Here is a 144,179-nt window from a genome sequence, read left to right on the forward strand (position 1 = left end):
GCCTGTTGCAAAAATAAAATATAAAATAAAAAGCATTAGTTTTCATGAAATAGTGCTTCAAAGTAAGGCAAAATTCGTGCTAAATATGTGACGTCACATTGCATACTCTGTCATAAGAAGGCGCTGTGTTGAATCGCGCGTTCAGTTGGAGGTTACCTGTCGTTGTGAATACATCATGGTCAATTGTATACTGTAGAATAACAAATTTAATAATGGAAAATTTTAATGGACGTTCTCGATTTATATTAGTCTCCGTGCATATTCATCCTTCCATTAATTCTGCGATATGGGCTTTTGGACTTTTTCAGTGTCAGAAAACAAGGTAGAATTCTTTAGAATAGCGATAATAAGGGGAGCACTAAAAATAAAACACCGAAACGTAAATACAGCGTGTCCATGGCCTAGACCGAGTGGGGGACATGGCATGGCGGAAGGTCAATGGACTGACTAGCCAGCTGGACTCACGCCAACGACAGAGAACCAGTGTTACAACAACTTGCATTCTAAGCTAGACTGAACAGAAGTGAGGGATTCATTAAAGATATGTTCCAAATTCCAAGTCTTTCTACGGATATAAACAGAAATATACATAAATGTTTATAAATTTTAATTTTCTTTTTGAGCGTAATTTGATAGAATCTGATCATGTTCTTTCAAGAACGAAACATTCATTCTATTTCAATTAAATCGTTTAATTTTCAGGTAGTTTATACATTTATTTATTCAGAATTAATTTCGGTTTTTCTGTGTTTTAATTGTACAACATTAATTTAATTAATTTATCATTCTAATATTATTAGTTAATGAGATAAATCTATCCCCTTATAACTCCTGAGTATTAATCACTTTTCACTTCAAATATCATGTTTTTTCTTTTAATTTTTTCTATTATATCAACTGTTAAAATTAGTTTCAAAATAGAGTAACCATTAGACAAAGGATGTTTTCGCGGAAAGTGTTCAAGCACCTTATCTCCTCTTACCTACTACGACTGGCAGGTTGAGTAGTTCAGACAGTAGAGTGCTGACTTTCCGAGCGTAAGCTGGCAAGTTCTATCAAGGCCCGTCTCGGTACATTTATTGGCACGTAAAAGAATTCCAGTCGGGTAAAATTCCGACACCGAGCGAGTTAAGGCCGCGCAGCTGTGAGCTCGCTTCCGGGAGATAGTGGGTTCGAATCCCACTGTCGGCAGCCCTGAAGATAGTTTTCCGTGGTTTACCATTTTCACACCAGGCAAATGCTGGGGCTGTACCTTAAGTAAGGCCACGGCCGCTTCCTTCCCATTCCTAGGCTGTTCCAGTCCCATCGTCGCCATAAGACCTATCTGTGTCGGTGCGACGTAAAGCAAAATAGCAAAAAAATTCCGACAGCTCGACGTCTCCGAAAACAAATAAAGTCATTAATGAGACTTAAAATGTATATTATTATTACTATTGTGCACAAGAATAGCCGGCCCTATGGTGTAGGGGTAGCGTGCTTGCCTCTTGCCCGGAGGCCCCGGGTTCGATTCCCTGTCAGGTCAGAGATTTTTACCTGGACCTGAGGGCTGGTTCGAGGTCCACTCAGCCGACGCGATTAGAATTGAGGAGCTATCTGACGGTGAGATAGCGGCCCCGGTCTAGAAAGCCAAGAATAACGGCCGAGAGGATTCGTCGTGCTGACCACACGACACCTCGTAATCTGCAGGCCTTCAGGCTGAGTAGCGGTCTCTTGGAAGGCCAAGGCCCTTCAAGGGCTGTAGTGCCATGGGGTTTAGGGGGATGCACAAGAATATTAAGCAATTCTTATTAAATTCGATTAACACATTCAAGGAATAAATATTTCGGGAAAATTCCGGTAAAACGTATGATGGTATTTAATGATACACTAAGTGCCAGGTTAAGTTCAAACCATACGTCGCATCGACACAGATAAGATTATAATGATTTATGTATGTACCGCGGGCTTGTGCAAGTAAGGACTAGTGAAGGAGCAGTCTACCAGAATATGACTATGCAGAATAGGTAAGATTATCATGATCTATGTAAGCCAAAAGAGGTACTAACATCCCGAGTTGAATATGTAACGCGGGCTTGTATACGTGAGGATTTGTGAAGGAGCAGAGTGTTACAGAATATGACTAGCAGAACGGGTACTAGGATGATTATGATCTATGCAAGTACAGCCGGCTTTTATAAGTAAGATATAGTGAAGGAGCAGAGTGTTACATAATATGACTAGAGAAAAGAGGTACTCGGATTATCAAGAGGAAAACTGCACATGCTACATAAGATGACAAGCCTAAAGAGGCTTTTCACGAGAGTGTAATCCTGATGTAAACAAATAGGCGGAGCACCTTGCCTTTACACGTGGACATAGACGTAGTTGACTGGAGAAGCAACCGTCGACTCACTTGACTGTATGAGAGCTCGAAGAAAAGTAGTACGTCGCATTAATTCTATTTTAGTTTATTACATTTAGAGAGTTTTGAAGAGTACGTAATCAAATTAAAATATGGTTGTCATATATACCGTGGTGTAATAAGGAAGTTTTCTCGTAGTGGGGGAAAGTCCCAAACTGTACAGCTTCTTGCAGTTATCAGTGAGTCCGTATTCGTAGTGAGAGAAATGGAGCAAGAGATAGGACCTTAATGTGTAGTAAAGCACAAAAGAGGAAAACCGCTCAGAAATGACCATAGGCAGTGTATTATGAATATGTTCAATAAACTAAGTGAACAGAATCCAGGTTTAGTCGTTTATTCACATGTTCAGACCTTCGCACTGTTGTCGTATGCGATGTGCAGCCCTGTACGTCCGAACACGAGACGTTGACGAGGTGGAGGTCGGTACTACACGCTCAGCAAATCAAAACTCTTCCTTTGGTGGAGGCGTGGACATACCATGTTTACATCAGGATTAAACTCTCGTGAAAAGACATAAAACGTCACGAGTTGAGTATGTAACGCGGGCTTGCATAAGCAAGGATATCTGAAGGAGTTTATGTACAGTGTTGCAGAATATGACTAGACAGAAGAGGTATCAATATCACGAGTTGAGCATGTAACGTGGGCATATATTAGCAAAGATTTGTGGAAAAGTTGAGAGTAGAGTGTTACAGAATATGACTAGACAGAAGAGGTATCAATATCACGAGCTGAGCAGGTAACGCGGGCATGTATAAGCAAGAATTTGTGAAAGAGTTGAGTGTTGAGTGTTGCAGAATATGACTAGACAGAAGAGGTATCAATATCACGAGCGGAGCATGTAACGCGGGCATCTTTAAGCAAGGATTTGTGAAAGAGTTGAGTGTTGAGTGTAGAGTGTTGCAGAATATGACTAGACAGAAGAGGTATCAATATCACGAGCTGAGCATGTAACGCGGGCATGTATAAGCAAGGATTTGTGAAAGAGTTGAGTGTTGAGTGTTACAGAATATAATAACTAGAGAGAAGAGATACTGTGATAATGAGCTGGACTTGCATTGCAGGTTGCTATAATTGTACATGAGGAGACTGCACCGTGTTGCAGAATATGACTAGACAGAAAAGGTACCGGGATCACAAGTTGGACATTTACTGTGAGTTATTTGTGGCAAGCAGGACGGATTTCGGGATAGTTCCTTCGTGCCGAAGCACTGCCCGTTTAACAAAACAAACCATTTGAATGTGTAAACTTAAAACTACAACATTATCACATGCACGTTTCTAGATCGACGTATCAATAATTATATAAGTATACCGACACGCTTATTTATAAATAATTGTTAAACGCAGTGAGTCGAATTTCCCTCGCCGTGCTTACAGAATCTCGTATGTTTCGTGTATGCACAATTACGATTTATACGTTTAGTAACGTACGCGTGGAGCAAGGAGACAACACTTAGTTGCGGCGATTGTTCTGAGGCATGGCAAATCCTCTGCACAAAATACATTTTTAAGTTAATTTTCAGTTATTATGAAGTTTCACATACAATTTCAAGCCTCGAAAGTGAAACAGAAACACCATAATAATTGTTCAGAATATAGATATTTCCACTTTCTTATCGTAGTGTTTTACGCTTCGGAATCGCAATCCAATCGTCTTACAGATATCAAATACAGAACAAGTTGGGTAGAACCAGTGATGCTGAAGAGTTTACCCCACGACCTCAAACCGAGGTCGAGTATATCGTCGAGAAGAATATTTTATTTATTATGTTTTCATGTTAAAACTGTCACATTTAATATATTTATTTCGTTCGCCCTTAAATCATGCCATCCACATTGTACAGCCATCCTTAATAATATTGAATGTTCGGTCAGTGGAGCAATACCGTTAATAGTATTCATTGAAAGTGAAGAGTAGTGTGATATTTTTCAAGAAACTGCAAAACGTTTTAAGACAGTCGGTCACTACGCCAGTAACGTCTTCGTATTATTATTATTATTATTATTATTATTATTATTATTATTATTATTATTATTACTTACTGTTTATTTTATTTGAGTCCGTTAACGAAATTTGGAATAGGTTCCGCGTTGTTTTACGGTCATATGAATGTATGCTAATACCATAGAGCTTCATGTAATTATATAGATTTTCTGAATGTTCTGAGATTATGGTACCACCTAGTCAAGCTGCCTTCGGCCACCACCGTAAGCAAGGATTTGCGAAGGTGTAGAGTACATTACTACAGAATATTATTGGACAGATGTTGTTCAAGGATTATCATAAGTTGAGTATTTACTGCGGGCTAGTATAAACAATTATTTGAGAATGAGCGGAGTGAACAGTGTTACAGAATATGACTGTACAGAAGAGGTACTAGGATTATCGTGAGTTAATTATGAACAGTGGACTGGTATGAGTAAGGATTGTTACAGAATACGACTGAATAGATTTTGAGGAGCTAGCACGTACTGGGGGGCAAGTATATGTAGAATGGACTCTTACGGAAGAAAGTACAGTACTTGAGCAGTAAACAGGGACGGATTAAGGGGAGGGGGGCTAAAGGGGCTGCAGCCGCTGGGCCTCGCCTGCCAAGGGGCCCCGGCCCTTGGCCGAACCTAAAATTGTATAAGAAGGCCTGCTGCTCCACCTCCGTGCATGTATATGAATATTTACGCTCGCAAAATATCGAACACGCACGCTTCCTTCCTTCTTATCAGCTGTCCACGTTAGTATTTCATCACTGCTAGAATCAATTACCGTCCGGAGACAAGAATCCTCGCTACTTACGCACTGTAATTATTGTAAAGGTTATTGCTGATGAAAATTTAAATCTGGCAGCTTGCGAGTACCGGCAGAGGGGGGGGGGGGGGAAGAGGTCTAGGAAGTGAGCGGGAAGGGACAGAGGAAGCACGGTGGAATATGGATGCTATATCTTTGCATCAGGAAGAGTACTTACAGTTCACCTCTGATTATTGAACCATTCGTAAGTTACATCTGTAATATTCTTGTAAAATGGATAGAAAATATCCTAGTGGTGCCAAAAAAACGTAAATTAAAAGAAGAACATTTGAAAGAAATTGAAAAATTGCCGAAAATATCAACATTTTTCAACAGGAAGTCTACAAGTGCATCGACGACTGTAGAGACTGTTACTGATGAATGGGAATCTTCTACACGTAAGCGAATAGAGTAGACCTAATATCTAAGTTCGTAGTAAGTTCTGTTTTATACGCCGATTTGATAGTTATGATGAGACAAATGTAAAATATGTTTTGGCATTATGAATTAATATTAACATGAAAAATAGAGAAAAATTGTAGTCTATTTCAACACTTCCCTATTCATCAATTTAAGGGGCCCTGCATTTTTAAATAGCCCAGGGCCCCCAAACACCTTAATCCGGCACTGCCAGTAAAGCATATACTGCGGGCTGCTGCGACCCAGGATGTGGAAACGGTGCAGAGAATGTAACACGATGGAGTACTGAGATTGCTACTACATAAGAATATTAGTTATTCAGATTCATAAACACTCTCACTATACAATTAAAACATGTCTGTTGAATGGAAGTTCTGTGGATCGGTAGTAGAGCATTGGCCTTCGGATTCCAAGATCCGTGGCTTATACCCCGCGAAGGTAGTCGGATTATTTAAGGGCAGAACAAAGTCCATTCGGCACTCCATGTCGTACAATGTCGGGATGTGAAAGATCTGTGGAGAAACATTCGGTGTTTACTAGACAAAATAAATCAAAACCTGGGTGGTAGATCGCATTAACAGAGTTCTGAATTCTCTGTCATTATCCAATAGTATATAATGGAACGTCGAAATTGATAAGCAGGCAGCCTAATGGTATCAAATATTCTGCAACAAGACATTATTATTATTATTATTATTATTATTATTATTATTATTATTATTATTATTATTATTATTATTATTCCCAGTCTTTTTCTCAATTTACAGCAGGACTGCGATAATCCTGCATGCTCGGGGATCTGCCAATGCCAGATTATTAAATATGCCGGAATATCAAGGTCGTTTTAAAAATCTCGTTTAAACAACGGGATATAAATAACGTACAAAAACGAACAATTGTTATTTATTGAATACAACAGAAGATATTATAGCATTAAAATTAAAAGGATGTAGTACCGAACCGTGTAAATAAAACAATTAAAAAGCAAACAATGTCCTGCACTGTTAAATCATTTTAACAGAGTTCAGTATAAATCGTGCTTGTAGGCCTATTATGAAACAAAGCCCGATGGCTTTGAAAAACCAAGAACAAAATTTTAATCAAATAAAAAGTGTAAAATACCAAGAATATGGTACAGTTCAACTTGAATAACTGTTTATAGGCCTAGCATAGGTGTCTAAAGATATCGACGGCGTAGAACATGTCAGACTAGTTCCTTGGATTGAGCTTTCATTTTCTTATTTTTTTACAAAAAAATATTTTGTATAATGAGGAGATTTGAAACTTCAGCAACGTCGTATTGTTGACTCGTCTCTGCGAATTTCTCAAAAGTGTTTGAGGTTTGCCAAGCGTCAGCTCATGAGATGAGTTGTACGGGAATGTTTCAGGGAAAAATCGATCTCTGAAGCGGGCCGACTATTAGTCTGCCGGATCATCGCGGTCCCACTGTATTGGGGTAGGCACTTGTTGATCTTGTGGGTCAATTTTGCGGCCGAATACCCTTCCTGACACCAATCATATATGGAGGACAGTCTTCAATATTGTGTGTTTCTGTCGTGGTTGGTACTGTTGTGTGTTTCAGGTAGGTGAAGAGAAATGTATTAAGAGAGAGAAATGTGACGTTTCCTGTTTTGAACCCTTAAACTCTACGCCACTGTAAACCATTCCGATAATACATAGCGTAGTGCACAACCCGGCTATTCCTGAAGTTAAATATAGAGTCTGGAAACAATCTGTTCAGCCGTTTTACTGTAACGCCCAAACAAACAAACAAACAAACAAACAAACAAACAAACAAACAAACAAACAAACAAAAAACAAAGAAACAAAACAAAACGAGAATTGAACTGTCCATTAGTTTGATAAGGCAGATCGACCTAGAATCCCTCTCTATGCTTAATTGTCACATATTTCACTCCTCGTATTATATAAAATTGCAGTGTTCATTAACACAGCTGCTCCGCGCATATTTTAATAGGTCAGACAAACACATATTTCACTGAACAAAAATAATATCCATAAAGCAATGGTGCAAATGAGTTGTGCAAATGAAAATTGTACACACGCAATACGCAAAATTGGACGGTTTAATTCCTGTTATTTTATCATGATGAAAAATAAGGTAGTCTATTCGAAGTTTTCAATGGGAATTTGTGGTTAAACCCTCTGTGACTAGTGTATTTTTAAGCCACGTAATGAGAAATGGCGTGGTTATAAAAATGTTCGCAGAGGTAACAGCTTGGTGGTGGATTATCACAGGCAGTACACTGACGGTATGGTGTCATGCAGTGACGTCACATTAATGCCGATATGCGGACAGGCTTCACAAAAAGGTTTGTTACGAGCTCACATCCAGAATTGTTATCCTACGTCGAAAAGGACTAAATTAAACTGAATGTTTCATATTTTGTAGTAAATTTTAAATGCATTTCAAGCCATAAATATTACTACCTTAGTACCACTAAAGTAACATCTTATTTATAGTATTCCGATTTCCCTTTATAGAGAATTATTCAATGAATCGCCATCTACAGTGCTGCAGAGAATCAATGCAATATGGTTCCATTCTGTAGTCTTGACACTGGTAACACAGACTTTGCGAGTTGGTATTACTTGTATTTCAAATAATCCTCTCCTGTCAGGCTCCATGGCTGAATGGTTAGCGTGCTGGCCTTTGGCCCAGGGGACCCCGGCTTCGATTCTCGGACGGGCCGCGGATTTTAACCTTCACTGGTTACTTCCAATGGCTCGGGGTCTGGGTATGTGTGCAATCTTCAGTATTACATTTGGTAGGTAAGGCACCATTCCCACAGACGCGAAGGTCGCCGATACGGCGTCAATTCGAACATACGGCATAATAATAATCTTCTCCTTCTTCCGCCTCCCCCCCCCCCATACCGTGATGAGTTCATACCAACTCGCAAGTCTGTCTTACCAGTGTTAAGACTGCAGAATTGAACCCTATTGTATTGATTCTCTCTAGCACTGTAGATGGCGATTCATTGAATAATTATCTATAAAGGAAAATCGGAACAACTACACATAAAATGTTATTTTAGTGGTACGAAGGTACTAGAAGTAGTAGAAGAAGAAGAAGCAGAAAGGTGGAAAAGGATTTACAATAATTGGGAATCTTACGTGATGATATCTTGCAACGTGACCCTTTAAAGAAAAAACTTGAAGGTCTACAGAGTTTTCGAACAAAACCGAAAATGAAGACAGGCAAGACCAGGTTCGAAGAACGAAAGGAAGCTCACCGAAGAAGGATGCGGAAGTACTGGGCGAGTGTTAAAGCTCAAAACAGAAAACGGTTGAAATAGCGTGGTCCATAGCTAGCCGAAATGAAAGAAGTAAGAACAAGAAGAAAAGTTTACTGAACCAAGTATACACTGGAGGTTCAAAGAACGATGCCAAGATAAACTGTCTAGCTTTTGCTGATGATTTAGCGATCCTTTCTAGAAACACAGGTGCAGCCGTAGGACAGATAAATCTTTTGAAACAACAAGCAGAAAAGGCTGGACTTAGGATCTCCTTTGAAAAAACAAAGTACTTGACTAACATCCCCACAGGATTGTGAAGAGTCGACAGCTTCAAATATCTCGGTGAGATTGTGCAGATGGGATCCAGTGCAAGAGAAGCTAACAACAGTAGGCGAGATAGGATGGCCACGGCGTTTCGCAGAACACGCGACCTGTACAAAAAAAAAAAAAAAAAAAAAAAAAGGTAAATTCAATGCACGTTAAACTCAGATATTACAACATGGCGATTAAAGCCGAATGTCTCTATGGGAGTGAATGCCTCTGTGTTACTGGAAAGGCTGGTCTGAGAGAAGGTGAGAAGTTTGAGAGGAAGATCCTTCGAAAGATAATGGGCCCAAAGATCGTGACTGGACAATACAGGATGCGAGGACGAGAGGAACTTCATCAGAAAATCGAACGACTGATGGAATCCATCAAGAAGCGACGACTCAAGTTTCATGGCCCCCTATTTAGAATGGATGATAAGCGGTTGACTAAGATTTTGTTGTTGTTACCATACACGATAGTAGACCTAACACACGCGGTAAGTGGTTCAGGGAGGACAGGAAGATCTGAAAAAATTGAATAAATCGTGAAAACATTGTTAACAGAACCAAGTGCTGATTTTCGGGTCTCTGCGCCACTTCAGTACCAACTTTCAAAGTGTAAAGTACGTAGCAGGGGGCGGGAAGCGCCTCTTTCTTCGGGCAGCAGTTCAACAACAAGGTAATGGCCGTTTAATAACTTCTTTTCGTGCTAGCTCAGCAGTTTAACTCTCGGGGCGGGTCCGAAGCTTTTCCACCATGTAACTTTTCCCTAAAATGTAAAGACTCTTAGCATCTATTCTCTTTTAAAGCTACATATTGGGATAGAGAGTGCTTAACCCTCTCGAGCTCCCACTCATATTGTTTTGAGGTGAACTTATTTTTCTCAACCAATTCTTCCTTAACGTAATGTAAATTGTTTCTTTCTAAAGTCACCTCTTTAGTATGGGATTAGCCCTTGCATTAGCGGCCTAGAGCCAGATTAGGTTTTAAACAAAATGTATTAGGAGTGCAGATCGCCTCCTCTCAAATTGGTATTTTAGAGGCCATGTAATTAACCTTTTCTCACTTAATAGGCCTCAGTAGGTTGGGTATTTTACCCCTGTGTTTATGTCCTTAGAGGACAACTTGAAGTTGGAGTTTGGTGTGGCCTTTGATAGGCTTAAAGTTTGAGAGCGAGTGGCTCTTTCTTGAAAATTGAGTGTTGTATGCCTCGAGGAGGCTTTTCTGTGTAATTTGGAGCAAGTGCTCCTGGGCATGAATGGGGTTTTCTGCCCCTCTGTTAAAACTTATTTTGGAGTAAAGTGGGGCTAATTGCCCAAGAATTGAGAGTTCGGGGCTCGAAGCCCAAATCCGGTAAATACTGTAATTGTACTTTTGTTGCCTTGCTACTCTGTACCTGCCATGCTTGTTATTTCCTGATTTTGAAAAGAAAATATAACCTTGTTAAATTTTAAATTAATTTTAATTTCGTAGCCTGAGACCTGTTCACCCCCGCACCTTCTTTCACCTCTGCTGTTCCACAGATACCTCGGAACAATAATAATAATAATAATAATAATAATAATAATAATAATAATAATAATAATAATAATAATAATAATGTCTTCATTATAGGCTGTTATGCCTTTCAGCGTTCATTCTTCACGACTCTGGATTAATTACGCACCTCCACAACCATTTATTTGCAACTTCTTATGTGGCCTCGTTCAGTTCTATACCTGTTACATTTAAATAAATTAGAAGGGATTTTAGCAGAAATGATTGAGATACATTTTCATTCGTTGGGAAGGGCGTGAAGGAGTGGAACAGTTTACCTGGGGAAGTGCTTGATCCTTTTCCAAAGTCTGGACAGATATTCAAGAAAAGAAGCAACGGCAACGGAGAAAATAAATGTTAGAGGACATTAGACCTGTGTAGGTTATTGTAATGAAGAATTTTTGTGAATAAATTAATTCCACCCCCTTGTCTATGGAGACTGGACAGCTGAAGTAAGGGACTGCCTGTAGGGGTGAAGTACAGTGGGGACTTCGTGGGCCCTGGTTAAGACGCAGCAGGTCGTTATGCACGTTAGGTACCAAAATGGGTTTTAAAAAAAGCAACGTACATTTAAATCTTATAGCAATACTGTATAGTATTTTTTGAAGTGATTCCACATACTGTATATGAGTTGATTATGTGTGTAAGTACAGAAGATATATTAAGTAGAATTTTGTAAATAATGTAAATTTATTAAGGATGAACTGTGTGTTTAATAGAAAAAATGTTATTGTAAATTGTATAACACTGTATTTTAGGAAATATGTCTTCTTTTCTTTTTAACTTAAAATGTAGTTGTTGAGAATAATGTATGTTTGTATCATTTGTCACCGAGGTAGAGACCTCATTTGGAAATAAAGTGCTTTGATTTGATTCGAAATCAATAAAAATTGAGTCTAACAACTGTCATCTTTGTTTCCATCTACTCCTGTATTATTTATTTATTTATTTATTTATTTATTTATTTATTTATTTATTTATTTATTTATTTATTTATTCATTTATTCATTTATTTATTTATAATATGATTAATACAATATGTACACCAGCTATCAGGAGTTTACAACTAAAGCTTAATATCAATGTTGGAGAGTCAGAGAAGAGAAGAGAAGAGAAGAGAAGAGAAGAGAAGAGAAGAGAAGAGAAGAGAAGAGCTTGAGTCTTCTATAGAGCCTGTAGAACCACGTAAAGGACTCTCAGATGTATTATGATGGATTGTCCATTCCTCTACTCTACAGTCACAGTGTGGTGAAGTCTTCTATCCCAATTTGAAGAGGGTAGCTCCATATCTTTGCCAGTCTTAACTTTGTATAGCATTCTCCACTGTTGTCTGGACGCTGATGTGATGATGAGGTAATGAGGATTTTTATTGCCATTCTTCTAATGATAATAAACGAAGGCGTTCAGTAGAGAAACAGATGCCTCGTTCTTACCATTTCGGAGGGATGTGAACAATTATATGTTTCATCAGTGTCAGGTGGACGTGAAGAGATCATAATGGGAGATGGTAAGGCGTCACATTATATCTTCGGCTCTGTCCGCAGTCCTTAGTGTCCAATTAAACGAATGTAATTAGTCTTCAAAGTAAAAGAAAACGGTACTTCACAAACAAATTAAGTGTAATACTTTACTAAGGAATATATCTTGATTAATACGATGATTTTTGCTGAAAATTGACCTCGGAAAAGAGTTCCATAATATAGCAAAGAGTAGGGTCGCAGTGTAAACAACGGCAAATTTCTCAATGTCAGTCAAAGTGCCACGATTTAACTTAGAAACCTACATACGAATTTCAAGTCATTTTTAATTCGCTAAATATTTAGAATATAATTAGGATTATACGAAGATTTTTGCTCAAAGTTGTCACCAGAAAAATCTCTGTCGTGATAGTGGTGATTGTTGTTTAAAGAAGAAGTAGGCCTACAACTGGACAGCCATCAGACTAATCACGAGGAAAACAAAAGAGGTCCGACCCTCCAAGAAACGAAGGTATCGTAAAAAGAAAGGGAAGGGCCATGGCGTAAAGAATATTTTAAAAAAACTTGCTATATGTCGCACCGACACGGATAATGATGATATAGGAAAAGGATAGGACGAGATGCCAACTTTCAAGAAAGGGAATTCGTAATGCAGCCGCTAAGGCACCGGGAGGGGGAGGGGGGGGGGGGGGGGGAAGGGGGCGGCGGCGGGCGTAGATTATTTTTCCGAGATCTTACTAACTTACATATCATTGAAAACTTGTAGTTCCTGTTCGGTAAATGTACACTGGTGACATGCTTTTCCTTTTGATATCATGTGCATCCTCTGCACTAACAGAGCACTTAACAGTTCGGAGTTCATAATAGCGCGGAATTCAGTCTTGCTCTTCCTCATCATGCGCATCTGAAAAATCGCGGCTACTCACACTACAAAACACGTGTGAATTAGATTTTGAGGAACGCAGTAAACAGGGCCATTCCTTCGATATTCCTTCCTAAATTTTTGAACTATTTTTGGTTTATTACTAGCGTCACTAGTAACGGTAACGTAATCACATGTATTTTCCTGCACAAGAAATAGCTTCATTATTTCAAATCTTTCGCATTTCGTAACACACGATTACCATACATCCTAGAAGAGCAATATATCTAAATTTGGCAACTAAAATCGCAATAAATACTTCTTCAACATTCACGCAAACAGTATTCACAATTAAACGGAGTTTGTCACCACTTTGCCGCCAAAACAAAGACAAAAGAACTCGCATACTGCAAGGAAGTCTGATCATGTGACGAACAAAGACAACAACTGCGCAAAATATACCAGTTCACAGGTGCCTATATTTCCGATACTGGAAGTACACACTGCGTTCGGCGCGTGAAGACTCGAAATATTCTTAATCGAGGGACAGGAAAAGGGCGTAAATGATTATTGATAAAATCCGGAAATAATATTCTGAGAATTCAAGCTGTAATGGCATTCCTTGTGTATCTTTTTGAACACTTCATAGACTTAGATTTAAAAATCAACAAACAGTCGTAATTTGCGGTGTGTGATTCGTAAAGGCGTAATTACAATGGGTGATTCGTAATTATTACGATTGAATCGTAATAGTTGGCATCTCTGATTTTGGAGTAGGAAGAAAACGGCCGTGGCCTTAAGCAAGCATCTGTCTCGAGTGGCAGTACATCAAGCAGGTTTGGCAGTGGGGAATTACAAAAATATTAGCGGGTTTCTGTCAGTTCCAAGATGTTGAAACTTCACTTACCACAGAAAGTTACAAACAAATGTCACATTAATTACGTAATTTCTCTATTGAGAATGCAGCTCGGGTTAATGCGGTTTATTGTTTGCTCAAGTTAATAATAATAATAATAATAATAATAATAATAATAATAATCGCATAGCCTCAGCTGCCATCTGCAGGCATTTTAATATGATGCCATCTAGGTTGCCTTCGCTTCAATTTCGAAGATCTGTTTCACTCTACTAGATGGCAGAGTAAACCGGACCTCTGCTGGCGATCAATGGCTGAGTTTTGATTAATTTTTTCGGGTAAACACCGAATGTGTCACCAGAGATATTTTTACATATCGACTTTGTATGACATGCGATGTCGAATGGACATGTTTCTGCCCTTTAAAAATTAAGACTTCCTCTCCCAGGTGTAAACCTATGATTTTGGGATCCAGAGGCCGACATTCTACCAGTGATACACATATGTAGCTAAAATTTTCCATATATGGTGGTAAATTCTCGCGAATTAGGTCGCATGAGGGTTGGAGTAGGAGTGCTGGGAAAATTACGGCGAGAACTGATCGCCTAGGTTTAGCACTAGGCAAATGTATCTTAATTAAACCCACGGTCACTCCTTCCCAGTTATAGTCCTTTCCTATAATCACCATTAAGACATATCTGCGTCGGTGCGACGTAAAACAAATTGTAAAAAAGAAAAAAAAGAAATCCGCCAGCCAAGGTGCCACAACTCGATTGAGAAACCTACAAATGAAAACGAAAATCCACAGCCTATTTCCAGTAATTTTACCGGGTCAGGAGTACAATAAATGAAGCCCCAACTAGCGGCGAGGATAGGAATTGTGCCGGCTGCCGAAACTTGTCGCGCTCCTCTGGGGCAATGGTTAATGATTGACAGATGAAATAGAATGATATAGGAGAGCGTTACTGGAATGAAAGATAACAAGGAGAACCGGAGTAGCCGGAGGAAAACCTGCCCCGCCTCGGCTTTGCACAGCACAAATTTCACATGGCGTCACCGGGATTTGAACAACGGAACTCAGTGGCGAGAGGCCAGTGCGTTGCCGCCTGAGCCACGGAGGTTTCTAAACTTACGAATAAATTACCAATTAATGTAATTCTTTAAATGATTAGAATATAATTCCGGTTCATACGGCGATTTTTGCTCAGCATTGGCGCTAGAAAACACCCCCTTACGTGGTAGTATTGCTTTTGTGAATCCGGTTGTATAAGAGTTGGAGTAGGTGAGGGGGTGGGGGGATTGTTTACAAAAATAATGGCGAGTACCGATCTGTCACTCAAAATGCAACAACTTCATTTAGGAACCTACAAATAAATTTCAAAATGGTGTAATTCTCGAAATAAAGAGAATACAGCTAATACGGTGATTTTCGGGCAAAACTGTTCTCGGAAAAGAGGTCCACAAGTGGAGACAACTCGCAGTAATTCAGGCTGTATAAGGCTGCATAAGGGTCGCTGCAAAAATAATACAGCATCAAGTATCGAACTGCCACAACTTCATTTAGAAAGCAACAAAGGTGGGGCTGTTAAAAGCTTAACTCCCCTCCCTCTTGATGCAGTAGGGAGTGATCTCCCCCTGCAGCAACACGCCGGCTCTAAGTGCTTAGTCCAGGTTCGTGTACCACCTGCGGCATACATGTTTGCCTAGGCGAATGGAGAGCCACTGATTGAATTTCTACAGAGCAGGAGACAGTTGCTAATTTGTAAACGTTTGTCTGCATGTAAGCTTCTCGGACCCAAGTAAAACAATACAAACACAGACTACCCACCGCGGGCAAACCAACTGTGCTGCAAAACAATCAAATTTTTGAAGAGGCAATGTTTGAGCTTAAAACATTCAGATTTTATTGTATTTCTTTTAATATTATATTTCGTGTCTAGATAATACCGTGTCAACTAATTTTGGCACTTAATACGCAGTCATTCTAGACGAAAATTCACAGGCTCCCAAATGTAGTCTACCGTAGTCACTTCTCTCTGGGTGACGCCACTAGCTTATCACTAAGGTGTCCGCGGTTCGAATCTCAGCCTAAGTACGTGGGATCTTTGAAATGAAAGGTTGCATTCCTGTGATTAGGCGCACGCAAAAAACGGGAAGTCTCGTCGCTATGAGGCATTTGTGACCTAATCCTTCAAAAAATGTCATAAAATTGCAACAACAAAAAAACCTGATCGACTTCCTTAGTAGGAAAAGAAGTTTTGAACTTTTTGTAATTTAGACTAGTAATTTTAACAATACGTCTGCCTCTGTGCTGTAATGCTGAGTGTGATTAGCTGCCACCGCAGGAGGCTCGGGTTCGATTCCCGTCTCTCCCAGAAAATTTGAAAAGTGGTACGAGGGTTGGAACGGGGTCCACTCAGCCTCGGGAAGTCAACTGAGTAGAGGGCGGGTTTTATTCCCTCCTTAGGCATTCTCGAAGTGGTTTTCTGTGGTTTCCCACTTCTCCTCCAGGCAAATGTCGGGATGGTAGCGAAATTACGGCCACGGCCGCTTCCTTCCCTCTTCCTTGTTTATCTCGTCCAAACTTCCCATCCACCCACACGGTCCGTGTTCAGCATATCAGGCGAGGCCGTCTGGGCGAGGTACTGGTCCTCCTTCCACCCCGACCCAAAGTCTGACGCTCCAGGACACTGCCCTCGAGGCGGTAGTGGTGTTATCTCACGCCGAGTCCAACCCTGGTCGGTAAACTGGTTAAGAACGGAGAAAGAGAGGACGTTAATTTTATTGATTTTACGTCCCATTAACTATTTTTTTCGGTTTTTCAGAAAGAAGGTACCGGAATTATGTCCTGCAAGAGTTCTCTTTTTTGCTATTTTGCTTTACGTCGCACCGACACAGATATGTCTTATGGCGACGATGGGATAGGAAAGGCCTAGGAATTGGAAGAAAGCGGCCGTAGCATTAATTAAGGTACAGCCCCAGCATTTGCCATCTTCAGGGCTGCCGACAGTGGGATTCGAACCCTCTATCTCCCGGATGCAAGCTCACAGCCGCGCGTCTCAACCGCACGGCCAACTCGCCCGCCAATTTTTATTTTAATTCATATCCTATTTACATGTGTGGGACCATATATTATTATTATTATTATTATTATTATTATTATTATTATTATTATTATTATTATTATTATTATTGAAGCCTCCGTGGCTCAGGCGCCAGCGTGTCGGCCTCTCACCGTTGGGTTCCGTGGTTCAAATCCCGGTCACTCCATGTGAGATTTGTGCTGGACAAAGCGGAGGCGGGACAGGTTTTTCTCTGGGTACTCCGGTTTTCCCTTGTCATCTTTCATTCCAGCAACGCTCTCCAATTAGATTTCATTTCATCTGTCAGTCATTAATCACTGCCCCAGAGGAGTGCGACAGGCCTCGGCAGCCGGCACAATTCTTATCCTCGCCTTCATTCATTCCATCCCTGACCCGGTCAATGACTGGTCAACAGGCTGTAGGTTTTCATTATTATTATTCACTGATCGGCCAACTAGGGCCCACGTTAAATTTCATTATACATTCTGGCGTTTACTCAGTTTTCCATTGATTCGGTAGGTTTTCATTAGCTTGCTGTGTCGAGCGCGGCGTTCACCCGACTATTTTGCATCGGCTGTCATCATCACATCCCGTACAGTCCCAAAAGTCACTATGTATGTTCTGAAAAGGTCTCTTGTGCGCGTCATCTGGTCGTAGACTCATTTCTTCGAGGTCTTTCTTGACGTTAACATACCCGGGAATTGTTGTTTCTGGTTTTGAGTCAAAATGGTTAAAAATGCGTTTTGTCCATCCAGAATCGTGACCGCAAAAGCAAGCCCTGCGTTTGCACACTGTGTCCGTGATCTTCTGGTAGAGTAGATTTCTTGTCTTCATTTTCTTATGCAGATCCCGTTTTTGTAATCTGGGCCAAGAATATTACGCTCTAACTTAGTGAGTGCACATTTCTGAGAGAGAATAAAGCATTCTAACACACAGAATGTTGTAGTGATGAATTTTGGTATTTATAGAAAAGCACATTTTGTTATATATTGTACCCGTAAAAATGTGTTCATATCTTTAAGGCGCTTGATATTAAATGAACGAGCATGATTCTTAACCTAGGGAGTGGCTTTATCATTGGAGCTGGTACAGAGAGAGGTATAGTTATCAATTTGAGAGATTCTTTTGATAAATTGAGTTTATTGAGCATCAAAAGCAAGTTCATATCACCTTCGTACAACAGCGTGGAAGTGTCGTGGCTGGTTGGTACCTCCAAGTCCTGGGATGGTGCTGGACATCGACTGGGCAGGGACCACACCTGCTCGGATGAGGAGTTCTGGAATGTCTGGAGGTTCTGGAAGTGTCTCGACGTTCTGGAAGTCTCGACGTTCTGGAATGTTCCGAAGATTGGCACACGTTCCTGGGTTCGATTCGAGACGTAATTCACACTTGAATTTCCTGCACGGCACTCCACACATTCAGGGCACTGTCTGAACAGATATGACCTTTTAATTATGGTTACTGCACTCTAGATATTAAATCAAAACGTTCTGGAATAATCACTCGAAGAACAAGTACTGGTAGAAATGCAAGTTCATAATGCAAGCTCACTGTAAGTCAGAATGTTCTAGAGGATTACTGTCACTGCCGTCCTAAACGCATAGTTCTGAAGATTTAAAACATGTTGGCAATGAACTGAATAAGTAGCACTCGGAAACTGTCCTGTTCTGTCAATAGGCGAAGTGAATAGCCATTAAAGAAAATAATATTTGAAAGAAAAAGTCTGACTTCATAAATTATGGATCACTCAAAATACTGGAAAGTTCTAGGCTTTCTGGGAACGCGATATGCGTATTCTGAATTGTCACAGTCTTTAAGAATCAAAACATAATTCCATGTACAGCACTTGGAAAGTATTGCATATTTCACAATTAAACGTAATGTTGAATGTCCCCTAAGTTTCATAGTATTTACAAGGCGTAAATTCAATGAGGCACTTGAGAAAACAAGTCATATCGTTCACACGAAAGTTTATGTTGGTAGGGCACAAGTTCATCCTACACGCTCGGAAAATTTCAATGTTCCAGAAATTGATTCAAAAAATACAAGTTCGAATAAGTTCGAAACGTAAGTTCAATGCGGTACACAACACTCGTGAAAATTCAAAGTCCTTTCAATCGTCGTCGAATAAGTAAGTCCCTATGTAGCACTTCAAAAAAACAAAGTTCCAATGTGTAGAAATAAAAAAGTTCCAATGTGTAGAAATAAAAAAGTTCCAATGTGTCAAATATTAAAGTCCCAACACGACACTCGAAGAAAATAAAGTTCCGTGGTGTTAAAAAATTAAAGTCCCAACACGACACTCGAAGAAAATAAAGTTCCAACGTGTCGAAATATTAAAGTCCCAACACGACACTCGAAGAGAATAAAGTTCCGATGACAATGTTCCAATATGTCACCATAAGAAAATATCAAAGTCTTATCAAGACACACGAAAAATAACAAAGTTCCAATGTGTCAATATGACAAAGTTCCAATACGATGCTCGCAGAAAATAAAGTCCCATTCAGGCACTTCAAGAATATGATAAAGTCCCGATACAACACTTAGAGAAAATACCGAAATACTTGGATTTCGCAGACTGTCAACTAGAAGTTCGACACACACAATACTTCTCCTGTCACCCGTGTCACAGAGACGGCGGAGTGACAGACACTGAATTCGTAGGTCCTTTTATACACGTTCGCATGGAAGTGTCTAGAACTCGGGTACTATCTACCCTCATAACTTCTATAATACTCGGTGGATTTTCTTGAAATCTTGACAGATGATGTCTATTGTAAAGGCTTTTAAAATGGCAGTGTCAAAATAGCGATAAAGTAGCTCAAAATGTACTTTTGAGGATGAGCTGGAACATTACCATATATGGTACCGGATAGCTGCCTTACGGCGGCCACGTCACTCGCTGGGTACGTCACTGCGTTCGGCGGGCTGCCTACCTTCCACCCCGCGCGAAGTTCAACAAACATACTTCGGACTTCTCTCGTAGCGGCGTTCCCGGTGCAATATCTTCCGGGTGTTTTGGGAAGCTACCTCCATTGTTCGTGCTCTGGCCGCTTAAGGCCTCTGTATCTAGTCCGTTTGATTGGATCCACTCACCACGGTATTTAAACTATGCACACGGTTTATTGTTCCATATTTGGTGTTCAGTAGAGTCGTGTTGTCTTTGGTATAGGAACACTGTGTCTGTCTCTATCCCGGAGTTTCAATTCTGAACTGAGAGCTCGAATGAGGTGCACACTCCGTCTCGTGAATAAAAAGCTTAGGAACTATCTGGCATGCGAGACAATAGACCTGATTAAGACAGCAAGTAATCTGACTGAGGATAGCATGGAGCTGCCACTTGCCACTCCAATACCGGTACGCCAAAGCTGCTAACGAGCTATATATGCCACGGGAGGCAGGAGGATGAATATCAGGAGATCGCGTATCGTGCCCATCTACCTCGCTCGAGCCCTTGGTCTCCACTTCCATAGTTTCAAGTGATGGACAGCGTGTATTCATTTTTAATGTCATATCTGATACCAGACAGTAACTTGAGAGCGGAATTTGAATTACTTTAAAATTATAACTTCAAGTTCAAAAAAAAAAATATCTGTCAACACGACATACAATTCCAAATTTAAGCAAGAGATCAAATTAAACATCGTTCCGTAAGACGGCTCTGAACTTATTGCGCATCTCCGATGCAAAATGCTGATACGGTGATACGCAACGGCTTGCTCGCTCACTTGGCGGTTCAGACATGCTAGCCTAGACGTGCACGCGTTGCATCACACCGTTGTTCCACACAAAGAACAGGTGGGGTCCGCAGTCATCGCCAGAGAGCGCTATTCGTGTTTTGGACTCAAGTATTCATACTGCTACTTTACGGTTGTGGGAAAAAGGAAAGACATTCATTGCAAGCAACTGAAATGTGGATTTGGAGGAAAACGACAAGGACATGCTGGATTGAAAAATCGAGATGGTCTAAAGGAAATCAATGAAAAATGAAAAATGAAATGGCGTATGGCTTTTAGTGCCGAGGACATGTTCGGCTCACCAGGTGCAGGTCTTTTGATCTGACGAGCTGCGTGTCGTGATGAGGATGAAATGATGATGAAGAGAACACATACACCAAGCCCCTGTGCCAGCGAAATTAACCAATGATGGTTAAAATTCCCGACCATGCCGAGAATCGAACCCGGGACCCCTTTGACCAAAGGTCAGCATGCTAACCATTCAGCCATAGAGCCGGACAAAGAAATCAATGAACAATGGAGATTGTTAAAGGCTATGAAAGAAAAGAAAGATAAAACTTGTGGGTCATATCCTGAGACAATAATTTCCTAGTAAAAGTCTCTGAAGGAAAAATACTAGGAAAGAAAGGAAGAGGAGGACCAAGGAAGACATACTTCGGGGATGTGAGAAACTAGGTGGAATGTAAAAACTACAAGGAAGTGAAAAGAACAGCAAGATTGAGAGGAGAATGGTTGCAGCGACAAGGATTAGCCTTTAGTGTATGATGATGATGATGATGATCATGATCATGATCATGCTTGTACTGGGGTCAAATAAGGCGTGCGCGATAAAGCTCATCGAAAACTACAAGAAGGGAGGCGAGATATGGAAGCCCCAAAACACAGAACATTTTAATAAAACAAAGAAACAGGACGCATGGGAGCAGGTAAGAAAGGAACAGAATAAATCAGTTGAGCACTGTAAAAGAAAAATGGAATACTTGCTGGCTTCACTATAGAGAGAGAGAGGATGAAAATGATGAAACATACCGGTGCGAGAAGATGAAAAGACGAGTACTTTATACCGAAATGAAATTTAAATTAAATAATGAATCAGGCTTTCATAAGTAATTATTACTGTATCATGTAATTCAATCGGTAGGATTGTTACTCCAGTTTTTCCCGTTGCACGGATTTCATAAGTTTTCGAATACAAATATGCATGAACGTTATAGTGGAGGAAAATTCTCGCGCTGTGTCGTATCACCGGATGATACACAACGGAGATACGATACGGGGATTCGCAACAAGTCTGAACCCGCCTATAAATGTCGAGTCCTCTGCCAGAAGATTGCCTGGGTCACCAACAGCTCCACAATCAGCTATCGTAGCCTTAATTAAGGACTTTGATGTAAGTTATTTTGTCTGTTACACTAACATTTGTAATTGAGTTATTCAATCCAATGAAGTGATGGTGTAGCCATAAATTATCAGGAAGTTTTCTCGATCTGAACCTTCTGTTTCCTGTCTTTGTGTATTGGAAGACTGGCGTTGTTATTTATCCTCTTATATTCGCGAACCAAATCATCCTATCGGCGAAGATCACGAGGGGTGATGTGCCTGAGGATACACTTCAGAGCCTAAGTGAGTTCACAATAAATGGAATGAGACAATGTAAGGCACGGACTTCAGGCCATCCAGTCGGAAAGCACGGAGTCTCTCACGAAATATGGTGTGAAATTGGTAACCACAGAAAATAATCTTCAGGGCTGCTGACGGTGGAATTCGAAACCACCACCTCCCGAATGGACATCTACAGCTACACTGGCATGTAACCGCGGCTTTGTCCGCATTTATTAACTGAACAGTTTTTAAATCATTCACTTGAAAGCAAGATAAGAAACGACGGCTTCACGCCGAAACATGAAAAAATGACGCTATTCGTACTCTATGATTATTAATGCTCTAAGCTTTTGGCTGACGATCTTCAATTTTGCACCAGAGGTTCTATAATGCGTATTTTCAAAAGTTTTCATCATTAGAGGGCTATGGCCCCTTGCTTATATGGCCACTGAAAACATGGCAGACGTTCGTTCAATTACTGTACTTTCAGCCAGACAACGCTTCCGCCACTCTATTTTAGTTTAACTCGTTGATATAGACCTTGATAGAATGTAACTGTGGAAGTGCCATCTGTTGACAGTCACAGAATGAACTACGGTATTGCCATCTCTTGCCAGTTATTGGAACTGATTGAAACTGCATTCCGAAGCCGAGAGGAAGCTTCGTCTGAATAATGAAAAATTCATATTAAAGTGACTATCAACGAAAAAACGCAGTGATGCCGAATGTAGAGATATTTTCCTGTAATTTAAAGCAAACAACTTGAAAATCGCCTAGTAAAAGTCGCTGACGGATTGTGGACAGATAGCATACATACTTGCATATGGGCGAATAACATTATGCCCATTTTAATTTCGTAAAGTAAAATACTAATAATAATTGAAATTAATAAAACGATAGTGCTGGCACCTATACATGTAAGTACCTTTCATCTAAATCACATTTCATAAAAATCGGTCCAGTGGGGAGTTGTTGGCGGATTGCAAAATAAAACTCTTTGTGTTTTAAATACTGTATGTATGCGGCCCTCGCCGTGCAGACAACTCGCTCGGCTAGAAGAGAATATCTCCCGATTGACAATGAAGGAAGTAAATCTGACTGAAAAAGTTAATAAAAATCCGTAGGAACTAAAAAAACCCGCACCATCCACATTTGACAATGATTGATGTGAATGTTTTGGAGAATGCGAGGAATTCGTCGATAACACAGCTCTCGGGCGTTCATTCGCATAACCTTCCCAACTTCTAATACCACTTTAAAGAAGAGGTGTATTCACAATGTTCAAAACTTCCATGTTAAAATATTTCCTACCGAGCTCGATAGCTGCAGTCGCTTAAGTGCGGCCAGTATCCAGTATTCGGGAGATAGTAGGTTCGAACCCCACTGTCGGCAGCCCTGAAGATGGTTTTCCGTGGTTTTCCATTTTCACACCAGGCAAATGCTGGGGCTGTACCTTAATTAAGGCCACGGCCGCTTCCTTCCCACTCCCAGCCCTTCCCTATCCCACCGTCGCCATAATACCTACCTGTGTTGGTGCGACGTAAAGCAACTAGCAAATATCTATATATATATATATATATATCCTGATAATTAACCGTGAGTCTCAAGCTAATATTGACTTACTTGATTTATATCCTGTGTCCCCTTTCGGAGCAAAGGGCTGCAACAAAAGTCCTCTATTGGTTCCGTTTCCTGGCAATCGGCTGTAAGTCCGCCCAGGATTTGCAATCATCTGTCCGGTTTCTCTTTGTGGCAGTTTCAGTAATAACGTTTTCTCGGAGGTGCGGGTTATTGGCCTACAGTCCCCAAAGCAGAGTGGGGGCTGCCCTCTTAGCGTCTGTGCCCGCCCTCTGATTATTTAACGATCTGGTGTCCGTTGCTACTCCCTGCTCATACTGTTGCCAATGTAGATCTCTACAAGGTGTAAAGCAGAGTCCCTCCTCCTTCCTCAACCGGGCCTGGGACTGGCTATGGCGAAAAGCTAATACTGACAGAGTACTAAAACACAGTGCTCATCCTTCCGCTGTTCACTCGGAGATGACTGTTACTCCAATGGACGCAATCACGAAGATAGCACGCCATAATTTTCAGCAAATATGCAATGCTCTTCCATTGACGTAAATAAGTCTTAGAGCTGGAGATCATCCGAATATTTATGCAACGAAATAGTGACAAAATGTAACCTAGCAACAGTAGGCCTACCTTGCGAGCTGCACAGGCCATGGATCTGTATGTCTTCGCCATCCATCAATACTCCGCATCAAAGCCAGCGCGTCACTGTCAGAAGCAGAACTTCACATGCTCTAATGAAGGACAATGTAATTTGGCGGAAAGCTCGATTTTCTTTTAGTAATAAATTAGTGGCTTTAATCCAGTTAATCACATTTATTTATTTATTTATTTATTTATTTATTTATTTATTTATTTATTTATTTATTTATTTATATAGAATGAGCTACGAAAACCTACGCTTAATAATTCAACTGACTTTTATAAGAAATTAAGGACTGTTTCTGCATTCAAACTATTTAGACGATTTAGAAGTTCTTGTGTGCAAACCGCACCAACTAATCCATTGTATACATAGTTCAGAAATTTGAGTTTTGTGAAATATACACGTTAGCGTCTTTTACATATATTAGTCGCTGTAGATTTTACTAGAGCACCTGATGCGTCTATTACTCTAATCCATTAATCTCGTGAATGTTACTAAGGAATTCTGGGTGAGAAGTGCAGGAGTAGGAGCTGCGGAACGTTACCTAATGAGTCCCGATAAGAAAACGGTGTTCAGGAAAGAAAACTCTGAAGATAGCAGTGTGCTACTGAGGAACTCGTGAATGAGGTTCACTTAATTAACAGCCAGTGGGAAGACGGAGCCGATCAGGGCAAAGTTTATCCAAGAAGATAAAATCAAATTAGAAAGTGGTGAATAATGAGGCTAACCACTGAGAAAGAACAAACTAAAATATATTACTTGAACTACTTTCGAATTCGGAAAAATATTGTACTGTACCTAATCATGATGAAGTTATACAGTCTGTTTGGAAGATAAATGCAAACACCTTACGGAAGATAGGGATGAATGTCCGCAGTTCGGAAAAGGTGTTTTATGTTGTTATTTTGCATTTATCGGATGGTTTGATTGAGGGAGGAACTTGATGTAGAGTGCGATGTTTGTGAGGTAGCTTAATTTGCCCCTCGGCTTATACCACTCGCAGTACCATGCTTCCGTTCTGTAACTACAAGTGCACTGCAGCTTCACGCACGGTGCATGCGTAAGTTGTATGGAAACCTTCTGCATACAAGAAGCGAACATTTTCACACTGGAAAATATTCTAAAGTATGTCAGCAAAGCCAAAAGTCGTTCACCAGTAAATATTACCTCAGTTAAAAACATCAAACTTTCAACTTTTTGTAATAGGACATTGTTTTGATGCCATATGTATTCAGGGCTCTACCAACAATTAGCAGAAAAAATATTTGTGCGTATCTCCTAAATACCATGTGGGTACCAACACTTTGGCACAAAAACTGATCAGCTGAACAAGTGGCTGTGTGGTTTAGGTCACGTAGTTACCAGTCTGCATTCGGGAGACAGCTGGTTTCCTATGTTAACACCAGGCAAATGCTGGGGCTGTACCTTAATCAAGGCCACGGTCGTATCCTTTCCACTCCTAGCCCTTTCCTATCACATCGTCGCCATAAAACCTGCTGCTGATGATGATGATGCTTGTTGTTTGACGGGGCCTAACATCTAGGTCATCGACCCCTCATGGTATGAAATGAGACGAAAGGTAGGCTAATGACAATTTAAAAGTCCAAAATTCATTCACTGACCAGAATTCAAAACGTGATAATGAAGAATGAATTGATGAATATGAATTTAAAATTACTAGCGGATCCTAGAACAATAGTACTACTGACAAAGGGACTGCTTCCAAAGCACAATCCGGAATCGATGATGCTTTCTGTCTAAAGCGGTCCAAAATCCAGGTCAATGGCCCCTCATAATGGTACTTATCGCTAATAACGTAGAATCATAGTATTTGTCATGTTGCAGTACTAATCAAAAGTAGCGTAGACTCACGGTGTTCCACACATTATGGTACTACTCACAAGTATTGTACGTCGCACAAGTAACGCAGACCTATGGTGTTTCTCACGTAATGGCGCCACTCATAGGCATATTTGCTATAAAATTAAATACTACACAGATGTGATCTCTCTTCAACACAACTGTATTTTTTTGTAACTTGTGAAATATTTATATCAGTGGCGTATTTTCAGTTTGACCTCTATGCGACTAATTAATTGAATTGTGTAAACGTGTAATCCATATTACTGCTGTTTGTTCACCAGACAATATTAAATTAATTCAGCCGTATTATCCAGTAAAAGGAGATTCCCTATACCAAGTGACAACAGTCATCCTGAGAGATGATGAGCAGGTATAGGTTAGGGCACTCTATTGTCCTGGGGGCAAGAAATTGTCCCTAAAGGCGGAGGAAACAAATTTTGGTCAACGGCATTGGGATGCAGAAGGCAACGGTAAACCACTGCATTCAAGATCCTCAAGGATATCCCTATAAATTCACATAGTAATGGCTCAGTACAATGCAAAGATCAGAGCTGGCTACGTGGATCGTGGGGACAGCGTGTTAAGAAGAAGAAGAAGAAGAAGAATTCAGTGTTCGATGCTATATAAGGGGAACATTCGAATGTCAAACCTGGTCGGCAGGCCACCTAAATGGCACCACATTAGAGGGCCTACACATACACATGTAAGCAGGTAGGTCGGCTCAACTTACCCAGTAAAATAATCTCAGCCTCCAAGGAGACTTTCCCTAGTTGAATTTTGCATGTGGAGGGAACAGCAGCTCGTTTACGATCCCCTTAACGACAACAAGGGCAGTTATGTATCAAAGTTCTGACCACGCCCAGAGTAGATTAACATCAGCGGTCTCGCATGGAGTTCGCTTTGAAGTTTAGGATGGAAGGAAAATGTTTGAACTTGGTCAAGAAAACTTTAGTTTGCCTTGATGGTGCTGTAGAAGTAAGGAATATGCCCAATATGTTTGTATAAGCTTAACTTCATTATAAATGTTGCCTAAATGTGGAGTCTTTCAGTAGTTTCGTTACCGAGCTCGATAGCTGCAGTCGCTTAAGTGCGGTCAGTATCCAGTATTCGGGAGATAGTAGGTTCGAACCCCACTGTCGGCAGCCCTGAAAATGGTTTTCCGTGGTTTCCCATTTTCACACCAGGCAAATGCTGGGGCTGTACATTAATTAAGGCCACGGCCGCTACCTTCCCACTCCTAGCCCTTCCCTGTCCCATCGTCGCCATAAGACCTATCTGTGTCGGTGCGACGTAAAGCAACTAGCAAAAAAAGTAGTTTCGTTACTGGTAATGTTATTTCAATGTACTCATATTTTGAAAGGTAATTTTGTGAATAGGAAAAGTCCTCTCTGTTTTAATTAGTGCGTTAATGGGGTGGAAGTTCCTTATCGGGATCACTGTTAAGTACCTAGGTGTTCATATAAGGAATTATCTTCAATGGGGTAATCATATAAACCGTATTGTAAAGAAAGGTACAGATCTCTCCATGTGGTGATGAGGGTATTTATAGGTTGTAGTAAGGATATAAAGGAAAGGGCATGTAAGTATCTGGCAAGACTGCAACTAGAGTATAGTTCCAGTGTATGGGACCTTCACCAGAATTACTTGATTCGAGAACTGGAAAAAATCCAAAGAAAAACAGCTCGATTTGTTCTGGGTGATTTCGAACAAAAGAGTAGCGTTACGAAAATGTTGCAAAGTTTAAACTATGAAGACTTGCGAAAAAGGAGATGAGCTGCTCGACTAAGTGGTATGTTCCGAGCTGTGAGTGGAGAAATGGCGTGGAATGACATTAGTAGAGGAATAAGGTTGAGTGGTGTTTTTAAACGTAGGAAAGATGAAGATAAATTTGGAATTGAAGAAAACGAACTGGGGCAAACATTCGTTTATAGAAAGAGGAGTTACGGACTGGAATAATTTACCAAGGGAGATGTTCAATTAATTCCCAAATTCTTTGCAATTATTTAAGAAGAATCTACGTAAACAACAGTTAGGGAATCTGCCACCTGGGTGACTGCCCTAAATGCAGGCCATTGGCGATTGATTGATTGATTGATTGATTGATTGATTGATTGATTGATTGATTGATTGATTGATTGATTGATTGATTGATTGATTGAATATGTATTCCTGAAGATACTCGGTTTGCGAGACAATATAGTCATTTATGTTGATTACATTTCGATGGCCGAAAAGGTTATAATTCATTATTTTTCAGAAGAGTTTAAAGATTTTAGAAGTTTATATCATTGCCTCTCAAATATACACTTGCTATGCAATTTTTATGAAAATTGGTGTATACATAGTTCTTACATCATTTACTATAATCTGAAAAAAAAAAGAGTGTTACAACTCAAAATAACCCTTATGAATTTAAGCAAAGGGACTACTGACAGAACATTGAAAACCGTTAGAAGTGCTTCCTGCAATGAATACATTAGATGTTTGTGTTGTAACACTTTCCGGAGACTGTAGAGGTCGAAATAAGTTATACAGTGATGGCAGAATCTCAAAAATCCTTTCGTTCTCAGCCATCAATTTGTTTTCTACTCTGTATCATTTTCCCTCTTCCTTGTTCAATTTTTCATTTAATTTACCCAGGTGGCATGTTCGCTACCAATTTCTTAAGTTGTCTCAAAGTGGCTGGAAATTTCGAACATCTCCCTTGGTAAGTTATTCCTACCCCTAATTCCTCTTCCTATAAACTAATACTACGTATTTGCCTGGATTTGTACTCTTGAATTTAAACTTTATCTTCATGTTATGATTTTACCTACTTTAAAAACGCCACTCAAGCGTATTCGTTTATTACTTTTACTTCCACGCCATTTCTCCACTGACAGCTTGGAACATACCGCTTTGTCCAGCAGCTCCTCTCCTTGCTCCCAAATCTTTCCAGCCAAAAGATCGTAACATGGTGTTAACATCAAGGGTTTTAATTCATGTTCTATTTATGAACTATGTACTGCCTTTTCTATCTGAAGCCAAGGTTTGTAAAAGGACAAGGCTGAAATAAATAAATAAATAAATAAATAAATAAATAAATAAATAAATAAATAAATAAATAAATAAATAAATAAATAAATAAATAAATAAATAAATAAATAAATTAAATAAACGGATAGATAGTATAAACTGATAGATAGTTTCTCACTTCCTGCTGGAAGCAGGCTTTTAAGTAATTTAAAAATAACATCGCTCGACCGGCTGAGAATCGAACCCGGCGCTCCAACGACTGAAAGCCAAAACGCTTACCACACAGCCATGAAGACAGATCACTAACCCATTGAAACTGTGGTATTCACTGAGTTCATGAACGCGTGAATTAAAAAAACACATAAAGATCAGTAACGACCGTATTATTATTGTCCTGGGACCCTTCTTGAAATGTGCGGAAATTTTAGACGAAATTTACGTTGTGTTTCGGGGGGAATACTGGGTTGTTCTTTCCATACACAGATCCCTGTCCTTGTCAAGAACATAAAACCAACAAAAAGTGGAAATGGAAAATACATTATATGTCAGTTGGGCCCATCGAAATTCATGGTTTAATATCTTAGTTGAATTGCTAAATAGGAACGTAAGGCTGAGACAAGTTTACCAAATGAACGACCGCTCTTCGTGAGCCAAGAGATTCACATAGGTACCGGCGCTCGGTGACCCTAATTTGCTCTCACGGATGAAATAAACTAACTCAATCAATCAATGTTAAACGCGCTATTCCTCTTCCGCTGTCAGAAGAATCAATCACACGGGTATGCATACTATTCCAAGCAAAACTGCCACAACCTTGTAGCGATCGATCCAGCGAGGCAATCCATCGTCATGGCCCCTGCAAGAGCAAGGAGCTGGCGTGGCGCCGTATTACACTTCCCGCCATAAATATTTACATACATGTGAGTCTAACTTGATATTTTTAATATTTCTTGCACGCTCCGAAACGGAATAAAATGTACTTTGACATCGCGACCTACTTGTTATAGATTCTCTCCGCTAGTATAATAGAAGCACCATCGCTGTGAAAAGACATAGTGTGTTCGTACAAAATATTGTAGGTCCTTGTACAAGTGCTGTGCTTAATCTAATGCTGATATGACTAATAATGTATACACAAGTGAAATCACCTTACACTTCACAGCTCGCTACAGAAACTCTCCATCATCCAGCACATATAAACAAGCATATTGCCAGGGAAAACAATAGAGAAAGTTATTCCCCCTTTATTCACTAGCCTACCAGCGTGAAGGAAATACGAGTATTACATATCCAGTGTTGTTAACAATCACCTTTCCTACAAATTATTTATTATACTGGAGAGTGATTTCAATAGTAGTGATATTTTAAGACGCATTGCATGTGTGGTCACAATGTTACGATTTTCACTATATTTGTACCCACTTCCTATTGACGTTACTTTAAAGTACCAAAGTATAATATAACACCAGGAATGTGATTCAGATTTTGAAGTCTGACGCCACTTGACAATACCGCTTCGTTGTACTTTCTACAGTAGCCAGAAAACAGCGCGTGCGCTGTGCAAGCCTAGTTTGTTATTCCATGAAGGTTTGGACACAGTTGAGTATCTTGATTACACCATCATTTCATCCGAAGATAAGAGAGTCACAGTTTGGATGCAAATTAATGTCTATATCGCCTAGGAAATGTCGAGCATATATTGTATCGGTAGTTAAGATTCCAGAGATTCGTTCTGTACCGTATTATTGCGTTTATAGTTGACAACTATCAACTCAGGGTACAAAATATAGACTGGTACTTAGAAATACCCACAAGTCGATAGTCTTTCTAAAAATTCACCCGAATTTGTCACTCCTGTTTAACCCCCATTAATTAGATTTTTCAAAAACAAAAAACAAAAATGTTTCTGTATTTTTAAATAAGATTCCATATACTAACTGTCTGGTACGTAAAATCTTCAGTTTCTGAGATATAAGTATCCTCATTAAAGACATTCAACCCCTCAGTCACACTTTTCACCCCCTCCTATTGGGATTTACAGAAAACATAAAAATACGTGTTCTTTTTTTTTTTATAGGAGATTCTAAATTTCAATTTTTACATCTGAAAACTTTTGAAGTTTTGAGATATAGATACACTCATTTTTAAAATACACCTCCCCTTTCACCCCCCACTATTTGGATTTTCTAAAAACAAAAAATGCATGTTTCTTTATTTATAAGGGAGATCCCAAATACCGATTTTCAGGTCTGTAACATCTTCAGTTTCTGAGATATAAGGATCCTTATTAAAGGCATTTAACCATTTTTCACCCCTTTTGACCCCTCCTATTGGGATTTTCCGAAAACAAAAAATACATGTTCCTTCATTTTGAAAGTAGATTCTAAGTACCAATTTTCACATCTGTAAACTTTGAAAGTTTTGAGATATAGATACACTCATTTTAAAAATTCGCCCCCCTTTCAACCCTCCACTATTTGGATTTTCAAAAAACAAAAAGTACGTTTCTTTATTTTTAAAGGAGATTCTACATACCTTTTTTCAGGTCTGTAATATCTTCAGTTTCTGAGATACAAGTATCCTCAATAAAGGCATTCAACCCATTTTTCACTCCTTTTCACACCTCCTACTGGGATTTTCCGAAAACAAAAAATACGTGTTTATTTATTTTGAAAAGCGATTCTAAATACCAATTTCTACGTCTGTAAACTTTTACAGTTTCGAGATATAGATACACTCATTTTAAACATTCACCCCCTCCCCTTTTCACCCCCCATTATTTCGATTTTCCAAAAACAAAAAAATTCATTCCTTTATTTTTAAAGGAGGTTCCAAATTTAAAATTTCATGACTGTAACATCTTCAGTGTTTGAGATATAAGTATCCTCATAAAAGGTGTTCAACCCCTTTCCCCCTCCCCTTTTCACCCCCTTTCATGGGATTCTCCAAAAACAAAAAAGTACGTGTTTCCTTATTTTGAAAGGAGATTCTATGTACCATATTTTACATCTGTAAGCTTTTAAAGTCTTGAGATATAGATACATTCATTTTAAAAACTCATCCCCCCTCCTTTTTAACCCTCTACGATTTGGATTTTCCAAAAACAAAAAGTACATGTTTCGTTATTTATAAAGGAGATCCCCAATACCGATTTTCAGGTCTGTAACATCTTCAGTTTCTGAGATACAAGGATCCTTATTAAAGGCATTCAACCATTTTTCACCCCTTTTCACCCCTCCTATTGGGATTTTCCGAAAACAAAAAAGTACGGGTTTCTTTATTTTGAAAGGAGATTCCAAATACCAATTTCTACGTCTGAAAACTTATACAGTTTCGAGATATAGATACACTCATTTTAAAAACTCACCCCCTTTTCACCCCCCATTATTCGGGTTTCCAAAATCAGAAAAATGTGTTTATTTTTAAAGTGGGTTCCAAATTTAATTTTTTATGACTATAAGATCTTCAGTTTTTGAGATATAAGTCTCCTCATAAAAGGTGTTCAACACATCCCCCCCCCCTTCACGGGATTTTCCGAAAACAAAAAAATACATGTTTCTTTATTTTTAAAGGAGATTCCAAATGCCAATTTTTATTACTCTAAACCTTTAAGTTTTTGAGATATAGATATTCTAATTTTAAAAATTAAACCCCCTTTTCACCCCCTTAGCGACAGAATATCCAAAAATCCTCCCTTAGCGAGCACCTACATGTTAATATGAATGTATCCCCAAAATTTCATTTCTCTATGTCCAGTAGTTTCGTCTCGGCGATGATGAGTCAGTCAGTCAGTCAGTCAGTCAGTCAGTCAGTCAGTCAGTCAGTCAGTCAGAACAAGTTATTTTATATATATACATTAACAGGGCGAATCAAAAGAGGTTAGCGAACAAAATACTCCTTCTACACGAAAAGTGGAAAACACAGCCTAGGTGCTTACACAAGTGCACAAAGACCTAGCAGAAGTGGTGTAAAGGAGGAAGAGATGTAGGACAGACCAACATTTAGGAAAAAGGTTGTGGGAGTGAGGGATGCACCCGAAAAGCCACTGGCCAAGCCACGGAACATTTCGACGGAAGAGCAAGGAAACCAAAGATTTAAGCATCTTTGGCGAGAGTACTAAGATAAGAGCATTAGTCTGCGTGACAGAAGGGCAGATGGATTGTGTGTAAACGTGGAAGATTTGCTGATAATATGGCAGTAATAGCTGAAAATGTGAAGGATCTCCGGAAAATGCTGAGAGAATTAAACAAAAAGTGTGTCGAGTATGGAATGAGCATAAACAAAAAGGAAACTAAATTCATGATACTTGGAGATAAAGGAGATAAGCGACAATCAAGATAGGGGGAGAAATTATTAAAAAGGTATCTTGGAAGTATTGTGAGTGAAGACCTCCACTCTATAACAAACATAAAACCTCGAATTGACTTAGCCAATGAAAGCTTCAACAGAAAGAAAAGAAATGTTTTGTGGCCCGCTGGAGAAAGATCTGAGGAAAGGACTTACCAGGTGTTACGTAAGGGGTATAGCTACATATGGCACTGAAAAAAGGACATTAAGGAAGGAAGAACAAAGTAGAATAGAGGCATTTGAGATGTGGATTTGGAAAAGAATTGAAGGAGTAAGCTGGGAAGATAGAATATAAATGAGGAAGTTCTGAAGAGAGTAGGAAGAGTGAGGAGCATGCTTACCGTAATCCAAAAGAGGAAGAAAAATTGGATAGGGCATAATCTAAGACATAATACTTTATTACGAGTAACAATGGAAGGGATGATAAAAGGAAAACTAGGAAGGGGAAGGAGACGATATCAGTTATTAGATAGCATTAGAAAAAGATACGAAGATTATGCAGCAGTGAAGAAAATGGCACAGGATCGAGAGATATGGAGGTCACAGCCAAGATTGGACCTGCTGGATGGCATAACAACCTATAATGATGAAGATGGTGATGAAGTAAAAGCTCCGCCACACAATACTGAGCGGCAAGAAAATTGTGATGTCTTTCATAGATTTAAAAAAAAAAAAAACATCCGACTGGAATACTTTGCAGAAGATCATTACGGAATTTGGAGTCCAACTACACTGACAAATATAATCAAACAGACCATAACAGGCAAAACCTCCAAGTTCATGGGGCATCTGTCGTAACCGTTTGAAATCAACACAAGAGTGATGCAAGGTGATGGATTATCTCCGCTACTACTGAACGGTTACATAGCCTACCATGGAGTCTGCTCAAGGCTTAATGTCCCCATCCGACGGACGAATCACAAAGATTGTCATATGCCCTCACTGCATATGAACACTATAGACTGGTTTGGAATTGAATTTAGGCTTTTGACAGGACAATCTATTGATTACACATTTGTATACCATGACGAACATTCTGATGGTGAAACATTTTTCGACCAACGGGACTCGAACCGGCTAATCACGGTGAACGTTCTAGAAGAGCTTGTGAGATTTGAACGTCAAAGGATAACCCCAATCTGCCTTCGTAGAATATCAAATCAGGAGAGGTTAAAGTCAATTACCTGTCTTTTGCGGATGATTTTGTTATACTATCAGAAAGTCCAGATGTCGCAAACCATCCATATTAACTTCCTGGATATAATTACTGCCAGCCAAACAGGACTTATAATCTCAAACGAAAAGACCAAATTCAGGACTAACATCGACATTTGTACACAATGAACTAAAAAAACAAAAGACTTACCAAACAGATATTTGATTACTTCTGGAAATAGAACCAATAAAGGGTTTTAAGCCGCACGAAGAACTAAGGAGACCGGAAGAGCATGAACAGAAGAACAACAGACGCAAACGAAGGAGAGTTTTTCTTACTAGTGGTTCAACGTCACAATAACAATAACAATGTCCTAGAAATTCCAGCCTCCTCATCTTCATGGCCCAAAAGATTCAGTACACCTACTGGAGAAACTTACTTTGTTGCTCCGAAGTTTCCGCCCGCTTTCATTCTGTAGAGCGCCCATAATTAGAAGGTAGCGTCCGTGGCCTTAATTAAAGTACAGCCCCAGAATTTGTCTCGTGTGAAAATGGGAAACCATGGAAAACCACCGACTGTGGGATTAGAACCCACTACCTACTGAATGCGAGCTCACAACTGCGCATGAAGTATTAGAACTTGTAGAGTGATGCTAAGCGGTCAACCGTTCAGATATCTCTAATAATAATAATAATAATAATAATAATAATAATAATAATAATAATAATACACTGCCGTAAGACCAGAGCTTTGTATGAAGCGGAATGGCTTGCTATGAACAAGAAAGTCCTGATAGAAAAACTGCAAATTAAAGAAAGAAAGAAAGAAAGAAAGAAAGAAAGAAAGAAAGAAAGAAAGAAAGAAAGATTTTAAGGAAAATTCTTGGACCAATTAAAAACAAAGATGAATACAGATGTCAGCATAACCATAAGCGTATATTCATGTCCCGAAGATCTCTGATGTTATGCGGAAGAGAAGAATTACATTGTTTGGCCACCAGATCTTTACCTATTTTAAAGGTAAGAAGACCCAGCCAACTTGGTTCAAGGAGGTGGAAAGGGACCTAGAGCAGATGGGATCACTTATGAAGATATACAAGAACGCAACCCACTCATGAGAAAACTAAAAGGCCACCAGGATTTTCAAGAAAGGTCAAAGATGAAGACGGGAAAGACGTGGACGGTAGAAAGAAAAGAGTAACACCGGAAAGGAATGAAGGAACACTGGGCAAAGATCAAAGCCCAGAGAAGACAGCTGAAATAACGTGGGTTTGAACCCCACCGTTGGCAGCCCTGAAGGTAGTTTTCCGTGGTTTCCCATTTTCACACCTTAATTAAGGCCACTTCCATCCTTGCGTCACCGAAATCATTAATGTGTTAGTGCGACGTTAGACCACAAGCAAAATAATAATAATGATTCAGTGCCAATATTGTAGGTTGTGATAATCACAGACACATTAACGAAGACTCCCGCACAGTATTTCCTATTAATAACCCCAACATTTAGTATCTCAAAGCTAGAATCGTCAGCTCGCACGGAGTGAAAGTAAGTCAATTTACCACGGAATAGACCACGGGACCTGCTTAATGCGAGATACTTATTATAATTCACTGCTGTCGGTTTCAAATGACTATGACAAATGAAGACCATGCGAACGGAGAGAGAGAGAGAGAGAGAGAGAGAGAGAAGCAAGGCGAAAAATGGAATTTATGAAGATATATATTGGTGTCTCGCTGTTACCACTGTCTCACAAACAGAAAGACTCGTGGGCAGCCATTACACTCTTCGTGGTAGATCTGATACAATGACCACGCACGGCAAAACACTTTTTCTATTATTTTAGATTAGCCTACCTAGAATGCCATCGATTAGGGAATAATCAGAAATAATCGAACACTCTCCCGACAGCTACTGGGTCACGAAAAACAAGTAAAATGTCATGATAATACAAAATAAACCCATTACTATACAGGTTGTAAAGTTCTCTGGAAAAGTGAAAGTTAAAAGGGCTATTTTTAACCCAGGACCTTAACCATTCACACGACTGTTCTTCGGGCAACGAAATAATGATGTCGGAAAAGGATAACATTAATATTCTGGGTGAAGACTATGAATGTTACAGGAACGAAACAAATCCTGTATCGAGTTGTGCAGATGGCGAAATGTATTAATTCCTGCGCATGGCACATTTATCACCCTTCGCCACTGCAACATTCGGGTCTACAGTAATACGTTGTTTTGCCTCGTAATGCAACAATCACCACAAGCATCACTTACAACTGTCGCTGGAGACATTTTATACCTGCTGCCAGTAGCGGCGATTGGGAATTATAGAGGGGGGGTGGGGATGTATAGACAAAAAGCACCCGGGTTCGTGGGTAGGTATATACATCAAAAGTAAAAACAAAAAAGCTACAAAATGGTAAGGTTTTTAATGCCCTCTGAACGAATTTCAAGAGAGGGGTAAAGGTTCACACCCTACCAACTTAAGTGCCGTAATAATCGCCTTTTGAGATTTTTGTTCAATACTATACAAAAGACTTTCACCAAAGAAGCAATATTAGACATGTATTACAATGACATAGAAGTACGGCGTGATTTTACAATTAAAAATCATTTAGGATTTGACTACACACTAAGAAACAGACACTAAAGAGACTGTCAGACTGACGAATTGCGCGTGGCAAGCGGGTGTCCATGATCTTAGAAAAAGTATACTCCTGCTACCCTTCCTCACAGCACATCCAAAGTCTCCACTACTTGCTATGGCGCTATACAAATAAGTTATCCGCGACGTACAACATTTTGTGCGTGTTTCTGCTAATAGAGTTTATAGGAAGAGTAAGGAAAGAATTAGCTGACAAGACAACAGGGCTTGTACAAATTGCTTTTTTCTTAGTAATTCGTATAATTCCTAGTTTCAGCCGGCTAAAATGGAATAAAAATTTAACGTTTTCTCCACAAAGTCCGAGGGTGGGGGAGGTCGACTGCATCCCCTCGCCTAATCCCCGCTACTGCCTACTGCCAGTTATTAATAAGACGCCGCTCCTCTAGAGAACAAACGCCATTTGCAGCCGCTTCACTGAAATACAAACGCTTCTTCTGTCGTTTGGACATTGCGTCCTCTTTCGTCTTCAAAACCGCAGAACCAGGAAGGGTGGAAAAGATCATAAAATGCCGATAAAGTTGGAATTCAAAAGGGCAAAATTGGGAGAAATATTTGTTTATAGGAAGAGGAATTAGGGATTGTAATACTTTTCCAAGGGAGATGTTCGATAAATTTCTAACTTCTTTGAAATCTTTAAGGACAGACTACATAAAGAACTGTTAGAGAATCTGCCACCGGAGCGAAAGGCCTACATGAAATGAAATGGCGTATGGCTTTTAGTGCCGGGAGTGTCCGAGGACAAGTTCCGCTCACCGGATGCAGTTCCTTTGATTTGACAACCTGCGCGTCATGATGAGGATGAAATTAAGATGAAGACGACACATAAACCCAGTCCCCGTGCCAGTGGGATTAACCAATTGTGGTTAAAATTCCCGACCCTGCCGGGAATCGAACCCGGGACCCTTGTGACCAAAGGCCAGCACGCTAACAATTTAGCCATGGAGCCGGACCCCTAAATGGAGATCAATGGCGAGGATTAGTATCTAATTTGCGTCTTCTGTTCATACTGGGGTTGTCAGCGACTGGAAATAAACCTAGTCTTCAAAAATGTTTGTTCTGAAGGGCTGTGAACCTCTACAACTCTTTTATTAAAGTCCTTCCAGGCCCTTTCTTTACCTGCAATTCCTATACTCTAATTACGTAACAGAGCATTTATTTCTCTTTAGTTTATAGGGGTATTTCTCATCTATACTCCACAAAATTCAGCGAACGAGTTTTCACTGACGTAGCACGCTATCAGTATTTTGCTGTATTCTTGAATCCTTTTAAAACTTGATTGCAGATAGTAACGAAGCAGGTAGTAATACGAGATTTCCCTTTTAATTAACAGAATATTCACCTTCAGAAAGGTTCCCTGCCGGAACAATGGAGTATAATAAGGCGATTTAATCCTGTAATTCACTATCATGAACACGCTTTCATATCTTCCGAGAGTCTCCGCTCTAACGAGGAATATTACGGCAATAATTTTATCAGGCTTTCTCCTGCACCCACCGACTTATCTTCTTCTTCTTTTCTTCGTGGGGCCTCTAAATATTAGTTCATAATTAGCGTCGACCTCTAAGATCGTTTGCTACCATGTTTTTACTTCATTCCCACCTAGATATACCTGCTCCCTTCACAAAGCTTATTGGGTCTTATTGGATTTTTCTCTCTCTCTTCACCTGGTAGTCCTAGAGTGGAGAGTCTGATTCTACCCAGCACCTTACATTTGAAAAGTATGTGTTCAGCTGATACCTCTGTTTCATTGCATTTCCTATATATATAGATTGCCTCTTATTACTCCAATTCTATGTAGGTGATTTTTTTTTTCAGATCGTAGTGTCCTGTCAACAGTCCTATTACCCATCTTATATTTTCTCTGCTGAGTTTCAACAGTTCTTTAGTATGCTTCTTGTTTGGTCCTTTTATCAGTTCTTTTGCAAGCCTGCATCCTGGAGTATTTTTCCAGTTTTCCATTTGTTTCTTTTGTACCCAATTTCCTATGTAGTGTCGGGCTTGTCCATGGGAAATCCCGCATACAGATTCTGGGCTTACAAAATGTGTTTCTGCCCCTTTCCTGGCCAGTTTATCTGCTTTTTTCATTTCCTTCTATAGCTGCATGCGTTGGTACCCATATTATTTTGACAATGCTGTATTTTGCGACCTTCAGGAGAAGTGGATGACCGACTTATCATAGGAACCTATCATATTATTCCAGTACACTCATAATAAATTAGAATTCTCCAATTTGTCTTAAAACTGATTCAATGGTGAAAACAAAATTATTTTTAACAACATGTTCTCTTCTGAAGAATCATATCCTCTATTCACGATATAGTAACTGTCTATTACAATGATTCTCAATGATGTACAGTTAGTGCAGTTGTAGTCGATCCCAAGGACGTTTGAGAAAGGAGGTGGGTGAATGGCTGGTTATTGAGTTTCGGTACGGGTACCAGTGTCGAGTACATATCTCTAGTAAATAACGGATACATATAAACAATCATACATACGAAATAAGGACAGAAGTAGCTTTCGCATGTTGTGTCACTGAAGGAACCTTATTATACATAGTTACATTATGGTACGGTAGGCAACTGAAAGGAATATGCGATGAGACAAACAGTAATGACACTTTTATAGACAATAAATTACACGTAAGTCAGTGCGACTCATCACAGTCCCCTGGACATCACAAAAGAAGCGACATAGTTCTTAAAAGGGTGTGTGTTCACTACAGACAGCGATCCATGCTCTGCAACGTGTTCCCATGCTGGCCACATGATTGGTACGGAGTTCTTGTGCTAGGGCGTTTTATTCCTCCATCAGCGTGGCTGAAAACTGCTGGATGGTCGCTGGTGCCGTGGACGTGCTGCAATACGTCTGCCAAACATGTCCCACACGTGTTCGATGTAATTTAAGTCGGGGGAACGGGCAGGCCAATGTATTCGCCAAATATCCTCTCGTTCCAAGAGCTCCTCCTCCTGCGCTGTTCAATGCGGTCGTGCATTGTCATCCACAAAAATGAAGTCAGGGCTGAATGCACCCCTGAAAAGACGCACATGGGGAAGGAGTACACCGTCGCAACACCGTTTATCAGTGAGTGTACCCCGTTCAAAGATCTGGAGGTCGGTACGTCCATGCAACATTATGCCTCCTCACAACATAACAATTCGACCACCAAAATGATCATGTTCGACAATGTTCCTGGATGCATTACGTGTTCCCACCTCTCGCCAGACGAGAGTACGTTTACAATCACTACTCAGACTGAATCTGCTCTCATCTGAGAAGAGCATGCGACCCCAATCTTCGTCAGTCCAGACCTGATGCTCTTGGCATCATCGCAAACAGTGCCGCCGATGTGCGGGTGTCAACGGAACACAATGTAATGGTCGTCGGGCAAAGAGACCACCCCCATGTAGTGGCCGTGCCACTGTGAAGCGAGAGACTGGGTGCCTTGCAGTCCTGTTAAAAGCAGTTGTAATTGCACCCGCTGTCTGACTTGAGTCTCTTCTTGCCTGTTGCACAATGTGACGGTCATCTGCTGCTGTAGTTAACCATGGCCGACATCCTCCTCTCCTTCGGGCAGCAGTGCCTGTGTTTCGGAATGCTCTCCATGCACGTAAAGCAAGGCTGTGAGCAGTACCAAACTCCTGGTCTACACTCATTACACTCCGCCCTTCTTCCAGTTTCCCAATGATTCTTCCCCTAGTGAAGTCACCCAAATTTTGTCTCCGGGCCATGTTGTAAAGAATAACACCACCACACTGCACTGTAGACTCAAACTGTTTTTTCCCGTTCCTTCACCTGCCTCGTTTTGTGGAGCCAGACCCATTAGGCGCTATAGTCGCACTGACCTCACGCCAGGTTTCTATGCAAGTGTGGGAGACCTCTGACATGTTACCGCACTTTCATTCATAACCACCGAGTAGCTGATACGTTATGTTGCTTTATCTATCTCGTCCTTAAGTATTGCTCAGCAGTGTACATACATACATACATACATACATGCATGCATAGGTTGTTTTGCATTTTGGCAGGTCCAATCACGGCTGTTATCCAATTATGATATCCTGCGGAAAATTGAGGCGGTTTCTCGTTGCCTTCCTCTGTCATTTTAGGCTATCCATCAGCCGCCCGTAACAAAGGGAACAGTCGCTGTTGTAACCGCCCCTCTTGAGGTATAGACGCTACGGCTGATATCTGCTTCCAACCGAGATACAAATACATTTTTCTTAATTAACCCGAGCACTGGGCTGCCTCTTCCAATACCGCAGGGAAGCCCTCAGATTTAGAAGTAACATGCCTGTCTCTGATTCCGAGGGCTTGGGTTCATTTTCCGGCCAGTTGAAGTTTAAGTTTAATTCTGGACTGAGGAGTAGAAAATGGCTCCCTTGATACGAGATATTCTCCAGTTCTCAGTTACAGGAAGAAAGCGCACGGTGAGAAGATGACGCTGCTGAAAAGTATACATAGAGCAGCACTAGTTGCCATGGTTACAATGGTGTTGGGGAAGTTGATGACGCTAATTCCAGATATACCGGCACTGTAGACCCAGCCCAAAAATATATCGATGTTAAAATAAGATGAAAAAGAAACAGCTTTTCCTTTTACGAAAATCAAATGATCATAAATATGTTTCCCGGTCATGGCCATCCATCAATGGGTGCTAATTTCAGATAGCAACCAGCCATAGGTTAAGACATAGCCTGCACGGTTGCTAGGTAACATTGTCGGTTACGTGAATGAATCGTATCCACGAAATTTCACTGTAATTTCTGTCCCGAATGGAAGATAATAATTGCTTTTATTCAAATAAAGTGTAAAATCTGCAGGAAATTAAGAAATAGTACGAAATATTTTACTTGTAGAGAATAACATGGATACATACTTAATAGGCCTACCTTAAAACTATCTCTTCTGCTACGTCGCAGAGCTTTCGTACGTGTTTTGTTTGTCTAACACTTTCATGTGTGATGTCTTTGCTCATTGAAGTTGTATGAATTAATTAGGTGTCGTTTCCTTCATGTTGCTCATTCGTTTTGCGCCTTAACTCATTCACTAAGTGATATATTTATTGGTCCAGATATTATACTATTTTCCTTTCAACCAAAAAGTAACATATTTATTGGTACAGGGGTCATGCTATTTTGTTGTTTTGGCCGTGCGGTTAGAGTCGCGCAACTGTGCGCTTGCATTCGGGAGATAGTGGGTTCGAATCCCATTGTCGACAGCCCTGAAGATGGTTGCGCAGCTGTGCGTTTGCATTCGGGAGATAGTGGGTTCGAATCCCATTGTCGACAGCCCTGAAGATGGTTTACCGTGGTTTCCCATTTTCACACCAGACAAATGCTGGGGCTGTACCTTAATTAAGGCCACGGCCGCTTCCTTTCCATTCCTAGACCTTCCTTACCCCATCATCGAAATAAGACCTATCTGTGTCGGTGCGACGTAAAGCAAAATAGCAAAAAACTTTTGCTGTCTGAACTGCCCGCGCTAGTCATATGGACAAAGATAATGAGGATTCACAGACACAGCACTCCCATTCGTCGGTGCTAGTCCCGGACCTCAAGAAAGAAACAAAAGACGGCACGAGCAGCGGAATGTAACATAAGGGAGTCCTGTCTACAGCGCGTAAGTACGTATAGATATTTCTCTAGAAAGACCGTATTTCTTAATTTACCGCAGATTTTACAGTTTATCTGAGTAAAAGCAATTTTTATCTTCCGTTTGGCACAAAAATTACAGTGAAATTTCGTGGATACGATTCGTTCAAGTAACCAACATTATCTGACCGTCCATTCATACCTGCCCGCACGGCTACTATGGTTACACTTGCCACACATTTTGTCGCGTCACGTTATACACATTTTTGGATGACCTCCAAGCCATAAGACATATTTATTTAAAAACGTTAATATTTCAGTAAATTTGCCATCAAGTTTGGTAATTAGAATCCCCAACTACGTATATTTAACGGGTAGTTCCAAAATTGATGAAAGAGTTCTTGGAAGGCATGACAAGTTAAAGTACTGGTTTACCACAGGAAGAAAATGAATAGCTAGATATCGTAGGCAAAAAAAAAAAAAAAAAAAAAAAAAGCACGCTACCGGATCGTGGGGCCATTTCTACTCCCTTGCATCAAATATTAGTTGAGTACAAGGGTGTTAACGTTACTGTCCTGAACAAAATAGCCATCAGGGATCAGCAAACTGCTGAATATGGAACAAGCAGATCGGACATAACACGACATGAGAGCTAAATCTGTATTTAATTCCACTACATAGTATGTTACAGCCTGAAGTGACACGCGTCCCCTCCCTTATCAGTGAATGTCAGTGTCACCAAACATCCCATGAAGAGATCCTCCACGTTGCCACTGTTACCGGACAACTATCCATTTCGTCAGATTTCGTTGTCAAGCGACAGGAACATAATCTTTTCGAAAGCGCACGAAATGCAAATGCTACCGGGATCAATAAATTACCAAGAAGTAGTGGTAATGTCCGCCAGCCTGAAGTGCAGTGGTATATATCTTCCTAAGAAATATTGTGTTATAATTTCTAGGCCACATAGAACGCTAATGTGAGGACTAGAACTAAATCAATGTTCTTTACATTTTTCAGGACAATAATTATGAAGGACTAGCTGGCGTACCCGTGCTTCGCTACAGAATTCTAGATAAAGTCGTGTACCCGAATTTAACCGATTTTCATTAAATTCTGTTCACCCATTTCCTCGTGGCTCGGGGGGTGATACGGACTTTGAAACAAAAATCGAAATTCATGAATATTTCCGTTATCATAGCCGGTACGCTAAAAATGTATAAGACGTAATGATCGGAAATTTTATTTTATTTAACTTTAGTTATGTAATATTTATCGATAGGGCCATTAATAACGTAAGATTCTTTCAGAATTGAATTTCAGGCCTTCCTTTAAACTACCATTTCACTCAGAGTGAATAAAATTATTTATAGCCTAGACTGTAGTAGCTTATTCTCCGACTTTACATACCGATTTTCATCAAATTCTCTTCAACCATTTTTTCGTGATGCATGCACGTACATACAAAACAGAGAGACAAAGATGGAAAATTTAATAAGTGCATTTCCATGTTACTGTGGACACGATACAGAAATATCATTCCTTTTTAATTAAATTAAATTAATAATAATAATAATAATAATAATAATAATAATAATACTTTAGTCCCACTAACTACTTTTACGGTTTTCGGAGACAGTGAGGTGCCGGAATTTTGTCCCGCAAGAGTTCTTTTACGTGCCAGTAAATCTAACGACACAAGACTAACATATTTGAGCACCTGCAAATACCACCGGACTGAGCCACGATCGACCTGTCAAGTTGGAGTCAGAAGGCCAGCGCCTTAACCGTCTGAGCCAATCAGCCCCGCCGTATGATGATGATGATGATGATGATGATGATGATGATGACGATGATGATGATGTTGATAAGGACGACGAAACTTACGAAAAAAATCCTACTGCAATAGTACTTGAAAAATAGCCTTGCATATCTCGCACCAGACTATTTTTTACGTGTCACACGTTCTCCATTGTTATCCCTGACGAATTACAGCCAACGCCGAAATAAATCACCGCCTAGCTATTTTTTACGTTAATTTTTCAGATTGAAAGTTTTTAAACCCCACTGTTTTTGTGAATATATTTCTCTATTCTTTGGACATTGTGAGAGTTTAATTTAGCATTTCTATGGTCGCTATTGTATTCTCTGTATGCACTGTTACTGTTATTCATTCCAGCGGTATTCATCAATTCTTTGTTAAACCAAACATTCCTTTTCACGTTAGAGGTAGTGTCTACCACAGCACATTCAACGTTATTTCTGGCGCATTTTGGGACCTGTAAAATGGACATAAAATTGATCAGTCACTCCTTAACAGTTACATGTTGTTGTTGTTGTTGTTGTTGTTGCTGTTGAGTAACTATACGATGGTTCATGGGGAGTTACGTCAATTACAGCTCATTTCTCAAGACATTTTCAGCAAAAAATATAATACGAAACCTGCGTCCCATTCTCAAAATTAAAACTTTCTGTAGGCCTATAAAGCAACTGAGGAATTCAAAATAGATCTCGAGATTTATAACATGAATAAGTTAAATAAATAATAATAATAATAATAATAATAATAATAATAATAATAATAATAATAATAATGGACCCTAATTCCTCGAAACAGAGACTGGACGGACACAGAGGGTTAAAAAGTTAAAGTACCATGGAGAAATCATACAAGAGAACGGACTAGAGAAAGCTGTTGTAGACGATCGTATCTCATAAATGGAGAGTGCTTATAGACTGGATAAAAACATCTACAGCAAGAAATGCATCTCATGAAATGCCAAAATAAGGCACTACAACACTGTAATAAGAACAGAATGTATCTATGCCAGCGAATGCCTCTCGACGAATTACAAATTGAAAACGTTGGAGATCCTAGTAAGAAGAAAAATACGGAAAATCTTGGGCCCAATCCAGACTGAAACCGGCTGGAAACTTCGGAAAAACAATGAAGTCAACAAAAATACGGAGAAAATTTCAGAGACCATGAAAAAGAGGAGATTATAATTTCTCGGACATTTGTACAGAATAGACAAAACCAGACTAACCAAAAAGTTATTCGACTACCTGTGGAACAAAAAGACAACGACGGCATGGATCCTAGAAGTTCGTAAAGATCTAGAGAAGTCCAACATCCACGAAGTTCAGATGTTAGACAGGAAAACATTTCGGACGAGGATTCGAAATTGCGAAGGGTTTCAAGTCGAAAGAACTGCAAAGTCGGGAAGAACATAGACGAATGAACAGAAGAAACAGCATAGCGCCCAAATAAAGGAGTACTGGAGGAAGTGGAACCTTCAGACAAAGAAAAAATGAAAAATGATCCTCAGTGGTCAATTCGCAAATACAAAAATAAAAATAATGGCGAGTGGCCTTCAGAGAGGACTGGTGCAGGTCTTTGGAATTGACGCCGTATAAGCGACCTGCATGTCTGTGTGGATGAGGCCATGTCTGTGATGATTTCTAATGATAAATACGGCACAATCACCCAGATTATAAGCCAGAGGAATTAATTAAAGTTGAAATCTCCGACCCTGCTGGGAATCGAACACGGGGCTCCCTGGACAAAAGTCCAACATGCTACCTTTTATGAACACATTAACAGGGCGAATCAAAAGAGGTTAGCCAACAAAATACTCCTTCTACAAGAAAAGTGGAAAAAAACAGCCTCGGTGCTTACACAAGTGCACAAAGACCTAGCAGAAATGCTGTAAAGGAGGAAGAGATGTAGGACAGACCAACATTTAGGAAAAAGGTTGTGGGAGTGAGGGATGCACCCGAAAAGCCACTGGCCAAGCCACGGAACATCTCGACGGAAGAGCAAGGAAACCAAAGATTTAAGCATCTTTGGCGAGAGTACTAAGAGAAGGGCATTAGTGTGCGTGACAGAAGGGCAGGCGGATTGTGTGTAATCGTGGACGATTTGCTGATAATATGGCAGTAATAGCTGAAAATGTGAAAGATCTCCGGAAAATGCTGAGAGAATTAAACAAAACGTGTGTCGAGTATGGAATGAGCGTAAACAAAAAGAAAACTAAATTCATGATACTTGGAGGTAAAGGAGATAAGCGACAATCAAGATAGGGGGATAAATTATTAAAAAGGTATCTTGGAAGTATTGTGAGTGAAGACCTCCACTCTATAACAGACATAAAACCTCGAACTGACTTAGCCAATGAAAGCTTCAACAAAAAGAAAAGAAATGTTTTGTGGCCCGCTAGAGAAAGATCTGAGGAAGGGACTTGCAAGGTGTTACGTACGGGGTATAGCTCTATATGGCGCTGAAAAAATGGACATTAAGGAAGGAAGAACAAAGTAGAATAGAGGCATTTGAGATGTGGATTTGGAAAAGAATTGAAGGAGTAAGCTGGGAAGATAGAATATCAAATGAGGAAGTTCTGAAGAGAGTAGGATAAGTGAGGAGCATGCTGAGCGTAATCCAAAAAAGGAAGAAAAATTGGATAGGGCATAATCTAAGACATAATACTTTATTACGAGTAGCAATGGAAGGGATGATAAAAGGAAAACGAGGAAGGGGAAGGAGACTATATCAGTTATTAGATAACATTATAAAAAGGTAGGAATATTATGCAGCAGTGAAGAAAATGGCACAAGATCGAGAGATATGGAGGTCACAGCCATGATTGGACCTGCTGGATGGCATAACAACCTATAATGATGAAGATGGTGATGAAGTAAAAGCTCCGCCACACAATACTGAGCGGCAAGAAAATTGTGATGTCTTTCATAGATTAAAAAAAAAAACATTCGACTGGAATACCTTGCAGAACATTACCGAATTTGGAGTTCAACCACACTGGCAAATATAATCAAACAGACCATAACAGGGTGAAGTCGTAACCGTTTGAAATCAAGACAAGCGTGATGCAAGGTGATGGATTATCTTCGCTACTACTGAACTTCGTCAATTGCCTTCGAAGAATATCAAATCAGGAGAGGTTAAAGTCAATAACCTGTCTATCGCGGATGATTTTGCTATACTACTAGAAAGCCCAAATGTCGCAAACCATCCATATTAACTTCCCGGAAATAATTGCTGCCAGCCAAACAGGACTTAAAATCTCAAACGAAAAGACCAAATTCATGACTAACATCAAACATGGACTGAGATTCCTCGAAACAGATAGGACAGATCGAAAGGGCCAAGAAGTTCAACTACCTTGGTAAGATCAGATAGGAGAATGGAGTAGATAAACCGGCAGTGAAAGACTGAATCTCAAAAATGAAGACAGCATATGGATTAACAAAAACATATCTAAAATAAGAAGTATACTAAACTGCCAAAATAAAACACTACTACGCCGTGGTTAAAACAGAATGCCTATATGCTAGTGGATGCTTGCCAATGCATTACAATTTAGAGAAGCTAGATGTCTCAGAAAGAAGAACCCTCAGAAAAATTGAATGGATGAAAACCATAACTCCATAAGTAGCATTTTGGTCATTCAGAGAAAAAGGCATTTAAACATCTTCAACACTCATATAAAGCATGCTATTTATAGTTATATCACCCATCACTAGAGTGCAGAATATTACCGCTATCCCTTGTATCCCTTTGCTGGTGAAAGGATACATCCTCCCGGAGTTACAACCTGCACCTAACTCATTTTTCAAAAAATGTCACTTATACCATTCTGGTTTTCATCCATTCAATTATGGGCGCTGTACAGAATGAAAGCGAGCGGAAACTTCGGAGCAACAAAGTAGTTTCTCCAAGAAGTGTACTGAATTTTTGGGTCATGAAGATGAGGAGGCTGGAATTTCTAGGACATTTGTACACAATGAACTGAAAAAAAAAAGACTTCCCAAACAGATATTTGATTTCTTCTGAAAATACAACCACTAAAGGGTAAGCCGCACGAAGAGCTATGAACACCGGAAGAGCCTGAACAGAAGAACAACAGAAGCAAACGAAGGAGAGTTTTTCTTACTAGTGGTTCAACGTCACAATAACTACGACTAGGATTGAGAAGGTAGCGGCCGTGGCCTTAATTAAAGTACAGCCCCAGAATTTGCCTGGTGTGAAAATGGGAAACCACAGAAACCGCCGACTGTGGGATTAGAACCCACTACCTACTGAATGCAAGCTCACAACTGCGCGCCCCTAACCGCACGGCTAACTCGCCCAGTTGATTATTATTATTATTATTATTATTATTATTATTATTATATTATTATTATTATTATTATTATTATTATTATTATTATTATTATTATTATTATTATTATTATTATTATTATTATTATAGTCTATTGGTGGCTGCACCGCAGCGTGCCGCTAAACTGCAAGCTTATAGCAGGAATTAAGAGACTGCGGAATAGCGATGCACTCGCCCCGTCTCTGACGTCAACGCGATGCGATGTAATCTTATAATGCTGCATACTGCAAATACACTGCTTTACTGGATGCAGGTCAAATTAAAGAGAGTGGCTTCCCTCGCATAGTAAATCCAGGCGAAAAGTTGGTGCTTTCGAATGGGAAGTAGCATCGCATTCATTCTCATAGTTATTCGGAATTGACTGGCGTGTAAGTGCGATGTAAGTACAAAATCCCTGTTTGATAAATTGACAAGACTTCTTTTAACTCTGATAATAATCAAGAAGTGTAAGTTGCAGTGTAATTGATTGATAGCATTTTATTGTTTTATTTACTAGCTCCTGTGTCCGTCATTGACAGGCTGGTATTGTAAAACTACAGTGGTACCTGTTTCAGATCAATTCGTCCAGTAGTTAAGGCGTAATTGAGCGAGGCAGAAACAATTGCCATTTCTTTCTAAAGTAATATGCGAATTTTCACAAATAATTTCGCAAGTGGTACATTTTAAGGTCAGTACTTTGAAACAGAGGTCAGTTACGCATATGACATTTCCCTACGAGAATGTTTGTCTAAAAGTTCGAGAAATTACCCCCAGCGGTTCAGATGTGATACCGCTTCAGAAGGCAGTCTGACGTCATTACATTTTCGAAGGGTCTTACTTTTCCTTTTTTTAAATCTGCTTTACGACGCACGGACACAGATAGGTCTTATGGGATAAGAAAGAGCTAGGAGTTAGAAGGAACCGTGGCCTAAAGGTACAGTCCCAGCATTTACCTGGCATGAAAATGGGAAACCATCTTCAGGGCTGCCGATAGGAGGGTTCAAACCTACTATCTCTCGAGTGAAAGCTGGTAACTACCCGATTTAGTGGGCCTACAGAGATATTTATTTCTTCATTTACTTATTTATTTATTTATTTATTTATTTATTTATTTATTTAAATATGTTTGTATCTACGTGAATCTTGCACTGGATTTTTCACCAACGACCAAAAACCAAAGTTAGCCAGGGTGATTTTTTTTGCTAGGGGCTTTACGTCGCACCGACACAGATAGGTCTTATGGCGGCGATGGGATAGGAAAGGCCTAGGAGATGGAAGGAAGCGGCCGTGGCCTTAATTAAGGTACAGCCCCAGCATTTGCCTGGTGCGAAAATGGGAAACCACGGAAAACCATCTTCAGGGCTGCCGACAGTGGGATTCGAACCTACTATCTCCCGGATGCAAGCTCACAGCCGCGCGCCTCTACGCGCACGGCCAACTCGCCCGGTCAGGGTGATTCTAGCGACCTCAGAAATATATGGTATTAGCTGAATAAAGAATATTTCTTGATGTAAAGTTGTATTTATTATTGTTAATATTTATTTATTAGTTCGTTAGGTAGTTAGTTTCATCACTGAGAGCGAATAATAATAATAAGAAGAATATAAAGTAATCTTGTCTGACGACCCTAATACCACTGCATATACCAATACCTAATATGGAAAAATTACACGTTGCATTCAAGTATCTTGGATAGGATTACATAATTTCCCTTAAATCATTGCAGAAATAAGCATTGAAATATCCGGCAAAACGCATTCACCCTTGCAAACCCACTTATCAGTCCAGATCGATCTCATGGCAAGCCAAATACAGCCACTACACCACAGTAGTATGTCCTGACGCTTTATATGTGCAGCTGAATACTTTGTTTTGCCCTCAGTTACCACTATGAGATAGAGAGGACCAAAATGAAAGAGATGAAAACCCTAAGGATGATCCTTGGACCATATCAAATATCTGAGGGCCAATATCGCCTAAGGTGAACTGCAGAAATGTACTCTTAATTTGAAAAGCTCTCACTTGTGATGGGGAAGCCCCGTTCTTTCATTGCACCTGCCTCGAATGCCTAACATTGAATTATCTCGAAGAATTCTTGGTCTTCTCATAACTTGGAAGTGTACCGCTCCGTGCGCAACAGCACTGAACGAGGATCTGGGCGGTGTCCCTGAGACAACGGGTCAAGAATGAAGTAAGTTCACGACCTGGTTATACGGATTAAAGGATCTACCGGAAAGAGAGAAGGGACGACTTCGTGCACAGTGGTCCAAAGAGCGAACAACGGCAATATACACATGTTCCAATTACTGAGAGAAAAAAGAAACTTACACTGTGCACGTTTAAACTAATTTTTTGTGGACTTAATCCTATACCGAGAAATGTAAATAAAAAGTTCGCTAATGAAGTTATCACAGTTGGCGTAATTTGTACTCTCTACGTGTTGCGCCTAGCCATGCTGGAAACCCGCATGATGGTCTTGTCAGAAGGACGGTATACCCCACAGGGGCAGTCCATTCGTGCTGACAATGTTACGTTCATTTACTGTTTGATTCATTGATTATTAATTACAACTAATTTCTGTAAGGCTGAGAATTTAGTAACACTAGTCGATTGAACACAGTTTATAGAAACATATATATGAAAGGCCAAAAGTCTGAACACAAACCAGCACGTTCCGTCCAATCAGGAAAATAATAGCCCCACGTAACATAGGCGAGGTCAGACAACAGGAAACACAGAATGAGCTAATCTTCTCTAGCAACTCACAGTGCGCACTAATATATTTGATCATTTTTAAAGTAATGCGGAGGGGTCATCGTCAACGAATAATAATAATAATAATAATAATAATAATAATAATAATAATAATAATAATAATAATATTGAAAATGAAAATCCACAACCTGTTTCCAGTCATTCTACCGGATCAGGAATTCAATGAATGAAACTCCCATCTAGCGGCGAGGATAGGAATTGTGCCCGCTGCCGAAGCCTGTCGCACTCCTCTGGGGCAATGATTAATGAATGGCCGATGAAATGATACTGGAGTGTTGCTGGAATGAAATATGACAGGGAAAACCGGAGAAAAACTTGTCCCTCCGCTTTGTCCAGCACAAATCTCACATGGAGTGACCGGGATTTGAACCACAGAATCCAGCGGTGAGAGGCCGGCGCGCTGCCGCCTGCGCCACGGAGGCTCAATAATAATAATAATAATAATAATAATAATAATAATAATAATAATAATAATAATAATAATAATAATAATAATAATAATAATAATAATAATAATTCAATTCCTAGAATCATCGTGTGGGTAGATTTACTGCAAGTAAAAAAAACTCCTACAGGACAAAATTCCTGCACCTCAGAGTTTCCGAAAACTGTCAAAAGTAGTGTTTTTGCTACTGGCTTTACGTCGCAACGACACAGATAGGTCTTATGGTGACGATGGGATAGGAAAAGCCCAGGTATTGGAAGGAAGCAGCCGTGGCCTTCATTAAAGTACAGCCCGAGCATTTGCCTGGCGTGAAAATGGGAAACCAAGGAAAATCATCTTAAGGGCTGCCGACAGTGGGATTCGAATCCACTATCTCCCGGATGCAAGCTCACAGTCTGGCGCCCCTGACCGCACGGCCAACTCGCCCGGTACCAACACTATAAAAAGACACAAAAAATGAAAAAGCAATCCAAGGGAACAGACGTATTGCGATCTAGGAGCTGATTAAGTAGCATAAAACTATTGAGAAAGAAGAGAATTTAAGAAAGAAAGGTTATTTACAACGTTTAAATAACAATATAATGCAAGAATATATCACAAGATGAATTAAATTCGTGTTATATATTAAAATACACAACTGGAGAATTGATTAACAACGGCATTGAAAACTACAAGGACAAAGCCTTAACTAGAGAAGATATTAAATATAACGCAGCATCAACGCTTAAAATTTGATAAAGCTATTCTGTACGAGATAAAAGTGAAATAATTGCAGACATATTGGAGGTCTAACATAATTGAAATCACACAAAGCAATATTAAGCGGTATCTAATAATTAAGTTGTGTTAGAAGGCTTTGAAAACGTCAATATGTTACAGCTGATTTCATCAATGTGTTTTGTCTTTTCGATTGAGCAATTCAAGAACACCATGGCTCTCTAAGAAGACTTGAGGTAGACTGTCTGGATGATCCCGAGCTGGACCGACATGGCAGAGAGGAACCTTGGTTCTCGATGACATTGCGATAACCAGCCGAGCAGGATGACCAACACCCAGAGTTGCGGAGGTTGAATGAAAGATATTATTCCGGAAGCGAAGCAAAATATAAGTTTCTTAAATAAAACGAATATATGTTGGTAGATAGTAACAAAGGTAACCTATTTGTAGTTAAAGCCTAGTTGTTATATCGTTATAATCTTCAGAATGACCTAAACTGTGTTAAATTCTTGCGAGTGATTATTTATCATGTTGATATAAGGGAATAGGTAGCCTTCTTAAGAAACGAGACTAACTCCAGTTAGGGAATGAAATGTAGTAATGTGATAATGATATTTAAATCAAAGCAAAGAATTCCAACATGTTATGCCATACCGTTTATGAGTAGAATATTTTTAGGATTTTCTATAACATGCCAAGTGATATGTTAATAGAGAGCTTATACGTTATCATAATGAATGAGGATAATGTTAGACATGGATGTGACGGCAGACAGAAGACATGTTAGTGTTATTTAGGAAGATATTGATCCAATTGTGAATATTCGAGAATAACATTATTTAGGCGTCAAATAAGTTATATACGCGAAATATTTGGAAGAATAAGGAAGATATATGATATGAAATGAGTAACGATGAAGATATTATAATGTCATATGAAAGAAATGAGGAATGTATTGAAGGAATATAGATTGCTACGATGAAATATGAGATGAAAATGGAATATCTGAAGAGAAAGCAAAGATTTTTGACGCAAATTAGGAAATCGGAAAATAAAATGATCATAAATATGTCTCCCCGTCATGACCATCCATGAACGGTTGCTAATGTCAGATGATCGCCAGCCATAAGGCATTGCTTGCACGGTTGCTAGATTACACTTGCGTCACACATTTTGTTACATAAATGATTTCATCACACAAATTTTCGGAAGACCGCCGAACTCTAGGACACTTATGCCAAATGATAGGGAGAACAATTTGTTTCACGTTACACCGACACACATAAGTGTTACAGCGCCGATGGGATAGGAAAGGGCTACGAGTTGGAAGGAATCGGAGGTGGCCTTAATTCAACACAGCCCCAGCATTTGGCTAGTGTGAAAACGGGAAACCACGGATAACCACCTTCAGGTCTACCGATAGAGGGGATTCGAACCCATTATCTTCCGAATGCAAGCTCACATCTGCGCGACCGTAACCGCACGGCCAACTCACTCGGTAAATAATAGGGAATCTTCGTCGAACAAATCTGTATATAAGCTGCAGAGACTTTCTTTTCTATTGATGTGGTTTGAGAAAATCCAAGATGATCATTAGATTGACCAAAGCAAGTCATTCTGTGGTCAATAACGTTTCTTGTTCAGTTTTCCGCTACAACAACTAAATTAAATTGCTATTAATTGACCTGTATAAATAGCTACACTACTACATACATAAAGCCTTTCAATAGTGGTAAATGTCAATGGATAATAACAGCAGCCACGTCAAAGGGACCATTTAGTAATGATAATAATCCCACTAAATAACATAAGCAAAAAAAGAAAGCAATGATGCTTTATTAACACTATTATAGCATTTCAAATGCGATATCATAAAATTGGCAGATGCAATAATTACATACCATATTTCTAAATAATGATTAATTTATACTATTTGTGATTTTAGAGGGCAGCTTACATTCAGCTAAACTATAATCACACATTTATGAGCATAGCAGCTGATAATGTAGGGCGCCGTAAGGAATATATTGCTATGTCCAACGTTATAATATTGCGGTAGTTATTGTGAACACAATATGACAGTGCAAGTCAAAATAATTAATATGATTTTTCAGTTGGTGATTGTAGTAGTAGTAGTAGTAGTAGTAGTAGTAGTAGTAGTAGTAGTAGTAGTAGTACTCCTGTATGGCCGAAGTTACTTTTTTCGAGTTCTTAAGTAATAAAATAGAAATAAACAAATATTTCTAAATATTCGAGTGTGATTTGTCAGAATCTGATCCCGTTTAACCGAATTTTCGAACGATGTGGGAAAGATTGGGAGAAGAAGCAATGAGGGAACGATCGGAAGAAAAAGTAGAATAACAAGCAATGAGGGAACGATCGGGAGAAGAAGCAATGGGGGAACGATAGGAAGAAGCAGAGGAAGCAGAAGAAGAAGAAGAAGCAATGAGGGAAAGAGCGAGAGAAGAAGAAGAAACAACGAGGAAACGATCGGGAAGAGGAGAAGAAGAAGATAACAGAAGTTGACCGAAAGGGGTAAGATAGAAAATATAAAAGGTAAGTAGCTGGCAGTGTGGAAGCAATGTCAAACTTACCTAGGACTACTATAGTAGTAGGCAGCCTACGCTCACAGGTATGAGAACCCCCGCTTTAGTGTCCTCCTACAAGAGACCCGGGTACCGTCGGTGTATCATAACCCCACCCCACGGAGTAAAATTCACTTGTAGTATGCCTTGAAACATTACGTTAACAATTCTCCGAGAAAATGAACTAGGCAAAGCTTCATATTTAGTATAATCGAGAGTAAACGTCTCCCAATTTGTTAAATACAATAAAAATACTGCAGTTCTTTTATCTTCAAGATCAAGTGCGTATTTTTTTTCATAGATGATGTTTGTGTAAAGGGACCCAACAGCTAGGTCATAGGCCCCTAATAGTACGAGGTACAACGAAATGCAAATTGTCTCCGCTGACTAGAATCTAAAACGAATTATGAAAAACTGATCGCGAAACAAAACAAAAATAAGTGGACCCATTCACAATGCCTTAATTACTGGGATAATACTTACTATCTAAATGAGTCCAAAATCCAGGTAACTGGCCCTCCATAATGGTACTAATCACTGGTAAAGCAGAACCTTGGTGTTCCTCCTATAATGGTACTAATCACAGGTAACGTAGACTCATGGTGTTTCTCACATAGTGGTACTAATCACATACAACGTAGACGCATGGTGTGTCTCGTAAGTGGTACTACCCACAGGTAACGCAGACCCATTCTGAACAAAGGTGAACCGACACATTCCAGCGCAGCGAACGGCACCTTTTCTCGCATGCCCTTCCCCGCAGGAGGGTACTAACCTCAGGGAACGCACAGAACCGTGCTGTTCATCACATAAGGGTAAGTAAATTCGTCTCCTCGCCCCGAGGTGGTGCAGCTCTTTTCAGGCACACCCCCATTGGAGGTGAGCTGCATGTACCATTTGAACCACATATCAGCCCTCCTGCCATTCTTAAATTTCTGGCAGTATCGGGAATCGAACCCGGGTCCCCGAGGACGGCAGCTAACAACACTAACCGTTACACATACGGGTACTACTCATACATAACGTAGATCCATGGTGTTCCTCACGTAATGGTACTAACCGCAAGCAATCTCATGGTTCTAATTTCATCATCCCTTGGTCGACACTTCTAGTCACCTCTTACGACAGGCAGGGGATGCCGTGGATGTATTCTTCGTCTGCATCCCCCACACACGGAGGATTTTTCATAGATAAGACAGCGTGTCTCAGTTTTCACCCTGTACGCGTAACGCTGCAAATTTTGCCTGATATTGTCCAATGTTTCATTTCGGAGAACATTCACATAGATCTGATTTTATAACTTTGTTTCTGAGTCTGTCAGTTCTAGTGCAGCTTCACAAATCTCATCTTTAGCGCCCGGATTCTACTTCCATCTATTTCCTGCTGTAGTCCGCGTTGAAGAGCAATATACAAACGAGAGCGAGCAGTCATAACTTTATCAAATTTATTCCGAGTTCCCATTCTTGCTTGTTTACATGGCACTCTTTTGATTGTTCCGCACGCAATTTGAAATTTATTGAACTTCCTCCTGATATCGTCACCAAATTCCTACCATATATTGCATCCTGGATACTGAAAGCGGGATACATGTTCTAATATTCTGTTATCAACTATTTACGTCACAAGTATCGCTCAGGAATGAAGCAACACAGAAGGACGACAGTCGTTGTCTTCTTGAGTTGTTCTTACGTGTTAAACAAAAACAAAACAAAAATCCACAGTTCAAGCCCTTCGGGAAGGCAACTCAATGCTAAAAACATCCTAGGGATAGGAGCTACGAATTTTAGGCAAGTAAATTATAATCAAGTATGGGAATATATTATTTATTCCTAAAAATTGCATTCACTTTCTTAATCATCGTTATCCGGTGGATAGTTGACTCTGTGGATCAGTGGTAGAGTGTCGACCTCCGCATCCCAAGATAGCGGGTTCAAACCGGCAAAGGTAGTCGTATTTTTGAAGGGCGGAAAAAAAAGTTCATTCGACACTCCATATCGTACGATGTCGGCATGTAAAAGATCTCTAGTGACACATTTGGTGTCAAAACACAGCCATATAAGATCCAGAGAGATTCTGTTTACTCTGCCATCTAGTAGACCTAGCCAACGAGCGTAGCCGTGTTGAACCACCAGCTCCCGTAAGATATCTGAAGTTAAGCAACATTGGGCGTGGTCAAGATTTGGATGGGTTGCCACACGCTGTTGGTGGGGGGTAAGGGAATGGAGGAGCGGAAAGGGATTGGCCAACCTACCGTACGTAAATTCCGGCTCAGGCACACCTCTGCGGATGTTCGGACCTGCCTTCGGGCAGAATACACCCTTACCTTACCTTAGTAGACCTAGAGTAAGACGGAACGTCGAAATTGAATAGCAGACAGACAGATGGCGCCAAATTCAGCTGATGCCACCTGATTATTATTATTATTATTATTATTATTATTATTATTATTATTATCCGGTCGATTAGATTAGTAGTTTGTCCTTTTCTACAACTACGAGCACTATTTCACTTAAGCACCACTACGATCGCTAATGTGAGTCAATGCAGAGTTTCACTTAAGCCCTTACAACTACATTCGGTGTGGACATTTTTCAAAAAAATAAAAAATACACCTGAGGTTATTGAACCAAGGTACGCATTATAGAAATAATTATGTAAATAAGTTAGTTTGGCTAAGATTTGAATCAAAAAGAAGGAGAGTAAAGAACCAAGCGTTTTTCGGCTGTTCCGGAACTTCATTTAGGCCCGAAGTGATTTTTGGTTTTTGTAGTCTGATAGAGCTATCTAAAACTCACAATTTGAAACCTTTCCGGGCCCTTCAGCCCTTCAACTTTCGGAACAATTGAGGAAATTGCTTAATTTTACGTTTTTCGTAGCATGAGGACCGCTACATTGTGTGCTAAGAAATATTTTCAACATTAAAAAAACATGTCTCAACAGCTCATTAAGGCTGCCAAGACGACTGCTGCCCAGCCTGCAGATACTATTGTGTCACATGGTTAGCGTAACGACACCCTCAGCCCTATTGCAGGCTTTCTTGACCAAGTCCACTGCCTCTTACATCTGACAGCTCCACTGATGACCTCGTAAGGCTGGGGGTAACTCTGTCCCAGCCCTCGCTTCAGAATTAAAATACCTGGACTGGATGAAAATTATGCGCGCAACCTCCCAGTAAGAGGCAAGTATACTACCCCTACAATATGGGTCTGACGTCCCCAGTTTGATTACTGACAAATTTCCAGCTCAGAAATGGAGAATTTAAATCCTGGTATTGTTTGAAAATGATAACATTCAATTTTGTTGAGAAGTATAGAGAAGTTTCTGATCTTCCTTGCAGCTCCAACACACTCGCTATAGAGTGGTAACTTCCACAGAGGACAAACAATACAACTAATACAATTAATAGAATCATAAACCAGTTCTTCAGAAAATGGTGTGTGACTCCCAGCACAAGCAAAACAGAGACATGCTTGTTGCAGTTAAACCAGAGGCAAGCTGAGCCGATTCTTCATGTAACCTCACGATTCCAGCCAAAGGTATCTTCAAAGTAACTCCTGGCCGAACACATTCCTTCAACAAATGCTTAAACCAATTCTGCATTGCAATTACCCCGAGGAAGAATATTCTTCAGAAACTTTATGAAACTGCATGGGGAACTTCGGCATCCTTTGATCTTCCACGGAAGACTTGGGTTTCGTTCAATCGAGTCAGAACAGGACATGGAAGATGTGGACCACTACTCCATAAGTACGACTTATTGAAGTGAGTAAAAGTGTGCTCCAGCTTGCACAATGGTTGTGCCATGAGTTGTGCTCATCAGAACCCCTAAAAGTTCTGTTACTCTCACCACATTACAGAAGTGCGGGCTAGATGACACTTCCTTATAACCAAATTAGTTTGCATTCTAACCTATCACTACCTTAACGTCCGGCTCCATGGCTAAATGGTCAGCGCACTGGCCTTCGGTTCAGAGGATCCCGGGTTCGATTCCCGGCCAGATCGGGGATTTAAATCGTTTCTGGTTAATTCTTCCGGCTCGGGGAATGGGTGTTTGTGTCCGTCTAAACACTCTCCTCTTCATATTCAGACAACATACCACACTACCAACCACCATATAGGGTTGGCGTCAGGAAGGGCATCCGACCGTAAAACAGGGCCAAATCCACATGTTCAACGCAGTTCGCACCCGTGACCCCACAGGTGTGGAAAAAAGCGGTAGGAAAAGAAATTATTATTATTATTATTATTATTATTATTATTATTATTATTATTATTATTATTATTATTATTATTATTATTATTATTATTATTATTATTATTATTATTGCTATTAATATTATTTGTGTTATTTATATTTGTAATAAGAACTTATGTAAATGTATACTCTCCTAGTGGTTAAGTATAAGAGAGGGCCTTGAGTCCTACTGTAACTTCGCCACCAATAAAGGCATTATCTATCTATCTATCTATCTATCTATCTATCTGTCTGTCTGCCTGTCTATCTATCTATCACAATGCGGCCTTCATCGACGCAATAACAGCGCTATCTCAGACAGGTATCCGTACGTCGCACAGTGTGTCGAATCCCAATTCTAGGTGGAATAAATTAAGAACGTCGTTAATAGTGCTGGGATCCTATTAAAAGTTGGCAATATACCGTTTTCGAGGTCGCTGAATTCATGTCTGGCATCGTCTAAAGTCTACGATCTTCGGGGGTAAATATATAGGGGTGAGGGGAAAGGGGAGGTTTAAAAATGACCGATAGCAACAAAAGAATCGTCCATTTACTGGAGTAAAAATCATGATTTGGATGTGTCTATTATAGTTTATGACAGTAGAAAACATACTGTTTAAAACTGGATAAAATATGAATAACAATAAGAATTTCAGTCTATTATTCTCGTTACATCTTATTTGAGGGAATAGAGGAAGGCACTGTGTGTAAATTCTCCAGATTGAAAACGTATTTTAAATTGGTATTAAACATAGAACAACGAAATATGCACAAAAATAACAATCTTTTTAAAAATAAAAAAAAATCGTCAAATTCAAAACAATAATATTTCTTTATAACAAAATTTCATTTTCCAGACCAGTTAATGACATAGTTTTAGTAAAGACACCTTACACACGAAAAAAAATATTATTATATACACTGACTGACAGAGCAAATGCAACACCAAGAAGGAGTGGTCAGAACTTTATGCCAATTGCAGGGTAGACTGACGTCACTGAGGTATGCTCATGATGTGAAATGCGCCGCTGTGCTACGCACGTAGCGAACGATAAATGGGACACGGCGTTGGCGAATGGCCCACTTCGTACCGTGATTTCTCAGCCGACAGTCATTGTAGAACGTATTGTCGTGTGCCACAGGACACGTGTATAGCTAAGAATGCCAGGCCGCCGTCAACGGAGGCATTTCCAGCAGACAGACGACTTTACGAGGGGTATGGTGATCGGGCTGAGAAGGGCAGGTTGGTCGCTTCGTCAAATCGCAGCCGATACCCATAGGGATGTGTCCACGGTGCAGCGCCTGTGGCGAAGATGGTTGGCGCAGGGACATGTGGCACGTGCGAGGGGTCCAGGCGCAGCCCGAGTGACGTCAGCACGCGAGGATCGGCGCATCCGCCGCCAAGCGGTGGCAGCCCCGCACGCCACGTCAACCGCCATTCTTCAGCATGTGCAAGACACCCTGGCTGTTCCAATATCGACCAGAACAATTTCCCGTCGATTGGTTGAAGGAGGCCAGCACTCCCGGCGTCCGCTCAGAAGACTACCATTGACTCCACAGCATAGACGTGCACGCCTGGCATGGTGCCGGGCTAGAGCGATTTGGATGAGGGAATGGCGGAACGTCGTGTTCTCCGATGAGTCACGCTTCTGTTCTGTCAGTGATAGTCACCGCAGACGAGTGTGGCGTCGGCGTGGAGAAAGGTCAAATCCGGCAGTAACTGTGGAGCGCCCTACCGCTAGACAACGCGGCATCATGGTTTGGGGCGCTATTGCGTATGATTCCACGTCACCTCTAGTGCGTATTCAAGGCACGTTAAATGCCCACCGCTACGTGCAGCATGTGCTGCGGCCGGTGGCACTCCCGTACCTTCAGGGGCTGCCCAATGCTCTGTCTCAGCAGGATAATGCCCGCCCACACACTGCTCGCATCTCCCAACAGGCTCTACGAGGTGTACAGATGCTTCCGTGGCCAGCGTACTCTCCGGATCTCTCACCAATCGAACACGTGTGGGATCTCATTGGACGCCGTTTGCAAACTCTGCCCCAGCCTCGTACGGACGACCAACTGTGGCAAATGGTTGACAGAGAATGGAGAACCATCCCTCAGGACACCACCCGCACTTTTATTGACTCTGTACCTCGACGTGTTTCTGCGTGCATCGCCGCTCGCGGTGGTCCTACATCCTACTGAGTCGATGCCGTGCGCATTGTGTAACCTGCATATCGGTTTGAAATAAACATCAATTATTCGTCCATGCCGTCTCTGTTTTTTCCCCAACTTTCATCCCTTTCGAACCACTCCTTCTTGGTGTTGCATTTACTCTGTCAGTCAGTGTATTATATTGTATTTGCACATTAAAAAGACAAGATTACACTAAAAAAAATTCATAAAAGACGTGAAAGGATCATATTATTTACAAGTATTTGTCTCATCAACCTCATCCCGTTAATAATAACATATGTCCAATGTTCATTGGCCCCCTTATTCGTCTGTAGAGTCCAGAGCATCGTAGTCATTGCTATACTGATCTTCTTCATTTGATGTGAAAGGATCTTGGGAGTCATTACGTAACTCAATAACTTCCACAGGTAGATTACCAGGAGTTTTACGTGGCATTGTTCGGTACTTATTTATTAAGGGATCTGGTGTAATCAATAACATGTTAAGCAAGTCTCTATTCGTTGAATCCCTGCTACATTTTTTAGTATGATGTTCACGGAACCTCCGACAATCTTTATTTCTACTTTCTTGACCTTCTTCAGATAAAGTTCCTATTGGCACAAGGAAATGTTCAATTACTTGAGTACTGTGTACAAAAATTTTATGCACAGTTACGGGTATATAATACCACGCATATAGTTTAACATACAAAGCCGCAACGATTTTTTCCCGGAATCGTTGTTCTCTTCTTCCTGCACTCTCCCATTTTTTGTTAATATTATGCGATATCAACTTAATTTTGTTTCTTAGCTCCTGAACCTGAGTGTCAGTAAGAGTTGTAGGCTCAAATTTATTCATAACATATTGAAATATGACTTCTGAATGCCCCTCTTTACAATACGACCGCCACGCGTTGAAAAATTCTTCTCTCGGTAACGCCCACATAGTCACTGAACATAAGAAAATAAACCATCATGCGCATTCGTGCGCAACCAAACCACTACAGATCCTGAATCTACATTAAATTTCCCATCGAATGACGTTGAAAGTAAAGTGGCACTATGAGGCACTCAAAGTCTCTATCGAGCAAAATCTAAAAACAATCTAATTTTCTACAACCACTTCCTTTTACAACGCATTGTGGTTAATTTATTTAATGCAGAACGCTTGTATTACGCATAAAAGTGAGAACGCATACCTCTTTTCACCATTCCATGAGCCACAGAAGACAATAACTCGTTGAACTCACTAGAAACACAACGTTCGGTTCACTCCGACTCCTCCTATCAACTGAGCCTAATAACTGCCAGGAAGAGTTTCAGCACCTGTCCCCTCCCTCCTACGCACCAGAAAGCGGAAAGGAAGACCGAAGGTTTGTTCACTATCGTATGAGACAGGTTTCACTTTGATTTGCGCCAGAGAATTTTTTCCACCTAGATATGGATTTTTTTTTTTTTTGCTAGGGGCTTTACGTCGCACCGACACAGATAGGTCTTACGGCGACGATGGGATAGGAAAGGCCTAGGAGTTGGAAGGAAGCGGCCGTGGCCTTAATTAAGGTACAGCCCCAGCATTTGCCTGGTGTGAAAATGGGAAATGTGAACATGGGAAACCACGGAAAACCATTTTCAGGGCTGCCGATAGTGGGATTCGAACCTACTATCTCCCGGATGCAAGCTCACAGCGATATGGGATTCGACAGACTGTGCGTCGTGCCGGTACAATACCCCACCTCGGCACTTGCAGGTAGCTTTGTGGCAATTTACATCTGTCTCTTCTATCCTAGGCCTAGTCCGACTCGTTGGCTGAATGGTCAGCGTACTGGCCTTCGGTTCAGAGGGTCCCGGGTTCGATTCCCGGCCGGGTCGGGGATTTTTACCTTCATTGGTTAATTCCAATGGCCCGGGGGCTGGGTGTTTGTGCTGTCCCCAACATCCCTGCAACTCACACACCGCTCATAACACTATCCTCCACCACAATAACACGCAGTTACCTACACATGGCAGATGCCGCCGACGCTCATCGGAGGGTCTGCCTTACAAGGGTTGTACTCGGCTAGAAATAGCACACGAAATTATTATTATCCTAGGCCTAGCCGAAAACCTTCGATGCGTTAGTGCATCGTTAAACAATAAATAAATAAATAAATAAATAAATAAATAAATAAATAAATAAATAAATAAATAAATAAATAAATAAATAAATAAATAAATAAATAAATAAATAAACCCTCCGCAGGTACTTTTGTGGCATTGCCTATGCAGCATATGCCAATATTAAAAATATCTATGACCGAGCTCGATAGCTGCAGTCGCTTAAGTGCGGCCAGTATCCAGTATTCGGGAGATAGTGGGTTCAAATCCCACTGTCAGCAGCCCTGAAGATGGTTTCCGTGATTTGCCATTTTCACATCAGGCAAATGCTGGGGCTGTACCTTACTTAAGGTCTCGGCCGCTTCCTTCCCACTCTTAGTCCTTTCCCGTCCCATCGTCGCCGTAAGACCTATCTGTGTCGGTGCGACGTAAAGCAAATTGTAAAAATATCTATGTCTGTTCGGATTTTGTGGCATTTCACCGGGCCCGATTTCCTGGAGACAAAGGGACCAGGCATACAGCTAACCATTGTCTCACAGTGTGCCGAAGTTACGGATAGCAAAGGCATTCATATATCTTCCACTCCTAACGACCGTGGCCTGTGCGTACATGGCTTTCCTGTAATGCCTTCTTCCCTGGGGCATCAACGTGGGACGGCCTACAGTTTAACGTATCCACAAGGATCACTTTGAATAACTTTCTACTCAGACTGTGCTCGCCGTACCCCGGCCCCACCCGTTCAATCCCACACTCAATCGATCACGCCCATGTCGAACAAACTGTGTACCATTTGATACGTCGTCGTTCCACCAATCAAAGACTACAACGACAGGGAATGCCTTTAGGCAGCGTTCACTTCCAGAAGTTATAGGAACAAACTATGCAATGAATGGATTAACAAGAGCTTTCAATAATCTTTCACAGCTATGGAGACGTGAAGAAACTAATACAGTAAACCTGGATAAGTGTTAATCCAAGGAAACAGATTATTCTTCCCACTTTTCCACGCTTTTCACTTACGGAGGTTTTCACTCATCCACGTTCCACCAGTAAATTTCAGTACCTTTTGTACGTAAGGCTTCTTCTTTATATACAGAGGTTAAAGAACTCAACCGTCCGATCCCTTGGCTGAATGGTCAGGGTTTAGGACTTCAGTTCAAAGGGACCTGGATTCGATTCCCGGACGGGTTGTGTACTTTAATAGCTACAGAGTAATTCTTTTGGTTTGGGAACTGGATGTTTTTGCTTGTCCCAACACTCTCCACTTCATATTATGACTATTGAAACACCACACACCACACTACCAACCACCACAGAAATACGCAATAGTGAATATCATTACATCCCTCACATAGGGTTCGCGTCAGGAGGGGCATCCGACCGTAAAACAGGGTCAAGTTCACATGTGCGACACAATTGGTACTCGCGCCCACACAGGTGTGGGAAAAGCAGAAGAAGAAGAAGAAGAAGAAGAAGAGTTAAATAAATCACAAAAATGGAGATTCATACTTCTCTGCGTATCCATAGCACGGCAATGCAGTCGTAGTAACAATCCAAATTACACGGCGCAACAGCCCCAAGGCCACCAAGCGACCACTGCCACTGCCTTCGTGATGTCCAGGCCGTATTGTAGAGAGCGCGGGAAAGCAATCAGCTGATCGTTAGGGGGGAAGTTTTGCATGTTGAGTTAACAGAGTTAAACCTAAAATTTCGCAGTTTTGTGGAAATTTTTAACGTTCGCTGCATGTTCATTTAGATATATGTGAAACTGATTCGTCATTAACTGCACTATTAAGTGGAAAGTCGTTAATTAGTGAAGAAAACTTAATGCGAGCGTGTATTTATGTGAAGCTATAGGCTAAGAAGATCGTTCTTCAGTGTTTTAATTTTGTAGTTTATTTGTGTAAAGTTATATTTATAGTGTAAAATTAATTGAGTTAGTGCATTCTGTGTGTTATTATTAACCACGATGTGTATATACTTGAATTAAGATAATCAGTAAGAGAAATTACCATGCCTAAGAGTTGCTGTGTGCCTGGCTGCAAAGCCAACTATAAACAAGGAGAGTACACTCCGGTATTTGGGTTTCCTTCTGATGAAGAAAGAGTGAAATTATGGAAGAGGGCTATACCCAGGGAGAATTTAATAGTTAACCGCAACACAGTTGTGTGTATCAAGCACTTTCCTGAAAATCAAATCCTGAGAGAAATAAGAGTGTCTCGTCCAGATGGTGAGTTAAATTTTTTTATGTCATAAACATGGGTAATATTAGGTAGGCCCTATATGTTTATGTAATCAGACCTAGGCCTACGGCTTATCTGTATTCGGTGTATTTGAAAATTCAAGTCCAATTTATGCATTTTCAAAATGTATTGAGGAATAAGACTGCTGAGATTTTTCTTATCAAACTTCATATCATAGGCAATGGTACACGGTTATTCCATGAAAATGGAATATGAAAATAATTGTATAGGCGTTATTTGATGTTTAAAAATCTACATTTGTTAACAATAACTTAATTTCATGACAGGGAAAGTTTTTTTTTTTTTTTTTTTTTTTTTTTTGTAATTTTGGAGGTTAGCTTATTTGTAATCTCTCTTGTAGGTACTGAATTGGTGATGCCACGCAAAAGACTGGAAATGAAAACTAGTGCTGTACCATCTATATTCCCTAACTTACCAAAATATCTATCATCAGATCCTTCTGTGCCTCGTAGTGATCCGGAGGACAGAAGGAGAAAGCATACCGAGTATGAAAATCGCAAACATGCTGAGTGGTTGTTAGAGGATAATATTTCATGTGTAGAGGATATTTTGGCCAACAGAGAAAAAGTTACCCCCCAACGTCCTGGCTGGATTCTGAAAAAACATTGTGAAAAGGTTTATTTCCTAAAAATTGAATTTAATGAATGTCCCACACTTAAGAAGACCCTTGTGATAGATACAGATTTGAGTGTCAGAGTATTTTCAGATGGCATAAACATACATGTTCAGAAATTTGCTTCCATTTTAGGCTCAGAGCTTGTCTGTAATTCTTATTCTAAGTTAGGAATCCTACTAACTGCCATAAATGACATGGAACAAAATGATGTTGCACCTGACAACATCAAATATACTCAGAGTATTCTAAAAGAGTATATTGAAAATTGTGGTGAAAGCAAGTTGAAAGTTGGTTTGAATTTTGTTAGTGAACAGCTGCGCCTCTTAACTTCTAACCAGTTGAGATATTCTCCAGATACTCTTGTTTTTGCCTGCAGTTTTTTCCTGTCTTTTCCAGCTGCATACAGGTTTCTTAGGAGTTCAGAGATTGTTGTGTTGCCACATCCTTCATATCTTAAAACATTCAATCTGTCCAGTATTAACTGTGATGTGAATCAGTCTTTTGTTAAGTATCTGAAAATGAAATGTGATACCCTCGAAGCTCATGAGAAACTGGTATGTCTCCTTTTAGATTAAATATATGTCAAACCTAGAATAACTTACAAGGCTAACAAAGTTGTGGGTATGGCAAAAAACTTAGATGATCTGACACCAGCTACTACTATTCAGACATTCATGATTTCTTCAGTTTTATCAAAAAACAAGGATGCTGTGGCACTGACTCCAGTTAAAAAATCTAATGCAGATTTTCTTCAAAAATCAACACTTTCTGTTTTGAAGGTACTTCATCAGACAGGGTATGAGGTTATTGCTGTTGTTGCAGATAATGCTAACATAAATGTTAAATGTTTCAAATTATTATGTCAGGATAATACCATTCACCCTTATATTGCTCATCCTAGTGATAGTGAAAAGAAGTGTTTTTTGCTCTTTGATACAGTCCATTTATTGAAAAACATTAGAAATAACTGGTTGAATGAGAAGGACAGCACTTTAATTTACCCGTCAATAAATGACAGTAATGCAATTAAAGTGAGTAGATTTCAAGATGTTAGGTCAGTTTATATGGCCCAAAAGCAGAACATTGTTAAACACGCTCCCGGGCTGTCATACCGTGTGTGTTTTCCAAACAATTTAGAAAGGCAGAATGTGAGTTTTGTTGTTCCATTGTTTGAGGATAAAACTATTGCAGCTATGTCCACAGTGCAAGATTCAGACGGTACAAAAGAGTGGCTACAAATGATAAGAAACTGGTGGATGACTGTAAATGTAAAGCATCCTAAGAAAGGAATCCATTTAAGAAATAAATTTTGTGAACCCGTAAGAAGTATGGAACAGGAAAACATTGAGTATTTGCGTTCTTTCTGCTCTTGGCTGAAGTGTTGGGATGATATTGTTGTCATGGACTGTCCAGAGCATTGTGGAAAATTGAGCAGGCAGACATTCTCAGCGTTGCTACACACCACTGAGACCCTGATTAAATTGTGTGCGTACCTCCTGAATGACCTGAAGCTGTGTTATGTTACGTTATGTTACGTTGCGTTGCGTTGCGTTGCGTTACGTTACGTTACGTTACGTTATGTTATGTTATGTTGCGTTACGTCGCGTTACGTTGCGTTATGTTATGTTATGTTGCGTTACGTCGCGTTACGTTGCGTTATGTTATGTTATGTTGCGTTACGTCGCGTTACGTTGCGTTATGTTATGTTATGTTATGTTATGTTATGTTATGTTATGTTATGTTATGTTATGTTATGTTATGTTATGTTATGTTATGTTATGTTATGTTATGTTATGTTATGTTATGTTATGTTATGTTATGTTATGTTATGTTATGTTATGTTATGTTATGTTATGTTATGTTATGTTATGTTATGTTATGTTATGTTATGTTATGTTATGTTATGTTATGTTATGTTATGTTATGTTATGTTATGTTATGTTATGTTATGTTATGTTATGTTATGTTATGTTATGTTATGTTATGTTATGTTATGTTATGTTATGTTATGTTATGTTATGTTATGTTATGTTATGTTATGTTATGTTATGTTATGTTATGTTATGTTATGTTATGTTATGTTATGTTATGTTATGTTATGTTATGTTATGTTATGTTATGTTATGTTATGTTATGTTAGGTGTTTTCCAGACAGATAATCTGGAAAGACGGTTTGGTAAATACAGGCAGATGAGTGGCTGTAACTATAACATCTCAGTTCAGCAGGTTATAGAGTCTGAAAGAAAAATCAAAGTGACAAGCTTATTAAAGTTAAAGAATAGACAGTCTCTAAGTGTAGCTCAGATGCTAAATGACATCAACACAGCTTCAGAGAATGGAGTAGGTGATGATTGCCCTTTGCCAGAGCAATTAGAGGATGTGTTAAACATTTCCCAACAAGCAGTAGTAGATTCCTCAACCCTAGAAGTTATTATCTTTCTTGCAGGTTATGTAGGCTTCAAAGTGAGTATCAAACAGTAGTGTGACTTATGTAAATCCTATCTTCTGACAGATTCAGATCTTATTTATGAATTACCTCCAGAAGTAAGATATCTGAATTTCCTAAATCGAGGGGGCTTAAAGTACCCATCAGACATGTCAATAGAACTTGGAATTGAGGTGTACAAAGTATTTTGTGTGTTAGTGTCAGATACATTTAAAATGGTATTCCTAAATTCAGACAATCCAAAGTGTGTCACAAAATCCTTGGCTTTGGAGTCAATGCAGTTGGCAGATTCAACAGTTATTTGTGACTGCGGGAAGAAATTGGAAGACCTGGCTGGACAGTGTATAGATATTTGGGTGAATATTTTTTTAAATAACTTTCCCAAAATTCACACCGACTTGTGTATTCAACAAAGTGCTTCAAAGAGAGCAGACCTACTCCATAGAGAAGAAACAGGTGTAACTTCCTGTAAGAGGTCCAGGAAAGCTGCAGTGTTCATGGAGTGGAAATAGTGAGGTACAGAAATAATTCATATTATTTTGTAGTATATTTTATTGGTATTTGGTTGCATGTTTTCTGTCAGTATGTATGATGTGAATGTTCCACTTGACCAGAAAATGGATAAAATCGCAATAATATGTCTCAACGTGTTATCCTGTACTCACGCAATCGAACGGATATACGCGAGAAATAGAATGTTACGGGGAAGGATATGCATTGTATGTCAGAATTAACAAATATTTGAGGATAGGTTTTGGTTTTATAACGTGTTAACAGTTCTTTAAGTAATTTAAAAGAGTGTGTTATTCAAGCGGAGCGTATGCGTATCGCCTTCAAGTCCCCCCCAAAGCGTGACGTCATCAGACCTATAGTACGGCCTGAAACATTACGAAGGCAGTGCCACTGCTCAGCCCGGGCTGAAGGCCTGCATATTATAAAAGTGTCGTGTGATCAGTACGACGAATCCTCTCGGCCCTTATTCTTGGCTTTCTAGACAAAGGCCGCCATCTCACTGTCAGATGGCTCCTCAACTGTAATCACGTAGGCTGAGTGGACCTCGAACCAGCCCTCAGAATCTGATTTTTAAAAATCTCTGACCTGGCCGGGAATCGAACCCTCAGTCTCCGGGTAAGAGGTAGGCATGCTACCCCTATACCGCGGGGGCGGCCGTAGTAACTATCAATAAAGTGAAAATAAAAGAATAATAATTCAGAAAAAAATCAGTTACTGATTCAGATTTTCGTGGCTTTGGCTTTCAATAATGGTCCATCTATCGAAACATTCTTGTCCAAAGTCTGCTTCACCTACTGAATAAATCACTCTTTTAACACCTCGATATTCAGCATCACTGTATCTCTGACTTTCCATGTCCTTCATTACACTGAGATTTTACTTTTTCCTTGTCTTTCACAACTCTGCAAAACGTTGAATCCGGCGCACCGAACTCTTTCAAAATTGCCGCACGCACTTTAATAATCGTTAATGAAGAGGGCTGGAATTTCGGTGTAAATACGTATTGGTTTGTTTTCATTAGCTACAGTGAATATGTTGTCATGTCTTTACAAATTAGGATATTTGGAGTAATTTAAAATATATTTTATTTCGTATATTTTATTTTCCACATTTGTCCATATTTCCTCCTTCCTTTAGGGCATATTTCAACATATTGGAGGAAAACTCACATATTTACATAATTTAACGTTTTATTTGAAATATCTTCCATGTTTTATGTTTTCAAACTTATTTTTGGCATAAAATTAATATGAAATTCATTTGACTACCATCAATAATTGAAAGCTAGATTCTGGTATTTCCACGAAATGTGGAAAGAAAGTTCTACTCTTTGCACATTTTTCTTTCTTGCTGGCTTTGATCTTATCACTCAACCCGCTGTGACTCATAAAAAAAAAGTTAAAGTCTCGTTCTGTGACTTTAATTTACATTTTAGTTTTGTGGCTTTCATGTTTAAGCAATACATTTTATGCTTTTTATAAGTATTATTTGACAGTGTTCGTATTATTTTCCGCCTTTTTTAAAAAAAGTAGTCCATATTTTACTCCATATTTCTACGTATTTTACTCTATATTAGCCATTTGTATTACATATAAATCCTGCCTCTGCTAATGACGTTGAGCTTCTGACTCAATGACAGCCCATTCAGCGTTCTTTCCGTCATCTGATTTAGGAAGCAACACACTTTCCGTACCACGATCCGCTGACAGGACAGCATGAAGTTACAAAAACACAGAATAGCCGCAAGCCTGGTCTGCGTGCAGACAGCTAGATTTGAAAATAGGCTACCGGCCACACAACACACGATGACTGTTCCTTGGCTCTTCCTCCTATATCCCACAAATCCGAGTTACTTTTGTTACCTGTACATTTTGCCTCCCCCCCCCCCTCCCCCACAACTTCTAACAGTCAATCGCCGCTACTATTCAACAGCGACTGTTAACACAGATTCAGTTACACTCACGATATCTCCTTCAATTGCTGACTCACGGCGGTCCTCAGAAGTAAACACACTCTCTCTACTCTAAGGCAGTACACAGTCCCCTGTCCCGTACGTCGTCTTCAGTCCAGCTACTCACTGGACGCTCCGACACAACAGCCACAACTCCTCGTTAAGACCTAGGTGTGACACTAGCGACAGCCACCATCTTTGTCGCCCTCACCCCAGCCACCAAACATAAACACACTAAACTGACCAACTAACACTGCCTCTGCGGCCAACACTGACCGACTGTCCGCGGCTAGCCTCCTCTTTTATAACATCGGTGATGTGTACCAGAATATTCACGACGAGGTTAGAGACGGAACAATCTCGTTGTACCTCCCAGAAACTCACAGGTAAACCAGCCGACGAGAACAATACACGGACAGGCCGGTCTCACCCCACAGGCCGGCTGGAAGACTCCCGGTCGTCTGACCACCACAGGGGCTACCACAGGACTGGGACGTAACAATACATTTGCGCTTCTCCATCCTCCCTGAAAATTTGTATTATCAGCCCCGAAACACCGTGTATAATGCAACTATAATTAAGGTTCATTAAGGCCATGAATCAATGCGAGGATGCTCCACCATGGTATTACTGTGAATGCAGGATCGGTCTTGCGGAAGTTACATGAACGATTGCCGCTTCCCTGTATGGTGAGAAGAAAATGAATGCGAACGTCGCTGTGTAATATGACTTAGATTCTGCTTTCATGGAGGGGAATGGATCAGATATTGGAAAATGGACTGACTGGGGTTGGTAGCTGAAAGAAATGAACCTCTCACCGTTTTATGACGTTAGATGCACTGATGCATACGAGCGTAAGGAAGAAAGGAGACTCACACACACACACACACACACACACACACACACACACACACACACACACACACACACACCTGAAGCAATAAGCGAGTCTCGCTCAATAAACTATGGTTATTATATAAACTGAAAGCAGGGCAGCATGGTTCTTTTTGAGCACTCGCAACCTCGTTTAAAAAGTAGTACTAATGAGAGATAAGGGGATTGATATAAAATTTAAAACTGAAACCCGACATTAAAGGAGGGTGAATATTAATTAACATTTTTGATACTACACGGCAGCACAAAACTAGCAGACGCCATACAGCAGCGTGAATAAAACCAACCGACAGACGCTCCGCTTGAAAAGTCAGTCAAAACATTCTGGCAAACGACTTTAATCACATATTCCATTGACCAATAAAAGATTAACACGCTCCAGCGAAAACCGTCGCCTGATCCGTTCAAGATAACCGCGTTGTGTGTTTAATATTCTTGGCCATAAAATGCATGATATTTTATTACTATGGCTAGCAAGGACTATAAAGCAAGGACAATATTGTTTTTTTTAATCTGACTAAAATTCAGTTGAATAATTAATGAGTAATTGTGCACAGTTTACCAGCTACTTAATTCATTTGTCACTTAACACATTCTGTAACACCAGTGGCACCATTTACTAACTCGTTCACTCTATAAATCCTGAAGCGGATACAACAGACATTATGGTAAAACAATCAAACACTAAAATAAACAAAAATAGCAAGAACATTACTGAAAGTGCACACAAAAAACATTTAGGCTGTCCTGAGAATAGTTTTCCGTGGTTTTCCATTGTCCTGCACTAAGGCGAATGCCGGGACAGTTCCTAGTATAGGCCACGGCCGCCAACCCCCCACCTTCTCCGTGCATCTCCTTCACCGCACAAATCCTCCGAGAGACAGCGTTATCGTCTAAGAGGCCCGCCTTCCCCTTCAGGGTAGGAATGAACACGTTTTAGCAATAGCAGTACGACATTATGAAGTGTTGCTTATCAGCTACACTATGCATGTAAAGGGTTAAGTGGTATTTAGGCATTCGTATAAGAATGTGCTCTCCTTACCCGAGGGATAGTTAATAACTGAGATATCAAAACCAACTTTGTTCTTTTAAATGGAACGATAAAGAGTTTTGTGTTTGTTTTCTTTTTTTGCTAATGATTTAACGGTGCGCTAAAACATCGAAGGATTTCGTCGACGGAAGTATAGGAAAGGGCTAGGATTAGGATGGTAGCGATCGTGACCTTAATTAAGGTTTGCCTGGTGTGAAAATGGGAAACCACGGAAAACCATCTTCAGGGCTGCGGATGGTGAGATTCGAACCCACTATCTTCTGAAAGCAATTTCTGTAACTTGACACAGGCAGAATGAAACGTAGCTTCCACGAAAATCTCGGTCTGATTTATAATTGTGACGCTATGGAAGCTCCGCAGACATGGATGACGCTGAGAAATGATATTCTGAACACGACTTGAACGTCGGAATGGTATGAAATATGATCATACTGTAGGGTCAGTCCTGCTGCAATAGCACTTTCTGGTCCAGTGAGGAAAGCACTGGCAAACTACATCACTCCTCAACCTCGTAATAAGTAGCACCCGGATTCTTATGCAATCTCAAATTCCATTCCTTTACTTGTAGCAAACCACGAAAATCTTCTTCTTAACGCAAATGCAAGAACAAAATTTCACACTACATCAGCTGATCGGTACTACTACTACTACTACTACTACTACAACACTCAGTTTCAAGGCCGTCCCGCTAGGTGTGTTGGCAATGTCTTGCGATATCTCGCAGAGTGTCACGTATTCTCTATTTAAGTACCATAGCCAAGACCATCCTCATTATACCAGACCTTAATGCAGCTATCGATGTGATCTAAAAAGGCACCGCGTTCGGTTTGTTCAAATGTAAACAGGGGCATGTGCTAAGCATCAGTTTAGTTTCTTCTGTTGATTTGGTTTAATTAAGAAATCTTAATTAGTGATGTTTTTTATTGAAGTTTGGTTTTAAAACTAATCTATGTATTAAAAATATTTATGAAAACTACAGTCAGTCCGGCCATTCTATCCGGTCGATTTCCTTCATGTTTTTTTTTAACTGAAAGGTATTCATGCACAGATTTGTCATCAGGTACTATAAATCATTGAACTTCCGCATTTCCTCAAATTATTTGATTTTTCAATTTGTTGTCTCTTTGAAGCAATCATATCTTTGGTTCTAATTGAGGTACGGAGTTCGTTTTGGCCTAAGAACACTCAGTGGATCAAGCTCTTTCATTTTAGCTTTTATCTACTCAAATTGGTTGATTCTGAGGAAAGGTATGACTGAACATTCAATTTGACGTCCCATTTTTTCAACATTATTTTCTCACTGGAGCAATCATATCTTTCGTTCTAATTGAGGTACGCAGTCGTTTTGATCTAAAAACACTCAGCGGATCAAGCGCTTTCTTTTGAGGTAATAACTACTCAAATTGGTAGATTCTGAGAAATGTCATGAGTACATTTTTGTCCATGACTAAGATCTCTGAAGGACTTTTTAACAGTTCGGCGCATAGTGTTGCTCCAAGAAACGTTTAATTCAATTCCTTTGTGTGATGTATTTTCAAGTGTTTTGTTGACATAATATTATATTCTATTACCACAGCAGATCATGTGCTTTATTTCATTAACTCGAAACTTTGCAAATACTGTATATCTGTGAGGATAGTAACCAACAACATCATATTATGTACATTGCGGGCGGAGCCAGAGGGAAACTGCTAGTAGGATATATTAGAACCGTGTCGTTCGTATTGTGTGCCTATCATATTAAAACATATGTATTCACATTCAAATCAAGCGTACTTATCGTGATGTCTTCGTTGTTACAAGTAATTAATTAGGGTGCATTAAAACATTCCAGGGTAAATTTCTCAATAGAGAGGATATTTTCGGTGTACTTTATAGCTCTGAGTTGGTGCCTATCCATTTCCCAACTACTATATCTCTTGAGGTTATAAAAAGTGATAAAGCTATTTATTTTATTTGTGTCTCTTGACACAGGCAGTGTGAAACGTAGCTTCCACGGAAGTCTCGGTCTCATTTACAACTGTGACGGTATGAAAGCTCGTCAGACATGGATGACGCTGTATTAAGGTCTGATATTAGAGGACAAGGTATCAACTGATATACTGTCCCTTAGAGTAAGTATTCATTGACCAGCGAGTTCGGTGTTAATGAGTTTTGTACGGAAATTCATGTGCCACCAGTGAACTTCAAATCGATTATACTAGTGAGAGACAAAGATTATCCGAAGTGTAACAGGCGGAGTATAACAGTTAAGTGAATCCTTATCAGAATCAATATTATGAGAGAGTTGAAATTCGTGACAGGGTTATGTTTCTAATAAATTTCTTGAACGAAAAACGTATGGTAATAGTAAGTTCATTCAAATACTGTAAATGTATTTATAAAACAAGTATTGATTATATGAAGGAGAATTACGGACCGGAATAATTTACCAAGGACGCCTTCTGCTATATCTACACATATTCGATACATTCCTAACTACTTTGAAATCATTTAAGAAAAGACTAGATCAGGGCCTCTCAAACGCCCAAAATCTCACGCGTGCAGATAGAGGCGCAAGAGCTCCGTGCACTGTGCATCGCTGCCGCTCGGCATGGCTCGGATCAACGCTTCGTCTCTGGGCTACTCGGCTAAGCTCGGCTCAACTCGCTTATACTCGGCTCAAGTCAGCCCGGATTTGGAGCGCTACGGCGCAAGTGGGGCAGAGGGAGACAGGCGGAGCGAGCGAGACAGGCGCGAGGAAAGAGAGAGTAAGCGCTATTGCTCCAAATCGAGGAGTGGGGGGTCTGCACTCTGGTCAACAAAGCCAAGTCGTCTTTTGCACCGTGCACAGTGCATGCACCACGCGCATGCACCCTGAGAGGCCCTGGACTAGATAAACCGTTGATAGGTAATGTGCATCCTGGACGACAGCCCTAAATGCAGATCATTGGTGATTGATTGATTTGAAACTGCCGCTCTTTGATATTCCCCAGGACTGTTAGGGCCTATCTTAAAATGCAATTCTATGTTACCCATTTCCTGGGCCCTGTTTCATAAAACTAACTAATAACATTAGCTAATAATATTAGAACTCATAAAAATAATTATTAGTTAACCAAATTCTGTTTCATAAAGATTTACACATGACTAATAAAATATCTTCACTAATAATATTAGTTCATTAGTCAGCTGATACAAATGGAGGTTAGACTCGGTCTGTTGTATATGTTCTTAGTTTGGGTTTGTTCCTAGCAGTAGGCTAATGCTTGATTACAACCGACTATTAATCCACATGTTCAAAAGGCTCACTTGATATTTTCGTTGTTATGAATTAGATACGTGTGAAAATGGTTGAAAGAAGTGAAAATAATGTGAGAGAAGAAAGTTGCTTTGCAGAAAGTGATGAGTTAAAGCGTCAACTATTCGCAGCCTTTTGCACACTATAACCCTCCTTGTTCCTTTTACTTTTTTATTTCATGTGCTCTTAAAAATCTCTGAGATGGACTAGCAAAATCTTTGTTTACTACGCCCTATTGGTGGGGGCGGCAGGATAACAGCCACGGTATCCCCTGCCTGTCGTAAGGGGCGACTAAAAGGGGTCCAGGGCTCTCAACTTGGAAGCGTGTGTTGGCGAGCATGGGGCACTGAAATGAGTCCTGCCATTGCTTTAACTTACTTCTGCCAGGCTCATTTTCATCTACCCTTCTAACCTCCGTTGTTCAACTCTTGTTCTTTTCCGATCCCTACAGTATTAGGCTGCGAGGTCGAGAGAGTCTTTCATTTTCACGCCCATCGTGGCCCTTCTCTTTCTTTAGCCGATACCTTCATTTTTCAAAATGTCGGATCCTTTCCATTTTTCTATCTGATTAGTATTATTATAGATGATGGTTGCCTAGTTGTAGCCTACTTCCCCTTAAAACAATAATTATCACCAGCATCATCTTGGTTTATTTGTGATATAAGCCAAAATTTTAAGTGTCCGAGCAGAACTGCACTAGAGAAACACAATGATACTGTGTATCACTACGAAGCGGTGGACTGCAATGCGAACCTGCTATTTTAAGGTTATGCTTCATTCCTTGCAGTGGAACGTTATATTACCAATCCTATCAAGCAAATACTCAGTAGTTCTGTAATCTAACCTAAATCTCCCATTGTACTGGTACTCATATGTTTGTTACATGTCAGTACAGGCTGTTTTTGACGTAACATTTATTGAACGGTGAATACCTAACTCGTTCCTTATCACTATTTGAATCAGAGTCGACCATTTCAGTGATCTTCATGATTTTATGCCAAAATATTAAAATACCGCTCACTTTGGTTTCACTAATAATATGGATTATGAGTCAAAATACACTCATGGAAATAATCCTAATAATATGAGTAACTTTCATTAGTCATGTTGTCTATGAAACAATTTACTAATATTATTAGGAACATCTACTAATACTTTCGACTCATAAATTTTATTATTAGCTAAAAATTTTATGAAACATAATACTAATATTATTAGTTAATATTATTGGTTTCTTACTAATAATATTAGTGAAAGATGTTTTTTTTCTAGGGGCTTTACGTCGCACCGACACAGATAGGTCTTATGGCGACGATGGGATAGGAAAGGCCTAGGAGTTGGAAGGAAGCGGCCGTGGCCTTAATTAAGGTACAGCCCCAGCATTTGCCTGGTGTGAAAATGGGAAACCACGGAAAACCATCTTCAGGGCTGCCGACTGTGGGGTTCGAACCTACTATCCCCCGGATGCCTCACAGCTGCACGCCCCAAAACGCACAGCCAGCTCGCCCGGTGAAAGATGTTTTATGAAACAGGGCCATGGTCTATACTAGTTCATAGAAAGTACTTATGTTTTGAATATTCCACATATTGCTTATCTAAATATATATATGTCTATATAAGATTGGTTTTACTACCCCAATTAAAGTACTCTTGAATGAAAATAGTAAACTGCTTTAAGAATCAGGAATGTCGTCTTGTGATATGAAGTACAGAGGATGAAGAGTGTTGGGTACGGCAGAAAATAGAGTAGATGTGGTTTTTATTTCTTCAATGTCATATCCATGAAATGAGGATATTATTGAGCTTCCCTGATAAAATAGTTTCAACCTGATACACCACATAACCTTATAATTGACGGTTCACATTTAATGTGTGAACTTGAAGGAATTCCAGTGTTGATAATAATAATAATAATAATAATAATAATAATAATAATAATAATAATAATAATAATAATATACTTTCGTGTGGCTATTTCTAGCCGGGTGCACCCGTTGTAAGGCAAACCCTCTGTTGAAGGTGGGCGGCATCTGCCATGTGTAGGTAAATGCGTGTTATTGTGGTAGAGGATAGTGTTATGTGTGGGGTGTGTGAGTTGCAGCGATGTTGGGACAGCACAAACACCCAGCCCCCGAGCCAATAGAATCAACCAATGAAGGTTAGAATCCCCGATCCGGCCGGGAATCGAACCCGAGACCCTCTGAACTGAAGGGCAGTACACTGACTATTCAGCCAACGAGTCGGACATATTCCAGTGATACAATTAGTGTTCAATATCCCTGGTGTACCAAAGTCATTAGTGCGCAAATAATTACGTTTCTTACAAATAGACCACCGCATTACATGTGTCTAGTGTTGACATTTGGTTTACAATGCTCTATATTTTCAGATGGATCTCCTTATTTGTTATTTAAACTTAACATGGCATACTGAAATGTTTATGTTATTATTGACAACTTAGCAATTCAGTACAATAATATATTCAGAAGGTTATGTTTATGGATTACAAGCTTGAGTACATTCAACTCAACCGTTGCGTCGGTCATGTTGATTTTGTATTAAGGTCTTATATTATTGTAGATGGACATGCTTGTAGGCAACTGAAAATGAAAAATGTTGACGAATTACAGCCCATAAGTAATTCGCCTTTATCCGAGGCGAAGTTAGAGCTAAAGGCCCTCTCTTACACTTAAGCACAAAATTTTAAAAGCATTATTCAAAAGAAATGTCATTTTTAAATACAAATATTTGTTAAATTATATAGTAGTCCCAACAGCAAATATGGAGATAGTAATAATATAAATAATTATAGAATGTACAATATGAGAATATAAATGGCGATGATAATAATTATAAAACTAACAATAATGATAAAAGAAGGAAACACTGTAAAAACCTATCACTAGCTAATACATTTCTAATGTTAATGAATATATGCCCATTCACACTTCACTCATCGTACAAGTCAGCCAGCAGCATTCAGTAAGTGACTTCGGCAATCCATCTTAAATCTTCTACGACAACGCAAAACTCTAATGTTAGCAGGCAGGGTATTCCACAGTGACTACAAAGGAGCGATTGTAAGCCCTGAAGTGACAGTTAAAGAGGAGCCAGATCGTGTATCATGCTTATGATAGGAGGAGAGGTACTTAATGCTTGATGAAAGGTAATTCGGTACACCAAAGTTTAGAACTCCATGCAGAAGGGATAACATGTGGAGACTGCGACGGTCATGCCATGACAACTCTCTATAATAAAGTGAAATGTGAGAATCATGTCGCAGCTTAAATATAAATCTGATACAGGTGTTTAACTCCGTTACAGCATCTTATTACTGTCTTGAAATATGGTTCTCATATTATAATACTTCGGTTTCATTTTACATATTGTACATAGTATGAGAGGAATGTAACATTCCTGTACATGTGAACTATATAAATTTCATTTCATTCATAATCGATGTTGACCAACTATAGACCACGTAAATAACTCTTCATGATTTCAATTTTCTTTGGCTCCGGTATTCCTCCATTCTCTTGCCTACAGCTTCTTTTCAGCCGTCCAATGTTGTTTCTTCTTGGTCGCTGTCTCTGGCTCTAGGAACCCCTCAAATGTGTGTATCTCGTTTCTGAATTGGTTCTGTTGTCGATGTCTTGATCCATGATGTCCATTTCTTGCAGTTCCTTCTTGGTGTTAACAAACCATTTGTCGTAAGAGTCGCCTTTCCTATTGGGCTTGTTAAAATGCTTAAACATTTAATTTAGGCTTTTTTTAATTATTTTCAGGGCATGAAATAGGAGGAAATTAGCTACAACAATAAATAGTTTAAAATATTCCACTATTTACACTGCAGCCGGTTTGGCGGTCATAATAGTTACAGCGTCAACGTCTATATGGTGTGACACTGTGATTAGCCGGTTCGAGTCCCGTTGGTCGAGAAATGTTTCACCATCAGAATGTTCGTCATGGTATACAAATGTGTAATCAATAGATTGTCCTGTCAAAAGCCTAAATTCAATTCCAAACCAGTCTATAGTGTTCATATGCAGTCAGGGCATATGGCAATCTTTGTGATTCGTCCGTCGGATGAGGACATTAAGCCTTGAGCAGACTCCATGGTAGGCTATGTAACCGCACCCGGGTTTCACCTCATCCCTTTCTACTATCATATATCACGCCGTTCACTTCTCTGATGAGGTTGACGTCAGGAAAAGCAACCGGTCGTAAAAACTCGCTAAGAAGATTCATCTCACTTCATACCCGACCCCGTGGAGAAAGGTTAGATATAAACTTCGCGATTCACAATGCATAACGTTCTTTATATATACATTTGAAGTTTTCTGGTTATGGCCTTTATTTATTTATTTATTTATTTAATAACTATACTTACTATCAAAATTAGCCCGTCTGGAGGCCAGAACAATAACCATTTAGCCATGGAGCCGGACAAAGAACACGAAGAGACCAGGAGAAATCGCAAGAGCGGGTTTTAGCGGGAGTTGTCAGCGCGTGCCGTGTTACATGCACATGCTCCCTGCCTACGTTTTTTGTTCCTCTAAAGCTAGGCATGTTTTTGCGGTATGTCTGTCAGCTCACTGCTATGTCATTCACTACTACATTCTCTCTCATTTTTTGTAGTATAAACCGCGACTTGCTGCTAGCATATGAAACTAGCAAAGAACGCGTTGATATCTCAATGTTATCCCGAAACTACAGATGGCTCAGTGCTTCCCCGTATATGGCCCCTGCAAAACAGCTACTCCGACGCGCACGGATTAAAGAAACCTAAAATACTGACATTTTTTAACAAACAACGAAATATTTAAAGCAATATTTTTTTTTAAACCTGAGGTGGTTTAAAATGAGTTGCCCATTTTCACCGGCTTAAGAACGTGCTCCGAAACCAGTTCAAAAATTAAAACAAATTCCACTTACACAATATTTAACTTATTTTGCAGCCAAAACTTGTATTTATTTAAGATAACGATAAGTCTCACTAGCATGTTGTGAAATGAATGCTGTTAAATAATTCATTTTTAGATATTTTCTGAGCGTTCGTTTACTTTTTGGAATTTCATTTTTACAACTTAGGGCTGGGAGTGAGAAGAAAGCGGCCGTGGTCTTAATCAAGGTACAGCCCCAGCATTTGCCTGATGTGAAGATGGGAAACCCCGGAGAACCATTCTCAGGACAGCCGACTGTTGGAACCAGTCCTTCTCCGTCTCCCGAAAGCAGAGTTCTAGAACCACGGTAGAGCCGTGGCCACCCGTACTCTGCTCGGTTGTTCAGTAGAAGCGCAGAGCTGTCAGACCACGGACCAGCCGTGGTTACTTGTAGGCCGAAGCCTACTCTTTGAGAAGTTCTTTTACAAGCCTAGAAAGATACAGATGGTCGCAAATCTATTTCAAATAAGTTAAACCAACATTCTTGTACTTTCCTTTGCTTTATAGCTAAATCAAATCGAAACAAAAATGTTTGATTTCTAAATACACCAGATCTCAACGAGATACTAGCCTTTTCAATAAAAGAATAGGCTTCATAGGTAAGGTGAATTGCTAAGAGAGTGCAGCATCATTACAATGGATAGTTAAAGTAAATTGCCAACAGAATGAAGCATCGTCGCAATTTCGGATAGATGTAATTTGTATCTCCAGTTCAATGTAGACAGAAACAAAACGGGACAATTATACGACCCGTTAAAGTTCTATCGTGGGCACATACTAAAAGAAGGAGCAATCCCATGGGGTGTCTGGTCATCCTAATGTAGCCACCTGGTATCTAAGTAACTGAACAATGTTTCTGATGGTATGTTTTTGTGCGGGTAGACGTTGAGTGCGGTAAAATTATTACTTTCCATATTACTCTGAAGAGCTAGTGGTTTTGAAACCCACTGTCGGCAGCCCTGAAAATGGTTTTCCGTGGTTTCCCATTTTCACACCAGGCAACAGCTGGGGCTGTATCTTAAGGCCACGGCCGCTTCTTTCTGACTACTAGCCCTTTCCTGTCCCACTGTCGTCATAAGACCTATTAGTGTTGGTGCGACGTAAAACAAATTGTAAAAAAAAAAATAATAATAATAATAAAAAAATTGAAGAGCATAAACAAATGAAGTTCGACGTAGTATGGCATACATACAGTACATATTCATTATAAACTGTTGAGCCTTTCACCGTTCAGTCCCTGTTAATGTACTAAACTCCGCTAGTGGCTTTACGTCGCACCGACACAGATAGGTCTTATGGGGACAATGAGATAAGAAAGGGCTGGGAATGGGAAGGAAGCGGCTGTGGTCTTAAACAAGAAGCCCCAGCATTTACCTGATCTGATCTTTAAATCACTGGAAACGGAGAAGCCATCGTCATCTTGGTCTCCCTCTACTTCTCTTACCCTCCATGACTGAATCCATTGGTCTCCTTGGTTTATCCTCCTCCATTCTCCTCACATGATCCCTCCACCGAAGCCGCTTTATGCGCACATCTTCATCAATCGAGTTCATTCCTAACATAGCGTTTATTTCATCATTCCGAGTACCCTCCTGCCATTGTTCCCACCTGTTTGTGCCAGCAATCATTCTCGCTATTTGCATGTGTCTTACTTTAACTGATGAATAAGATTCTGTGTCCAACCAGCCTTTACTTACATAACGTGAAGTCGGTCTGAAAACAGAACGGTGTAAAGATAGTTTCGTCCTTTCTTATAGAATATTGTTGATTACAACAGCGAACTCACTGCATTAGCTTTGCTGCACCTTGATTCAATCTTCTTTGTTTTTTATTTATAAAAGTGCTATTTGTTGGGGGCGAGATCTTTTGCCTCTACTTGCACCATGTGATGTGAACCTGTGTGTAGTTGGAATAGAGGAAGTGTAGAGGAATGTGAGGAAAGGATCGTTAAGAACCCAGTCCCCGGGCCAGGGATATTAATCACTTACAATCAAAAATCCCTGACCCTGCCGGGAATCGAACCCGGGGCCGCCGAGTGACAGGCGGACACGTTGCTCCCTACACCGTGGGGCCGTACTGATTCAATCTTACTATACTACCTTCCTAGGAAAATACACATCCTAAATACTTGAAACCATCTACATATTCCAGCTCTGTATTCCTCATCTGACAATTAATTCTCTCAAGTTTCTTACCTACAGACAAGACTAGTTTTCAAATCATATTCATTGCACCTATTTTTAAGTACCATGATATTAGACTGTAGGCTTTCAGCCCAGTCTGCCATTATGGCCAAATCGTCGCCATGGGCCAAACTGTTTACATTTCCACCTAACTAGTATGACATAATGCAAATTTCTGGACACAGATTCTCATTAAAACTCCAACCTCTCAGACCCTGTGAGTCCATAACAGTACTACCCGGTATAATGACCCGCACGTCATTAGCATTGTGACCGCAGAATGAACTCGCAAGAAGAACGATATTTCGAACCAAGGTGACCCCGCTGTTTGACTTTTAAATTATTACTCTCCAATCAAAATCAATGGAGGTGCTGTACGAGGTCAACATGCAGGTGTCTGCCCACGTAACGTAACGGTTAACACTATTAGCTGCCGTCCTCGGTGGCTCGGTTTCGATTCCCGATACTACCAGAGATTTAGAAATGGCAGGAGGGCTGGTATGGTACACGCACCTCCATTAGAGATGTGTCTAGAAAAGCTGCACCACCTCGGGACGAGGATATGAATTTACTTTTACCGTTCAGATATCTCTAATAATAATAATAATAATAATAATAATAATAATAATAATAATAATAATAATAATAATAATAATACACTGCCGTAAGACCAGAGCTTTGTATGAAGCGGAATGGCTTGCTATGAACAAGAAAGTCCTGATAGAAAAACTGCAAATTAAAGAAAGAAAGAAAGAAAGAAAGAAAGAAAGAAAGAAAGAAAGAAAGAAAGATTTTAAGGAAAATTCTTGGACCAATTAAAAACAAAGATGAATACAGATGTCAGCATAACCATAAGCGTATATTCATGTCCCGAAGATCTCTGATGTTATGCGGAAGAGAAGAATTACATTGTTTGGCCACCAGATCTTTACCTATTTTAAAGGTAAGAAGACCCAGCCAACTTGGTTCAAGGAGGTGGAAAGGGACCTAGAGCAGATGGGATCACTTATGAAGATATACAAGAACGCAACCCACTCATGAGAAAACTAAAAGGCCACCAGGATTTTCAAGAAAGGTCAAAGATGAAGACGGGAAAGACGAGGACGGTAGAAAGAAAAGAGTAACACCGGAAAGGAATGAAGGAACACTGGGCAAAGATCAAAGCCCAGAGAAGACAGCTGAAATAACGTGGTCCTTAACAGGCCGATACGAATAAAGAAATAATAACAATAACAGACTCACGAAAAGTTTATTCAATGTAATGAATTCCCAAAACAGGAGAATAAACTGGCTGGAGAAAACAAGAGTTCAAAGAAATGAACATGAAAAATTGCAAAATCTTCACCTCAGTAAATAAACGCACATTTGTGGTCAAAACTAGCATCAGGACTGGTACAAAGTGGTTAGAAGAACGGAAGAGGAAACACGGTGAGTTCAAGAAGAGATTTTGGAAGAATAGGAAGGCGAAAGTCATCAAGCCAATGAACAAGTTCCAGCACGCGCTATGAATGGGTATAAGGAAATAATAATAATAATAATAATAATAATAATAATAATAATAATAATAATAATAATAACACCAAAGATATCTACAATAAAAGATGCCTATCCAAAAATGCAAAAATAAGGCATTACAACACAGTAGTGAAGCCAGAATGCCTATATGCAAGCGAATGTCTGGCATTAAACTATAATTTAGATAAACTAGAAATACTAGAAAGGCGAACCATGAGGAAAATATTAGGCCCACAAAACACAGCAGAAGGTTGGAAATTACGAACTAATATTGAAATATATCAAAAATAGAAAATATATCAGATGTAATGAGGAAAAGGAGACATGTTTTTTGGACATTTATGAAAATGAAAATGAAAACCTACAACCTGTTTTCCAGTCATTGACCGGGTCAGGGATGTAATGAATGAATCATATATAGGCTATTATTACGATGGGGTCGCCACTCCCAAAGTGATATATTAATGAATGATAGATGCTACGAAATGAGAATGGAGAGTGGTGCTGGAATGAAAGATGACAGGGAAAACCGGAGTACCCGGAGAAAAACCTGTCCCGCCTCCGCTTTGTCCAGCACAAATCTCACATGGAATGACCGGGATTTGAACCACGGTATCCAGCGGTGAGAGCCGACGCGCTGCCGTCTGAGCCACGGAGGCTCCCTTGGACATTTATATCGAATGCAAGATAGTAGATTAACCAGTAAGATTTTCAGATATTTGTGGGGTAAGAAATCAACGACACGCTGGGTCAATGAAGTAAGAAAGGATTTAGAAAAAAACAATATAACAACAGAAGAAATAAATAATAGAGAAGGCTTTCGGGAAAAAGTATTGAAAATAGAAGGATTCCAAGGTAGGAAAGTAAAAAAGACTGGTTCAAAGTGGTCTGAAGACAGAAAGAAGAAACATAGTGAACAGATGAAAGCGTACTGGAAGAAAAGGAAAGAACAAAGAAGAAGGAATTGAAATTGGCACGTGGTCCTCTGGTGGCCCATTCGAAAGAAGGAGAAGAAGAACAATAATAATTTCCCGCGGCTATTTCTACTCGAGTGCAGTGCTTGTAAGGCAGGCCCTCCGATGATGGTGGGCGGCATCTGTCATGTGAAGCTAACTGCGTGTTATTGTGGTGGAGGATAGTGTTATATGTAGTGCATGCATTGCAGGCATGTTGGGGACAGCACAAACACCCAGCCCCCGGGCCATTGGAATTAACCAATGAAGGATAAACTCCCAGACGGGAATCGAACCCTGGACCTTATGAACCAAAGGCCAGTACGCTGACCATTCAGCCAAAGAGTCGGAATAATAATAATAATAATAATAATAATAATAATAATAATAATAATAATAATAATAATAATAATAATAATGGCGTTACGCCCCACAAACTACTTTTACGGTTTTCGGGGACGCCGAGGTGCTGGAATTTAGTCCCGAAGGAGTTCTGTTACGTGGCAGTAAATTTACTGACACGACGCTAACGTATTTCAGCACCTTGAAATACCACCGGGCTGAGCCAGGATCGTACCTGCCAAGTTGGGTTCAGAAGGCCATCCAGCCCGGCAGATATCTCTACCTCTAAACTAATAACAAGGATCACGACCGAAGTTTATTTTCAACAGAAAACTTCCCCTCAGAGTTTGTGAAAAATCGGAAAGAGAAGCTGTCTGATTGGTGCGTGAGGAGGAAGCAGAGCATCCTTCTGACGTGAAAACTTTTCAAATTAACTCTCATACCGAAGCTCCAGATATTGATTCCAAAGTGTTGTCTCAACAAACCTCCTTATTAACTTCCTTTTTAAGTCCCTCAGGCTTTTAATAAATGTCTTAAGTAACACGTCCGGAAGCCGACCAGCGGCCCGAGCGGCTGATTTATGAGATCCAACCCACTCACATAGAAATCTTTTTTCTTTAAACCGACCTGATCCGCTTTGAACTGTGGACTCACTGAGTAAGGAATGCACTAGACCGAAAGAAAAGAGTGAAGAGCAATTTGAAAATTATCATAAGATATGATTACAAGAGGACGGTATTTCCATTAGGCTTTCCAAACATTTCTGTGAGTGAGGGTGAATCTAATCATAAAATCACAATCGTAAACAGAAGAATTTTGTTCCGTAAATTGCACCGTGGTAGTGTAGTGGTTAGTGTGATTAGCTGCCACTCCCCGGAGGTCCGGGTTCGATTCCCAGCTCCACCTCGAAATTTGAAAAGTGGTACGACGACCTAAACGGAATCCACTCAGCCTCGGGAGGACAACTGTGTACCGTGGGGTTCGATTCCCACCTCAGCCATCCTCGAAGTGGTTTTCGGTGGTTTTCCACGTAACTTAATGCCATGGCCGCTTCCTTCCCTATACCTTCCAATCTTCTCATCCCCCATTAAACCTTCTGTTCAACAGGTCGTAGAGCTGAAATCCTGGAGTGCAAACGGCTTAAATAAACAAATGATAAACAGCACTGTGAATAGGCTGTATCGAGTGACTGCGCTGCAACAGTTGTGGATTTGAAATTCAGTACACAAGATTGGTTTTGAAATATTCTTTAAAAGCCGGGCTGAGTGGCTCAGAGGGTTGAGGCGCTGGCCTTGTGAACCCAGTTTTACAGGCTCGATCCTACTGGCTCAGTCCGGTAGCATTTGAAGGTGCTCAAATACGTCAGCCTCGTGTCGGTAGATTTACTGGCACGTAAAAAGAACTCCTGCGGGACTAAATTCCCGCACCTCGCCGTCTGCGAAAACCGCAAAAGTAGTTAGAGGGACGTAAATCCAATAGCATTGTTTGTTCTTTAAAATGTGGCAAAATAAGTTGAACTAAAGTATAGTACTATAAACTGTTGAATAGACCTCTTCTTCTTCTGCCAGAATACCGGGATTAGAACCTCAGCCTTCTGGGTGGGAAGCTAGAGCTAAGCCACTGAGCTAATTTGACATATTAATACGGTCTGTATAAAAAGTTGTAACAATGCTAAGAGAAACGAAATCTACGTTAACATTACATGTACGAATTGATAACCCAGTATATTAAAAATGTTAGCACTGGTTTCATATACAGCACATTTAGACTTCAAATTACAAAAAAATATAATAATAAATAAACAGAGGAGTGTTACACATAAAGAAAAATGCTGATATGTTTTACATAATAGGCCTACAGGATGCAGCATAAGTCAGTTAATCTCTGCACATTTTGTCGATGGTCATATTTTCGCTATTTAATGTTGTAACCACGAATCCTGTGCGCTGAGAAATTTGTGTAAAGATAATTGGCAGGACTGTTTTTTATTTTATTTTTTTACAATTTGCTTTACGTCGCACCGACACAGATAGGTCTTACGGCGACGATGAGATAGGAAAGACCTAGGAGTGGGAAGGGAGTGGCTGTGGCCTTAATTAAGGTACAACCCCCAGCATTTGCCTGGTGTGAAAATAGGAACCCATGAGAAACCACGGATAACCATCCGCAGGGCTGCCGCCAGTGGGGTTCGAACACACTATTTCCCGGATGCAAGCTCACAGGACTGGTTTGTTATTGACAACTGCCTACTGCCCCTCATTTGTGCATTCGCTGGTATTCATTGTCAGCGTTAAAATACATTATGAACAGAAAATTGTCTACAGAACAGCGCGTGTTTGGTATACAGACGTGGTGGAAATTTGATCGAAATTATGATGATGTAAGACGATCTTACGTTGAAGAGTTCCTGCACGCCCAGCCACCATGCAGGTAAGCTATCTACAAACTAAATGGAAGATTCGAGGCAACAGGTTCTGTAGTGGCCGCCCAAAATCAGTAACTACTGAAGAAAATCTGCAGCTCGTTGCAGAGGCATTCGTTCAATCACCCAAGAAATCTACAATTTTCTGACAGTAGTTTAGGAAGAATTTTAAAAAACATTACATATAAAGCCTTATAAGCCTACATTACTACACGCTCCAAACAGGGATGATCCTGATCGAAGATGTGAATTCTGTGAGTGGTATGTGATCCGTAGTAAAAGTGATTCTAACTTTTACAAAACAAATCTGTGGTCTGATGAAGCAAGTTTTGAGTTAAATGGAAGGGTTAAACAAACGAGTATGCTGGTCTTCTAAAAACCACGATTTGTTATAGAGGAGGAGTTAAATGTTCCTGGTGTTACTGTTTGGACCGGTATATGCAGCAAAGGAGTGATAGGCCCATATTTTTTCGATGGAAATGTGACTGGGGAAAAGTATAATGAAATGTTAAGAGAAGTTATGATTGAACTAGACAATACACCTTTACTGAAAGAGTACGGAACAACCTTATTTGGTAGCAAGACGGTGCTCCACCCCACTACGGATTAAACGTCCGTTCTTTTTTTTAGACGAGAATTTCGAAGAGTAGATAGGAAGGTGGGGTAAAATCGATTGGCCTCCGAGATCACCCGACCTCACACCATGTGATTTTTCAATGTGGGGCATATTGAAGGACGAAGTTTTCGCCACAAAACCATTAAACCTACAACATTTAAGGGATCTGGTTGAAGAAGAATTTGAAAACATGTTTGGTAAAAATGGAGAGTTGTGTGACAAGATATGTGAATCAGTATTTAAACGATGTGTTGAAGGTCTAGATAACAACGGAGGTCACTTTGAACAGTTACAGTAGGATTTCTGTAGGACAATTATTTTGTATATATCATTAAAGCTACAATAAACTGTGATGAATTTTCGGTTAACTGATTTATGCCGCATCCTGTATTATCAAACACACTAATCTGTAGCATCAATGGAATATGTTCAGTTTCTTTGCTTTTTTTTTTCCTTTCTTTGCTTTTTATCGGTCTTGTTTTCACTGAAATTCGGACCCTAAGATACCCTTACCACATTGCAACTTCAAATATGGAACAGCGTTTGATTTGAGCGCTCTTCTGGGGATTAACTGAAGTAACTGACTGTAAATCTCGTTGATAATGTTCACTCTGAAATGTTCGGAACAAACCGTTGCATTCTTTGCTGAAAACGAACCACGTTCTTTAGAAGCATGGTCCCTCCGTTTATTCTGGTCAGTATCTTTAGGGAGTGAATGAAACTATATGTTTCGTTCTTTTGCGTGTCTGCTAGGATTTGTGCACCCTACGATGGCGTACCAAACCATACTGAAAATTATACACCATTGCTGCTTTTTGCGTTGAAGCTCAGAAGATAAACACACACTTTCTTTTACGCCTCAGACATGCAACTGTCGTTTATTATTAGCTCCTATCTCTGCGTGCACAGCGATTCCTATTCGATCAACTACCTGGTTCAGCGTGACGTCATAGGTTCGCTTTGCTACTGCGCATGTGCGCCTATCTCCCGTGATACCTACCTCCTATTCTACGTATATACATATCTTGCTATTAACGAACCTATGTCGAAACACACCCTGAAACATCTCCGAGAGAATAGGTACCCCGTGTCGGAAGGATCCAGTAGTAAGGTAACTGGGGACAGAACGGTTTAAATGTAGGCTACTCAACTTCTAAACAGTCTTCAGTTATCTCAGATATCCATTCCACACAAGTAAACCTGACCCAATATCTCCAAAATTAATCCCACCACCCAGACGCGAGAGCCTGCAAGCCTTTCTTCGTGTGCCCTTAATTGCCCTGTCAGTTCTGGAAGCGCAAACTAATTTTCCTCCGTTACGTGGTTGTAGCAAAGTACCAGCATTCGGATATGGAAATAATTTCAATTACAGCAAGGAACAGCTATTTGCTTTACTCTAGTGTATGTGTCACTGTTACTTGTGAGAGCGTTCAGGAACTGTCACCGAGTCGCCGCGTGAATAGAGGTAATTGCTACGTACATCCTGTAATGTTCAAAATTTGCAATTACAACGGTATAATTAAATATGTATTTTTATTTACTTATCTGTGTCAGGAGTCTACCACTATAAAAAGAAGAACAGTAATAATTAACTTATACGAAAAATACTCGGTCCGCTAAAACTACAGAACTCCGGAAATCGAGAAGTAATGATGAAATATATCGGAACATAGAAGACATAACAGAAAAAATACGGAAGGGGCGATTTCTATCTTTGGGCCATTTTTATTAACAGATCTTCAAATATCTTTGGACAAGAACAACCTGGATTCATGAAGTCAAGAAAGATTTGGAAAGACGAAGAAGAAGAAGCAACACAAAGAGATTTTTATACAAAGAAAGTGTTAAAAATAGAAAGATTCCAAGGTAGGAAAGGCTTAAAATGGTTCGAGAAAAGGGAAAGAAGACACCGTGAGAAGATGAAGGATTATTGGAGGAAGAAGGCAAAACAAATAATGAATCATAACAATTGGCATGTGGTCCTTATAAAAACCTAACGGATAAATAAATAAATAAATAAATAAATAAATAAATAAATAAATAAATAATACGGAAACCCAGCTACAGTGCGCAGACATTTTAAAATGACGCCATCTGGCTGCCCACTCGACAATTTCGACGTTCTGTTTATGTCAATTAAATGACGGAATAAAACCGGATCTCTCTTGGGCTCTATGGCTAAGTGTTATTAAGGAACGTTGTCTGATAAACACCAAATACGTCACCAGACCCTGTGGTCATCAGCCCCTACTGATAAGGATCAACAGAGTGTTAGCTAATCAGCTTCTCCCGCCAAGCTTATGGCTGTAAGCTGAACCGTCGGTCACTGACAATAAAGCTAGTTAAAAATAAAGTCAATACGCTTCCGATTTCTGACTTATTTCAAAGAATTATTTATTATTATTATTATTATTATTATTATTATTATTATTATTATTATTATTATTATTATTATTATTATTACTTGAGAACCACAGGAGAAAACATGACAACTGCATTTTTTGTCAATTTTAGGATTACAGTATTATTTAATTTGGTGTTTGAATGCGAGTATTTTGAGGGCATGTATCTGAACTGAGGAAATAGTTGAAAAGTTCGATGATACAAGGATACAAAATATGACTTGTACTGTACTGTACTGTACTGTACTGTACAAGTCTAGATGAAATGGTGCAAGAAGTTGACATGTGTACGAAGATAAGTGTAGTCCACATAAACATATGTACTTGGAAGTAAGGACTTTTTTTGTGGATTCGCACTTCGAAACAATAAGATCAATAAGATAGAATTTTATCGCATTAATGTATTTTCATCTAGTAAGTAGAGAAGCGTATAAAATCAGAAAAGACGTGTGAGGTTTTTCTTCTTTTGCTTGGTCTCACCAAGGCGTATCGAACCCCAAAGCCAAAAGCCTCTTTTTTAAGGGATTTCACCATTAGAAAGACTTTAATGTGAATCATAATCGTGTATGATGTGTTTATTGTTTATCTTCTTCTTCTTCTTCTTCTTCTTAATCTGTTTACCCTCCAGGGTAGGATTTTCCCTCGGACTCAGCGAGGAATCCCACCTCTACCGCCTCAAGGGCAGTGTCCTGGAACAGACTATGGGTCGAGGGATACAACTCGGGAGGATGACCAGTACCTCGCCCAGACGGACTCACCTGCTATGCTGAACAGGGGCCTTGCGGGGGATGGGAATTTTGGAAAGGATAGACAAGGAAGACGGAAGGAAGCGGCCGTGGCCTTAAGTTAGGTACCATCCTGGCATTTGCCTGGAGGAGAAGTAGGAAACCACCGAAAACCACTTCCAGGATGGCTGAGGTGGGAATCGAACCCATCTCTACTCAGTTGACCTCCCGAGGCTGAGTGGACCCCGTTCCAGCCCTCGAATGCCGGGAATCGAACCCGGGCCTCCGGGGGTGGCAGCTAATCACACTAACCACTACAGCACAGAGGTGGGTTTGTTGTTTATACCGTTACAAATATTGGGTGATCTCACTTATTTTCGGTATGTTACAGTCTTAAATAATATTTTGTTGTGTTCTGAGGAGTATGCTAATATTATGTTTCATAAGTAAGAAATAAATTATGCCAAAATGTTCCTTTGGATAAAAGTCTGATTGTACACAGTCCGAAAGAAACAAGTCTAAATACAATCAATAGGCGTACTGAAGATCAAGAATTCAAAACTTTTAATTTACTAAGGAAAAAACTGTAACTCCAAGACTACTTTCCAAAAACAAAGTGACCAAGAAAATAATTACTACATCATATAATTAATGAGCCCGAAACATACAAGAGATTTGATGAGATGGTTTTATTTGAGGGCGTTTTGAACTTAAAAACTGTTCTCCTGAAAGACCAGGAAAACCGACCGAGGTGACCGTGCGGTTGGAGTCACGCAGGTATGAACTTGCACTCGAGAGACACTAGGTTCAAATTCCACTGTCGACATCCTTGATGATGGTTTCCATGGTTTCCCATTTTCACACCAAGCAAAGACTGGGGCTGTATCTTAATTAAGGCCACGGCCGTTCCTTCCCACTCGTAGCCCTTTCCTACCCTGTCGTCGTCCTAAGACCTCTCTGTGTCGGTGTGACGTAAAGGAAACTGTTTTAGAAAAAGGAAAAATTCCCTTATTACGTTTTCCCGATGACTGTAATTTTAACGTAGACTTGCGTTTTTCGACAACGGGTACATGGAAAGAAATACTTTAAGACGCTGTTAGTGTTTGGGTACAACGCGTCTATCGTCGAGAGTACTTGCGATTATGTTTAATGTCTCAATTGACAGATAAATGAGGAGGTTACCTATTGCAAAAATATACTGAAATTCTGAAACGTAGTTTTGATGATAGACGGTAACGTTTCAAAGAAAGGCAAAATCTGTACTACATATGTGACGTCACACGCATACTCTGTTATAAGATGGCGCTGTGCTTACTCGTATGCTCACGTTCTCGATTTACATTAGCCTCCATATATATTCATCCTTCCAGCAATTCTGGCGATTTTAAAATGTTCCTCCTTAGTGAACTCATGCGTTACTCTGAATCAAGTTTTATGATTGACGAGTGTAATATTGATGTTGTTGTGTCAATCAACATGATGGCCGATTTTAATATAGACATCCAAAGAAATGAAAAGGCATTTGATTTTCTCAAATACGACTTTAATTTGAATTTTGTGCCGAGCAACTATTCCAGCACATCGGGCAATTCATTTATTGATCTTACTTTTACTCGTAATATTACTCCAGAACTCTTGAATTACGTCTTACTTACATTCCACGTGCACTACGTCCGCCTTCGTAGCGTAACGGTTACTGTTATCAGCTGCCGTCCTCGGGGGTCCGGGTTCGATTCCCGGTACTGCCAGAAATTTGAAAATGGCAGAAGGGCTGGTATGTGGTTGAAATGGTACATGCAGTTCACCTCCAAAGCGGGTGTGCCTGGAAAGAGCTGCATCACTACGGAATTAGGACACGGGTTTTTTATGTGTACTACGTTCATCTTCTTCTTCGTTATCTGCTTACCCTTCAGAGTCGGTTTTACCCTCGGGCTCAGCGAGGGATCCCACCTCTACCGCTTCAAGGGCAGTGTCCTGGAGCTTCAGACTCTGGGTCGGGGGATACAACTCGGGAGGATGACCAGTACCTCGCCCAGGCGGCCTCACCTGCTATGCTGAACAGGGGCCTTGCGGGGGATGGGAAGATTTGAAGGGATAGACAAGGAAGAGGGAAGGAAGCGGCCGTGGCTTTAAGTTATGTACCATCCAGGCATTTGCTTGGAGGAGAAGTGGGAAACCACGGAAAACCACTTCCAGGATGGCTGAGGAGGGAATCGAACCCACCTCTACTCAGTTGACCACCCGAGGCTGAGTGGACCACGTTCCAGCCCACGTACCACTTTTCAAATTTCGTGGCAGAGCTGGGAATCGAACCCTGGCCTTCGGGGTGGCAGCTAATCACACTAACCACTACACCACAGAGGCGGACTGTACTACGTTCTACTGAGTAAAATTTATTATTCACATAATATTTGTCTTTTATTTCTAATACGTCTACGAAACTCTCAAAACCCTGCGGCCGTTACAAATGCGACAGTGTAGCATCCCGTTGTTAGTAAGCTACAACAAATAGCAAGATTAAAACCAGTGAAAGGCAGTCATAAAAATCGAGACATGTCATTTGTACATAAAGATCTTCACAATTCCAGACTTGTTTTCGTCAGAGTAGATAGAATCAAATCATCTCTCGAAAGTCCGACTCCATGGCTAAGTGGTTAGCGTGCTGGCCTTTGGTCACAGGGGTCCAGGGTTCGATTCCAGGCAGGGTCGGGAATTTTAACCATAACTGGTTAATTCATCTAGCGCAGGGACTGGGTGTATGTGCCGTCTTCATCATCTTCATCATCTCATCCTCATCACGAGGCGCAGGTCGCCTACGGGGGTCAAATCAAAAGACCTCCACCAGCCTCTCCGGAGGCTACACGGCACTTCATTTCATCTCTCGATAAACCTCAAATATTTTACCCTTGCAATCAAGAACAAGTAAAAATCTCCATCGATAGACTGAAATCTACATACACTCTGCTTGATTATCCATTGGAAGGTCTCCCAGATAGATCTCAATCAATATTAAGAACCTCAAGTGATGATCAGACATAACCAACATCAATGAACTTGCCTCTGAATCAGGAAAAAAGGGTTACTCGTTCAGGACGTGTTATCCGTTCGTCCTTCCAAGTATCTTGAAATCTTTTCGTAACTTAGTTACTGGAAGAGGAGTAGTGTAGCACCCTGTTGGACGTAAGATGGCTGTCATCCAAGACACCCTGTAAGACTTAACATGCGTGAGTTTTAGGAGCCAAGAATCAAAGTCAGTATATAGAGGGTACGGAGGCCAAATTCCGTCCCCGCACCTAATTTCGTCCCCCTAGGAATTTCCAGTTTTTACGGTTGGTGGGTACCTAACATTGAGCCTCATCCCGTTGTCTTTTTGTGAGAGTTGGTGGTATGCACCACATTTAGTTTCCGTGTACAAGGAGGATTCATTTCTCAAACTGAGCTGAGTTAGTGTAGCATTCAAATTAAGAGCCTGTTATTCCTAGAGTGAGCACGGATATGTTTATGAAAATACTGGACTGCATTTTAGTCGTGCGGTGTAGTTCCTGGCGTGTAATCGCTACAGTAAAGTGGTTGGCGTGAGTTACTGTAGCGGCCAGTATAATAAATCAGGGAGCGTTCGTAATTACATCCCCCTTCATTTTATTTGTTATTTATGAAGTTTATTATTATTCTCAGATGGGAAAACGCAAGCAGTGGGATAAGGAGGCAATTAAACAGGCTGTTGAGGCAGTGAGGGACAAGATATTGGGTTACAAACTTGCAAGTAAATCGTTTAACATCCCACGAACAATGCTGAAGGACTATGTTAAAAAGAATACAAAGAACTTTTTTCATATATGGCCTTCAAGTAATTCGTTATAGGAAAAGTGTTCGGTAAGGTTAGAACGGAAAATTATATTAAAATTAATTGTTCTTTTCATAAATTTGCTGTGGGACGAAATTACGAACACATTTTTGGTAGTTTATTTCTTGCAGTGTTTATCTTTATATCAAATACTAACTACCTTACGCTATAATAGGTAACTTATCATTGTAACTTACCCGTGAGTGAAGAATATATTCAGTAACATATACCAATTTCTAGCCTTGTCCATAATATTCCTGAACTTTTACAAGTCCAATTCTGCTAAGGGGACGAAACATGGGCCTTATAGTTTCTTAGGGAAAACAGTGAAATTAGGTTTATTATTTTCTGGATGCTGGAATCGATTGTAAATGATTCTTTTTTGATTCATTACAAAGAAAGGTGTAAGAAAAATTCGTTATTTATTCAAAGTAATTAATAACTACTCTTGACCGTACTTACAACAGCCTACCGCCAATTAAAGTCCACAACATGAGACACTTAATTTGCTGTAAGATGTTCAGTTGCATACGACACGATGGTGAGGGGCGGTAATGCCTACAGAACATGTGTCGGTGCCACATGTTCTCAGATAACAACCGACTCGCTTGTACAGTATGTTCTGGAACTTTTCTGTCTCCCAAAGCGAAATCCGATCGTAGACAAAGTTTAGTTGTGGGGGCTTTTCGACAAGGACAAGTGTTGGTGGTGGGCGTTGTTTGTGCTCTGGGAGGGAGGTAACGCGATACGTGTCGATAACAGAGCGATAATGGCCCCATCCTCCGATACATCCATCCATCACTTTCACTAACGTTAAGCGGGGTCACTTTCCTCCACTGCAGGGGGATGAGGACCACGCTAACAGGCGAGCACGCTCAGTTCGATACCAGGACACGGCTATTCGTAATCTTCGATCTTCCGAGTCTCATGTGAAACCACTGCAGAAACCAAACACTGCAATTTTATAGCAACTACCGAGCGAGTTGACAAGCAACTGTGAGCTTGTATTCGGGAGATAGTGGGTTCGAGCCCCAGTGTCGGCAGCCCTTAAGATGGTTTCCCGTGGTTTCCCATTCTGACACCAGGCAAATGCTGGGACTGTGCCTTAATTAAGCCCATGGTCGCTTCCTTCCCACTCCTAGCCCTTCCCTGTCCATTGTAGCCAGAAGACCTGTTTGTGTCGGTGCGACGTAAAGCAACTTGTTAAAAAATGGCGGAAGGCTGTCACTATTGTAACCGCCGCAGGGTTTCGAGGGTTTCGTAGACTAACTTACTGTTCCTGCATTTCAAGCTCTCATAGTAACGCCTATAACACTCGCTTCGTTTGATTTCTTTTATTCCTTCACCATTCACTTTTCTCGTTTTAACTCTTACTTTTCTACTCTTTTGCAGAATCCTAACCAAATCTTTCTTCTTCATTATTAAATTTGTTATTCTATACAACCGACCTCGATGTATTCACAACGACAGCTAACCTCCAGCTGAACGCGCAAGTCAACACAGCGCCATCTTATAACAGAGTATATGCGTGATGTCACATAGTTAGCACACATTTTGCCTTACTTTGAAGTGCTATTTCATGAAAACTAAACCAAACCAAAACTAAACCCCTGGCGCAACAGCCCCGAAGGGCCATGGCCTACCAAGCGACCGCTTGGCCTGCAGATTACGAGGTGTCGTGTGGTCAGCACGACGAATCCTCTCGGGCGTTATTATTGGCTTTCTTGACCGGGGCCGCCATCTCACCGTCAGATAGCTCCTCGATTGTAAACGCGTAGGCTGAGTGGACCTCGAACCAGCCCTCAGATCCAGGTAAAAATCCCTGACCTGGCCGGGAATCGAACCCGGGGCCTCCGGATAAAAGGCCGGAATGCTACCCCTACACCAAGGGGTCGACTCATGAAAACTACGTTTCAGATTTTCATTTCTTTTTGCAACAAGTAGCCTCCTTTTTTATCTGTCAATTGAGATATTAAACGTAATCGTTAAATACTGTCGGCGATTTACAGTAAAAGCGTCTTAAATTGTTTTCATGTACCCGTTGTCGAGGAATGTAAGTCTATGCAGAAATACAAGTAGCAACTGAGATTTGAAACACGTGTCGAGGCGAAACGTGTACAATGTAAATATTCTTTCTTTAGATTAGGCCATCCTACGGACACATGAAACAGTTTCTCCTCCTTCTTCTTCTTCTTCTTCTTATTATTATTATTATTATTATTATTATTCCAGGAACTTCTCAACCCTTTCTCGGTGATGTATTTCTATTTCTTCCGTTCATTTACTGCAAGACAAGTGAGTGGACTAGTCTTTTCTTCGTTTTCAGTATAATTGCTCTATCTTAGCAGGGCTTCTTAAATTTTGCCATAGCTCTACGTCCCAGTAAGATGCAACGCTTGATTTCCTTTTTACAGCTACCTGTATCCTGTATTATTGAACCCAAGTAAGTAACAGTCAGCAGAATGAAAAAAAAAAAAAAAAAGAGCGATTTGGTCTTGATAACTACGTCTTTAAACGAAAGTCCAAGTCCATAAAAAGTACCAACTTAGCCCAGTAATTTTTGATGGAAACATTTCGACCGTGAATGCATTTCCCTTTAATATGATGGATTGAAAAGTTGAGCTCTGTCTACTACATGCCATCTACAGCTATACATTAGTAAATTTATTTCAATTTATCCACGTTTCGATACATTCATGTTGATGATGCTCAACTTTTGCTGCGTCTCAGCTGTTGAATCTTCCATGAGAACTGATGTATATCATCCTTCAGAGACTGCATCCATGAATAGTAATCCACTAGCCGCAGAGAATATTTCCGGTCTCTCGTCTGGGGTTTTATTCATTATCTGATGATCGCAATATTAACAGAGTTTGAAAGAGAATACAAATTGGCAGGATGGTATACAGTTAGTCCACTTTAGCCTTTATTAGACAAACCGACTATGAAACGTCAATTTTCACCCTTATACGAAAAAGAAAGATGCCGATAATAATAATAATAATAATAATAATAATAATAATAATAATAATCTAGGCTCTTGGCAGGCAATTTAGTGATCGAAATAATACCACCACATTTCATACCCTGCCGGTCAACATTCTGATGTTTTCGACCAACGGGACTCGAATCGGCTAACCAAGTTGTCACACCATATAGAACTGACTCCTTAACGATCATAGTCACCAGGCGGGCTAATAATAATAATAATAATAATAATAATAATAATAATAATAATAATAATAATAATAATAATAATAATAATAATAATAATAATAATAATGGAGTTAAAACCAAATTGTCAAACCTAATCCATGAAACCTTCACAGACATGTAGCGTCTTGGCCCTAAGAAAGAAAATATAGAAACTCATAGAACTGATCGTTTCCCGAGATCAAGGATGCAGAGAGGAAAAAAGGAAAAGAAGAATACTAGAATAAACAATAGAGCACGTGTGTATATTCTTTAATAAATTGAATGTTGTGTATTTAACATTGGTTGTTTATACTTATAAATACATTTTAAAATCAAACTTGCACCAAGAAGTCGTAATTTTACAGCAGAATACTTATTTACCTCATTTCATGTTATTATGTCCCAGATATTCACCACACACTTCGGTTCTAGTTGCGCTAGCCTGTTAGGTAAACTGAATTTCGTTTCTTCCTTAGTTATCTTATTTATGGCAAACTGCGCCTGCACCTGGTAGAACCATATACAGTATCTGGTTTCTCTGACCAGAATGGGGGTATCTTAATACTAACTTTATTAACATCACACATTTTGCCTTCAAGCTCACTTTCATTGTTCCTTCCCGCGTTGGGATTATGTTCTTCCATTGTATAATTACGCACTTACCGGTAACACTGGTATAAACTGACAGATGGCAGAATTACGCCTGGAGAATCACGTCGGGGTCACCACATGATGCAAGTTTGATTTTTAAATGTATTTATAAGTAAATACAACCAATGTGAAATACACAACATTTAATTTATTAAAGAATATACACGCGTGCTCTACTGTTTATTCTATTATTATTCATTTTCTTTTTACTCTCTGCCTCCTTGATCTCGCGAAATGATAAGTTCTATGAGTTTTTATATTTTCTTTCATAGGGCCAAGACGCTACAGACACCATATCAAAAGTAAAATTATGGGTGAAATATCTTAACCATTCAAAATAAATACATGTGTATGGCAAAGTGATGGTTTATCTCCGCCCCTATTCAATTGCGTCCTGAAAAAAAAAATAGTAAGGATTTGGAATGAAAACTGAAAGAACACAAGCTATCACCAATAACAATGGGGAGAAACAAGAGGTGTTGAAATAAACTGCCTAACATTTGCAGATGATTTTGCCATACTTTCAGAAAACCTGAAAAATGCAGCAATACAAGTCATACTCTTGGAAGAAATAGCCAACAGAATAGGTTTAAAAATTTCTGTAAAAATTTAAATTTATGACAAATATACAAAATGCTCCATAATTTATAATTACAGAAATTGGTTGAATAATCAAATTCAAATATTTGGGAGAAACAAGTCAAGAAAATGGTTTTAGAAAAATCCGCTGTAGAAGGAATGAGATACTAGATGGAATGAGCATACTGTATAACTCTAGGCATATCTACAACAAAATGTGTTTATCTAAAAACCTAAAAATACAACACTACAACACAGTAATCAAACCGAAATGCCTATACGCGAGTGAATGTCTAGTACTGAATAACAAGCTCAATAAATTAGAACTACTGGAAAAAAAAATTATACGGAAAATATTTGATGCGCTAAGAACTACAGAACGCTGGAGATTAAGAAGTAATGATGACATATCCCGGAGCATAGAAAATACAACAGATACAATGTGGAAGAGGCGATTGATATTTTTTGGACATTTATACCGAATGGAAGAGTGGAAGACAACAGGTTAACCAAACAGATCTTCAAATATCTTTGGAGCAAAAAGTCAACAACAACCTGGATTCATGAAGTCAAGAAAGATTTGGAAAGAAACAGCATAAGGGAAGAAGAAACAACAGAGAGAGAAAGAAGGTGTTGAAATGGAAAGATTTCAAGGTCTGGGCGGAAAGAAAACAGGCTCAAAATGGTCCGAGGAGATGAAAAGGAGGCACAGTGAGCAGGTGGAGGAGTGTTGGAGGAGGAAGAAGGATCAACAAAGGATGAAGCATTGAAATTGTCTCGTGGTCCCTAGAACACCCTAACGGAGAAATAATAATACTAGACGTGCCAGAATTTTGCGCTGTAGGAATTCGGTAACATATTGGAAACTTACGTCACGTGAAGTTATTGCATAATGCAACATACGTCAGTCAAGAACGAAATATTATCGCACTACAGCGTACCGGAGTAGTATCCCAAACATTTCATAATAATAATAATAATAATAATAATAATAATAATAATAATAATAATAATAATAATAATAATAATAATAGCAATAATTCTAATTTTGGCACATTGCATGTTCCACACGCAAAGATGATTTGATTCTTGCTGACATGCGTATACGCTTAATTTGAATATTAATTATCCTCTTCGACCTCTACAGCTTAGTGGACTAACATCGCCGCTACACATTTGTATTTATTTAATGTAGCAATTGAAACTACGGTCATTTGAAAAATCATCTGTAAAAGAAGGTCGTTTTAAGAGCCATTCGCTCGTTGAACATTCAGTGCCGGAATGGAATGCTTTCAGACGATGAATACTGATCTACAAATCAAATCTCCATAGCATCGACGTTCCACATCTGTGTTACCTTTGATAATAAGCCCCGTATTCTCCACGCGAGTAAAAGCTTTTATCTTGGTTTAAAGCTAAGAAACCCGAGATGACTGTTACATTTGTATTCACCAACAACATTATGGGTATTACCTCGGTTTACAATTTTACCGGAGAAAGGTTGGCCGATAAAATAGGAAATCTAAGATGATAGCCTATCAACATGGTAGTTCACAGAAGGCTGGAATATTTTACTGAAAGAGAAACTCACAGCAACAATAGTCCAGTCAAGATGTACATCCGTGCTTGCAAAAGGTCCAGTCGTTCTGAATTTTTTATATGTTGTTAGGACCTAAACCAATAATAAAAAAACAGATTTGCAATTTCCAAAGTGCTGTGCGAGCGGCGGTGTACCCAAAAAACCATGAAATTTTCGGACTTTTTTCAGGTTTTGCTCAATACCTTAGTGAAGGAAGGGTCTGACTGGAATAGTCACTCTATGTGCTTTTAAAGTAAACTAAATTTTCTACAATTTGAGACCAGGGCGAGCTCTATGCAGCCATTGGTTCCCAAGATACAGTTCTTTGAAAATAGGTCATTTTTTCAAAAAAGTGAAATTTGTTTGAATTGGTCATTTATTTTGTGAAATATCTTATAAAATATGTATCCCACCCCAAATATTACATAGAATGAAGTTGTAGTAAATTTAATTAGCTTTCATTTGAGACCAGATTGGTACCTGTAGGCCCAGCGATTCTCTCAAAAACGGCAGATAACAAAAGACAGTCATAAGTGGGTTTTGGGGGAAATGCAAATAAACTGTTCTCACGTCTTTTTATGGTTTTATTTATCAAACAGTTAAAATTTATTTATTTTTGTTATTGTTAGAAAAAAATGTGATGAAAAAATAAAAAGATAATATACTTATCGGGAATTACGTCATCATCAAACATTGTTTTATATACATACATACTAAAATGCTTGTACAAACATCATGGTCCCTACTATAAAGACAAGTTACATGTACACAAAAAAGAAAACTAATATAAATCATGTAGGTATAGTGTTTTGGTTGCCAAATCATGTCTTTTTGTCTTAGATGGCCCTGGCATGTGCTCGCACGAAGACGGTGTCTCAATGGCTGTGATGGACGCTAAGAGAAGCGCCCAGTCTGTAGTCGGGTCATCTTCATCGTCAGAACATTTCAGCTCCACATCCGGGACGTTAATGCACAATTTGCCACCGCATGTCTGGCAGAGGACTGAACAGTGGAGCCCAGCCTTTCTACACGAGCAGCTCCCAGAGCACCCTTTCTTGCATTTACATGAAATTTTTCGCAGAAGGGCAGGAGGTGCGGGATCCATGGTGGTGGGAATGGGGGTGAGTCCCTGAGAAGACAGCTTCCACCCCCAATCAGTGGGATTCAAATTGACTCCCCGCCACTTCTGCACTTGGAGGTAGCACCTTGCTGCATGGTGGCCTGCGGCATCTTCCGTTGGTGGCAAACGGGCGAGGTTTATTCTCGTTGAAGTGACAAACGCCTTATACCTCAGGAAATCCAAAGTATCCCTCGTGATGTCTCCCCCATATAGAGCCACAAAGCACTTGATGCCTGCTTCTCTCACGGCTTGTGGGGTGGAGTCTGGCCGAAGGAAGACCTCCACTTGCTCAGCAAGGTGTTCACTCTTGCTCAGGAGTATGGTCATTTTGGTCTTTCCTTGGCCAAACGGTGCTGAGGTGGTATCGCACCCGGTAAACGCGTGGATGAATAGTACCGTCCCTGGCGATCTCTGGGAGCCCTGGTGGTTGTAGGAGGTCGTAGAGTAGTGACAGCAACCAGCTTCGCCCTTCGTGCTCTTCTGAAGGTAGACGTTTGTCTCTTCAGCGCCTAAACCATTGAGAAGAACGAGCAGGTCGACGTCTTCTCCCACTATGACGACCCGATCGGCTACTGCTTTTCTTGAAAGCGCTATCATGACGATCTCTCGATCCGCATCTTCTTCCGCAACAGCCACTTCTACTCCCTCCTTCTTCCATGCTTCAAGGAGGCCACGCTTGTTTTTGAGAACAACAGTCTCAAAAAATTGCTGTACTGACTCAGGGATGACAGAATCAACATTGTTGAAGAAATCGTCCGAGGGGGGATACTGACTGGTGTCATACACTTGCGTGCGGATATCTTCCACGATGATTTCTGCCGCTGCCTTCACAACTCTCAACCGCTCTTGCTGCGCATCGCCTTTTTGTTCCTTGTACCAATGATCATACAAAATTTTGTGGCCGGTGTTTTTGAAGCAGACGAGTGTCCCTTTGTTGGAACCCATCTCCACTATGACTATGTCATCGCCAAAACGTTCTTGGAGGTGAGTTTTCGCTGTTCTGACATCAGGGATACAATCACCCTTAATTTGCTGCAGAAGGTGTGATAAAGAAAACTGGCATTCATCACTGTTTTCCAATAGGTAATCGTACACACACTCCATCGCTTCTTCAGTATTACTGGCTGGACGATATCCTCTTATTCCCAGAAGCAGGTAGTATTATAAACAGTCTCCTATAGCACAATCTGTGGTACGTCCCGTCTGCAGCAACCAGGTCGTCAATGGCGAGGAGGCGCTCCTCAATGGCCCTTCCCCAGTCGTCACCTCGGCGTTTAGCAGCATCTAAAATAGTTTGCCTCGTGCCCAACTTCTGAACTGTATGGACCACATTCCTTCTTGCCAAGGGCAGTTTGCTTTGTTGCTGGAGAAATGCTTCAGTGATTGCATCACCACACAAAAAGCAAATCCCTCTCAAGGTAGGAGCCAGTTTACTTGATAATCTTGTCGATGGAGTCTTCGGTTGGGAAGCAGAATCCCCTCCTCTACGAACTGAGGCTTCAACGTTACACACAGCTGTATATCTCTTCCTGCATGCATCATGAACGCTGACTTGGTTGCAATTTTGGAGGTAATTTTTATTTTCCGTGAGACCAAGTTTTTTACTCACTTCAATTAGTGTTCAAATTCCTCGTTCTTTGATTATCACAATAGGACCTGTGTCGAGGTCCTCACGACACAAGAAACACACGCCCGGACGGATAGACATGTCGCAACACATTGAGAGCTGCCCTGGAAGGGTCGGGTGCGGGTAAGGAGGTCAAGGGAGGGGACAATGAAAACACTTGGGGAATTCCCTTTGAGGCGGGAACACCTGCGAGGGCTATTTCCTCTCTCTGTCGCCTGTCTGTCTTTCTCACACCAGTACGAAAGATTAGGACTGGTTCTACTACGCGTCCTAAAATAGCCTTCCTTGCAAGATTAGCAGATCTTCACGATCCAAAAAGAATGTTATCGCCACGGGGTCCTTCATTTGTCTGCAACTGTTCCCAATTGGTTCTGTAAAAAAAACTCCTAAAATTATGAAGTTATAAGTCACATGGATTGTACAGTCTACCCGACAGGTCTCAAATGCATTTTTAACAATAACAAAAATAAATTTTAACTGTTTGATAAAAAAACATAAAAAGACGTGAGGACAGTTTATTTGCATTTTCCCCCCAAACCCACTTATGACTGTTTCTGATGTTTTGGAGAGAACCACTGGGCCTACAGGTACCAGTCTGGTCTCAAATGAAAGCTAATTAAATTTGCTACAACTTCATTCTATGTAATATTTGGGGTGGGATACATATTTTATAAGATATTTCTTAAAATAAATGACCAATTCAAACAAATTTCACTTTTTTGAAAAAATGACCTATTTTCAAAGAATTGTATCTTGGGAATCAATGGCTGTATAGAGCTCGCCCTGGCCTCAAATTGTAGCAAATGTAGTCTACTTTAAAAGCATATAGAGTGAATATTCCAGTCAGACCCTTCCTTCACTACGATATTGAGCAAAACCTGAAAAAAGTCTGAAAATTTCATGGTTTTTTGGGTACACCGCCGCTCGCACAGCACTTTGGAAATTGCAAATCTGTTTTTTTAATATTTGTTTAGGTCCTAACAACATATAAAAAATTCAGAACGACTGGACCTTTTGCAAGCACGACCCCCTTTTCATGTTTAACTTGACTGGACTACAAGGAATATGACCAAGATTATGCAATAAAACATCCTAGAGAGGATAAAACGATCGCGCTACGTACTTTGAAGACTACGAAGACACTGATTTTAATCTAAATCTTCAATTTGAGGTGCTGGCCTTCTGATCCCAACTTGGCAGTTTCGATCCTGGCTCAGTCCGGTGGTATTTGACGGTGCTCAAATACGTCAGCCTCATGTCAATATAGATTTGCTGGCACGTAAGAAAACTCCTCCGGGGCTAAATTCCGGCACCTCGGAGTCTCCGAAAACCATAAAAGTAGTTAGTGGGGACATAATGCCAATAAAATTATTATTATTATTATTATTATTATTATTATTATTATTATTATTATTATTATTATTATTATTATTATTATTATTGCGATAATAGGATAGGTAAGGGCTAAGAGTGGAAAGAAACCGGCCGTGGCCTTAAGGTACAGCCCCAGAATATGCCTGGTGTGAAAATGGGAACCATGTAAAACCATCCTCAGGGCTGCCGACAGTGGGGATCAAACCCACTATCTCCCGAATGCAAGCTCACACCTGTGCGTCCCTAACCGCATGACTACCTCGCTCGGTAAATTGACAGTGTGTAGGATATTATTATGTTCATGTTTTATGCTACCAAATTCAATTACAATTCCTTCCTTTGGAACGTCATATTAGGGTTCTTTCTTCCTCTGTGGTCAACAGCGGACATAATTTACGACAAATTATTTGCAAACACCGAATGTAATTAAAACTTGTTTACATTTCGATAATGGCGGAAGCACGCAGTCATTTGTTTTCCGTGCGTCAGTATGAAACAATTTAGGTTGAAATTCAGACCGAAACAAAAACTTAATTTTGGTAAACCGAAATAATAATTCTGTGGTGAGTGCAGAAGTGAGTGTTATCCGAGATAATTATATTATCCAAGTTTTGGAAATCTAAGATAACAGCAAAAGTAACTGACGTTGGTGAATACGGGCCTGAGCAACTCTTTACAACCTACTGAGGGAAAGTCAGGTCGAGTAACGGAAACGGAACCAATAGATTTATCAAAGTCAGCAAACCTTGTATTTTCATTTTCTTCTATTCACTTCATTCCTAAAACTGTCCAGCAACTGTCAAAATGTTACTGATCAAAGGTGAGTGATGTGAGAAGTGGGAAATGTATGATTTACCTTGTACACTCAGGTGCACAAAAACTGGCCTTCGCAGATGACTTTTCCTTCAAAAACAAACTGTTTCAAACAGGATGAACTTGCTGTGCCACCGGCTATCCGCAGTATATGAATATCTACGCCTTTCGAGAGTATATAGGACCAAGCTGCAGTCGCTTAAGTGCAGTCAGTATCCAGTATTCTGGAGATAGTGGGTTCGAACCCTAATGTCAGCAACCCTCAAGATGGTTTTCCATGGTTTCCCATTTTTACACCAGCCACACGCTGGGGCTGTACCTTAATTAAGGCCACGACTGCTTCCTTCCCACTCCTAGCCCTTTCCTGCCCCATCGTCGACATAAGACCTATCTGTCGGTGTGACGTAAAGCAACTTGTAAAAAAGGAATATATAAGTGGTGGTGATGATTATTGTTTTAAGAGGAAGTACAAATAGGCACCATCCTCTATATAACACTAATCAGATAAAACAAAATTGGAAGAGATCCGACACGTCGAGAAAGACGCTATCGGTCAAAGAAGACAACGTCCGTCCACGAAGGGCGTGAAATTGAAAGATTCCCTAGGCCTCAAATGCTCTAATACCGTCGGGGTCAGAAAAGAACAATAGCTGACCAAGGTAGGTTGGACATGATAGGTGAATGCGGGGAACCTGGCACAAGTAAGTGGAAGCAATACCAGGACTCAGCTGAGAGCCCCGTGGCCGCCAACCAATGCTCCCAAGTTAAGAACCCCTGCGACTCCTTTTAGTCGCCTCTTACGATAGGCAGGGGATACCGTGGGTGTTATTCTATCGCCCTCACCCACAGGGAATCGAGAATGTATACATACGTAATGATACATCCTCATTAAAGTCTGTTATGCCATTCAGCGTTCAGTCTGCAAGCCTCTGTGAATTTACTAAACGTCGCCACAACCCTCTCTTTATAACTAGCTCTGTGGCCTCCTCCTTATCTGTAAATCCTTAGAAACTGAGTCTAACCATCGTCGTCTTAGTCTCCCTCTTTTTCTTATCCTCCATGACCGAACACAGTATTCTCCTAGGTAACCTACCCTCACCCATTCACCTCACATGACCTTACCAATGAAGCTGGTCTACGCATACAGCTTCATCCACCGAGTTCATTCCTCACTTAGCATTGATCTTCTCATTCCGAGTACCCACCTGCCACTGTTCCTACCTGTTTGTACCAGCAATCATGCTCGCTATATTCATGTCTGTTATTTCTAACTTATGGATAAGATATCGTGAGTCCACCCAGCTTTCACTCCCTAAACCAACGTTGGTCTTAAAACTGACCGCTGTGAAGATAGCTCCGGGACGAAACTGACTTCCTTCTTACAGAATACTGTTGATCGCAACTGCGAGCTCACTGCAATAGCTTTGCTGCACCTTTATTGAATTTCACTTACTATACCAGAAAATACGAATTATTAAAAAACAATTTGTACAATCCCTATTGTTTCTTCAGCTAATTCCTTCCCTTTATTTCTTTAATTATGAAGAAAAATACTTTACGGAAATAAGCATAAGATGTCGTTCGTTGCGGCTAATCGATTCATACGTCACAGCAAGTGAATCGCGCAGCAGTGTGGAGCATGTGCTGTAAGGAAGGGCAGCAGGGGTATATTTTTGTCAAGGTCATGGGCACAGGTTACCGTGCTTGCCGCGCGCATACGTTCGTCTGGCAGTCTCACTCGTCAATGTGTGTGCAGTTCTATCTAGTGTGTTACTTTGTTAGTGTGCAGTCAAATACTAAATGACATTTTAATTGTATAATCACGCTGAACTTCTATTTAATTGTAACAGATGTCTAATTACTGTTCCCTTGATATATATATATCGTATGGTTGTACAAGTACACAAAAGTTTACAAATAATCAAATGGAAATATCCAACTTTGACAACCATTCCAGAGCACATGGTGTCACTTGGTGTAGAGTCTTCAGACCACCGTCAAATGCACGAAGTGGGCACTCTTGAACACTGTGTTGTATGGTTTGGTCCTCCACTCCACAGTCACAGGCAGCAGATGTACGGAAACCCCATTTCTTTAAGGTGTGACCACACCTCCCTTGACCCGTTCTAATGCGGTTCAGCTTCGACCAGGTTTGGCGTGGTAGTTGGAATCCTTCTGCCTTCTTTGTAGGATCTTCAACCAGGTGAGCATTGTTGGGTGGATGTTCGTTCCAACGTTGTTGCCATTTGTAGGTCATGTTGAAGGAATTGATACCTTCTAAATTAACCCAGGGTGGCTTGCGTGATTTCAAACGTGTTGTTGGTGGATCTTGCACGGCATCGTACAACGGAGAGTTCTTATGAGAGGTGATCTTCTTGAGCAAGCTTACCTTAGCTGCTTTCCTCCTTAGATCGTGCGGAGCGATATTAGCTAGGACTGGTAGCCACTGTGTGGGAGTAGATCTAACAGTACCAGTGATAACCCTCATGGTCTCATTGAATTGCACATCAATCTTAGTGGTATGAGCGCTGTTTTCCCACACAGGGGCACAATACTGACCAGCAGAATACACAAGAGCGAGTGCAGCAGAACGTAGAGTATTAGCGTCTGCACCCCAGCTGCTTCCGGCAATCTTGCGGAGTAGATTCACTCTTGAGCCAAGTTTCCTCGATAACTTGATGCACTGTTGTTTGAATGCCAAGGACCGATCCAGAGTGATTCCAAGATATATTGGATTGTAGTTATGGGGTACTTCGATTCCGTCAAAAGTCACATGTAGCTCCCTTTGGGCTTCTTTGTTATTTAGATGGAATGCAGTAACCTCAGTCTTGTTTGGGTTGGGTTGGTGTCTCCATTTGTGGAAGTAATCACTCAGTTTCGCCAGATCACTAGTTATAACATTCTCACAGTTCATGAAATCTTTACTCTGGATAATTAATGCTAGGTCGTCTGCATACTGGATTTTCATGGAATCTGTGTGAGGCATGTCATGGATATACAGGTTAAACAAAATGGGGGTCAGAACTGATCCCTGAGGTAGTCCATTGTTTAGAACCCTCCACCTGCTAGCTTGCCCGTTCAGGAACACTTTAAGGCGCCTGTCAGAAAGCATGTTGTTCATTAAAGGTGCCAACTTTTGACATGGGATGATTTCAATAAATTTGGACAGCAAGCCCTCCCTCCATACAGTGTCGTAAGCTGCTGTAAGATCCACGAAAACTGCAGCTGATTTGAGACCTCGTTGAAATCCAGCTTCTACTACAGTTGTCAATGTTAAGACCTGGTCGCAGCAACTCCGATGTTTCCTAAAGCCACCTTGTTCCATCGGGATGATTTGAACAATGGCCTCTTGAATGCGCTTTAGAATAAGCCGTTCTAGTAGCTTATAGGTAATGCTGAGTAGTGATATTGGTCGATAATGAGAAGGATCAGTTCCATCTTTCCTCGGTTTCAGGATGGCAATTATCTTAGCCTGCTTGAAAAGCTTCGGTAATTTTCCAGTTTTCAGAATTTCATTGAAGAATCCAATAAGCCACATCTTTGTTTTCGGTCCGATGGCTTTAAGAAACTCTGGATATATGCCATCAAAGCCAGCGGCTTTGTTTACCTTTAGCATATTCAAGTTCCTCAATGCAGAAGTCACGTGAGTAGCCTGGGTGTGGTTTTAGATGGGGCCTCTTTATGTACAGTTCATTCTTCACAGTTCGTGTCTGTTCTTTGTCTATTTTAGTTTTTGAAATATTCATCAGTCTGGATGCAACAGCATTAGCATTCACATGTGTGACTGTACTTGACAACCTGGGAACTGTACCAAGTTTTCTAATGAGGTTCCAGGCTTTCCGACTAGAATGTGTGAAGTTGAGTCCTGCCGTTGTTTTATGCCATTTTTCTCTTCTGTTCTTAATCAGAGCTTTCAAGAGGTCATCAGCTGTCACGTCGTTGTGATATTCTTGATATTTGGCATATAACTCATCGCATTCTTGGGACCATCCTTCCGAAAACCACGTGGGATACATTTCCTGGCATTTGCTTTAATCGCACCCACAAATCGTTCATAATTGGATGGCACTGGAAGAATCCATTGAAGGTATTATCTAGACCTTTCTGAAATAGCTTCCAGTTTGCAAGTTGAGGTTGAGGTACGGAGGTGACTAATGGAATTTCAGTACCAAAACGAATTATGACTGGCCTATGCTGGCCAGATCTAGATGTGATGCACAAATCAGGAGAATAATCCTTTAACCATATGCCAGATCGGAACGTTCCAGGATCTTTAACATTATACACGAACTGAAGATTGTGCATGTCCATCCATTCAATTAGAATAGCTCCACTTTGGTCTTCTTTCTGGTATCCCCAGACATGACTTTGACTGTTGAAATCACCAACATACACAACTGGATGACTGAAGAATCTTACAGGTGGATTTGGCCAACTAACTTGCAGTGGTTTGTAAATATTTGCAACCGTGGTGGCGGTAACTTCTACTATTATTACCGCACTAAAGTCGGTAGACTCAACTTTTACGCCTCTAACGACATTTGCTAAGAGAACATAAAAAACTCACTATTTTGTAGATTTTTTCAATGTTGTCGTCCTCCTCTACCCTCCTCTCCCCACCATAGTCCTAGACCCGGGTACTTTGTTTTTTTATATAAAAATTGCCCCTCCCCGCCTAATTCTAACCATCAATCGCCGCTACTGTACTATAACTACCATCCAGGCAAAACACACATCCTAAATATTTGAAATTATCTACCTATTCCAGCTTTGTATTCTAAACGTGACATTCAGATCTCTTAGATTTCTTACCTACTGATATCACTTTAGTCTTGGAAACACAAATTTTCGTATCATACTCATTGCACCTATTTTCAAGTTCCAAGATATTAGACTGCAAGCTCTGGACACAATCTACAATTAAGACCAAGTTGTTGGCAAAGGCCAAACTGCATATTACCTTTCCATCTAACTGAATCCCTCCCTGCAGGGCTGTAGTCGCGGCTATACGCCGTATGCCCTCTGCTTAACTCCGCTCATCAGAGTATTACTTCTGATTTCTTGCGTATACCTTCTACTTTAGTTTCTTTTCCTTTTTAACTTCGCATTTCTGTCAGTGAGTTTTAACTCTCCAGCTAAGCTCGTAATTGTGAACATCGAACGTTCAGCTTGATGAGTAACATTATCAGCCATCACTAAATTAAGGTCAACACTGTTCGTCGCTTACGTCTCCAGCCGTTTATTCACATATTCGATCATTAATTTTATCTATAACAAAGCCTGAACTTCTGGCCAAGCAAACGCCACTCGATCTAATGTTTTTAATTCCTGATTTTAAAGCTTCATCCTGTCTGACTGACGTAAACGGAGTCGCAGTCACCACACTGAAATTGAAATACGCTACAGAAGGTTTATTCGGAGGTTTTTAAATATGTTTCTTATTTAATGTTTGATATGTATACATACCGTTACCTTAGTTCGTAAGACTAATCAATAGTGTCTGTATTCGTGTAACAAAACATAGCATGTTATTTCTGTTGTATTTAGAGGCTGAAGTTGACTTTGAATAAAATTGGAACTCCAGTACCTGAAATAGAATAATTCGTGGTAAAAATTGGGCATACATCTAAAACCCATCGTAATGAGTAAATGTCACAGCACCTCTAATACAACCATTAAATATTTGATTTCATATTGATTTAAATGCAGCCGTAACTACATAATAATTTTAATAGTTTTTACGTCCCACTAGCTACTTTTACGGTTTTCGGAGACGCCGAGGTGCCAGAATTTAGTCCTATAACTACATGCGACCGTCTTGTTCCTCCACATTTCACTACGTTGTACGCAGCGTTGCCATCGTCGAAAAATTGAAAAATCGTACAGAAATTAAAAATTAACGACATTCTTTATCGTAAAACTGTACAGTACTAATATTCACCCAAATACACTAACATTAAATAGAATGCGTGCAATAATAGCAAGTAACTATAATATCAAATACGAACACTTAACCGAAATGTATTACTAGAAGTAAGAAATTGCAACATAATACACTTTGCCCTTTCTTCACATGTCCTATCATGCCTTCTCACGACTACTTTGGGTGTTTTAACAGAAAGTTTTAATTTTTTGGGTGTCGAAGGATTTGCTTTATATTTTTAATCAAAAGTTACCCGCATCTTCACTTAACATTAAAAATAAAGGAAGAAAATAATATAAACTTAATACATAGTCAGCTAACCAACAAGAAATTGAAGCACTGCACTGTCACGCAAAATAATCTGTAGGTACATCACAAGATTATTCATAAGTTTGAGGAAATCACGTTATCCATAAGATTTACAACTAGACACTGCACTGTTACGTGTTTCATGTTACACCACACTTCACACTAATTAAGAAACGATTAACGGTGTTCGCTGTAGACTGATTCAAGAGTGTGAGGCCGGGCGCACATTGGGACGCAGGCGAAGCAGCTAAAGCAGCGCAGCGCAGAGCAGATTTTTGTAATCCACACAAATCATTGCACCACCGCAAGTTGACAGACAGGGCAGGACAGAGCAGAGCAGGCCGGTTCTGCACCTACTTCCGCCTACCACGCGCAGTCTTCGAAACACAGTTTCCTTCGCACGTGTCGCGTAGTTAGTCGAGTAGGTGAGACATGGAGGAAAAACATTTCGAAGCCGTGCGGTCGTACCCTGTTTTATACGATGGGAATCATGTGGACTATTGAATAATACATTAAAACTAGATATCTGGAGCGAAATTGCCAAGGACGTGAATGTTAACGATGGTAAGAAGGCTACTATCAAAATAATTTATTCACAAATACTCTTTAGAAAAAGAACAAATATGTAGAAAACGAATAGTCGTAATACGATAAAATAATAAGTAAATAAGTAAACAATAAGTAAACATTAAGTAAATCGTAAATACGAACATTAAAAAGAAATTAAACAATCTGAAGAATATGCCAGCACACAAGGCAATAGTTCGGCTTCCCCAGGTATATTTTTGACGTTGCATAGAAGACTGAAAAAGGGGAACAATGCCAGTTACTTGGAATTTCTTGTCATGATAGTAAGTCAGTAGTTCTCTCTTGAAACTTTATCCGCTTGCCACGGCACACTTCCTACCGTGTTGAAATAATTGGTAAACTTCTGTCTCACTATAAAAGCACTGGATGCACTTCTCTTGCGTACCTATGGAAGCAACTGGTTCTCAGGCATTTTGACAATGTCTTCATCTACATTATTTTCAGGCTAAGTGTTATATCTCAGAAAATTATGCAACACACAAGCCGCCTTTATGACTTTATCAACACTGTCAAATTTGATCTCGAATGGTTTTCGAAAAACACGGAACCTGGACGCCAGTATGCCAGAAGAATATTCAACAGTTTGCCTTGCTCGTGACAGCCAGTAATTGAAAATCTTATTTTCATAGTTTCCGGTTACACTTTGTTTGGGATTCGGCCTCAATTTTTCAGACAATGGAAAGGCCTCATTATCAACAAAAACGAACGGCAACGGTTCTATAAAATTATTCAAAAATGCTGGAAGCGGGATTTTCAAATTTTGTTCATTCGGAACTTAGATCATTGTTGCTAGCCATTGCTCCTTCCTTCTGAGAACTGACGCGAGACTGCGTGGCAATGTGCGCTCACATACACTTCGCAGTTTCGTCAGAGCTACGCTGTCCTGACCTGATCTGCCCTGCTCTGCGGCCGTCTGCTTCTCAATGTGCGCCCGGCCTGAGAGTACGAGATCCACAGTTGATAAAGTTTGAAGTAGGGTAATCCCGGCCGCAGAGTGAGCAGAAAAATCCCACGTGTCAGACTATTGTCAGACTCATTGGTTGATCTGTAACCAGCTCAAAGGTAAATCCAACATTCAAAGTTTGGGAGTCCCCTAGAGAAATGGAGGCCACACCATACATGTCCACAAAATGAGGAATGTTCAAACAGGAAATATATATATATATATTTACCGAGCTCGATAGCTGCAGTCGCTTATGTGCGGCCAGTATCCAGTATTCGGGAGATAGTAGGTTCGAACCCCACTGTCGGCAGCCCTGAAGATGGTTTTACGTGGTTTTACCTTTTCACACCAGGCAAATGCTGGGGCTGTACTTTAATTAAGGCCACGGCCGCTTCCTTCCCAGTCCTAGCCCTTTCCTGTCCCATCGTCGCCATAAGACATATCTGTGTCGGTGCGACGTAAAGCCAATAGCAAAAAAAATGTATACAAAATCTGAACATTCCCAGTAATAAAAAATGTTCATTTAGAAATTCGCAGAACCGTACATAACGGGTACGGTTTGACATTCGAACCGTACATAGAGGGTTGAAAACCGTATATGTACGGTTCAAACCGTACGGTTGGCAACGCTGGTTGTACAGATTAGCAGAGAGATGAATATCAAACTAGTCATGATAGAACTGTCTTGCCACGGCCACGACCAATGTCATCTATGAGTCAGTTTGTCATGCCTGCTGTATAGTGTTCGATGCGCAACATATGACTATAATTCAGTTAGAATCTCCCTAAAATGTATACGTATTCAGTGGATAATTTAATGAGCTCACACATTCTAGGTGTAAATATCGTTTCGTCGTATTGATAAGTTAAAATGTCCCCGAATTCAAATGAACCTAACCATGAAGTGCAAATGAAATGCAGTATACAGGGCGGTCAGGTTATCCATTAGAAGATAATACGCTGGAATAGAGTTTACGGGCTGAAAAAGGAATTTCAACCACATACACACAGAGGTACGATCAAAATTCATGATCTCGTCTATCTGTGTGCGTTTAAATGATTACCTGAGCGAGAGGAGTTTACAGCCCCATTCATCTGTCTAGACACTGAATTGCTACTGCAGTAAACAGAGTAGCCAAATACAGCGGCTTGCACTTGAAATTACAGTGCACAAAGGGTACACCGAAACATTAGCCTACATCAAATATTTAGCGTGTAAAAATTCCGTCTCCCTTTGGGTAATCAACAGTTTCACGTTAACACGTGCTTCACGTTTTGAAAATGTAATACCACATATTTAATAATAATAATAATAATAATAATAATAATAATAATAATAATAATAATAATAATAATGTATTGTATAATTTAACGTTTACCCAGCTTCTAACAGCACTGTCTGCCATGAGGCCAAGTCGTCAGCATTGGCTCAACTTCTTATAAAATCTCCACCCAACAGAATACACCTACACTCCCCGTCGTTTTGTATCTTCCAGTAGCTTACATGGTCATGGTTTTCCGTGGTTTCCCATTTTCACACCAGCAAAATGCTGGAGCTGCACCTTAATCAAGGCCACGATCGATTCCTTCCCACGCCTAGCCTTTTCCTGTCCTATTGTCACCATAAGACCTATCTGTGTCGATATGACGTAAAGAAAATTGTAAAAAAGAGATTGCATTTCGAAGCAAACTATAAACAACGAACGTGAACATGTGGTAATAAAAACATCTGGAACGCAAAATTACTACAGATGGAGGAAGCGCAGCTGATATGTACGTGTGTATGCATGTCCAACCCTTGTCCCGTTTCTTTACGGAGTCGGTTATGAAGTAAGATAAATTTTCGTAGCGATATTTCACGACTGGATGCCCTACCTGACGTCAACCTTAGCAGAGGAGTTATAAGATGAAATAAATGACATAATCAGCTCAAGGGGTCTGCTGAAGGCTTAACGTCCACATCCAACGGACGAATCACCAACATGGCCATACGTCCTCACTCTATATGAACGCAACGGAGAAGTGTGGAACAATTAAATCCAGGCTTTTAGCACGCAATCTAGTGTTTAGAAATTGTATATCACCACCTCTACTACCCTACACTCCCAGCCAATATTCTGATGGATTTCCCCCCACCAATACAATCAATCAATCAATCAATCAATCAATCAATCAATCAATCAATCAATCAATCAATCAATCAATCAATCAATCAATCAATCAATCAATCAATCAATCAATCAATCAATCAATCAATCAATCAATCAATCAATCACTACTGATCTGCATTTAGGGCAGTCGCCCAGGTGACAGAATCCTTATCTGTTGTTTTCCTAGATTTTTCTTAAATTATTTCAAAAAAATTGGAAATTTATTGAACATCTCCCCTTTCTATAAAGGAATATTTGTCCCAATTTGTCCTCTTGAATTCCAACGCAAAGAGGGCGATTCTCTGGTGTTTCACCTTCCGAAATTTCCATCACCACATTCCTATGTCGAAGACTATGTCCCATCCAAGAAAGTTGTCTCTTCCTAATCTGACTCAACAGCTGTCTCTTTCCTTGGACAATGTTAATTACCTCAGTGTTGGTCTTCTTCACCACCCAACTTATCCGCTGCAGCGGACGCCAACACCACATATCAAAGGCTTCTAGCCTCTTAATATCACACTTCGTTCAACATCGCACTAACTCATCGAAGTTTTTCGGCAACGTAAGAATGGGAAAGGGCTAAGATTGGGAAGGTAGTGGCCGGACCTTAATCAAATTCAGCGCTGTCGACGGTGGGATTCGAACCCATCATCTACCGAATTCAAGTTGAGAACTACACGACCCTAACCACGCGACGAACTCGCTCGGTGCCATTAGTACAGTCTACAGCGATGCTTTCAAATCCAGCTCCGGGCCGATGACCTTCGATGTTAGGCCCCTTTAAACAACAAGCATCATCATCATCAAATCCAGCTCCTTGGTGTTCAAAGAGCTGTCTTTATAGCCATCTTAAAAGCCGGTTAAGGCAGTTAATGATTTATTGACGTATACCCTACGGAGAGGCGTGGTGCCGATCTTTCGAGCTGATGCTCATGCGCGATGCGATCTGCGTGTCTATGAGGATGGATGTTGATGTTGAAGTCGACACAAGTACCTAGTCCCCGAGTCAGATGAGTTTAAAATTCCCGATCCGGCCCGGAAACAAGCCTGAACCTTGAACCGAAAGTGAGAAAGTCAGACATATCAGAAACTCAAACGTAAGAGATCTAATTTACTACTTGAACCTGTGTCGAGACAGATTACAGAATTTGTATCACTGTCACGTTAGAGCAGTGGCGGCGATTTGAAATTAGAAGTGTGAGGGCAAAAAAATGTACAAACAACAAAAAGTAACCGTGTTTGTGGAATATAACGGCAGGGAGGAGGAGGGGGGGGGAACGACGATTAAACATCAACACTGAATAAAAAGCTACAAAATGGTGAGCGAATTTCGACAGACAGGTAAAATTTGCGAACTTCAGTGCGGTAATAATAGTTTTTCTTGAGATTTTGATTCAATACTGTACAATAAAACTTTCACCAAAGGAACAATATTACACACGTATTACAATTAACTAGAAGTCCGACTCGTTGGCTGAATGGTCAGCGTACTGGCCTTCGGTTCAGAGGGTCCCGGGTTCGATTCCCGGCCGGGTCGGGGATTTTAATCGCTTCTGATTAATTCTTCTGGCTCGGGGACTGGGTGTATATGTCCGTCCCAACACTCTCCTCATCATATTCACACAACATACTACACTACCAACCACCACAGAAACACGCAATAGTGCTTACATCCCTCCATAGAGGGTTGGCGTCAGGAAGGGCATCCGGCCGTAAAACAGGGCCAAATCCACATGTGCGACGCAGTTCGCACCCGCGACCCCACAGGTGTGGGAAAAGCGGCAGGAAAAGAAGAAGAAAGATTACAATTAACTAGAAGCACGGCGTAGTTATACAATTAAAAACCATTTAGTGTCTGACTACTCACTAAGACACTAGCAGACACTAAAGAGACAGCCAGACTGACGAATACGCGTGGCAAGCGGGTGAATTATACCTCAGTATCCATGACCTTATAAAAAATATTATAACCCTGCTACCCTTTCTCACAGAACATGCAAAGTGTCACTACTTGCAGTGGCGCTATACAAATCGGTTATCCACGACGAACGACATTTTGTGTGTATTTCCGCCAATAATTTTGTTAATAATTAAATTAAATAAAGAAAAGAAATAGCTGATAAGACAACAGGGCTTGCAAAAATTGCTATAATTCTTACTTTCAGCTGGCTAAAATGGAAAAAAAAAAAAAAAAAAGATGTAGTGTTTTCTCCACAATGTGGGGTGGGGAGTTGTGACTGCCCCACCCATCACCCCCCATAATCGTCGCTACTGCGTTAGAGAACCCTTTTTGTACAGTGACACTTGTAAATTCTCAAATTAACTTTTTTCCAAGAGTTTTTACTGGCACTCCTAGACAACCGGAACACATGAAGATATTTCTTGATGTCATACCACGAACACTAAAAAAGAATTCTTGTAACTTACATATATTCACAGTGGACAGATGAAGGTCAGTCGACGGTCATGTACTCACCTGGAACAAATAAAAATGGGAAATAATTAGTGAGAAATAATTAACAGGCAAAACTTAAAACATACTTAACAGGGCGCTTCTATCACTACAATACGTGAGCAAAAACTATAATGATTGATCTAGCCTACTGTAATCTGACTGCGTCCGGCTCCATGGCCAAATGGTTAGCGTGCTGGCCTTTGGCACACGGGTCCCGGGTTCGATTCCCGGCAGGGTCGGGAATTTTATCCATAATCGATTAATTCCGGTGGCAGTGGAGCTGGGTATATGTGTCATCTTCATCATAATTCCATCCTCATCACGACGCGCATGTCATCTACGAGCGCCATATCAAAAGACCCACATATGGTGAGCCGAACTTGTCCTCGGACACTCCCGGCACTAAAAGCCATACGCCATTTCCTTTTTTTTTTTTTTTTTTTTTTTCATGGGACTGCAACCCGAAACGACAAGAATTTGTGGGCTGTCGTGTAAAGTTCTGCACGTGAAGTGAACAACAAGGTCAATCGCGTCTTAATCTTAGCATGTACTGGTTTTCGCGACATAAATATGTCTTATGGCTGGAAGTAATCAGAAAATTTGTGTAACATAACGCGATAATATGACGGAAGTGTAACCGTGGCAACCGTGCAGGCAGTGATGTAATGTATGGATCGATGGTCAGATAATGTTACCTAGCAACCGTGCGGGCTATGTCTTATGGCTGGTTGCCATCTGGAAGAAGCAGCCGTTAATAATAATAATAATAATATACCGGGCGAGTAGGCCGTGCGGTTAGAGGCGCGCGGCTGTGAGCTTGCATCCGGGAGATAGTGGGTTCGAATCCCACTGTTGGCAGCCCTGAAGATCGTTTTCCGTGGTTTCCCATTTTCACACCAGGCAAATGCTGGGGCTGCGCCTTAATTAAGGCCACGGCCGCTTCCTTCCAACTCCTAGGCCTTTCCTATTCCATCGTCGCCATAAGACCTATCTCTGTTGGTGCGACGTAAAGCCACTAGCAATAATAATAATAATAATAATAATAATAATAATAATAATAATAATAATAATAATAATAATAATAGCGTGTGACCTCCGAAGAGGACTGGTGCAGGTCTTTCAATTTGACGCTGTATAGGCGACCTGCGCGTCTATGAGGCTGGGGCCGTGCCTATGATGAATTCTAATGATGAAGACGGCACACACATCTAGCCCCTGAGCCATTGGAATTTACTAATGCAAAAATTTAAAATCCTTGTCCCGGCCAGAAATCGAACCCGGGACCCTCTGGATCAAAGGCCAGCGCGCTAACCATTTAGCCATGGAGCCGGACATTAACAGCCGTTGATGGATATTCATGACCGGGAGACTTATTTATTATCATTTAATTATTGCAAAAGGAAAAGTGGTTTTCTTCATGTAATTGTTTGTTACTCGTATATTTTTCGTTGTTATGCAATGCATGTAAGTAAATGCAATGCATTTGTTAAGAAGAAGAAGAAAGGTGTCCCAAATTTTTCACATAAAGCAGCAACAACATTAACAACCGAATTGGAGAATTCATAGAGAACTTTCAGATGTTTATTTTTAACAACGAGACTTTTTCCTTTTCCCAGGCAGGATATCCCGACGTCAAGACAAAGACAGAGAGAAGTTTCATGATGTGGAAGAATCGCAAAGCCGGAAATGAGATATACACGCATCCGGGGAGACGGCCGCCAGAAAGACGGACAGTACGCTACAGAACTTGTCACCCCGGGGGAGTGAGCCCTCACAAGTTCCGGGATCACACAAATTCACATCCACAGCAGCGGAGCTTAAACTTACGCGTGGCAGTGAACATCAGATTACTGTATGTAACGTTACAGGTGTTTCTTGCTTTTTTACAAGGCTACGGAAAGGTGGTAGAACGTGTGGGAACATAAATTAAGTAGTGAAATTTCGAAAGGAAGTATGCGATTCAAAAAAGTTCACTTATATTCCTCTTTCCCTGTAACATCTACTTAATTCATGCAACCTATTTCACAGCTCTTACAGAACAGTACTCGAAGTAGACTATTTCGGACTTCCTTTAGTACACTAACCCACATAACCTGTTCCAGAGGCCACACAGTATATCAACCGTCGTGCCTCACTCCAGACTCCGTGAGCCTCATGAAATCGTAATCATTTTCTTCTTTTTCTTCTTCTTCTTGCGCTTTCCCCACATTTGTGGGATCCCTGGTGCAACATGTCACATACGTAGACTTGGCCCGATTTTACGGTAGGATGCCCTTCCTGACACCACGTGTTTATTTGTTTTGAGACGAATGTATCAACCCGGGATTCGAACCTCAGTCTTCCGGATGGGAAGCCAGCAGCTATCCCAAGGAGATAATCACACCCTTCCCTCCCTCTCCTTGCCAACCTGAAATTGATAAGAGGAATAATCTTGACAAATATCTTACAATTAATAAGGCACATCTTCTATTCTTACGTCTTGGTTGAAGTTTATGGTGAATGTGATTCGGACATTACACTACTAGTTATTATTATTCTTTTTCTTATTCTTCTGCCACACCTTGTGGAGTCGCGGGTGCGAACTGTCGCACACGTGGGTTTGGCCCTGTTTTACGGACGTTTGTCCTTCCTGACGCCAACCCTATGTGGAGGGATGTAATCACTATTGCGTGAGTCAGTGGTGGTTGGTAGTGTGGTGTGTTGTCTGAATATGAAGGGGAGAATGTTGGGAGACACAACCAGTCCCGGAACCAGAAGAATTAATCACACGCGATTAAAATCCCCGACCCAGCCGGGAATCGAACCCGGGACCCTCTGAACCGAAGGCCTCAACGCTAACCATTCAGCCAAGAACTACTAATACTACTACATGTTTTCATTAATCCCGTGAAGGGGTAGGCGGGCCTCCTAGACGGAGACGCCGTCTCTCAGACCAGGAGGTTTGTATTGAAGGAGATGTGCGGCGAAGCTGAGAGGGCTGGCAGCCGTGGTGTATACGAGGACCTGTCCCGGCATTCGCTTTAGTGCAGGAGAATGGTTTTCCGTGGTTTTCCATTCTCAGGAGAGCCGACGGTGGGGACCAGCTCCTTTCTGTCCCCCGAATACAGAGGCGTAGAGCCACGGTAAAGACGAGGCCACCCCTTCTCTGCTCGGTTGGTCAGTCCAAGGAAACCTAGGAATTCTAGTTGTTCTACTCCGATAAAAGACTTGGACACGTTAATACACAGAACATACTTATTCAATCTGAGAAGCTGTCTATGCTCTTCCTCAGAATTTGAAGCAATTAGACAATCATCTATGTATGCAAAAACAAAATCCAGTACTCTGTAGCCTAAATAACGGCAAATCAAAATGTATGCAAACATGTTAGCTGAGGCCATACGATTATAAATGAAGAGGGCTCTCTCTACATTTCGACAGCACTTTTGCAACCCTGGTTAAAAGCTAGAAGAAATAGTATTTAATAGCAAAACTGAGATAGCATTAAAAATCTTGAGACAATCTAGTAAAAATATTAACTTCTATCCACTGTTTTAGTTGCTACCGTTTGATTCCCTTTTTAAGGAAACATAACAACTGAAAGTATTGTACGAAAAGTGACTTCACTGTAATCACAAAAAGTGCAAGTCTTTGAATCACTTGAGTACGAACAAGAACCACCAATGTTAAAATCTAATCCCAGATTTGCGGAATGTAGGACATGTACTCTGGAGTTTTGGCCTGTTACCTCTGTAAATTGAGGATAGAAATCTTTAAGGAATTACTCAGACTCACATAATATCACTAACTATAAATTATCAAAGAGAGTAAAAAGTTAATAACGCTAATGGATTAAGGAGGAGTCCTTTCTAAGGCACCAAGGAAACTTCGTCAAGAACAAAAACTTCCCTTCTACTCTACAAACTTCGCTAATCTCGAGATTAAGAACAATAAAAAAACACAATTTATCAGAATAAACCTGTTAAAATATTTCTTGCTTAAGCCCAACGGTTGGAAGAGGAGAAGATTAAGTGATATAACGCTTTTGAGAGTTCGTTACTCCTCAAAACGACAGGTTTTTATTCTTCTTTTTAAGGATCTGTTTTGTCCTCTAATTAAAATCGCAAAAACCTTTCTTTTGTTTACGTACTCGTTCGTACTGTTCGTCATTACGAGACGCTAATGCAAGGGTCGTCTCCATAGCTGATTATGAATGAACCTCGCATCATTATAAATAAAAATGTCCATTTTTCTTGATACAAAATAGCAGTATAAATATTCTTCTTAGCGAAAGCTAATACTGATTCACACCAACTTATTGTTTGTCTCCTCCGCAACACAGCTAAAAGCCAGTTTGTTGAATAATAATAATAATAATAATAATAATAATAATAATAATAATAATAATAATAATAATAATCATCAATACTAGTTGTCCACAGGTGGGTGGGGCGGCAAGGCTAGGTCTGGACGAATAAATGACCACAAAAATGAAAAACTCTCATATATCTTCTATCTTACTCTCTTTTTCTTTCTTTTTTGGTTAAAAATGGTGATCTATCATCCCTAATAACAATAATAGTGATTGTACAACAGTGCGACAGCTCTCAGAGCTTTAGTAACTAAGGAGAATTAAGCTCCTAATTTCTAAGACCTACAAGCCTTCACATACCAGAATAAACTGTACTGAACACTCGCTGCCCTTTTACTACTCGGAGAAGTCAACGAAAAAACACACATGAACGGGAAGAATCCACAGCTAATCAGAAGCTAAGCTCATTATACAAATATAGATCAGGAACAAATTAAATTTCAAAGGATCAGATAATTTCAGAAAATAGCCCAGCAAGCAAAGATATAGGGGATGCTGAAAGGCACCAAGCGATCCCATAACATAGTATAAGAATAAACCCTAATGGGGCAAGGGGCCCAGTGAAACAGAGGATAACCCCATACTAGCTCGTGACTAAAAGGAAGGAAAATTAACTACCGGCAAGTGAACGATGCAATTAAATTTAGAAAATTCTAATCACAAAAAAAAAAAAAAAAAAAAAAAAAGAGAAAATGGATCTGGGAAGAATGGAGGTCTACCTTACTTGTTGCCCTAGCACACCAGCTGTCTCGTCAAAACCTCGTCCGTTAACCTCAGAGTCAAGTCCCACAGTGGCAGACTGGGCTATGATAAGATGAATCAAGTTCAGTACGAGCAACATTAAGAAGTGACCAAAGAGAAAGAGTTGCCAAACACTAACTATTAAATTTCCTACTAAATGAACGTAAATGATCGTTCCAACATACAGTGGGTCAATAAAGTATTTGGACGCCCAGTATTTTATGTAAAACTGCAAAGAAAAGACAATATTTCTAGCTGATGTACCAGTGATTCGCTACGGAATTCTACACTGTATACATAATTCTATGTTAGGTAGCTTATACGTTGTAAGTAAGATTGTATTAAATTGCATAGCTCATAACATTACCCTAGAAACGCGACGGGGAAGTCACCAAACATCTATTTTTATGTGAAGAGCGAGGTAGAGAATTTTCCTTGTAATTGTAGGGCCTCTTGCCTGCCATCAGTCACAATCAAGTTGGGGAATTTTCATTATAATGGCGGACTCTCACTCTCCACCTGCTTTTTTACATTAAATTTTAGGCCCTCCCCTAAACTACCATTTCGCTCTGTGGAATCGATATAGGAGGTTTTTTTATGTCAGAATCCTTGTAACATTAAACAACACTGAGGTAGTTATGTTCCCTTCACCGTTTATGTTTTCACATTTGTCCTTGTAAATTATTTAAGAAAAACCGCTATAATCGTAAGAAAACCGACCTTTTCAAGATATTCCCGTTTGATTTATACTGCGCTCGATGTAAGGAGTCAGTTTTCTTTTCTTTTATTATACATTCAAAGAAAACTAACACGTTATAATTTTTGTTTTACAATTTACAAATGTACGCGGTTTAAGCGTACAAGCTATGATTTACTATTCCTTGGATGTAAAATTCCTGTTATTCATTCAGAAAAAAGTAATATATTTACATGATTGAACAAGTTTACTGCTTGATTTTGCAGAGTGTTGTTTTGGTGTTTGAATTTTCCTGTTCACTGAATTTGAAAATAGTATTTAAAACTTATCAGGCGTCCGATGATAATAGCTAGCCTCTAAATAGCGAGAGGGAGTTTCATCACGAGTGGAGGCATAGATATTTACTATCCAAGATTAAAGTACAACAGTGTGAATGTATCTATCAGATAGATGTACAGTATGTCTTCAAACAAATAACCTGTTGGTGAGTTTATCAGATACTTTAAACCCAAACAACCACAAGCCACAGCTTATCCACTTTAACCCTGTATTATATTAGAAATGCTCTTAATGAAAATAAAAACCTACAACCTGTTTTCCAGTCATTGACCGGGATTGTGGTGGAATGAATGAATGAATGCTTTTTTTTTTTTTTTTTCGCTAGTTGCTTTACGTCGCACCGACACAGATAGGTCTTATGGCGACGATGGGACAGGAAAGGGCTAGGAGTGTGAAGGAAGCGGCTGTGGCCTTAATTAAGGTACAGCCCCAGCATTCGCCTGGTGTGAAAATGGGAAACCACGGAAAACCATCTTCAGGGCTGCCGATAGTGGGGTTCGAACCTACTATCTCCCGAATACTGGATACTGGCCGCACTTAAGCGAATGCAGCTATCGAGCTCGGTATAAATGTGTGAATAAATGAATGAATGAATGAATGAATGAATGAATGAATGAATGTATGTATGAATGAAGCTCCCATCTTGCGGTGAGGATAGGAATTGTGCCGGCTGCCGAGGCCTGTCGCACTCCTCTGGGGCAATGATTAATGACTGACAGATGAAATGATATTGGAGAGTGTTGCTGGAATGAAAGATGGCAGGGAAAACCGGAGTACCCGGAGAAAAACCTACCCCGCCTTCACTTTGTCCTGCACATATCTCACATGGAGTGACCGGAATTTGAACCACAGAACCCAGCAGTGAGAGGCCGACGCGCTGCCGCCTGAGCTACGGAGGCTACATGGAAATGCTTCTAAAATACCTCTTAAAACTGAATAGTGAAAATTGTAATTCATTACGTACATTTAAAAAAAAAACATTAGAGGGGCCGATGACCTTCGATGTTAGGCCCCTTAAAACAACAAGTATCATCATCATCAAAACATTAGAGGTTGTAGGCCTCTTTATTGTATCCGGTCAAAACACGTAAATTGCAATGAACATAAATCACTTATTTCTTACAAAGTTAATTGAAAATGTATTCTGGCCTCTTTCTTTCATTATTTTCTGCCTCCATTTCAAACTCATGTATCGCCGCAGTGATCATGACTGACTGGGAGAACTTCGCCCAATCTTCACGGCTTATGGTTGCGCCACCTGATTTGTACACCATACGCTCATCGCCTGCCAGCCCGCCCGCTTACAGTGCTGTGCACCCGCGGGACGAAATGCCCAGCGTGAACACTCTGGTCTATATGCACGGCGTCTTAAGTTGTTCCGTCGTAACATTGATCTGCCATGTGTGTCTCCAGCAGTCATTAGTATTAAAGCCGTTGTCAGCTAACATCCTTGCATGTTGCAGAGGTTGGTTGCGATGTCTGTGTGAACACGGAGCTGAGGATTTTTCTGTAGTTTTTGTACTCCCCTAGAAATGCACCTTCCGCATAGAAGGAGGTGGTATGTGGCTAAGTATGGGTACCCAGAAAGTAGGTGTAAGTCCGATTGTGCCAGTTATAAGACGCAGAATATGGCTGAGCGGTGTGAGTACTACTCACCCAAGCAGGAGGGCAATATTCCTCAACAGGGTAAACCAACCCCAGAGCTGAAGTACGGAGTGTCGATGCAGAGAATCCTCATGATGTGTCACAGAGTTTCTGGGAAATGTCATTTCGAGTGATTTTTGGCAGCTGTTCTTTTAGTAGGTGTTGTTTGTAACTGAGAGTTCTATCAAGCGTGACCCATTGATATCTCGGGTTTCTGTCTAACTAGTCTTCCTTCAAAGTATACCGTAAGCTGTTTGTTGACCGATGAATTAAAACGTAAGAGAAAAATAAACAAAATTTTGTGTCTGTGTTATACGAGAAGACGGGAAATCCTCAACAAAATAATATCCCTAGTAGCAGCTTCTGTCTGTCTGTCTGTCTGTCTGTCTGTCTGTCTGTCTGTCTGTCTGTCTGTCTGTCTGTCTGTCTGTCTGTCTGTCTGTCTGTCTGTCTGTCTGTCTGTTAGGTCATCAGCCCAGAGGCTGGTTGGATCCTCAAATAGCACCACCAAAGGTTATGCGGTTATAAGGAAACCCCCAAAACCAATGGCAGCATCAAAATGAGGCGTAGTAGGCAAGATGAGGAGTGAGGTAGTTTACCACTGCTTTCCTCTCTGGGTCAGAAAGTACTATTGCAGCACGACTGACCCTACGAGCAGCACCTTTCATAACACTCAGATGCACTAGTCGTGCTCTGAATGTCATTACTCAGCACCACCCATACCCCAGCAGCTTCCATATTGTCACAGCCATGGATGAGACTGGGACTTCGGTGGAAGCTACACTTTACTCTGGCCTGTGCCAAGTGATGGATGCAAAAGTACTGTATCCATCAAGAAATTACAGCAGGCAGTAGCAGCTTCTAACGGTCTTAAACACCGAATTCCTAACAAATATTGGGCGAGTTCTTTGGGAGAGACTATCCCATCGGTGTGAATAATGATAAACCCAATGCCACTGAGATTACATTCACATGAATGATGATTTCAGCAAATCAGTTCAGACTAGAAGTAATACCACAATTTGCCGCTAAATCAGATGGAACTCGTAGCCTGGAATGGTATTTATTAGTACAATTTCGTGCATGATATGAAGCAAATGTTTAATAACATAAATTATAAGTGCTCATGCCGTGGTGTGCCGTGTCAAAGTTAGCGAGGTAACCGTCCAATGCTCTGTTAGCCCACAGCTCGTTACTGCTACGTATTCCCCTTATTACCAGCTTTGTGAAAGAAAATATACAACAACGAGGTTTTTAAATTAGATATCGACTGAAGTCTGCCTTGAACTCATTTTTGCTCTAAAATGGATGCTAATAATACAAAGCAAAGTCTACTTTTTAATCTTTCTACGATCCCGAACCGCCCCCATTTCAAACAATTACTTTGTAATAACTGTCACCCTATAACTTTTCCGCAAATGTCGTTATTCTAAATATGAAGTTTCATATGCTCCTTTTCTCCAATGTTATACGAACAGAAACACGTCAATACTAAAACCCTTTGTTTCCTAACATACCTCACCAGAAAGGGATAATCGGAAAACTTGATTAAATCATTTCTACATATATAAAACTCAACGCATGTACTGTATATATGAATGCATATATTTATTTTTAACAATTATGCTCCATACAAAACGTGCCAACGGCCGTAGCCGTATTGAAACACCGGATCCCGTGCGATCTCCGAAGTTAAGCAACACTGGGCGTGGTCAAGATTTGGATGGGTTGCCACGCGCTGTTGATGGGGGGGGGGGGTAAGGGAATGGAGAAGCGGAAAGGAACTGGCCACTTTACCGTACGTAAACTCTGGTTCAGGCACACCTCTGCGGAGGTTCGGACCTGCATTCGGGCAGAATACACCCTTACCTTACCTTATACCACAGTCTAATATATACAGGAGCGAAGCTCTGATGATATTTTTCATCCGAGGCGACTACAGCTCTCCAAACGGCGAGGTAGAGGCAATTTGCTAGCAGACAACGGGAACGAATTACCACTACAGTCTAAAATGGTCATAACCTCTGAACCATTTATGCAAATAATGTCCTGACAAGGTTATTGTAATCCTTATGAAATAGCGGAGGAGGTCAAACAATTTATTTCGATGAGGAGTTCGAGGATAATATCGAAATATTTATTTAATCTTAAGGAGTTTTTTTACCGCGGACTATATACCATCGCGGACTTTTTTGTAGAGATTTCTACCCTCTACAATTCTTACGTTTACACTAGGGGTCTATCGTTGACGGTTCACGCAGCGTAAGACAAGAAAGCAAGTGACTGACCATAGTAAAGCGCTGGCCTTCTTAGCCCAACTAGGCAGGTTCGATGCCGAGAGTGGGATTCGAAACCTCTATCTCCCAAATACTGGATAATGGTCACACTTAAGCGACTGCAGCTACCGAGCTCGTTTTTTCGCTACTATGGACTGGCGAGTGAGTGGGATAAAATGAACAGCGTATAAAATGTCCGGTAAGTTTGCGTGTGATCATTCCTATCGCAGGCATGTTCTAAGATTTATGTTGGCAGAGAACGTCGTTCTTCTACTGTTTCTTAGAACGTTTTGAAGTACATTCGAAGTCGTAAATGTCCATAAAAATACTCTTCATGATATTACAACCTCAAATTGCTCTATATTTTCTTGTTCCTGCTCGTAGTAAGAGCATTAACCTTGTATCGGGAATGCAATCAAATCTGAGAGAGAAGAAAAATATGTTATGGAGTGGAATTGAAAAACCCTAAAGCCTCTTACGTCGGAATGTTGTTATAGAGCAAGGTTAATCATAAATGTTCAATTAGCTTACTTGAGTTAATCGCTAGATATTATATTACAAGATGGTAAGAGTTAAATGAATATTGCAGAAGGTATTTTCTAACGCAGTTGACTTTGTGGCTACTGTGGAGGATAAACCAAATTGTTGTCGTTGTTCTTTGTTGCTGTTGTTGTTGTTGTTGTAATCTCATAAGTGGTTGGGAACATCGTTGTAAATATACATTTTTTTCCTTTTCTTATTAGTTTGCTTTATTTACGTCGCACCGACAAAGACAGGTCTTATGGCGACGATAGAATACAACAGGTCTAGGAATAGGAAGGAAGTGACCGCTGAATTTATTAAGGTACAGACTGGTGTGGGAATGGGGAAACCACAGAAAAACCATTGGATACTGAATTTTCACGACCGCATTGTAATCGAAATCGACTTTCAACCTATTAGGTCGTGTAACGTACATCTGGTACATGTTGAAGAGATGTTAAGTGCAGAATAAAAATGGCCAACCGGACACCAGTCAGATCCGAACCCACAACCTCCCGATTTCGCGTCGGTTTCTCTACCAATTGAGCTATAGTGGATTAGGTCATAATACTGTTCTGTTGGAAAGGATCCGAGCACCGCCGTCTGGATCTAAGCTACAGATCTGACACTACCGCATCACAGTGTACAGTGCGTGCAAGTCGCCCGTTGTGGGCCAAGTCAATGAATATTACATTTTCACGACCGTATTGTAACGTAACCAACTCGCTCGGTAATACTAAATGAATGAACGCATGAATGAATGAATGAATGAATATTTCGTTGATTGCATATTTAAAGGATTTCGTTTCTCATATAAAGGGATATATGTTAGAATGCTATCAACTGCAGCTCCTTGGCTGTATGGTCAACGTACAGGGCTTTGGTTCGGGGAGCAATGGGCTCGATTCACGCATTAGTGAATAATGCATTCCTCCGCATAGGGTTAACATCAATAAAGGCATCCACCTTTAAAAAAAAGTTAATCTACATTAATTTCATACCAACTCTGAATTAGAAGAACAAAAAGCAGAAGAAAATGCGAAAAGTATATCAACTAACCTGTGTCGCTATAGTGTCTACTCTAGATATTTTTGTAAATTGTATCGGAACTGGAAGACACGCACGAGGCATTATTCACGACATTAATAGAGAAACCACAGAAAATAACATTTAGGATGGTCGGGAATGAATATAATTATCTTCTAAACCCGACCTAAAATTCGTGACAGACCCGGGAGCTCCAATCCAGGACAACGAACAGGGAAACAAAACAATTAAAACCAATCCTGGCGCAACAGCCTATTAGGGACCCCGGCCTGCCAAAAGTCAATGCGACGACATTCTCAGTCGTGACCGAGTCCACTGCCTTTTGTATCATCCAGCTTCTCAGATCGTCTCCCGTTCCAGTCTTCAGTCTAAGATTAAATCCTTGGGCAAGGTGAGAATCGAACCAAGGGCCTACAGAAAAAAGTTACTATTTTCTCAGCTACTCTGAGAAACATCGAATCATGGATATGTTTTAGGCTTCTTCTCTTTATAGGATCAATACGTCCAACACCAACATCATCCGTCCACCAAAATGGCGTCGGCCTACACTGGTTGCCTAGTTACGATGTCGGTTTTCTGTCCACGCAAAACTGCCCATGCTAATTCTAGATAGATCCCGAGCTCATAATCATATCCATATCAAAAATCTTATTTCTACACCACGGGGCTGACACTCCTAAAATTGTTTGAAAATATTTTTATGCTCGACGATTCCGAAATATAAATATTATATGCCCGAAAACTGAATCTTAATGAGGCTCACTATAGATCAAGTTTCATTATGATACAGGTTCTCCACCAGAGTTGAGATTTTCATTATGATACAGATTCTTCACCAATGAGAGTTCAGATTTTCATTATGATACAACTGTTTGACAAATTAGGCAAGGATAGCATCGCACCTACGCTCAACGCACTAGCTTCGCACTTGTTTCCAAAATCAAACATGTCGCACACACATATTGACATCGATGCACCCCTTCTACTTCCAATATTCCACAACCACACGTCACATTCCCGCAAATTCACTTCACCAACTGTACAATAAACAATTTGCATTTGAAATAAAGCTACGTTATGATAACCTTCTATCAAAGCTTTGAAAACATATGACATTGTCAAGGTCTCCGATCCACTCACGGAAAATCGATAACCCAGCGCATGTGCTCTGTTTAGTAAACTCAACTGCCAAGCGACATCTCGACAGAACTTTATGAATATTAAAAAATAGAGTCATAATAATCGCCGAGCATAAACAGTCGTATGCAACTCGCCTATAATGGTAATTATAGGCTTGTTGCATCATGTACTATTACGAGTTCTGTAAAAGTAACTATTACCAATACAATTATCTTTTCCTTCTCCTTCCGTTTTTCCCACACCCCGAACTTGTGGACATGGCCCTGCCCGTCCTGTGAGGAGGAATACTTTCACTATTGCTTCTTCTGCGGTGGTTGGTAATGTGTTGTGTATGAAGAGGAACGTGACGAGTCAATGGAATTATAATGGCGTTTGGCCTCCGGAGAGGCCTGGTGCAGGTCTTTCAAGCTGACGACCTGTAGGTGACCTGCGCGTCCATAAGACTGGGGCCCTATTTAAGAATAATTTTAATGCTGAACACGGTACTAAAACCCAGCCCCCCAACCCCGGAAGAATTAACTAATGAAAGTTAAACTCTCCGATCTGTCCGGGAATCAAACCCGGGAACCCTTGGACCAAAGGATGTAATACATCACAATACCTCCATATTTAAAAATCTTCTAAATGTACCTCATTTCTTCATCTAAAAACTCGTGAGGATTTTTTCCTTGGGGAAGGGGGCGTAGAATATATCCATAGTATCCCCTACCCGTCACAAGAGGCGACTAAAAGACTCTGAACTTAGAATCGCGGCTTGGAGACCCTACTTGAGATAGGCGTTGCTCCCACTCACTTGTGCAAGGCTCCACACTTCCATACATATCGTTACTGCGGTTGCAATACCGAGTATATGAAAATGCATTTTCTATCCGTTATTTACCTTAAGACTGGTCACCCCTCCCAGCCACATATGGATACGCAGTCGAACAGAACAATTTTCGTTGTGTTCATTTTCCTATGCGTGGGTGTAAAAGAAAATTTACCTCACCGTAGAATACTGTACTTAGGCCTATTTAGGCAGTATAAAGCATTTAATGTTAATTTTGCTTCACATATTACTACAGCAAAGTGAACGCAACGAAAGTTGTTCTGATCGACTGCAAATCCATATGTAGCAGGAAGGCCTGAGCAGAGTTAGGACAATAATGGGTAGGTAGAGTATTGTCAGATATGCGATACTGATGGTATTTCCTATTCGACCTACTAATCTGCATTTAGGGCAGTCGCCCAGGTGGAAGATTCCCTATCTGTTGCTTGCCTAGCCTTTTCTTAAATGTTCGCAAAGAAATTGGGAAATTTATTGAACATCACCCTTGGTAAGATATTCCAATCCCTAACTCCCCTTCCTATAAACGAATATTTGCACCAATTTGTCCTCTTGAATTCCAGCTTTATATTCATATTGTGATCTTTCCTACTTTTAAAGACATCACTCAAACATATTCGTCTTAGACGTCATTCCACGCCATCTCTCCACTGACAGCTCGGAACATACCACTTAGTCGAGCAGCTCGTCTCCTTTCTCCCAAGTCTTCCCAGCCCAAATTTTGCAACATATTTGTAACGCTACTCTTTTGTCGGAAATCACCCAGAAAAAATCGAGCTGCATTTCTTTGGATTTTTCCCAGTTCTTGAATCAGGTAATCCTGGTGAGGGTCCCATACACTGGAACCATACTCTAGTTGGGGTCTTACCAGAGACTTACATGCCCTCTCCTTTACATCCTTACTACAACCCCTAAACACCCTCATAACCATGTGCAGAGATCTGTACCCTTTATTAACAATCATATTTATGTGTTTGCCCCAATGTAGATATTTCCTTATATTAACACCTAGGTACTTACAATGATGAAATTTTATCATCATCTTCAGATCTCTTTCATCGATATCTTTCTTCTTCAAAATATCAGCCATCTTCTCTTTTCATTTCTGATTAGATGATGATGATGATGATGATGTTTGTTGTTTAAAGGGGCCAAACAGGTAGGTCATAGGCCCCTAATGGCACGAGGTAAAACGGAAGGAAAATTAAAATGTCAACATTTATCCATTGACTAGAATCTAAAACGACTGATAATGAGAAAATGATCGTGAAACGGAAACAATCAGTGGATCAGATTCGCAATGCCGTAATTACTGAGATGATGCTTATTATCTAAAGGGGGCGAGGAGGGGTCCAAAACCCAGGTCACCGGCCCCTCGCAATGTTACTAATCACTAGTAAAGCAGAACCATGCTGTTCCTCCTACAGTGGTATTAATCACAGGTCACGTATACTCATGGTGTTTCTCGCATGGTGGTACTAATTACAAGTAATGTAGACCCATGATACGTCACACATGAAGACGCAACTCACAAGTAACACAAACGCTTGGTATTTCACACATGAGGGTACTACTCACAAGCAACGCACACCTATGGTGCTCCGCACATAGTAGGGATAATCACGGGCGCCGGTATTCCCGTTCCTCACTTAGTGGTACTAATCACAGGCCACGTATACCTATGGTGTTGTCCACATAGGGTACTAATCATAGGCAATGTAGGCCCACGGTGTATCACACATAATGGCACCATCCACAGGCAACACAGACCCATGGTGTTCTCCATATAATGGTATTACTCCCATAGTAATCCTGTCCCGTTGATACTAATCACAGACCCAGCTGGAGCTCGCAGCGGTTCGCGTTCTTTGGGTAGTAGTTATTATTACTCTAAAAGAGAACACAACCAGGCACATGCAGCAGTACTAATCGCAAGTCGACCCATGGTGTTCATCGCGTAATGGTACTAATCACAAGTAATCTTGTGGTTTTAATGTCATCACCCCTTGGGCGCCCCCTTTTAGTCGCCTCTTACGACAGGCAGGGGATCCGAGGGTGTATTCTTCGTCTGCTAACTAGTTGTACTTTCCCCTGAAACTACAATGGCGTCTCCGAAAATCGTACAAACAAAGTAGTTAGTGGGACATAAAACCAATAACATTATTGAAAGAATAATGGCACCACCATAACTTGTACCTCGTACAGAAATTCATCTCCCGATAAACTACCATTCTACCCTGCAGTAATGAAATAATTTATAGCATTAATAAAAAACTCTTTCTCTTAAGATAAAACACTAAATTAGGTAAGGTAACGTTCAGCAAATGTTCTCAGACGTAGCAGACAGAGAAAAATGTAACTTAATCAGACTCTTGACTTTTGCTTCCCTAATCCGACATGGAAACGACATCATCATCATTATCATCCAATTCTATTGAAGAGATGTGACCTACAGTCTTAAGTCCAAGTAGTTATTTCCACCGGCCAAAATTACGTTCACGCCGCACTGCGAGGATAGTTCGTAGTAGCGTTTGACAAAACACTAAAAATCGAGAACGAGCTATTCACGCATTCTAGCGTCTACACCGCATTTCATCATGTATTAGTTACAAGAGTATTTCAAAAGATGGCAGTATTATCTGCCTAAGACAGAGAATTTACGATATTATCGACGAGCGCACATTTGTAGATGTCACTCAATGTGCTCTAAAACATGGCTTCGCACGACAAACAAGTGCTTGATGGAAGTGATAATGTAATCGTAATCTAGAAAAAAAAAACACAGAAAACTTCACTAACATGTATATATGCATACGTATTCACGCAAAATATAAAACGCGCGGGAACATGTGGTAAGCCGTAAAACTAATTCCAGTCATAATGAAATGCAAGATGTTCCGAATTCATATTCAGCTGTCAATAATATTTTCATGTGTACATAACTTTATAATTACATGCCTTTAATACCATCTTCACTCTGAGTATTTTCGCATACATCACCTTCCGAGGCACTATCGTCACATAAAAATATAAATAATATTTCATCAGTACCCTCATTTTCGATATTGTTGAACCATTATTATTTTTATATTATTTTCATTATTGTTTGTTTTGTAATTGCAATTCATACATTTTCAAAATAGGGTAAATATATCAGTATTTCAGAAAACTATACTTACCCAGTAATCCGTCACTTTTTTCACACGCAAAATATGGTACAATAAATAAACAACTTTAAAATCTCAAGTGAGAGCTGATATGAAACAAATTACATTTCTCAAAACTAGATGCTCAAACAAGCACAAAGGAAAAATAATCATGAAAATATCTCCTATAAGTACAGTTATATAACTTTTTTAAATCCTTAAAAATGCCCACTCCAGAACGTTTCTTGGGGATATTCAGGCCCAGACCGGAATGGGTTAATAAAAAAATCTGTTTCTCTTAAGTTAAAACATTAAATCAGATAAGGTAACGTTCTCAGATGTAAGAGACAGAAAAATGTAAATTAATCCAATTTTTTTACTTTTGCTTGCCTAATCCAACATGGAACGACATCATCTTCATCATCACCATGTATTAAGGAGATATGATCTACAGTCCTTAGTCGAAGAAGTTCTTCTCAGGTAGAATGATTTTGTCTGCTACTGAATTCGTTCGCCCACAAACCTTTCAAGGTGGCTTTTCTCTCCAGGACGTCATCAACCTTTGTGACCGATTTGACGTCTTCTGTCCTCTTTCTACCTTTCCATGTAATTCCTCCAAGCACATACCTCTCCATGCCTGATTGGGCTATTCTCAGTTCCCTCTCGTAAACTTGTTCAGTACCCAAGTTTCACGACACCAACAGACAAGGGCGCCCATACCCGGGGGCAAGGTGGGGCCGCGGCCCCCCTCTAGCTCTCAGGGAAAGGCAAAAATCTAGTGTAGTCACGTGTTTTCCTTTCAAGAAAATGATTTAAAAGTCAGTATTATGTAAAAGCGGTAATACCTTCCCCCACCAACAGGCAGGGGATACAGTGGGGTATTCTACCGCAGAATAGAAATCGCCATTTATCTTCCAAAATATTAAAATTACTACGTACCCCCAGGTCTGGGCCCCCTCTAGAAACTGTCATATGGGCGCCCATGCCAACAGAATACACTCATTAAAAACAGTTTCCTTCAATTTCACAGGCATGTTTCATTTGAAAATTGCTCGCGAGCCTAGCCTGATGGATCGAAATTTCCGATTTTAACGTAGACTTTCGTTCTTCGACAACGGGCACACGGAATGAAAAACTTGAAGACGCTTTTAGTGTTTGAGTAGAACGCGTATATCGCCGACAGTATTTAACTTACGATTATGTTTAATGTCTCATTCGACAGATCAAAGAGGAGGCTACCTGTTTCAAAAAAAAAAATCTGAAACGTAGTTTTGTTGAAATAGCGCTTCAAAGTAAGACAAAATTTGTGCTAAATATGTGACGCCACACGCATGCTCAGTTACTTACAAGATGGCGCTGTGCTGACGCGCGCGTTTACTTACAGGTTAACTGTCGTTGTAAATACATCGTGGTCTGTTGTATAGAATAACAAATTTAATAATGGGAAAGCAAAAATTCATTAGGATTCGGTAAAAAGGTGCAAAAGAAAGAGTTAAAACGAGAAAAGTGAACGATGAAGGAATAATAGAAATGAAAGGAAAAGAGCATAATAGGCGTTACTATGAGAAATTGAAACAGCGAAAACAATTTACAATATGTAACTATTAAATTATGTCCCTTATTTTTTATACCACAGACCCATAAGACACCGAGTTATTACCCACATTTCAAGTATACCATATTCTACTGAATAAAATTTATTATCCACTAAATATTTGTCTTTTTTCTAATAAGTAAGTTTACGAAACTCTCAAAGCCCTGCGGCCGTTAGTGACAGCCTACCACCAATTAATTTTGTATCTCCTATCATATTTACCAGGTGTATGCATACGATTTTGCCAGTTTTTGTGGTAAAGAAAACACGTAATTTTCAAGGAAAATTCATTTTTTGTTGATTCAAAATATTGGCCATCCGTTTATACACATTTCGCCCATCTTTCAGGTAATTTATGAATGGCATGCCACAAAAACTGCTTGTCTTTTGCGGCAAACCATTCGTCTAGCTATTTTCCAACTTCCTCGAAATTGTTGAAGTGTTGCTCAGCGAGCGCGTGCCCCGATAATGCGAAAAGGTAGTAGATGGCGCCAGGTCGGGAGAGTACGGCGGGTGCGGAAGGATGTACCATCTAAGCGACTTCAAGTTGTCTTTCACTGATTTTTCTGTGTAAAACGGCGCATTATTGTGTAGCAAAATCACTTTGCCATGTATTCTGGCCCATTTCGGTCGTCTTTTGAGTGATTTAAATTAATCATCTCTTGGCAATAGCATCGTGCATTAACGGTTTCGCCAGGTTTCGCCAGGCTTCGCCTGCAATTGCTCGTCTTCCCTTGGTCTACCAGAGCGCGCATTGTCTTTCACATCGAAATTACCACGTTTAAATTGTCGAAATCATATCTCTCATGTTCTAATCGGTGGAGCGTGTTCACCATATGTTTCTCCCAGCAAACGATGACTTTTCACAACCTTTTTTCTTCTGAATAAATAAGAAAAGCAATGCGTGCCGCATATGTTCTTTTACAGGCACAAACGTCGCCATGATCACTGAACGATGTAACACAGACGCTAGTGTTGGCGGACTCAACTTGTGTGTGTTGCTAGGTTAATGTTAGACGAACAAACCGCCGTATGTGTCAAATTCATACGCTGCTTACTGTTCGCTGGCGCCATTGTTTAGTGAAACGGGAAAAGACTTGTGCATACACCTGGTACAAGCTATCCAAGGTAGATGTACGGGCAAAAATTCAAACTATATAAAAGGAATGGTCATTTTATGAATAACAACCTCAGAGAGGCATAGTCTACGAAGATGAGCACGGACATGCTATTATCGATTTTCTATGAACATTTAATAATAGTGATAATGGATCACACCGGGTAAAAGGAAGTGATTTCCTCTCTGAACCTCCAACAGTCCGTTTCCTGAACCGGAGATGACTGAGTAATAGCACTGCGCTTCCAAACGTAGCTGGGTCAAGGACGAGCTGCCGGCGATGGTAAAGATCATCTTGGGATGCATGGATGACTGCGAGCAAATATATGGCAAAACTTCCAACAATCGCTAGTAACTGTTGTGATTTTATTTTAGAGTGAAATACAAGATTTGCGTGGTTTATCGAAAACTTAGTACAACACGTGAAATCTTCAGTAATGTTAACGACTTTCTTTCTCGGGTGTCGTTCGTTTGCGAAATTTCTACATTTCCAATGTGTCTACGATCGGTACATCCAAGCGAATGCACCGTATCTCCCTGAAGAGTCAAAATAAGAAATAACTTACAAAACATTGCAATCTCTAAAAAATGCCATATATTACTATGATTTGCGTACGGACCCTGTTGCATTACGCAGTGTTTTAAGGATTCGCCTTTCTGGTCTTTCAAATTTTCTCCCTGGGCGATCTTCCTTTCATTCCCCTTGGTTCCTGGTCACCTTGGAACTTCATTCTCTGGCTGTACTCCCCATCGGTTTACATTTTTACGGAACAGATTTCTGTCTAATATTTCTGATATAGTATCTAGGATTTCTCCAGGTCCTTTTTGACTTCTTGGATCCATGGTAGACTCTTCAGTTTTCTGCTGTATTTCATGATCTTGTGCGTAAGCCTTCTTCTTGGGTGTCTTTGAACGTGTCCATACAATTTCAATCTTCGTTTTGTAATATCTGCTGCCAGGTTGGACAGTTTTTGTGTTACTTTACGGGATTTGTCTGTATCCGTCTTCAGTTTTTCTGGACGAAGAATTTTCCTCATGATCTTTCGTCCTTCCTTCAGAATGTTCTCTAGATCCCCTTTTCTATTCAGTACCAGCGTTTCGCTTGCGTACAGAACTTCAGGTTTGATCACAGTATTGTAGTGCCTGATCTTTGTTGTTGTTGTAAATGTCGCATGTTCTCCAGTATAAATATATATATAAAATACACAACACCCATTCCGAAACCTAGTTGTAATTTTACAATCAACATAACGCCCTTCCATCCACTAACTCGGCAAGAAAAATTCGTGTAGTATTGTATTCACAAAGGTGCACACACGCGAAGCTGTCATTTATGTACATTGTTTTATTTATTATTTACAAATTATATACACATTATACACACACCTTAATAAACCACCATTTTGAATAAACACTTGACTACTACATTAGCATGTCAACCAACTACCTACACAACAAAATCACACTGAATTCGACTAGCGACTTTCACTAACAAGTCAGCTCAACTCCCAAGACTGTCTCTCTATATACCTTGCCTGGCCAGGCTTCTAGAAAAGTATGACACGACATGTTTTTCTCGTATCTTCTCAAGTCTCCAATAACCTATGTATAAATGGATAGGATGTTCTGTAAGACTTTAGTGACAAAGGTGTGTTGTTCTGGACTATTATCCTGTGTTGCACAACATTACATTGGATTTATACATCACATTTACAGGTAATAATAAATTATATTTTCAGTATTACGTGTTCTTACATTAAATAAAATCATATTAATATACATACAGCAGACGTGTTGTGACATAACCTCGCATGTTTTGTTACACAAGACAGATCATACAACACACAAATAATGAATGACACAACCAAGATTTATACTAAATAAATTCCGTACATAACTACGTCAATAATAATAATAATAATAATAATAATAATAATAATAATAATAATAATAATAATAATAATAATAATAATAATAATAATATCTACTAATCGAGCTCGATATTACCACAATTTACCCATGGGTTTAGAGAATTATTTACAAGTTATACCAGTCCATGACACTTGCATCAATAGTAATCGTCAATGGACGCAAAATTGTCAAGCCGCGACGATAGCCGCTGCGCCACCGTGTCAGTTGAACTTGTTATGCTCTAAAAGGCAGGCAAAGCACGCCGGAAATTTTATCAGTTATTTTCTAGGAAATCGTCGAGTGTCTACGGATAAGCCGAAACATGTGTTCGCTCATTTCGGCCCCTCTTTCACTGAGCAAAGTTTCTGAGAAATCGGGCTGTTGTGCTTATCGGGGGGTCCTCTAGTAAGATGGGCCCATGGAGCGAACTAGCTGGACAATATTCGGAATGATACAATGCAAACATCACTGCGAGTAACATCAATTTCATAGAAATGGAAAGAACGCCGTTTTAGTTTGACCACCTTCAGGGCACCGGGTACCCTTATATGACGAAACAAATTCTCCAATGTTTTCTGAATCCAAATATAACCTTTCATTGGCCATTTTAAAATGGTGTATCAAGTGCCACGCCCATGTCAAATGTCTCCACAGACAATCACCCAGTTCAAGAACTCTGCCCGATGGTGTGGTTACCAAAAAGCACTGGTATCATAAACATTCACTTCTTGAGGCAGTAATGCTTGTCATTAAACCAATTTACAGGGATCTGAGTGATGCAAAATGCTTACATGGGGACACTCAGAATCCCAATGAGAGTTTTAATCACTGTATTTGGGAAAGGTAAGGTAAAGGTGTATTCTGCCCGAAGGCAGGTCCAAACCTCCGCAGAGGTGTGCCTGAGCCGGAGTTTACGTACGGTAGGGTGGACAGTTCCTTTCCGCTCCTCCATTCCCTTACCCCCTACCAACAGTGCGTAGCAATCCATCCAAATCTTGACCACGCCAAATGTTGCTTAACTTCGGAGATCTCAAGGGATCCGGTGTTTTAACACGGCTACGCCCATTGGCGTATTTGGGAGAGGATACCAAAAAGAAGTTCTTGTAGGACTAGATACTCACAAGTTGGGTGTTTTTGATGCAGTAATCTGCTTCAATGGTGATGCAACAACTAGGATCAATGTCTTGAAGAACTTGGGAATAAAATGTAGACCCAACATTGGAAAATTATCTCTTTAGTATTGACAAGATGCGTGTACAGGAAGCAGAAAAGTTCACTGAATTGATGACCAAGGAGGCCAGTAGCAGAAAAAGGAACCTGAAGAGGAAAAGGGAAGAAGCAGAATCACATAAAGATGTAGAGTATGCAATTGTGATGTTCTAAAGTTAAGGTAACTACACACAAAATATACTGTTATCTCTGCCAGCTATTTCCTGTAACCATACATTCTCAATATTTATGTACATATAACTCTGAAACCATTTGAGCTAGAGGGCTAATATTTTCTACATGAACTTATATAACAAAGTTCTTGAATGTTAACCTAAAATAATTTCCAATATTCAGTAACAGGCTGAGAGAAAGAGAAAGAACCCATTTACAAAATGAAAAAAAAAGTTGAGAGGGGAATAATATTTTTCTGAGATTCTATTGTAATTCTAATGAAACAAAAAGGTTACTAAGCTGATATTATCCATTATCAGTATGTGTAAAAATTTAGAGAGCACTTGGTTGAAAATCAAGTGAGATAACGGTTCCTGAATGAACCAAGGTTACTTTTTCTCTATTTTTTTATTTTTAATTGTATTTATTTTCCAGATTTCATAACCCCAAATACCATAATATGGTCATCATCCACCACAGCATAAACTTCTTTTTACATGTTACAAGGATCTTACTTATAGTCTTACCATAAACCGAGAAAATGCTTCGTATAATGATGCCTACTTTGTTTCTTTCTTTCTTTCTTAATCTGCTTACCCTCCAGGGTTGGTTTTTCCTTCGGACTCAGCCTCAAGGGCAGTGTCCTGGAGCGTGAGACAATGGGCCGGGGATACAACTGGGGAGGATGACAAGTACCTCGCCCAGGCTGCCTCACCTGCTATGCTGAACAGGGGCCTTGGTGGGGGATGGGAAGATTGGAAGGGATTGACAAGGAAAAGGGAAAGAAGCGGCCGTGGCCTTAAGTTAGGTACCATCCCGGCATCTG

The sequence above is a fragment of the Anabrus simplex genome, chromosome 1 (assembly GCF_040414725.1).
Source record: "Anabrus simplex isolate iqAnaSimp1 chromosome 1, ASM4041472v1, whole genome shotgun sequence".
NCBI lineage: Eukaryota > Metazoa > Arthropoda > Insecta > Orthoptera > Tettigoniidae > Anabrus > Anabrus simplex.